This window comes from Gorilla gorilla, chromosome 21, assembly GCF_029281585.2.
Source record: "Gorilla gorilla gorilla isolate KB3781 chromosome 21, NHGRI_mGorGor1-v2.1_pri, whole genome shotgun sequence".
Lineage (NCBI taxonomy): Eukaryota > Metazoa > Chordata > Mammalia > Primates > Hominidae > Gorilla > Gorilla gorilla.
This window is the reverse complement of record NC_073245.2, coordinates 45,482,026-45,603,921: the sequence shown is the minus strand read 5'-3', so window position 1 is coordinate 45,603,921 and position 121,896 is coordinate 45,482,026. Positions and strand designations below refer to the sequence as shown.

The window sequence follows — 121,896 nt, the reverse complement described above, 5'->3', positions numbered from 1 at the left end:
TGGGCGTGGTGGCGCCTGCCTGTAGTCCCAGCCACTTGGGAGGCTGAGGTGGGAGGATTGCTTTAGCACGGGAGGCGGAAGCTGCAGTGAGCCATGATCACACCATATTATTTTTCCCCCTGCTAGCCACATTGAAAAAGTAAAAAGAAACAACAGGTGAACTTAATTTAAATATTTCTACCACCATAGCTACAAATAAAAAAAATTAATTCAACGAATGTACTTATTTAATCCAATATATCCCAACAATTATTGCAGCACATAATCAATATAAACATTATATATATGAACTATTTGACACTATTTGACATTTCTTCTTCCACATCAGGTGTATCTGACATTTAGCGCACATTTGATTTGCACTCACCCACTTTGAGGCGCTCAATTGCCGCTTAAGTCCATGGCTAGTGGCTGCCCTAAAGTTCAGCACCCCCACGGAGCTTTGGGTCCACCCGGACTGTAAAAAGGAAGCACTTCCGTTAGCATGACCCGGCCTGAAGTAGCGGCGGAACGGAAGTCGCTTGTGTATGAGCGCAGCGGCGGACCTGTGAGGGGATCCGACTTGCCGGCAGAACTTACGCTGCGGGACCCCGGGCACTGTTGCTGCTGCGGGAGGTGAGCAGTGCGGCCGCCGGGGTGGGTGGCGCACCTGCTTTTGACTGGCGCCTGGGGCAGGAGGGGCCGCGGATCCCGGGAAGCGCACGGTGTTCAAGAGGGAGGATGGCACGGTGGTTATGGCGTGGGGCCTGGCGTCAGGCTGTAGTGGTTCGTACCCTAACCCCGCCGCCTAACCCCGTGTGACCTTGGACAAGTCACCTCCACTTCTTTCAAGGCTTCGCTTCGCCACCCGTGAAGTGGGGTTGACAGTACAGCCTGCCTCACAGGGTTGCTGTGAGGGTTATAGGTAATAATTCGCGGAAAATGCTTTGCACCATGCCTAACGCATTGTAACCAGCCAATAAAATGTTCGGGATGTTGTACGCTGTTGTTCCAGCCTCATTGCCGACTGTCAAAATTAATTTCGAGCCTCCGGAGAGGCTTCTACATTGCGTTATGCAAAGCATTTTGCTTGTATTATTGCATTTGATCCCACAGTAGGCTTATGGAGACAGGTGCTATTATCCCCATCTAGAGGCTCCCAGAGTTTAAGACAGGTGCCTAAGGTTTAGCTGGCTTGGCAGCAGTGGGGTCAGATTCTGACTCCAGGGTCCATACTTTTTTTTTCTTGAGACGGAGTCTTGCTCTGTCGCCCAGGCTGGAGTGCAGTGACGCGATCTCGGCTCACTGTAGCCCCTGCCCCGCGAGTTCCAGCGATTCTCCTGCCTCAGCCTCCTGGGTAGCTAGGATTACAGGCGCATACCACCACACCCGGCTAAGTTTTGTATTTTTAGTGGAGTTCATACTCTTAACCAGGATGCTGCAATACTCTCTGTGAAAGGGGGTGTGGGCTGTGAATGTGCAGTTAGTGAACGCTTACTGTATCTCAAGTTGGGTTTTTAATATCTTATTCTTATAACACTTCTGGGGTGGTAGGTGCTGCTTTTAACCTTATTTTACACATGTGGAATTGGCGGCTCAGAGACAGAAATTTGTCTTGCCAAAGGTCACACAGCAGTTATGTAGTAGAAAGGGGCGATTTTAAAGCTCACACTTTAAGGCTGTTCTTCTCTGACTCTTGAAACTGGGTTGGCATTGCTCCTAAGTGCTAGTAGCAGATGTGGCAGGTGATCTCATTGGAAAGGTAATGGGCCACATCTGCTCTTTACGCATGTATAGCAGGGTTCCCCTAACCCTAGGTGGTAGAATGGTACCTGTCCATGGCCTGTGAGGAACTGGGTTGCACAACAGGAGGTGAGCAGCAAAGCTGGCATTACTGCCTGAGCTTTGCCTCCCGTCAGATTGGCCACGGCATTAGTTTCTCAGGAACACAAACCCTATTGTGAACTGCGTATATGCAAGGCATCTAGTTTGTGCATTCCATTTCCTTTTTTTTTTTTTTTTTGAGACAAGGTCTCTCTCTCTCTGTTGCCCAGGCTGGAGTGCGGTGGCGCAATCTCAGCTCACTGCAATCTCTGCCTCCCCGGCTCAAGTGATCCTCCTACCTCAGCTTCCCAAGTTGCTGGGATTACAGGCACACACCACAATGGCTGGCTAATTTTTTATTTTTTAATTTGTTGTAGAGACAACAAATTAACATGGTCTTGCCATGTTGCCCAGGTTGGTCTCGAACTCCTGAGCTCAAACAATCCGCCTGCCTCGGCCTCCCAAAGTGCTGGGATTATAGATGTCAGCCACCACACTGGCTCAAGATTGCATGCTCCTTGTGAGAATCTAAATGCCTGAGGTGAAACAGTTTCAACACACCCCTGCTTCCCTGTCTGCGGAAAAATTGTGTTCCATGAAACCAATTCCTAGTACCAAAAAGGTTGGGAACCACTGATGTTTAGCACCTGCCGTGAGGCAGCTACCACAATGGGAGATGGTGATATAGAAATGAATGATACTTGTTCGCTGCTTGCAGGAACCTGCCAGTTTACTAGGGCTGGCAGAAGTGTCAGTAATAATTGACAGCAAAGTGTGATGAGTCTTGTGATGGAGAGGTAGAATAGAGCTTTGGGAACCCAGAGGAGGACCCCACCTAGACTTCGGGGGTGATGGCCAGAGCAGGCTTCCCAGAGGAAGAAAGCTGAAAGTACCATAGGCCACTAGAGAGAAGATAAATACCAGCCAGAGAACAGCATGTGTAAAATCCTATAAGCTAGTGAAGATTAATACAAAGAAGTGTGGCATGGCTGGAGTGTGGTAGGCCATAGATGTGGGGTCCAGTAAAAATATATAGTGATCCTAGAATTCTTCCTTAGTCAGAAAATTAAAAAAAAAAAAAAAGTAAATAGCATGGCTTCATCTCCTGTACCTTAGTCACCTAAGTCTTCCTGGGAGGCAACTATTGTTTCTTATGCATTCTAGAGATATTGTATGTACCTGCAAATAGGTACCTCAATATTCCCACCCTCTTTCCCCACAGATTCAACAATAGTATAATGTAGGTAGCATGGAGCATATTGCTTCCTTGCCTTTGTCATGTATAGTTTCAGCCTCATTTATTTTTATTTTTATTTTTTTGAGATAGGGTCTTACTCTGTCACCCAGGCTGGAGTGCAGTGGTGCGATTATGGCTTACTGCAGCATTGATCTCCTGGGCTCAAGCAATCCTTTCATCTCAACCTCCTGAGTAGCTGGGACTACAGGTGTGCATCACTGTGCTCGGCTATTTTTTGTTATTTTTATAGAGATGAGGTCTCACTATGTTGCCCAGGCTGGTCTCGAATTCCTGGCTCAAGTGATGTTTCTGTCTCAGCTTCCCAAAATGCTGGGATTATAGGCATGAGCCACTGCACCCGGCCATCAGCCTTGGTTTCTAACAGTTGTATCTTGTTTCATTGTATGGATGCACCAGAACTTACTTAACTAGTCCTTTATTGATAACATTTAGATCTTTCCCTTTCCTTTGCTATTAGAAACTCTGTTGCATTGAATGTCTTTTATTTTTATTTTTTGAGACAGTCTCACTCTGTTGCCCAGGCTAGAGTACAGTGGCGTGATCTTGGCTCACTGCAACCTTTTCCTCCTGAGCTCAAGAGATTCTCATGCCTCAGTCTCCCGGGTATCTCAGAATACAGGTGTGTGCCACCACATCCAGCTAATTTTTTGTATTTTTAGTAGAGATGAGGTTTCACTGTGTTGGCCAGGCTGGTCTCGAACTCCTGGCCTCAAGTGATCCACCAGCCTCAGCGTCCCAAAGTGCTGGGATTACAGGCATGAGCCACTGTGCCTAGACTGAATGTCTTTATACATAGGTCATTTTGTATGTGTATAGATTTATCTGCAGGATAAATATGAGTGGAAATGCTTTGTCAGATGGTTTGCACACTTGTAATTTTGATGGAAAGTGGCAAATTGTTCTCTATAAAGGTTGTGTTATTTGCTAAACCAAGTGTGAGAGGGTCTGGGTGGAAAGTTTGAAGGTAGTAGTTTGAAACTCTTTTTTTTTTTGTTTTGAGATGGAGTTTCCCTCTGTTGTCCAGACTGTAGTTCAGTGGTGTGATCTCGGTTCATAGCAACTTCTGCTTCCTGGGTTCAAGCGATTCTCCTGTCTCAGCCTCCTGAGTAGTTGGGACTATAGGCACTTGCCACCACATCTGGCTAACTTTTGTATTTTTAGTAGAAATGGGGTTTTGCCATGTTGGTCAGGCTGGTCTTGAACTCCTGACCTCAAGTGATCCTCCTGCCTCGGCCTCCCAAAGTCTTGGGATTACAGGCATGAGTGGCTGCGTCCAGCCAAGACTCTTGAAGGGTAGAAGGAGTCACTGATCAGGCATACAATGCCCTCACATTAGTTGCTTTCCTTCTGAAGGAACTCAAAGGAAGATGCCCTCAGACAGTGAGTGGTTTTCACTTTATTAAGAGGCAGTGTAGCAAGATGGGTATTGGCATGGGCTTTGCATCCATACAGATTTTTATCTGAGTCCTTGTTTGCCTGCTTACTGGCTGTAGGAGCTTAGGTGAGTTCCTCAACCTATGTCTTTCGGAATAGGAACAATAATAGTGTCTGCTTCCTAGGACTGCTGTAAAGATTTAATGAGTTAATACACTTAAAGCCTTGGGAACTGGTCTTGGCACAAGGTGCTATTTTGTCATTTTGTCAGGGCTTTCCATCTCATCTCTACCACCCCTTGTTTTGAAAACACTGCCTGGATTTGCATCTCATCTCTGGCACTCCTTTGTGTGGTCTTGGGCAAGTTGCCTCAGTTTTTTTCAACTGTAAAACAGAGGTCATATTAGGAGTACCTTCTTCATGGGCTTTTGTGAGGGGTAAATGGATGTATTCACTTGAAGTGCTCACAGCAGTGTCCTGTCCATAGTGTTCAATAAATGCTGGTGATGTCTGTCATTCTTTTGCAGACTGTGGGCTGTTTAGTGCCATGCACCCTTTACAGTGTGTCCTCCAAGTGCAGAGGTCTCTGGGGTTGGGACCATTGGCCTCTGTGTCTTGGCTGTCGCTGAGGATGTGCAGGGCACACAGCAGTCTCTCTAGTACCATGTGTCCCAGTCCAGAGAGGCAGGAGGATGGAGCTCGGAAGGATTTCAGCTCCAGGCTGGCTGCTGGACCGACTTTTCGACATTTTTTAAAAAGTGCCTCAGCTCCTCAGGAGAAGCTGTCTTCAGAAGTGGAAGACCCACCTCCCTATCTCACGATGGATGAACTTCTTGGAAGGCAGAGAAAAGGTTGGTTTTACTTCGCTTATCCCTTTGGGCTTCCTGCCTTGCTCTTCTCTGTCATTCCTGGCATGATTCTTTTATTACAGAACTGGCTTGGAAGGTTAACAGTGTGGGAAGGCTGTGGGAATCATTAGACTCCACCAAGTAATATTAATATCAAGAAACTCGACTGGGCACGGTGGCTCATGCCTGTAATCCCAGCACTTTGGGAGGCCGAGATGGGTGGATTGCTTGAGCCCAGGAGTTCAAGAACAGCCTGGGTAACATGGTGAAACACTGTCTCTACAAAAAATAAAAAATTAGCCAGGTAGGATAGCGTGCACCTGTAGTCCTAGCTACTCAGGAGGCTGAGGTGGGAGAATCATTTGATCAAAAGCTGATTATCATTCAGCCCTTAACTTTTAGTTGGAATTTATTGGAGTCTGGAAATAAGACCTGCTGGTGGGGACAGGGGTTGATCTTGGAATATAGTTTGAAGCTGCCAGAATGTGAAATTCATATTCTTACAACTGTGTACAAAATTAGTTTTACTTCATAATATAGCCTTGCTTTTATTTAAGATGAAGTTACTGTAAGAAGATGCCTCATTTTAATTTTGTGACTTTATGTACCCTCTGGCCACTGCTGCTACTTCCAGAGGCTGGAAAACCTCTTTATTTTGAGGAGGAGTGTAACATGTGGATTTAAACTTATTTTCCCTTCAGGCTGATGAACACTATCAGTTAGCCCTTCCTTTTCTTTTCTTTTTTTTTCTTTTTTTTTTTTTTGAGTCTCGCTCTGTCACCCAGGCTGGAGCACAATGGTGCGATCTCAGCTCACTGCAACCTCTGCCTCCTGGGTTCAAGTGATTCTCCTGCCTCAGCCTCCTGAGTAGTTGGGATTACAGGTGCACGCCACCACACCTGGCTAATTTTTGTATTTTTAGTGGAGACGTGGGTTTCACCATTTTGGCCAGGCTGGTCTTGAACTCCTGACCTCAAGTGATCTGCCCGCCTTGGCCTCCCAAAGTGCTGGGATTACAGGCGTGAGCCACCACGCTCGGCCTAGTCCTTCCTTTTCTAATTGTTTTTATAACTCTATTTCCTTGATTCTCAGGTACATGTTTTCCCCATTTAAAAGATAACATGGCTTGTAATTGGTGTGGATATATAATGTGGTATATTTTTTTGTTTGTTTGAGACAGGTTCTCACTCTGTTGCCCAGGCTGAGTGCAGTGGTGTGATCATGGCTCACGGCAGCCTCAGTCTCCTGGGCTCGAGCAGTTCTACCTCAGCTTCCTGAGTAGCTGGGACCACAGGCATGTATCACTTGGCTAATTTTTAAATTTTTTGTAGAGACAGGGTCTCCCTATGTTGCCCTGGCTGGTCTCAAACTCCTGGGCTCAAGTAATCCTCCTGTCTCAGTCTCCCAAAGTACTGGGATTATAGGCATGAACCATTGTGCCCAGCCTAATATGGTATTTCTTTTGTTCTGAAGGTCTATCATTAATTTGGGGGTACATCTGGCAATTTATGTTATCTTAAGATTGAGGCAACAGGGGACTTAGTGGATAACCAGATGCCTCAGATATTTCTAGAACATTTGGGAAGGAGACCTTTTGAGACACGAGACCCCTTGTTGTCTGTCTACCATGGATTCCCCCCAACCTCTCACTGCAGTCTACCTCGAGACCTATGGCTGCCAGATGAATGTGAATGACACAGAGATAGCCTGGTCCATCTTACAGAAGAGTGGCTACCTGCGGACCAGTAACCTCCAAGAGGTACATGCATTTCCTATTTCCTTTGTTTCCTGGACCTGGGCAAGATTCTGCATTTGTGCCAGTTCTTAGGTGTAGTTTCAGGAGCAGGGTGCCCCCTGGTGAGAGAGAGAGAGTTCCCTTGGGTGAAGTGTTCACCATGGGACTGAGTTGTACTTTTGTTCCAGCTGTTTTTGAAACTTTTATGGTGATGTGCGCCTTCAGACAAGGAGCTAAGTTAAGAATTGGCTGTGAGGAGGGAAGTTGGAGAGTTACTGTTTAATGAGTACAGGGTTTTAGTTGCAGAAGATGAAAAAGTTATGGAAAATGCATAGTTATGAAATTGCAGATGTTCTTAATGCCACAGGACTGTACCCTTAAAAATGGTTAAAATGTCCAGGTGTGGGTCACCATGCCTGTAATCCCAGGACTTTGGGAGGCCAAGGCAGGAGGATTGCTTGAAGACAGGAGTTTGAGGCTGCAGTGAGCTATGGTTATGCTATTGCTCTTCAGCCTGGGCAAGTAAGCGAGACTCCTTTCTCTATTTAAAAAAAAAAAAAAGGAAAAAATAGTTAAAGAAAAATAATAGGCCAGGTGCAGTGGCTCATGCCTGTAATCCTAGCATTTTGGGAGGCCAAGGCGGGTGGATCACTTGAGGTCAGGAGTTCGAGACCAGCTTGGCTAACATGGTAAAACCCCATCTCTACTAAAAATACAAAAATTAACTGGGCATTGTGGTGGGCACCTGTAATCCCAGGCTGAGGCAGGAGAATTGCTTGAACCGCTCGGGAGGTGGAGGTTGCAGTGAGCTGAGATTGCCCCACTGCACTCCAGCCTGGGAAACAGAGTGAGACTCTGTCTCAAAAAAAAAAAAAAAAAAGGAAAAAAAAACAATAAAGAGCTGTAGGGCAGGAATTGTACAAGGCTAATATCCAAGATATTATGTGATTTTCCTTGTTTTCCTTTCTCTCCATTCAGGCAGATGTGATTCTCCTTGTCACGTGCTCTATCAGGTGCGAATTTGTTCTTTTCCTAGGAGTGAATGTATTTTATGTAATAATGCCAGAGCTAACAGTGCCTGGCCTGGCTGTCTATGGAGATGAGCCAGTGGCCCTGTGGCAGTAGGACTTGCAGTTTTCCCACAGTGGAGATAGTCTTTATACAACTGGCTGACATCGGCTGGGCATGTACCGTGGTGTCAGGTTCTGAGTGAGTAACATAATGCATTAACAAATTTGATGATCACAACAACCCTGCGTGGTTGGTGCTGTTATAGATGAGGAAACCAAGAATGTGCCGAGCCATTCAGCTCTTCCTGAGCTTTGTTTTGTAACTAATGGCATATGTTTATAATATAGCTGCCCGGGGTAGGATGTAGTCATAGGCTTGGGGAGTTTTGAGTAGAGATGGGTGACTCCCATCAGAGGTGAACGTACCTCCTTTCTCACTTTGTTTCTGTGTTCAAGACATGCTAGTGTTAATGTTTCCATATCCAGCTATACCCTCAATTAATTCATCTGACATTTTTCTTCTGTAGGCCTCTGCTGCTTGACACCGAACTATGTGCTTTGGGTGATTCAGAAATGAACCCTTCTTCCATGGCCTGGCTTTAAGGAGCCTAGTCTGATATGGGAACTAAGATAGATGAACAAATAGCTCCAACATCTGGCAAAAAATGCTAGTTCAAAAAAAATCAAACAATGAGGCTGGGTGTAGTAGGTCACACCTATAATCCCAGCACTCTTGGAGGCCGAGGTGGGAGGATCACTTGAGTCCAAGAGTTCAAGGCTGCAGTGAACTATTCAAGACCAGCCTGGGCACAAAGTAAAGCCCTGTATCTACAAAGAAAAATAAAAGATAAATTGCTGGCCAGGCACGGTTGCTCACACCTGTAATCCCAGCGCTTTGGGAGGCCAGAGTGGGCATATCATGAGGTCAGGAGTTCAAGACCACCCTGGCCAACATAGTGAAACCCCATCTCTACTAAAAACACAAAAATTAGCCAGGCGTGGTGGTGCACGCCTGTAATCCCAGCTACTCAGGAGGCTGAGGCAGGATAATTGCTTGAACCAGGGAATTGGAGGTTGCAGTGAGCCAAGATTGCGCTGTTGCACTCCAGCCTGGTGACAAAGCGAGACTCCATCTCAAAAAAAAAAAAAAAGGAGAAATTGCTAAGTATAGGGAAAAATCTAGTTAAAGTAGAAGGGCATTAGGATCTGGAATCATAAAAAAAAGAGTTGAAGGGCAGTTAAAGGGAGGACAAACTGTCCAACAGAGGAGAACTGGAAGGCCTTGTGAAGTAGATTGTTTTTGAGTTCGGCTTAAAGGCTTGTCAGGATTTGAAGATGTGTAGGAAGGATGTCATTTTAGGAAAGGTAAATTATAGCAAGTGTTGCTTCTTCAGGTGGCCCCCTACCTACCTTACGTAAGTCTAAATGGCAGATACACATTTAAGGCAGGGCTGTCCAATCTTTTGACTTCCCTGGGCCACATTGGAAGAAGAAGAATTGTCTTGGGCCACACATAAGATACACTAACACTAATAATAGCTGATGAACTAAAAAAAAAAAAAAATCCACCCCAAAAAAAATCTCCTAATGTTTTACAAAAGTTTATGAATTTGTGTTGGGCTGCATTCAAAGCCATCCTGGCTGCATGCGGCCCGTGGGCTGCAGGTTGGAAAAGCTTGATTTCAAGGGTTGAAGGTGGTTTTTATTTTCTTCCCACTGACCTACTCTCTTAGCTTCCTCTGTGGTTTATTTTTGGTTCAGTCTTGCCTCCTTTGATCTCTCTAGGGAGAAGGCTGAGCAGACCATCTGGAACCGTTTACATCAGCTTAAAGCCTTGAAGACAAGGCGGCCCCGCTCCCGGGTTCCTCTGAGGATTGGAATTCTAGGTATCTGGTAATTTGCACATTTTGTCAGCTTTGAAACTTGGACTCTATGTGGCTTTATTTGCTAGTGTTTCCTTTAGAGGCTGGATTCCCAGTGTCTGAAGAAATCTTATATATCCCATGCAATTCTTGTACTTACTGCCAGAGGTGACAGGATTAAATGAGATAAAGTTCATGAAAGGGCTTTCCGTAGTTCCTTGAAGTAATAGGTGCTCAGAAAGTGGTATATCCTGCCTAGAGTCTAATGCAGCTCATGGTAGCACAGAGTTATGGGTAGAGTTGGAGTCTGAAGGGACAGCATGAATTTCTTTTTTTTTTCTTTGAGATGGAGTTTCGCTCTTGTTGTCCAGGCTGGAGTGCAATGGCGAGATCTTGGCTCACCGCAACTTCTCCCTCCTGGGTGCAAGTGATTCTCCTGCCTCAGCCTCCCGAGTAGCTGGGATTACAGGCTTGCACCACCATGCCTGGCTAATTTTGTATTTTTAGTAGAGACGGGTTTCTCCATGTTGGTCAGGCTGGTCTCGAACTCCTGACCTCGGGTGATCCGCCTGCCTCGGCCTCCCAAAGTGTTGGGATTACAGGCATAAGCCACCGTGCCTGGCCTGACAGCACAAATTTCTAATGTGGGTACCTTTCATTCTGACTCCTGAAGCAAGCTCAAGTGAAGATTTAGGTCTGCCTCACCGATATGGTAACCACTAGCCACATGTGGCTATTTAAATTTACCTATAATTAAATAAAATTTAAAATTCACTTCTTTAGTTCCATTAGCCACATTTCAACTTCTCAGTAGCCACACATGACCATATGACTAGGGGCTACCAGTTTGTACAGCGCAATTATTTTTCCATCTAGCACACTCTGTCATCCTTTTTTTTTTTTTTAAAAACAGAGTCTCACACTGTTGCCCAGACTGGAGTGGCATGATCATGGCTCATTGCAGCCTCCAACTCCTGGGCTTAAATGATCCTCCCACCTCAGCCTCCTGGGTAGCTAGGTCTACAGGTGTGTACCACCACACTTAGCTAATTTTTTGACCTTTTATAGAAACAGGGTCTTGCTATATTGCCCAGGCTGGTCTAGAACTTCTGGGCTGAAGTGTGATCCTCTTGCCTCAATCTCCCAGAGTGCTGGGATTATAGGTGTGAGCCACTGCACCAGGCCTATCATCTTATTAGAAAGTTATGTTGGGCAGTTCTGATCTATATGACTGGAGACATTTCAAAAATAAATATTCTCTACCCTTTTCTGTCTCAGAATTTAGTTAATGTATTTAACATTATGGAAAAACAGACTATCTCCATTGTGGAATAGTTAAATTAATCTCTCCTAACGATGGGTCCACACACAGATGGAGCATATTTAGTTATCAGATCCATGTAGTAATTGACGCAGGAGGATGGAAGGGTCAGCTGAAATGTTCTGTTCCATTTCAGTTCCTTCACTGTAGAAGCCTCAGGGTGTATATCTACTAAGAATTTCAGAAATCCCAAGAATAATTTAAAAAACTGTAGTAAAATATATATGAAATTACCATTTTAATCCTTTTTAATAGTATATTTCTGTGGCACTAAGTATATTCACATTGTTTTGCACCCATCACCACCATCCATCTGCAGGACTTTTTTCTCTTCCCAAACTGAGACTACATATCCATTGAACACACGCTCCCCATTCCTCCTTCCCTCAGCCCCTGGCAATCACCATTCTACTTTCTGTTTATGAATCTGACTACTCTAGATACCTCATGTAAGTGGAACCATACAATTTTGTCTTTTTTTGTGACTGTCTTATTTGGCTTATCATATTGTCCTCAGGGTTCATGAGGTTACCTGTTGTAGCCTGTGTCAGAATTTCCTTCTTCTTTTTTTTTTTTTTGGTGACAGGGTCTCAGTTTGTCGCCCAGGCTGGAGTGCAGTGGCGTGATCATGGCTCACTGCAGCCTCAACCTCCCAGGCTCAAGCAATCCTCCTGCTTCAGCCTCCTGAGTAGCTGGGACTGCAGGCACGTGCCACGAGGACTGACTAATTTTTTTATTTTTTGTAGAGATGTGGGTCTCACTATGTTGCCAGGGCTGATCCTGAACTCCTGGGCTCAAGTGATCCACCCTCCTTGGCCTCCCAGAGTGCTGGGATTACAGGTGTGAGCCATAGCACCTGGCCAGAATTTCCTTCCTTTATAAGGCTGAGTAATACTCCGTTGTAAAAAAAAAAAAAAAAAAATTCCATTGTGTATATGTAGTACATTTTGTTTGTTCATTGAAAAATTATTTATTTATTTAACTGGCTTTGCGTAGATGCAAATATCTCTTCATTCATTGATGGACACTTGGGTTGCTTGCACCTTTTGGCTATTGTGGATAATAGTGCTATGAACATGGGCATACAAACAAGAATAGCTGTTAAGTGTTTTCAAAGGGTATTTGTAATAAAGTGGACTTTAAGATATTATAACTTTAATAACATAATTTTTTTAAGGATATGGAAGATAACAGCATAAATGGCTCACTCATTTCTTACAGGTTTTAGCAAGTATTATAGGCTAGAAGAGAGGGAAAGGGTTCAAGTGTAGTTGTGGGTAAGTAAGTTCCGGACACAAAATACTTTTTATTTCAGCACTGAGTAATTTTCAGTTGAAAGAAGACATGGTTCATGTCTTGAAAGGTTTGTGGGTGGTGGTTTAATTTTTTTTTTTTTTTTTGAGACGGGGTTTCGCCCTTGTTGCCCAGGCTGGAGTACAATGGTGCGATCTCGGCCCACCGCAACCTCTGCCTCCTGGGTTCAAGCGATTCTCCTGCCCCTCAGCCTCCTGAGTAGCTGGGATTACAGGCATGTGCCACCATGCCTGGGTAATTTTGTATTTTTAGTAGAGACGGGGTTTCTCCATGTTGGTCAGGCTGGTCTCAACCTCAGGTGATCTGCCTGCCTCGGCCTCCCAAAGTGTGGGGATTACAGCCATGAGCCACCGCACCTGGCTGGTGGTTTAATTTTTTTCTGGGCATTTAATTGAATTGCTCTGGAACCCTTTTCTGTGGTTTTCTTATATAGGAAGATGCAGGCTCCAGTGCGATGGGAGTGTTGGTTAAATTTGAAGGATGATACTCAATTCTTAGAGAAGTTTTCTGTGCCCTGGTCTCTAATCCCAGCTAGGGATAAAGTGGAATAAGAAGAAGCCATTAAACACCAGGTGAATTTGGGGAAAGGTGCTTGTTTCTTTTTCCCTTCCAGGCTGCATGGCTGAGAGGTTGAAGGAGGAGATTCTCAACAGAGAGAAAATGGTAGATATTTTGGCTGGTCCTGACGCCTACCGGGACCTTCCCCGGCTGCTGGCTGTTGCTGAGTCGGGCCAGCAAGCTGCCAACGTGCTGCTCTCTCTGGACGAGACCTATGCTGATGTCATGCCAGTCCAGACAAGCGCCAGTGCCACGTCTGCCTTTGTGTGAGTCACTGCCTAAGAGATAGGGAATAAGCCTCTTCTTTCTTTCACACTTTTTTTTTTTTTTTGAGACAGGGTCTCACTCTTGTCATCCAGGCTAGAGTGCAGTTTCATGATCAGGGCTCACTGCAGCCTTGACCTCCTGGGCTTTTGCTTTAGTCCCCCGAGTAGCTGGGACTACAGGTTTGCACCACCACACCCGGCTAATTTTTTTTTGAAATTTTACAGAGATAGGGTCTCACTATATTGCCCAGGCTGGTCTCAAACTCCTGAGCTTGGGTGATCCTCCCGCCTCAGCCTTCCAAAATCCTGGGATTATAAGGGTGAGCCACTGTGCCTGGCCATGGCATTAAATTTTCTGTAACAGAGGTTGCCAAATAGCTTACTACCTCTTTTTGTAAATAAGGTTTTATTGGAATACAAGCATGCCCATTTATTCACATATTGCCTCTGGCTGCTTTTGCCACTAAAGCAAGGTTAAATACTTGGGACAGAGACTATAGCCTGCTAAGTCTCAAATATTTACTATAGAGTTGTTTTTTTTTTTACAGAAAAGTTTGTCAACCTCTGTTTATTTTAATGGCTATATAATATTCTCTTGTTGGAATGCTTAGTAAAAATAATAGCTAACATTTATTACATAATTCTTCAGTGAACGTCTTTGATACATAGCCGTAATTATTTCCTTCAGATAGATTGAGGCTTTCACATACAGGATGTGAATTAAAGACAGTGATTTAACTTAGATACCTGACAGTTGGATCAGGAAGGCATGAGAAATGTAGAATTCTGTGTTTTAAATCCAGGGTCTCCTTGCCCTATATGCACACATATACACACACTTTATAATATTTATTTTTTTCTGGTCTGGATGTAAAAAGTTCAGATAATATACTCATAAAAACAGTAGGTACAAACAAATTCAGGCTGTCTGGAAAAAAGAATTTAAAAACAGTAGAGGGGCCAGGTGCGGTGGCTCACGCCTGTAATCCCAGCACTTTGGGAGGCTGAGGTGGGTGGATCATGAAGTCAAAAGATCGAGACCATCCTGGCCAACATGGAGAAATCCCATCTCTACTAAAAATACAAAAATTAGCCAGGCGTGGTGGCAGGTGCCTGTAGTCCCAGCTACTCAGGAGGCTGAGGCAGGAGAATCACTTGAACCTGGGAGGTGGAGGTTGCAGTGAGCCGAGATTGCAACTGCACTCCAGCCTGGTGACAGAGTGAGACTCCATCTCAAACAAAACAAAACAAAAAAACAGTAGAAAGTCCAAGTGTGGTAAGTGTGTATTCTAGCTCCTCACCGTTGTGCTTCCTCAGGCTAGTCATTGTCCCACTGGTTATAGTTTGGTTTATATTCTGTGATTAGATACCAATTTTTAAAGATAAAAAAGGTCTACTTTAGTGCTTAGATCTCAGATTGGTCCAGTGTGAGCATTGTGGCAAGAGGATTCAGAGCCAAAGAATAATGCTATTGAAGCTGATACCTGCTCCTTGGGTCACACCAGCACACCCTGCTACTGTTACTAAGTTCTGGTACTTTCTTCTCCAGGTCGATCATGCGAGGCTGTGACAACATGTGTAGCTACTGCATTGTTCCTTTCACCCGGGGCAGGGAGAGGAGTCGGCCTATTGCCTCCATTCTGGAGGAAGTGAAGAAGCTTTCTGAGCAGGTGAAGAGTTCTCCAGGCTTTCTTGCTGTGAACATGTTTGGGGGAGGATGAGGATAACCTTTGTAGTTTTGAGCCTATGCTGTCTCTGACTTATTGAAGTTTAGGACCATGCCTGGCCAGAAAGAACTACTTTGGTGTACATCATTGGTTTATTGCCCACAAATTACAGAGCTCCACTATGGAGGCAGTATGGTGGATGGAGAGGGCATGGGATTACAGTCAGGTGATGGAGTGTGAATTCTGGCTTGGTTCCTAGGCATGTCAATTTAACTGTCGTCGTAATGCAGTTTCCTCATCTATGAAAAGAGAATAAAAGAATACCTTGCTTGCAGGGTTATTAGAAGGATTGGAGGAAAAGTTTTTAAATTACCTGGCACATAGCTAAGTTTTTGAGAAATTATGAATTTGTCTCTTCCAGGAAAAACTCCCAGATTTATTGTTCATTTTATCACTGAGCCAGCTCACTAGTTGAGGGACAGAATAGATGAGAGGAGTAAGGCGGATCAGAAGCCACAGGGGAGATCTGCTCCTCTTTCTCCCACTGGGAGCTGGTCCTCAGCTTTTGAGGAGGTCTTTTCCTTAGCCCCAGGCCTGAATCTGCTACCCCTGCAGAAGAGGACAATAGGTGGGAATATGGTGGCTTTTCCTAACAGTGATGTCTCCCTGCTTCCTTACTTGTTTGGCTCAGGAATCATGGGAGAGGGCCAGGGTAGCCCCTGCCCCAGTTCTTTTTTTATTTTTTATTTTTGAGAGGGGCTTTCACTCTGTCACCCAAGCTGGAGTACAGTGGTGTGGTCAGAGCTCACTGCAGCATCACCTGCCTGGACTCAAGCAATTCTCCCACTTCAGCCTCCCAAGTAGCTGGGACCACAGGTAGATGCCACCATGCCCAGTGAATTTTTTAATTATTTGTAGAGATGAGGTCTCACTGTGTTGCCCAGGCTGGTCTAGAACTCCTGGGATCAAGTAATCCTACTGTCTTGGCCTCCCAAAGTGCTGGGATTACAGTCATGAGCCACTGTGCCTGGCCTCCCTGCTCTAGTTCTAAGTCACCAGTTTGCTATCATCCTCACATTCTGGCAGTGCTGTCTTCTCTTGCCCTACCCCCAGATAATCAGTTCCTTGATTTGGCCCCTAGCTGCTCCCCTGCTCTGTGAGGCATTCTCCATACCCCACCTCTCCAAGTGCTTCCTGGTCTAAAGTTGTCTCCTTCCTCTCCCCTTCCAGCTCTCCCTCAGTACCAAAACTCACTCCTTCAGGATAGAGACATTCTGTTTAAATAGACTGAGATGGTGACAAAACTCCCCAACCTTTCTAGGCCATTTGCCTATAACAGAAGGAACTTAATAACATTAAGTGAATCTTAGTGAATTCAAGGCCATAGACTTGTGGAAAATTAAGATTTTACTTGTATTTTAAAGTATCTGTTAGTCACTTAATAATTTTGCTTGTTTAGTAATTTTTAAAGATTTTTTTCTTTCATTTAGATTTTTTAGACTACAGTTGCAAAGAGTATAGAATATTGTACCTTTAACAGAATGTCCATTTATTCATTCAAACAATGGTTATCTATTGGAAGTCTTCTAAATAAGCAACTTTTATAAAAAGTCTTTTTAATCTTTTTATATGAAAAATACTTAAATATACTGAAAAGAGGGAATAGTATAATGACCCCTCTGCCCCAGCTAACAATCACCTAAATTTAACAATTGTTGCATTTTGCCATATTTGTTTCATTTACTTTTATTTTTTATTTTTTTTTGGCTGGAGTGTACTGGTATGATCTCGGCTCACTGCAGCCTCCACCTCCCAGATTCAAGCGATTCTCCTGCCTTATCCTCCTGAGTAGCTGGGATTACAGGTGCCTGGCACCACACCTGGCTAATTTTTTTTTTTTTTTTTTTGAGACAGAGTTTTGCTCTTATTACCCAGGCTGGAGTGCAATGGTGTGCTCTTGGCTCACCATAACCTCCGCCTCCCGGGTTCAAACGATTCTCCTGCCTCAGCCTCCCAAGTAGCTGGGATTATAGGCATGCGCCACCACGCCTGGCTAATTTTGTATTTTTTAAGTAGAGGCGGGGTTTCTCCATGTTGTTCACGCTGGTCTCGATCTCCCGACCTCAGGTGATCCTCCCACCTCGGCCTCCGAAAGTGTTGGGATTACAGGTAAGAGCCACTGCGCCCGGCTTAATTTTTGTATTTTTAATAGAGACGGGGTTTCACCATGTTAGGCTGGTCTCAAACTGATCTCAAGTGATCCACCCACCTCGGCCTCCCAAAGTGCTGGGATTACAGGTGTGAGCCCACTACGCCTGGCCTCATTTATTTTTTTCTTATTGAAAACGTATTTCAAAGTAGAGCATGTCGTTTCATCCTTGAGTATGCATCTCTAAAAAATAAGGATATTTTCTTTTTTAAAAATTTAAAAATCTTTTTATTATTTATTTATTTATTTATTTTTGAGATGGAGTTTCGCTCTTTTTGCCCAGGCTGGAGTGCAATGGCACAATCTTGGCTCACCACAACCTCCGCCTCCCAGGTTCAAGTGATTCTCCTGCCTCAGCCTCCCAAGCAGCTGGGATTACAGGTGTGCACCACTACACCCAGCTAATTTTGTATTTTTAGTAGAGATGGGGTTTCACCATGTTGGCCAGGCTAGTCTCAAACTCCTGACCTCAGGTGATTCACCCGGCTCAGCCTCCCAAAGGGCTAGGATTACAGGTGTGAGCCACTGTGCCTGGCCTAATTATTTATTTACTTATTTATTTATTTATTTATTTTGAGACAGAGTCTTGTTCTGTTGCCCAGGCTGGAGTGCAGTGTTATGATCTTGGCTCACTGCAACCTCTGCCCCCGGGACTCAAGTGATCCTCCTGCCTGAGCCTCCTGAGTAGCTGGGATTATAGGCACGCACCACCATGTGCTGCTAAAGAATATTTTAATTTAATTTAATTTATTTATTTAGAGACGGAATTTTGCTCTTTTTGCCCATGCTGGAGTGCAATGGCACGATCTCAGCTCACTGCAACCTCCACCTCCTGGGTTCATGTGATTCTCCTGCTTCAGCCTCCTGAGTAACTGGGACTACAGGCATGCGCCACCATACTCAGCTCATTTTTGTATTTTTAGTAGAGACGGGGTTTCACCATGTTGGGCAGGCTGGTCTCGAACTCCTGACCTCAGGTGATCTACCCGCCTTGGCCTCCTAAAGTGCTAGGATTACAGGCATGAGCCACCATGCCCAGCCAAGAATATTTTTAATACCATTTGTTCTTCCAGTAAGATTAACAAAAATTGCTAAATACTGTCTCATTCCAGTTCATCCTTATTCGGAGTTCCCCAATTGTTCCTTAAGTCATTCTGCATTTGGTTTGTATGTCTTTTTATATATATGTGTGTATTTTACTTAGTTTTATAGCCTACTTTTTAATAAACTTTTTGTTTTGGAATGACTTTACATTTACAGGAAAGTTGCAAAGAGAGTTTCCTCGAGCATTGCCATCTTTCTTTGGTACATTTTTTGGTGCTGTAATCCCAGCACTTTGGGAGGCCAAGGCAGGAGGGTGCCTTGAGCATAGGAGTTCAAGACCAGCCTGGGCAACACTGGGAGCTGCTGTCTCTATTACAAAACAAACAAAGCAAAAACTAAGAGATTAATATTGGTATGTTACTGTTAACTCTCTTCAGACTTTATTTGGATTTTGCCAGTTTCTCCACTAATGTCTTACTTCGTTTCCAGGATCCAATCTAGGATCCACATTGCATTTAGTATATTCTGCTTTTTAGATTAACAATATGTCATGACTTACACAAATAAGTAGCCTTTATGGAGACTGGAGTTATGACAACTAAACGCATCGCACGGTCCTCGATTGGGATTCTGATCAGGGAAAAAAATGTTATAAAGAACATTATTTGGGCCGGGTGTGGTGGCTCACACCTGTAATCCTAGCATTTTGGGAGACCGTGGTGTGCAGATTGTCTGAGCTCCGGAGTTTGAGACTAGCCTGGGCAACTTGGCAAAACCCGTCTCTACTAAAAAATACAAAAAGTTAGCCTGGCGTGGTGACACATGCCTGTAGTCCCAGCTACTCAGGAGGCTGAAGCAGGAGAATCGCTTGAACCTGGGAGGCGGAGATTGCAGTGAGCCAAGATCACGCTAGTGCACTCCAGCCTGGGCAACAGAGTGAGACTCTGTCTCAAAAAACAACAATAACAACAACAACAACAACAACAACAAAACATTATTTGGACTATTGGTAACATTTGATTTATGGAAAGTAGATAATAGTGTTGTATCAATATTTCTGATTTTGATAATTGTCCTGAAATTATATAGGAGAATGCCCTTGTTTTTAGGAAATATATACTAAAATATTTGGGAGTAAAAGAGTATGATATCTGTGACTTTTTCTCAGAAGGCTTAAAAAAAAATGTAGTCATGTGTGTTGAGAGAGAGTGTATATGAGGGTCTGAATGTGAATGATAAACAAATGGGGTGCAGTGTTAACATTTGATGAATTTGGGCAAAGAGTATATGGGAATTCTTTTAATATTGCAGTTTGTCTGTAAATTATGTCAAAGTTACAAAACAAGTCTTTTTTAGCAACCATTATTTGTGAAACTTTATAATATAACATTTCTATTTTTTGAGATGGAGTCTCGCTCTGTTGCACAGGCTGGAGTGCGGTGGCATGGTCTCGGCTCACTGCAGCCTCTGCCTCCTGGGTTCAAGCGATTCTCCTGCCTCACCCTCCTTAGTAGCTGGGATTAGGTGCCTGCCACCACGCCCAGCTAATTTTTTGTATTTTTAGTAGAGAAGGGATTTCACCATGTTAGTCAGGCTGGTCTGAACTCCTGACCGTGTGATCCGCCCACCTTGACCTCCCAAAGTACTGGGATTTCAGGAGGGAGCCACTGCACCTGGCCTATAATATAAATTTTCAAACAGACAAATAGAAAGATTAGTATAATAGAAAAACGTGATTGTTAACATTTTGTCATACACCTATCTCCATGCACGCATAAATGTATTTTTTCTGAACCATTTGAAGTAATTTGTAGACCTCAGGACACTTGCCCCTAGATACTTCAGTATGTATCTTCTATGAGTAACAATTTTTCTCTTCATAACCATGATATCATTATCATATGTATGAAAATCAATAGTTATTTAAGCCAGACACTTTGGGAGGCTGAGGTGGGAGGATTGCTTGAGTTTAGGAGTTTAAAACCAGTCTGTGCAACATGGTGAAATCCCATCTCTACAAAAGTGAAAAAAAGGTAGTCCCAGCTATTTGGGAGGCTGAGGCAGGAGGACTGCTTAAGCCTGGGAGGTTGAGGCTACAGTGAGCTATGATCGTGCTGCTGCACTCCAGCCTGGGCAACAGAGGGAGACCGTGTCTCAAGAAGAAGAAGAAGAAAAAAATCTAAAACAGCTCTTTTATTTTTTGTTGTTGTTGTTTGCTTTAAATGATGCATTAACTTTTTGAAGAGATCAGACACGAGTCTCCTTTGTCTGATTTTTTCCTCATGTTGTCATTTAATATATCTCCCTGAATTCTAGTAACTGGAAGTTAGGTGTAAAAGCTTGATTAGTTCAGGTTAAATATTTCTGGTGAGAATATATAGTCATGGTGTATAACATTCAAATGACAGATCTATCATAAATTAACCATTATTGTAGATTATTGAGTTTGTTTCCAGTTTTGATTCTAAATAATGTTTTGAAGATTAATTTTTATATAAGGCTTTATTATGAGGTTTAGCTCTTTAGGTAAGATGTCTAAGCTTGAAATTATTCGATTATAGACACAACACACTTATAGGTGACTCTTGGTAGGTTCGATTTTTCTTTTGTTTAAAACAAAAGATATGTTAATTTCAGCTAATTTTTAATTAGTGTTTTTTTATGAAGCTACCCAAAAGTTTTAAAATTCCAATATATTTTCCCATGTTTAGGGGCTGAAAGAAGTGACACTTCTTGGTCAGAATGTTAATAGTTTTCGGGACAATTCAGAGGTCCAGTTCAACAATGCAGTGCCTACCAATCTCAGTCGTGGCTTTACCACCAACTATAAAACCAAGCAAGGAGGACTTCGTTTTGCTCATCTTCTGGATCAGGTCTCCAGAGTAGATCCTGAAATGAGGATCCGTTTTACCTCTCCCCACCCCAAGGATTTTCCCGATGAGGTGAGCGTCAGGTTAGCTGTGACAAACTGATATTAGTATTCTTGAGCATGCCAAAGGCTGGACCCAGTAGGGATGCAGCAGAGACCTGGAGTCCTGCTTAGGGATCCTGTGGGGTATTGCTGCATCACCCTCTGGATCTGCTGGTCCTTTGAAGATGTGAAGTCCATCAGTGGCTGGGCACGGGGCTTACACCAATAATCTCAACACTTGGAGAGGCTGAGGCAGGTGGATTACTTGAGCTCAGGAGTTGGAAACCAGCCTGGGCAACATGGCGAAACCCCGTCTCTACTGCAAATACAAAAAATTAGCTGGGTGGGGTGGCATACGACTGTAGTTCTGGCTGCTTGGGAGACTGAGGTGGCATACGACTATAGTTCCAGCTACTTGTGAGACTGAGGTGGGAGAATCACATGAGCCCAGGAAGTCGAGGCTGCAGTGAGCCGAGATCGCACCACTGCACTCCATCCTGGGTGAGATAGCGAGACCCTGTCTCGAAAAAAAAGTCTGCCAAGGTGGGAGTGGAGGTAGGACTGATATTCAGCGGGAGGTTAAGACCACCTGCGGGACCGTGAGGGCTATACAGAGAGGATTTGTAACAAAGTGGGCAGCTGAGTGGTAATAATGGTGGTGGGGCGGTAATGGTGGTGTGGGGCGGACAGGAAGGAGGTGATGTGGTGCTCTGGGAAACAGCCCAGACTTTCGCCTCAGACAGACCCGGGTTCAAATCTCAGCTTTTCCACTGTTTTACCAGTGAGCATGTGATGTTTTCAACTTTTCATCTTTATCTGTAAAATGGGGTTAATAAGGGGTTAACAATTACCTCCTGCTTTGGGTTGTTGTGAAATAGATACAAAGGCATACCTTGTTTTATTGCACTCTGCATATATTATGGAGTTATTTTTAACAAATGGAAGGTTTGTGGCAACTCTGAATAAGTCTGTCAGCACCATTTTTCCAACAGCATGTGCTTACTTCATGTCTCTGTGTCATATTTTGGTAATTTTCACAATATTTCAAACTTCATTATTATTATGTCTGTTATGGTGATCTGTGATCAGTGCTATTTAATGTTATTCTTAAAATTGTTTTGGGACACCATGAGCCACACCCACATAAGACAGTGACCTAAATTGGTAAATGATGTGTGTGTTCTGACTGCTCCACAGATGGCCATTCCCCCATCTCTCTCCCTTTCCTCAGGCCTCCCTATTCCCTGAGACACAACAATATTGAAATTGGGCCATTTAATCCCCCTGCAATGGCCTCTAAAGTGCTCAAGTGAAGGGAAGGGTCGCAGGGCTCTCACTTGAAATCAAAAAGCCAGAAATGTTTAAGCTTACTGAGGAAATCATGTTGAAAGCCGAGCTAGGCTGAAAGCTAGGCCTCTTATGTCAACCAGCCAAGTTGTAAATGCAAAGGAAAAGTTCATGAAGGAAATTAAAAGTACTACTCCACTGAACACATGAATGATAAGAAAACAACACAACCTCTTTGGCCAGGTGTGATGGCTCACAGGCCGGGCTCAGTGACTCACACCTTTAATCCCAGCATTTTGGGAGGCCAAGGTGGGTAGATCACCTGAGGTCAGGAGTTCTAGACCAGCCTAGCCAACATGGCAAAACTCTGTCTCTACTAAAAATAGAAAAATTAGCTGGGTTTGGTCATGCAGACCTGTAATCCTAGCTGCTTGGGAGGCTGAGGCAGGAGAATTGCTTGAACCCGGGAGGCAGAGGTTGCAGTGAGCTGAGATTGTGCCACTGCATTCCAGCCTGGGCAATAGAGTGAGACTCCATCTCAAAAAGAAAAACAAGAAAACCCAAAAAAACCACTAACAACAAAACCCAGCCTTTTTGCTGATATGGAGAAAGCTTTAGTGATCTGGAGAGAAGATCGAAGAAGCCACAGCACTGCCTTAAGCCAAAGCCTAATCCAGAGCAAGGCCTTACCTCTCTTCAGTTCTCTGAAGGCCAAGAGAGGTGAGGAAGCTGAAGAAGAAAAGTTTGAAGCTAGCAGAGGTTGACTTACAAGGTTTGAGGAAAGAAGCCATCTCTCTAACATCAAAGTGCAAGGGGAAGCCATAGTGCTGATGTAGAAGCTGTGCAAGTTATCCAGAAGATCTAGCTAAGATCAATGCTGAAGGTGGTTCTACGAAAGAACAGATCTGCAGTGTAAATGAACAGTCTTCTGTTGGAAGATGTCATCTGGGACTTTCATAGCTAGAGAAGAGAAATCAGTGCCATTCTTCAAAGCTTCAAAGGACAGGCTGACTCTGTCTCTTGTTTCCTTTTAAAAAAATTAGAGGTGGGTACTTGCCGTATTGCCCAGGCTGGTCTTGAACACCTGACCTCAAGCAGTTCTCCCACCTAGGCCTCTCAGTGCTGGGATCACAGGCGTGAGCTACTGCGCCCAGCCAGACTCTCTCGTTAGGGGCCAAGGCAGCTGGTGACTTTAAGTTGAAGCCAGTGTTGATTTGCCATTCTGAAAATCCTAGGGCCCTTAAGAATGATGCTAAAGAGGATGTTAGTTCCTCCACTGAAGTTGTGAGCCCCTCAGAATCATCCATGAATGTTGAAATCAGTATCTTCCGAACTCCTATTAATGTTGACATTTCGACCTCTTCCCATGAATCATCAATGTTCTCAATGGCATCTAGAATGATGAATTCTTTCCGGAATGTTTTCAGTTTACTCTGCCCAGATCCATCACAAAAGTCACTATCTACGACAGCTATAGCTTTATGAAATGTATTTCTTAAATAATAAGAATTGATCTTATATAAACTAAAAATTAAAATAATAGGGCTTGAAAGTTGAAATTACTCCTTGATCCATGGGCTGCAAAATGGATATTGTGTTAGCAGGCATAAAAACAACACTAATAATCTCCTTGTACATCTCTTTCAGAGCTCTGGGATGACCAGGTGCATTGTCAATGAACAGTCATATTTAGAAAGGAATCTTTTTTCCTAAGCAGTAGGTCTCAACAGTGAGCTTAAAATATTCAGTGGTGGCTCATCCCTGTAATCCCAGCACTTTGGGAGGTTGAGGCAGGAGAATCACTTGAGCCTACGAGTTGGACACCAGCCCAGGCAACAAAACAACTTTATAGTTTTTGTTTTTATTTTTTTTCGAGACTGAGTCTTGCTCTGTCACCCAGGCTGGAGTGCGGTGGTGTGATCTCAGCTCACTGCAACCTCTGCCTTCCAGGTTCAAGCAATTCTCCTGCCTTGCCTCCCAAGTAGCTGGGACTACACGCACGCACCACCATGCCTGGCTAATTTTTGTATTCTTAGCAGAGACTTAGTAGAGATGTTGGCCAGGCTGGTCTCGAACTCTTGACCTCATGATCCACCCCCTTGGCCTCCTAAAGTGCTGGGATTACAGGTGTGAGCTACTGTGCCCGGCCCTGTAATTTTTAAATAAAAAAATTAGTTGGGCATGGTGGCACATGCCTGTAGTCGTCGTTACTTGGGAGGCTGGAACAGGAGGATCGCTTGGCCTAGCAGTTCAAGGTTGGGGTGAGCTACAGTTTCATTGCACTCTAGCGAGGGTGATAGAGTGAGACCCTATCTCGATATATTTAAAAAATATAAATATTATGAAATTAAGGTATGTACATTGTTTTCACTTAATAGACTGCAGTATAGAGTAAATATAACTTTTATTTGCACTGGGAAACCAAAAAATTTGTATCACTCACTTTATTGCAATATTCTCTTCATTGTGGTGATCTGGAACCAAACCTGTGATATCTCTGAGGTATGCCTATATTGTGTCAAAGGTACTTAGCACAGTGCCTGGCATGGAGTAGGTAGCCCACATCTGAAACCTTTTTTTGGAGGTTTTTTGTTTCAGTGAAAAGTCTTTCTTTTGGCCCCCACTTTCGTCTTTTTTCCTCTGGATTGTCTTCTTATTGAGTTGTAAAAGTTCTTTACATATCCTTTATTTTTTTGACCACTGCAAAGGAGCCTTTCTTGCAATAGAGGAGAGAGACTGGACTGTGTTCTCTTTATGTTTTCTTTTCTTTTCTTTTCTTTTTCCTTTTTTTTTTTTTGAGATGGAGTCTCGCTCTGTCACCCAGGGTAGAGCGCAGTGATGTGATCTGGCCTCACTGCAACCTCTGCCTCCCGGGTTCAAGTGATTCTCCTGCCTCAACCTCCTGAGTAGCTGGGATTACAGGTGCACACCACCATGTCCAGCTAATTTTTGTATTTTTAGTAGAGACGGGGTTTTACCATGTTGGCCAAGCTGGTCTCGAACTGCTGACCTCAAATGATTTGCCCACCTCAGCCTCCCAAAGTGCTGGGATTACAAGCGTGAGCCACTGTGCCCAGCCTCTTTATGTATTCTTGATTCAAATCCTTTGTCAATATGTTTTCAAATATTTTCCCCTAGTATCAGTTTTTCGATGGTATCTTTTTTTTTCTTTTTCCTTCTTCTAAAAATTAAAAAAAAAAAAATAGACCCAAGGTCTCACTATGTTGTCCAGGCTGGTCTTGAACTCTTGGCCTCAAGCAATCCTCCTGCCTTGGCCTCCCAAAGTGCTGGGATTACAGAGGTGAGCCATGACACCTGACCTGATGGTATCTTTAAAAATGACTAGTTTGGGCTGGGCGTGGTGGCTCACGCCTGTAATCCCAGCACTTTGGGAGGCTGAGGCAGGCGGATCACTTGAGGTCAGTATTTCTAGCCCAGCCTGGGCAACATCATCTCTACTAAAAATAGAGAAGTTAACCAGGTGTGGTGGTTTGCGCCTGTAATCCCTGCTACTGGGGAGGCTGAGGCAGGAGAATCGCTTGAACCCAGGAGACAGAGGTTGCAGTGAGTGGAGATGGCACCACTGTACTCCAGCCTGGGCAATGGAGTGATCCTCTGTCTCAAAAAAAAGTGACTGCTTTGTAAGCTAGCTGAAAGAAGTGCCATTTTTTTCCTGCTTTGCCTGCTGACCTTAGTGTCAGCACTACCTGTATTCAGCTCCATGGCTTTAATCTGACCTCTGCTTACTTTCTTCTCTCTACTCTTTGAAAGCAGAGATGCCATCAGGTGAAGTGTCTGAGACAAATAGAACGGGGCTTGAACAAAAGTTAGGGAATAGGTGATTTTGTGTGTCTGGTTTAATTAGCCTCTTAATTATGTGAAAATTGACCTTGGAGGATAGATAGTAAGAGCGGTATTGCTTTCTGTAAGGTTCTTTGGTGAGATTGTGATTACCTATAATGTGTTCTGTTTCATCAGGTTCTGCAGCTGATTCATGAAAGAGATAACATCTGTAAACAGATCCACCTGCCAGCCCAGAGTGGAAGCAGCCGTGTGTTGGAGGCCATGCGGAGGGGGTCAGGCTTGCTTGGAGAGGGGGCGTCCCTCACTTTTCCATGTTTCCTTAATGACCAAACAGTGTCCTTGTTGCCAAGAACCTAGCATAGTGTGTGGCACAAAGTAGCTGCTCAGTAAATATTTATTGTATGACTAAGCCACTGGGCACTGGAGTTTGCTTCTGCTCACTTCATAAGGAAAGGCTAAGGACTGGTCACCCATTTTCACTGTTTAGTTTAAAAAGCATAAATATTTACTGAGCAGCTACTGTGTGACAGTATTTATTGTATGACTAAGCCACGGGGCACTGGAGCTTGCTTCGCTAACTCCATAACATAGGCTAAGGACTGGGTCACCCATTTTCACTGTTTAGTATGTTTTTTTTTTAATTAAGCACCTATGGTGTGGCACACTCTGAGATTTTAATTCTTTAATGTTAACATTAAGGTTTTGTTACATCTTGGAATTTAAATGTCGCTCTATGTGTTCACTTTCTTTGAGAATAATAAGTATTACACAGATGAGACTGAAGGGAGAATCTGTCCCAAGGCAAGCTGTATGGAATTAGTGCTTTGTCTTGTTTTCCACAGGGCATAGTGTTTTAGAGGTCCTCTAAAATGTTTAATCTGTCTAGATTTATTAGTTAAATAAAAAAAGCTATTTAGAATAGTTTATGCTGGCCAGGCACTGTGGCTTCTGCCTGTAATCCAAGCACTTTGGGAGACTGAGGTGGGCAGATTGCCTGAGCTCAGTAGTTTGAGAATAGACCAGCTTGGGCAACATGGGGAAACCCAGTCTTTACACACACACACCTGGGCAACATGGCAAAACCCAGTCTCTACACACACAAACACACACACAACACACACACCTGGGCAACATGGTGAAACCCAGTCCCTACACACACACACACATGCACACACCTGGGCAACATGGTGAAACCCAGTCCCTACACACACAGACACACACACACACACACACACACACACACAGGGGCAACATGGCAAAACCCAGTCTCTACACACACACACACACACATACACACAGACACACACACACACTAGCTGGGTGTGGTGGCGCACATCTGTGGTCCCAGCTACTCAAGAGGCTGAGGTGGAAGGATCACTTGAGCCCAGGAATTTGAGTTGCAGTGAACCGAGATTGTGCCATTGCACTCCAGCCTGAGAGACAGAGCGAGACTCTGTCTCAAAAAAAAAAAAAAAAAAAAGTTTATGTCCTTAAATAAAAATTCATAGGCTCTAGATTAGATTAGAATATACAGCTTGGATCAAAAGGGCTCTTTTGGATACTTTACTTTACTCGTGTGCCCTGCCATGTGGATGAGAAGTGATTACATGTGGGAATTCATAGTGTTATCTTTTTATAACATTCATTTAAAAAGTTTGGATTTATGTAGGCCTTTTCCTTTTGTTCTTTATTGCAGATATTCAAGAGAAGCTTATGTGGAGTTAGTTCACCATATTAGAGAATCTATTCCAGGTACATTTAAGAAACTCATTCTGCTGAGCATGTTACTCTACCAGTGACCAGCTTTGTGGTTAGATACAGTCAACACCTTTGGCATTTCCTTGTGACACAATTTCATAACTTTTGTACTCTTCTTCTTTCTCTTTCTCTCTCCTCGTATTCTTTCTTTTATGTCTTTCTGATTTTTTGTTGTCTTAGTCCTGCTGGAAATACTTAGGTGTGGATCACCTTGTGGCCTCAAGGCTATAGAGATTCCATTTCTATGGTCTTTGTATCTGGACATAGAAGAAATACCTTATCTTATCTTGTAAGGTGACAAAGTTATGTCTAAATTAGTTCTGATTTGAGAACAATTGATATCTTTTTTTTTTTTTTTTTTAGAAATAACTTACTATTCTTATTTATTCATCTTCATTTTCTATATTTTGTACCACATTTGACTTTCTTTTTGAGGCCGATTTTACAGATACATTTTAAAATCACTTTTGAGTTAGAATACTTTAAGCATAATATGGAGAGAATAACACTTAGATTATGCCTTTGGGGAACTTCCAGGTTAGGTGGGAAAAGAAAGCAGTTACAGTGTTGTTTATTTTCAGATATGCTTCAGAGAAGTCTTGATGAAATGAGGAAATGTAGGTATAAAGATGATTGTACAGATCAGCAGTAAAATGTGTACTTTTTCTAACTAGCTTTATGGCAATTTATTACTGTAAATTTTAGAGATAATTCCTTTCGTATTATCTTATTCCATATTCCCCTTCACTGTCCCCTTCCTCCTAATAAAATACTCTGTAGTCATTTAGTTTAGATTTGGTTGAGGGTGTATACATTTTTCCTCAAATTTCTAATTATTACAACTTCTTTTTTTGAGACAGAATCTTGCTCTATTGCCCAGGCTAGAGTGCAGTGGCGCAATCTTGGCTCACTGCAGCTTCTGCCTGCCACGTTCAAGCGATTCTTGTGCCTCAGCCTCCCAAGTAGCCGGGACTACAGGCCACTATGCCCAGCTAATTTTTGTATTTTTTGGTAGAGATGGGGTTTCACCATGTTGCCCAGGCTGGTCCCGAACTCCTGACCTCAAGTGATCTGCCCGCCTCAGCCTGCCAAAGTGGTGGGATTACAGGCATGAGCCACTGCACCTGGCCTAATTATTTTAACTTTTATGCACAAATACTTTCGTTTTAATGGGGCAGGGTAATGCAGAGGCTAGGTATGTGGCTATGGGTCAAGCTCCACTGTTACAGGCTGTGTGCTAGCAGATAAGAGACTTCATTTCTGCGGGATGCAGCTTTCTCATCTGTAAAATGGAGTTAATAGTACTCACCTCATTGGGTCATTGGAATAATTTTTTTGTGGGGGGATAGGTTATCATTCTGTCGCCCAGGCTGGAATGCAGTGGCATGAACACAGTTCACTGCAGCCTTGACCTCCCTGGGCTCAGGTGATCCTCCCACCTCAGCCTCCTGAGTAGCTGGGACTACACTTGAATACCACCCTGCCTGGCTAATTTTTGTATTTTTTGTAGAGATGGGATTTTGCCATATTGGCCAGGCTGGTCTCGAACTCCTGACCTCAAGTGATCCGCCCACCTTGGCCTCTCAAATTGCTGGGATTACAGGGGTGAGCTACTGCATGCAACGGCTACTACTGTCTTAGATGACCATTGTATCAAACCAAATTCAGAAATATATTTTTGTATGAAGCACCACAAGGTTTTCACTGGTAAGAGGACTGATATGAAAATGTGGACTCCCTACTGTGTCCCTAAATGCAGCTTTGGAAGTGGAAATACCTTTTCTAGTGCTTAGGGGAAATGTAGGCCAAAAAGCTGGTCTCTGTCATGGAATGCTGTGGATGAACAGGCCTATCCCGCCTTACTCTGTACTATTTTGTTTTACTTATGAATAGTCCTCGGGAGGACCTTACAGTTGCTATCCCTCCCTTGTAATCCACATATGCTGAAGGCCTCCCTTGAAGGTAAACAGCAGGCAGTGACCTGTCATCCTTTGCTGTGTGTCACAGGTGTGAGCCTCAGCAGCGATTTCATTGCTGGCTTTTGTGGTGAGACGGAGGAAGATCACGTCCAGACAGTCTCTTTGCTCCGGGAAGTTCAGTACAACATGGGCTTCCTCTTTGCCTACAGCATGAGACAGGTGAGCCCTGGGGTTGGGGAGGACTGACATCATTCCTGACCAGTTTGGGGGTGATTGTAGAGAACAGGGCAGAAAAGAGAGTGGCAGCAAGACAGTCCTTGAGAAACCACAGGCTCTTACGATTCACTTCCGTTCATTTTTCTAGTACACTCTGTCTACTCTGAAACGGTTCAGCAATTTGATGATACATGATTACTGTGCCAGTATTCCTCATTAAAATATTTTAAAATTATGTTTAGATTGTTTGCAATTTGAATATGGAAGGAGAAAACCTTTTCTTTACGAGAAACCTAAAATTGTTTCTTAACATGCAGAACTCCTTTTTGGTCTGCAGATGTGATTTATTTTACTGGGGCCCCTGGTCATCTTCTCAGCCATCCTCAGTGATTCCTAATTTCTGTTTTCCTAGGCAAGTGAACTCACTTGGAGGCTTCCCAGGAAACAAAGCAGATTCCCAGGCAAAGCAGAAGGAGATTAGGAAAGAAGGAGAGATTAGTGCACTTTTCCTGCAGAGAAGGATAGTCCTGGTTGGCTGTCATTTTCTTGATTGTAGGCATGGATTTGCATGGTTCACTCCTCATTCCCTCAGTCACCTTTGTGGCATTGTGCTTGTGTTTGGGCAGGAGGTTGAAGGCCCCCTGTGGCCAGGGGGCTCAGAAAAGCTGGCTGACGAACGACTGAACCCATGACTTTATTGTCATTGTTACTGAGCTGCCATCAACCAAACTAATTTTTTTGTTTTTTTAAGAGGCAGTGTCTTTCTGTGCTGTCCAGGTTGGTCTCAAACTCCTGGCTCAGGCAGTCCTTTGACCACGCTCTCTCAAAGTGCTGAGATGACAGACGTGAGTCATGACACCTCAACTAATTCGTTTTAAAGCCACTGCGTAGTGTTCTGTGGGCAGCGTAACTGTGCCAATGTATGTATCATATTCATGTATCTTTTAGTGTTTTGGAGAGATGAAGCTTCAGAGGAGCTGTTAGTTTCTGTTTTGCTTTTTTTTTTTTGAGACGGAGTCTCAGTCTCGTTCTGTCGCCCAGGCTGGAGTGCAGTTGCGCAATCTCGACTCACTGCAAGCTCTGCCTCCCGGGTTCATGCCATTCTCCTGCCTCAGCCTCCCGAGTAGCTGGGACTACAGGCACCCGCCACCATGCCCGGCTAATTTTTTGTATTTTTAGTAGAGACGGGGTTGCACCGCATTAGCCAGGATGGTCTCAATCTCCTGACCTCGTGATCTGCCTGCCTCGGCCTCCCAATGTGCTGGGATTACAGGCGTGAGCCACAGTGCCCGGCCCCTTCTATTTTGCTTCTTTTCCATGGACATCACAAATATGCAAGAGAAATTCTTTTTTTTTTTTTTTTTTTTGAGACCGAGTCTCGCTCTGTCACCAGGCTGGAGGGCAGTGGCATGATCTTGGCTCACAGCAACCTCCACCTTCCAGGTTCAAGCAATCCTCCTGCCTCAGCCTCCTGAGTAGCTGGGATTACTGGTGCGTGTCACCACACCTGGCTAATTTTTGTATTTTTTAGTAGAGACAGGGTTTTACCATGTTGGCCAGGATGGTCTTGATCTCTCGACCTCGTGATCCACCCACCTCAGCCTCCCAAGATAAATTCTTTTTTTTTATTTTTTGAGATGGAGTCTCGCTCTTGTTGCCCAGGCTGAAGTGCAGTGGCACGATCTCAGCTCACCACAACCTCCACCTTCCAGGTTCAAGTTTTTCTCCTGCCTCAGCCTCCCGAGTAGCTGGGATTATAGGCATGTGCCACCACGCCTGGCTAATTTTGTATTTTTAGTAGAGATCGGGTTTCTCCATGTTGGTCAGGTGGGTCTCAAACTCCCGACCTCAGGTGATCCACCACCTCGGCCTCCCAAAGTGCTGGGATTACAGGCATGAGCCACCGTGCCCGGCCTGAGAAATTCTTTTTAATACTAGGATTGGTAGAGGTGGGAGGACCACTTAAGCCCAGGAGTTCGAGACCAACCTGGGTAACATAGGGAGACCCTTCTCTACCAAAAAAAAAAAAAAAAAAAAATTAGCCAAGAGTGGTGGCACATGCCTGTGATCCCAGCTATTTGGGAGGCTGAAGTGGGAGGATCACTTGAGCCTGGGAGGTTGAAACTGTGGTGATCCAAGATTGTGCCACTGCACTCCGGTTTGGCAACAGAGTGAGACCCTGTCTCAAAAAAGAAAAAAAAAATCCTAGGGATGGGAAATGGGTTTTCAGCTTGTGGCAGAAGCATCCTATGGTCAGTGAATATGAATGTTCACTTTGGGACCTAATTCCTAAGGGTTAAGGTTGTAGGAACTTAATCAAGAACCTAGTGGATGAGAGCAAGCACTCAAATTGTGCCTCTGCTGCTTAATAACTATGTGACATTGGGCAAATGTCTTGGTTTCCAACATTAGTACCAACCTCATAGGGTTGTTCTGGGGATTAAGTAAGATAATATGTTTAAAGCAGCTATAATTGTGTTTCATGCATAGTAAATGCACAACAGAGGTAAGTTATTGTTAGTAGTAAGACAGGATGGAGTAAACTCTGCAATATTTTTATGATTCTCCATTTTCCTCCGTGGATACTTCTCTTCAAGGTAGATTGGTTTGAATGTCCAAACTTTGGTATATAGATATTCCTTTTATTCCATACTTTTGTCTAGCTCAGTGGTTCTCCAGCTGTACTGAGCATGAGCTCATGTCATAAAGATATAATACACACTGTGGTTTTGGATGATTTAAAGGTGTTTTAAGGATAAATTCCCTTTTTTCTTTGGACTAGGTAATACATGCTTGAATAAAATTCAAAAGGTTAAGTGCTGTACATGAGTAGTTCTTCCTTCTTCCCAGGTTGCCTAGTTTTTTAGTTCCTTCCCTGAAGGCAACCGCTCTTAGCAATTTCTTTTGTAACTTTCTGGGCATATTTCATGTGTTTATAAGCATGCCTGTATGTATTCTGTCTACACTAAAGTTACATGTGTTGATCTGTACTTTGCTTATTTCAAGTAACAGTAGATTTTGGAGAACAATCCACATTAGTACATATAGAACTATCATTCTATTTAACAGCTGCACAATATTCCATTGTATAGATAAACCATAATTTCTGTGACTACTTGCCTATTGAAATATTTAGGCTGCATTGCATCTTATGTCTTCATAAATAGTACTGCTGAGTAACCTAGTATATGTGAGTCATTTGGTATATGTACAAGTGTAATGTTAGAATAAATATCAAGAGTAATTTTGAGTCTCTGATTTTCATGTGCTAAATTTAGAATTTAACCCTTGCAAAAATGTGACTCCACTACATTTTTATCTTGGAATGCTCCCAGAGCCAGAGAAACCTCTTGCCTCTGGCTTGGGTTTCTGTACATGTGTCTGTTACTTGTAGGTAGAATGAACATGGTCCCCTTCTGTGCCTTAAGAATAGATTCTACAAGTCCTTGGTGACCTCCATCTTCTCTCTCTCTTTTTTTTTTTAATAGAAGACACGGGCATATCATAGGCTGAAGGATGATGTCCCGGAAGAGGTAAAATTAAGGCGTTTGGAGGAACTCATCACTATCTTCCGAGAAGAAGCAACAAAAGCCAATCAGACCTCTGTGGGCTGTACCCAGTTGGTGCTAGTGGAAGGGGTGAGGCCATATGTGTGTGTGTTATGTTGTTTTTTATGTTTCAGAACATTAGATCTTTGATTTTTTTCCTCATTATGTTGCCTAGGCTGGACTCAAACTGCTGGGCTCAAGTGATTCTCCTGCCTCAGCTTCCCAAGTAGGTGGGACTACAGGCTGATGTTTTAAATCAAAGTTTTTGTAGTTTTCAGTATACAGATTTTGTCCATGTTTTGTTAGATTTACACCTAAGTATTTCTTTTCTTTTTTTGAGATGGAGTCTCGCTCTTTTGCCCAGGCTGGAGTGCAGTGGCACAGTCTCGGCGCACTGCAACCTCTGCTTCCCAGGTTCAAGCGATTCTCTTGCCTCTGCCTCCCGAGTAGCTGGGATTACAGGTGTGTGTCACCATGCCTGGCTAATTTTTGTATTTTTTTAGTAGAGACGGGGTTTCATCATGTTGGCCAGGCTGGTCTCGAAGTTATCTGCCCACCTTAGCTTCCCAAAGTGCTAGGATTACGGGCATGAGCCACCATGCCCGGCTTTTTTTTTTTTTTTTTTTGAGATGGAGTCTCACTCTTTCACTTAGGCTGGAGTGCAGTGGCATGATCTTGGCTTACTGCAACCTCTGTCTCCCAGGCTCAAGCAGTTCTCCTGCCTCAGCCTCCAGAGTAGCTGGGATTGCAGGCATCCACTACGACACCCAGCTAATTTTTGTATTTTTAGTAGAGACAGGATTTCACCATGTTGGCCAGGCTGGTCTCAAACTCCTGACCTCAGGTGTTCCACCCACCTTGGCCTTGTAATCCCAAAGAGCTGGGATTACAGGTGTGAGCCACCGCTCTCGACCACAACGCTCTTTCTTATACATCCAACATAGCCATTACTTACTTGGGGCTAGATAATAAATGGGTTTTTCGTGGCTAGCAGTTGGAGTCATTGCTTTCTCTTAGAAGAGACTTTCTTTCCTCCAGACATGGCCAGTTTAAAACACCAAGTTGCTATGTCCAGAGTGGCAGAAAAGATGATAATGGCTCACATCCCTCAGCATTTACTGTCTGCCAGGAACTGTGCACTTTATGGCCATCAGCACAGAGTGCCACCACTGTCCTTGGAGAAAGGTGCTGTTACTAGCTCCCTTTTGTGCATGAGGGTACTGAGCTCAGAGACAGAGCATAACTTCCCTAAGGTTACACAGCTAGTGTGTGGCAGAGTCAGAATTAGATACAGCTCTCTCTCCAGAGTCTATAATCACCCTGCCCCCTTTTTTTTTTTTTTTTTTTTTTAACATTATAGAGAATTTTAAACATATATAAATATAGAGGCTGGGCGCAGTGGCTTGTGCCTGTAATCCCAGCACTTTGGGGGGCCGAGGCGGGTAGATCACTTGAGGTCAGGAGTTCGAGACCAGCCTGGCCAACATGTTGAATCCCCGTTTCTACTAAAAATACAAAAATTAGTTGGGTATGGTGGTGCACACCTGTAGTCCCAGCTACTCAGGAGGCTGAGGTGGGAGAATTGCTTGAACCTGGGAGGCGGAGGTTGCAGTGAGCTGAGATCGGGCCATTGCACTCCAGCCTGGGCAACAGAGTGAGACTCTGTTTCAAAAAAACCCAAATAAACAAAAAAAACCATATAGAGAATAGTATAATGAATGCTGGCGTACCTATTAACCAGCCTCAACAAATGCCAATACTGCTGGGCATGGTGGCTCAAGCCTGTGATCCTAGCACTTTGGAAGGCCAAGGCTGGAGGATTGCGTGAGCCCAGGAGTTCAAAACCAGCTTAGGCAACATGGTGAAACCTAATCTCTACAAATTAAATAAAAAATAAAAATTAGTCAGGTGTGGTGGTGCACACCTGTAGTCACAGCTACTTGGGAAGCTGATGTGAGAAGATTGCTTGAATCCAGGAGGTCGAGGGTGCAGTAATATGAGATTGTGCCACCTTACTCCAGCCTGGGTGACACAGCGAGAGTCTGTATCAAAAAAAAAAAAAGAGGCTGGGCACGGTGGCTCATGCCTGGAATCCCACCACTTTGGAAGGCCGAGGCGGGTGGATCACCTGAGGTCGGGAGTTGGAGACCAGCCTGACCAACATGGAGAAACCCCGTCTCTACTAAAAATACAAAATTAGCTGGGCATGGTGGCACATGCCGGTAATCCCAGTTACTCGGGAGGCTGAGGCAAGAGAATGGCTTGAACCTGGGAGGCGGAGGTTATGGTGAGCCCAGATCGCGCCATTTTACTGTAGCCTGGGCAACAAAAGCGAAACTCCGTCTCAAAAAAAAAAAGCCAAAAAATAGTTGTCAATACTTGACTAATCTTGTTTCATTTCCACTGCTCCTGGTGGGTGATTTTAAAGCAAGTATAAGATACCTCTTCAGGCCAGGCGTGGTGGCTCACGTCTGTAATCCCAGCACTTTGGGAGGCCGAGGCAGGTGGATCATGAGGTCAGGAGTTCAGGACCAGCCTGGCCAAGATGGTGAAACCCCATCTCTACTAAAAATACAAAAATTAGCCAAGTGTGGTGGCAGGCACCTGTAATCCCAGTGACTTTGGGAGGCTGAGGCAGAGAATTGCTTGAACCTGGGAGGCAGAGGTGGCAGTGAGCCAAGATCGCGCCACTGCACTCCAGCCTGGGTCACACAGCGAGACTCCATCTCAAAAAAAAAAAAAAAAGATATTTCTTCAGTAAATATTTCAGTATATATGTCTAGAAGATAAGGACTTTAAAAAAATTATAAACAAAATGCTATTATCATACCTGACAATAATTGACAAAAATGTCTTAATATTCTTTTAAGATTTCCAAAGCACTTCTAATTTTCTTAATATTACCAAATATTTGCTCAGTGTTCTAATTTCCCTGTTTGTCTCATGAATGTTCTTTCACACTTGGTTTTTTTCAAATCATAGAACCTGAAATCTCAATTTAGTTGATTTTATTATTTATTTTTTATATTTTTTGAGACAAAGTCTCTTGTTCTGTCTCCCTGGCTGGAGTGTGGTGGTGTAATGATAGCTCACTGTAACCTTGAACTCCTTGGGCTCACGCGACCCTCCTGCTTCAGCCTCCGGAGTAGCTGGTACTATAATGTGTACAACCACGCCTGGCTAATGTTTCAACTTTTTTGTAGAGATGGGGTTTTGCTCTGTTGCCCAGGTTGGTCTCAAACTCCTTGCCTCATGCAATCCTCCTACCTCAGCCTCCCAAAGTTCTGGGATTACAGGCATGAGCCACTGCAGTGGCCTGAACTCTCTTTTTTTTAAAAAAAAATTACTGTAAAACAACTGCAAACCCATAGAGAAGTTCCAAGTGTATTATAAAGAACTTTTTTTCCCCTTGAATCATTTCAGAGTAAGTTGCTGCCCTGATGTCCCCAAACCCCCAAATACTGTAATGTGTATCTTGTACAAACAGGGACATTCTCCTAGATAACTGTAGTACAACTATGAAAATCAGGAAATTAACCTTGTTAGATTACTACCATCCAATCCTGAGACCCCATGTAAGTTTCCTCCAGTTGTCTTCGAACTGTCCTTTATAGGAAAAGGATTTGGTTTAGTATCATATGTTGCATTTAACTGTCATGTCTCTCTAGTCTCCTTTAGTCTAGGATGGTTTGTCATTATTTCTTTGACTTCCATGACCTTGGCACTTAAAGATTACAGGCCAGTTATTTTGTAGAATGTCCATAATTTGATGTATTTTCATGATAAGATTCAGGTTATGCATTCTTTGGCAGGAATACCAGAGAGATGATGTTGTATTCTAATCGTATCCTGTGAGGTGGCATACAATTTTGATTTGTCTCATTACTGATGATGTTAACTTTGAAAACATGGAAGATACTGTCTGCCAGCCTTCTTGACTGTAAAGTTACTCTTTTTCCTTTTGTAACTAGTAAGTATTTTGTAGGGAATAGTAGAGCCTCTAAATCTCAGCTGAAGGTTGTTTCCCTAAAGTGGTATTCATTTAAAGACTGAACTCCTTTCTGTGTCTTTGATTACTTAAGAATATAGCATGTTGTCAGAGCTTGATTTTCTAATGGCAGATTATGTGCCCTTTGGATTCTCTTTGGCCCATTGTTTTAACCCCAAACTGGGTACCACTCAGTGTATATAATGTAAGATTCTTGTAATGATATACTTCTGTCCCTTCCTCCTCCTTTTGTACTATTTTTACAGAGTTTTACTTTTGTATCCCTAAATCATTGTTATTTTTGCTTTAAACAATTATCTTTTAAAGGAACTTTAAAAAATGAGAGAAAGTCTGTATTTACCCACTCATTTACTATTTCTGGCATTCTTCATCCCTTGTGTACGTTCACGCTTCCACTGGGCATCGTTTTGTTTGTGCTTGAAAGGCTTCCTTTAACATTGCTTGTAATGCAGGTCTTTTGGCAATGATGCCGCTCAGCTTCTGTTTGTCTGAAAAGATCTTTATTTCACCTCCCTTTTAAAAATATATTTTCACCGAGTGCTGACTTTTAGGTTGACATTTTGAAGATATCATTCTGTTGACTTCTGACATATGTGATTCTGACAGGTTTGTGGTCATTCTTCTTTACTCTATGCTATTTTCTTTGGCTGCTTTTAAGATTTTGCTTTATCACTGTTTTTAGGAATTTGATGTGGCTGGGGGTGGTTTTCTTTGTGTTTACCCCTTTGTGTTTTCTTTGGGATTTTTTTGAGGCTTTTTAGTTTCTGGGGTTATAGTTTTCATCAAATCTGGAAAAATTTCACCTGTTACTCTTCAGATTTTTTTGCTCTGCTTCCTCTTCCACCCACCTCCACCACTTCCGTACTTGAATTACACATATGTCCCACCACTTGATATTGTCCCAGAGGTAACAGAGATTGTTCCCTCCCTCTCTCCCTTCCTTCCTTTTTTTTTTTTTTTTGAGACAGAGGCTCGCTCTGTTGCCCACACTGGAGTGCAGTGGCGTGATCTCGGCTCACTGCAACCTCTGCCTCCCAGGTTTAAGCGATTGTCCTGCCTCAGTCTCCCGAGTCACTGGGACTACAGATGTGCGCCACCACACCTGGCTAATTTTTGTGTTTTCAGTAGAGACGGGGTTTCGCCATGTTGTCCAGGTTGGTCTCAAACTCCTGACCTCAGGTAATTCACTCGCCTCAGCCTCCCAAAGTGCTGGAATTACAGGCGTGAGCCACTGCGCCTGGCCAGAAAAACTTTTTTATTCTCTGGATAGTTTAGTTTCACTACTAAGATGTGGCCTTCTGTCAGGAATTGCTAGTGAATATATCCCAAGGAACCGAAGAGCACAATTTCCACCCTCCAAGAACTTATGACTGTGACAAATCCATAAACTCTTCTATTTGGTAGTGGATTCCAGGCCACATGTGAGTTCTGGGAACTGTTCAGTGGACAGTTCCCAGGTTACTCTCTTTGCCTGACTTCATGGAGTTTTATGCTACACATGCAAGTGTTAGTGTTCAGTGAAGACTCATAAGGACCCCCTGCATATTTCTGAAATTCTTTTTCCGCTTTGCTCCCTTCTCTCTAGAATTTGCTTCACAGTTTCTAACTATTTCAGTCTCCCTGAACCTTGATCCCTCTCTCTTCAGTGCAGGGAGGACCACTGTGCTGTGCTTGAGCTCTCCCCTCCTGCTTCACAGGCTCCTGTCTGGCATGTACCTTCTGGCAGAAAGCAGGGGTGATTGGGGGGCTCACTTTGTTTTCCTTCTCTCACAGTTCACAGTCTTGTATGATCTTTTGTCCAGTATCCGAAAACAGTTGTTTCATATATTTTACCCAATTTGCTGGTTATTATTTATAAGGCTGAAGGGTAAACTTGTTTCTGTCTCTTTACCATGGCTGGAAGAGAAGGGTTTCTGTAGACTCTAGAAGTTAATCCCATCATAGTGATGTTAGTATCTTCCTGGCTCTGTCTTCTGTGTGTTGTGTTGGAGATTCTGCCTTTCAGTCTGTCTATTCAGTAAGGGCAAGTAATCCAGGCCAAACAATCCCAGAACATTCATTCATAAGTGACTAGTATGAGACTGGGTGAAGTGAAAGTTGGTTTTCCAAATGCATCACTCATAAGTCTCTGGCTTTAGGCCTGTTGGAGGTCCATTCCTGCAGAAGGCAGTTCTGCACAGACTTATTGATTAATTGATTCATTATAATACAGTTAGCAAAACTTTACAGTGTTTCTGTTGTGGGCCATACACTGCCCTTGCTGGTGAAGCAGCAGCAAACACTGAGTCTTCAGTGATTCCTTGGTTAAGGAATGCTCTGTGGGTCAGACTCTTGGGGATCCGAGACAGAGAAGGCACAATTTCTACCCTCCAAGAACTTACAACTGTGACAAATCCACGAACTCTTCTCTCTTCTTTCTGCAGCTCAGTAAACGCTCTGCCACTGACCTGTGTGGCAGGAATGATGGAAACCTTAAGGTGATCTTCCCTGATGCAGAGATGGAGGATGTCAATAACCCTGGGCTCAGGGTCAGAGCCCAGCCTGGGGACTATGTGCTGGTGAAGGTGAGGAGTCCTTCTGGGCTTTTGGCTTGCACTGTGAAATGAGTGTTGGTTTGGATATTTGTGGTAATAAAGTTTTTTCCTAGAGACACATTTTAGTAAAATAAAAATCCCCTCTCAACCAGTACAATGGAAGGGCACTTTGGATTGGATTTTAGACTGCTCCTTATTAATGCCTTCTTATTCTTCTTACCTATTGTCCTGCCCTGGAAGCGTTCTTTGTGGGAATTTGGTGAGTTTGGAGTATGCAGTGGCATGTAGTTTCTCGCTGCAGAGAGGCCAGGAGGTGGAGTGACTTCAAGTGAGTAGAGAGTGTTCCCTGTTGGAGATCAACATTTTCTTTGTGATCTCTGACGGCTCAGGCCTCTTTAACTTACATGTGCTCGAGTTTCTTGGGTCTCTTCCCTGGACTCACAGATCAGCTATATGGCTGTGGGATTTTCTCTCCCTTTCTTTCTCCCTTTCACTGGTGATATGCTTCTCTTATTCTCTCCTTCCATTTCTTCCTTTCTTCTGCCTTCTTTTCTCACACTGCCCAGTTCTGCTACTGCCACCTTCCCCGTCTTGTTCTCATATCTGCTTCGCCTCAGAACCAGAAGCTGGCAGGACACAGACTGATGCCCTAGAGCATCCACAGAAGTTCCTTTAAGGGCAGGGAAAATGCCTGTTTTGTTTCTGTTTGTTTATCTTTGTTTATCGTCTAGCACCTAGGGCAATTCCGGGTACAAAATATGTACTTAGTAAGTATTTACTAATGGACTGACTTGTTCTTATGATAAGACATGTGACCACAGATAACTTTGGGGTCACATTCTTTTAGCTCTCAATTGGAAGAGAGAGAACATTTCTCACCAAATGTTGGCTGTAAATATCCTAAGGAAGGATTTGACTGGCTCAGCCTTGGAGTTAGGAGGGCAGGGCCTGTGATGGGCAGTTTCACCTGAATTTTATGGTTAGAGCTGAGGAAGAGCCATCTTCCAAGAGAAAAGGGAGAAGTGGCTGGGACTGACCTGCTTTGACTTCTTAAATTATATCCATTGCCATTCCATGAGACCTCGCTTCTTGCCAGGATCGGGGGCACACAGGAGCCATGTGGTCTCTGCCAGCCGGTCGCCTCCATCAGATTCCTTTTGGGGGCTTCTCCTCTAGAGGCTCCACGTGAAGTCCCAGTGCTACAGTCCTAGTTATTTTGCCTTCTTCTGCCTGGTTTTCTTTCAGATCACCTCGGCCAGTTCTCAGACACTTAGGGGACATGTTCTCTGCAGGACCACTCTGAGGGACTCTTCTGCATATTGCTGACCTGAGAGGATGGCCTCAGAGCTGACTTGGGCAGTCCTCCCCAACAGGAAGGGGAGACATTGCCGGCCACTGAGGAAAGAGGTCATGAAGGTGGAGATAAGCTGCAAGGGGCGAAGCAACTTTATGTCAGTGGAAAACGTGTCTCTTTAAAGCTGCTATGTGAACAGCTTTTACAGTCATTAAATTTACCTAAACTAAGGTTAACCCTTTGTCTCTCACTTTGACTTCGTTTTAACCTTGGTTAGTGTTTCTGGAGTTTCCCCTGCAGTCTGTGTTAAGTGTTTCCCCACCCAGTTTCTCCTGTGGACACTGCTCCCTCTCAGGTTTTCTCCCCTGGGCCCTAGGAGGCAGAGACTGAAGGAGAGGAAGGTGGGGAGAACCATTTGCTTGGGAAAACTGCTCTCGACCTTTCTGACATTTGCATTGGATGCCACTGACTTAGCTGCCTATCGCTGCACTTTATTTTGCATGTTTTACCTGAGGATTTCCCTCATGGACCTCTTTTTATCTGGCACCAAAGTTGACTTTTAAATTGTTCTAAAGCCACTCAAGCAAAAAAGTTGATAAAACACTCCGCTTTCCTTTACAACCCCCAACATAAAAAAATTATTTGTTGGAAAAAAATGTTTTTTTACATGAGATGAAACAATATTGTCTGGGCACGGTGGCTCACACCTATAATCCCAGCACTTTGGGAGGCTGAGGCGGGTGGATCACTTGAGCTCAGGAGATCAAGACCAGCCTGGTCAACGTGGTGAAACCCTGACTCTGCTAAAGAAAAATCCAAAAGTTAGCCGGGCATGGTGGCAGGCACCTGTAGTCCTAGCTACTCAGGAGGGTGAGGCAGGAGAATCACTGAACCTGGGAGGTGGAGGCTGCAGTGAGCTGAGGTCATGCCACTGCCCTCCAGCCTGGGGGACAGAGCAAGACTCCGTCTCAGAAAAAAAAACAAAAACAAAACTATTAATTCAAAACGTAAGCTGGGGATGGTGGCTCATACCAGTAATCCCACCACTTTGGGATGCTGAAGCGGGTGGATTGCTTGAGCCCAGGAGTTGGAGACCAACCTGAGCAATGTGGCAAGACCCTGACTTTACAGGAAAAAAATAAATAAATAAATTAGCTGGGTGTGGTGGTGCAGGCCTTGTAATCCCAGCTACTTGAGAGGCTGAGACGGGAGGATCACTTGAGCCCAGGAGATAGAGGCTGCAGTGAGCCGCAATTACACCACCACACTCTAGCCTGGGTGACAGAGCAAGACCCTTTCTCAAAAAAATAAAAAACAAGAAAAACCATCAAAACTTACAGATATGGGTTAGCTCTATCACTCATTTCTTTAAAAGTTTTCATGAGTATTCAGTCAAAACCAACTATCCCCTTGAAATATTATCTGTCTGAATTTCCAAGTGGACCACAGGACTGTAGACAATCTTGGAATGTCCTCAGAAGGCTCTGTGATGGATCAGGCACAGAGTAAAAACCCGAGTCCTTTCAAATGGAAGAGGAAAAGACAAGGATAGAAGAAGCTTTTCAAACTTCATCTTCTTTCCTGTAGCTGTGGTCTCTTCTTCCTCGTCTGCCTCCTTGGAAGCCTCCTTGCCCTCCAAAGCCTCCCTGGCCTTTGCCACCAGTGGACCTCTTTTTCAGCCTGTGAGGTCTGACAGCACTTGGAGTTTTAGAAAATGTCATTACCAGGCAGGGCACAGTGGCTCACGCCTGTAATCCCAGCACTTTGGGAGGCCGAGGCAGGTGGATCACCTGAGGTCAGGAGTTCAAGACCAGCCTTGCCAACATGGCAAAACCCTGTCTGTACTAAAAATAACAAAAAAATTAGCTGGGCATGGTGGTGGCTGCCTGTAATCCCAGCAATTTGGGAGGCTGAGGCAGGAGAATAGCTTGAACCCAGAAGGTGGAGGTTGCAGTGAGCCGAGATCGCGCCATTGCACTCCAACCTGGGCGACGAGCGAAACTCAGTCTCAAAAAAAAAAAAAAAAAAAAAAGATGTCATTACTTATTAGGCTTTAAAAAAATTATGTCTCTTTTCCCTTGGACCTATTTGTAGGTTTCGAGTAGTGGTTCTCAGCCCCCTTCACCACCAAGGTTATTTCATTCTGTGGGTATCATGAAAAAAAATCCAAGAGATGGTAGCATGGAATTTTTGGAGTCAGAGGACTTTGGTTCACATCCCCACTTTATTGCTTGAGAGTTGTCTGAAATTGAGTAGTTAATTTACTCCTCTGTCTTGTGTTTTTTTTTTTTTTTTTTGAGGTGGAGCCTCGCTCTGTCACCCAGGCTGGAGTGCAGTGGCACAATTTTGGCTCACTGCAGCCTCCGCCTTTGTGTTCAAGCAATTCTCCTGCCTCAGCCTCCCTAGTAGCTGGGACCACAGGCAAGTGCCACCATGCCTGGCTAACTTTTGTATTTTTAGTAGAGATGGGGTTTCACCATGTTGGCCAGGCTGGTCTTGAACTCCTGGCCTCAAGTGATTGCCTTCCTCAACCTCCCAGAGTTCTGGGATTACAGGCATGAGCCACCGTGCCCGGCCACGCTGCCATTCTTCTCTTTCCTGGCACCCTGTAGTTTTCCTTCTTGGCTCTCATTGGAATTTGTCTTTTTATTGGCTGGGTTATTTAACGTTGTCTCCATCACAAGTTGTGTGAGGGCAGAAACCATTCTTGCTGTGTTTTGCTCATGTAGCACAAAGTAAGTGTCGATACCTATCCCTGCAATTATTGAATGAATGAGAACATTTTCCCCCAATCATAAAAGTCAACCATGTTCACCATAGAAGTTTTGGAAACAGTATTAAGAATAAAATAAAAGTAACCTGCGATCCTACCACTCAAGCTGTCTGACAATCACAGCCTACATTTTGAGTTTATTTATTTATTGAGACAAGGCCTGGCTCTATTGCCTGGGCTGGAGTGCAGTGGCGCCACCCCAGCTCACTGCAACCTCTGCCTCCTAGGCTCAAGCCACCCTTCCATCTCAGCCACTTGAGTAGCTGGGACTACAGGCATGCACCACCATGCCTGGCTAATTTTTTTGGTATTTTTTGTAGTGATGAGGTTTCATCATGCTGCCCAAGCTGGTCTCGAACTCATGAGCTCAAGCAATCTGCTTGCCTTGGCCTCCCATAGTGTTGGGATTACAGGTGTGAGCCACTGTGCCCAGCTCATTTATTTTATATATGTATATTTAATTTTCAGATCATCTCTAAATAGGTTTGTATCCTAGTCTTCTTGTATTTTCTTATGAATGCTCTTTTAAAACATTATTTTAATGCCTGTACAAATTTTTTATTAGGAATTTATCATAAAAATAAATCTGGTATTGTTGGACATTTAGATTGTTCTCAAATTTTCACCATAAAACCAGTGCTATGGTAACCATCTTTGTCTGCATCTCTGATTATTTTTTTTTCTTTTTCTTTTTTTTTTTTTGAGACAGAGTCTTGCTCTGTTGCCCAGGCTGGAGTGCAATGGCATGATCTCGGCTCACTGCAACCTCTGCCTCCTGGGTTCAAGCAATTCTTCTGCCTTAGCCTCCCAAGTAGCTGGGATTACAGGCGCCCACCACTACACCAAGCTAATTTTTTTTGTATTTTTAGTAGAGATGGGGTTTCACCATGTTAGTCAGGCTGGTCTCGAACTCCTGACCTCAGGTGATCTGCCCACCTCGGCCTCCCAAAGTGCTGGGATTACAGGCATGAGCCACCGCACCCGGCCATCTCTGATTATTTCTTTAGGAAATTCCCAGAAGTGGGAATTAATCATATGCATTTCAAATAATGTGAATATGTTCGAGATTCTTGATCCATCTGAGATTTGGCTTGCTCTTGTTGACCTCAAGCACTTGGATATCTTGTGGAGGAAGATGTCAATTAGTGAAATGTCTGAATTATGAATTTATTTTGGATAAAAAAGCAGTTTGATTCCATGTAACATTTCAAACTAGGTTTTCTTTGTTTTAAGGTATCACTTAGAAGAGCTCTTTGCTCTAATAAATAGGTAAGAGTTATTTATTCTGAAAAATATTTGTATGAAAATGGGGAATCTGAAATCCTTGACCCCTGCCTCTCTTCTTGGTTCCAGCGACTCTGTGTCTCAGCTGGGAGTGGGGCTAGATTAGTGATGATGAATTCGTTCATCCACCATCCATCTGCCCACCATCCTATCCATCCATCCATCTATCCATCCACCCATCTATCCATCCACCATCCATCTTCTACCTTCCTATCCATCCATCCACCATCCATCTACCCAATCCTCCCATCCATTCATCCATCCACAGTCCATCTAACCATCCTCCCATCCATTCATCCATCCACCATCCATCTACCCACCCTCCATCCATCTATCCATCCATCATCCATCTTCCTACATTCCCATCCATCCATCCATCCATCCATCCATCATCCATCTACCCATCCTTCCATCTACCCACCCTCCTATCCATCCGTGGTCCTCACCACCTTACAAATAGGAATAATCACACTCCCTGTCTGGCACCAGCCAGTGTTATCTGAAGATCTGATGGGAAGACGGGTGCATGAGCCTGCAAACTGCAAAGTGAGATGCACCGTGGAAGATGCATCTGTGGAAATCTTGGGAGGGGATCGAGGGGCTTTCGTGGTGGGTGGGAAAGGCTTGCCGGTGCCTGGACAGGCCATCCTGGCTGAGGAGGCCAAGGCCTGCCCAGCTTCTTCAAGGTCCCAAGGAATTCTCCAGTCAAGCATTTTGTACCAAGTATCTACCATGTGCTGGGCACCAAACTGACACATGGGTAGGAAATCTCTGGGCTTGGGGTGAGGGTTCAGCTTGTCTTCCAGCCTCCACCCAATCTTAGTCATGTCATATATGCACACCAAGGGCTGGGAGACTTTGCAAGTTCATGTGCAGGGTGGTCCTGCCCTCTAGGTCAAGACCTCTGGGGCTGCCCACTGGGGTCTTTTTTCCCTTCAGGGTTGGGCTTGTGGTTCATAAATGAAACAGATCAGGGAGCCACGTAAAGAACCCACAGCGAGGCTCGCTTTGAACCCCAACCTTCTGCTGCGGGACAGCGATCCTGCCCCAGACCCATGAAAGCCTCCATGGTTTGGGCTGTGTGGTGGTGAAGGGCCCCCGGGAAATTCTGGTTTTCTGAGGCCAGCCAGGGCTACCAGGGAGCTGAACGCTTGCTCACTCCCAAGACAGAGGCTGCTATGAGCCTCCATCCTGCTGCTCCCGGGGATTTTATCATAATCAGTGTGAAGTTTCTCCTCATCTGCCTTTTCCTGGGGCCAGGCCTACCTGCTGTGGACAGCGACAGGTGCCTGTGGGTGGGGCCCCTGTGCTTTGCCTTCTCTCTGCCCCGGCGAACACCTACCGTGCACGTTTTGACTGCAAGGCCCTCTGGGGTGGGATCTTTTTCTGTTCACTGCCCTGCCCTGCCAGGGCCACGTGGGCGAGGGGAGCTGGGGCGGGGCATGTGTGTGTCCTGGGCCCGCGTCCACGATGGCACTGTTCTTGGGTGTGCGCCATGCCTTGCGGGCCTGGGGACTCTGGGGTGTGGTTGTCTCATGACCACCCACTTGGACCCAGCTCCCAGCCTGGGGGTCTTGCCGCCTCCCTCAGCTTCTTTCCTCCGCACTCAGGGTCTCCCAAGCGTCTCTGGGCTTCTGTGGTTCCCGCTTTCTTAGAGACCCCCAAGCCCCCCATCTTTCCTGCTTCCTTCCTCCCTCTCCATCAGCGAGGCTTTCCGGTGTGCGTGGTTCCTTGTGTCCCCTCCACACCCTATCCTGTCAGGGCTGGGACTTTTGAAACTCAAACACCTCTTCACCATTTTCTGAGGAACTCTCCCTTCCTGGAGACACTGAATATAGAATTCAGAATTCCTTTCTCAGGGGCCACGGGAAGCCAAGAAATATCAGGGGGAAAAAGCCTGCATTTAAATATTTTAAGACAGTCTCCCCTCCTCACAGAACCCCTTAGCACACTCAGAACCGACTCTTGCTCAGGCAAGAACCCTCTGTATTGCAGCTGAGATTTTGGAACACTGTGGCCCTTTGCAGGCCATCAGGGGCTGGAGAACTCGTGGCGGGGGGTGGACTGGCTCTTGGTCAGAAGCCACTACTTGCCCGGAATGGTCAGCAGCAGGTAATCCTGTGGGTAGAAGCAGAGCCACGTTCCCCACCATCCTTGTCCTTGATGCCCAAAACACCAGCTCTGCCTGAGGCTGCTCCCACTACACCTTAGAGAGGCCGTGTGTGTCCTAAGGATACACCTTCCCCTGGATGAAGAGGGCAGAGTTAGGGACCCCTGGACAAGGGGAGAGAAAGGAGGGGGAGGGGGAATCTCAGGAAAGCTTGTGAGGGAAGGAACAGATCAGACTCTGGGACTCTTCCTGAGAGCCTATGTGTCAAGGGCCCTCTAACATTTCTGTGTCGGGGTTTGTCCTGCCGGGATCACCCTGAAGTGGGCCGCTCACCAGCTAGAGCCTCTCACACATTGCCACCCACAATGCCACCCACAATGCCCAAACCTCTGCCAGACCCGACCATGCTGCTGGGATCTGTCTGCTCCTGCACCTATTGTTTTCCACCAGAATGGGAGCTCCTGGAGGGTTCCAGGGCTGAGTCTAACTCATCTTTTTGTCTCAGCATTGCCCAGCACCAGGCCAGGCACAGAGCAGTCAGTGAGGTATACTAACTGACTGAATGAGTGATGGTGAATGAATGAGTGGGTCATCAGGGCAGCCATGTAAGGATGTGTAGGTTGTGCACTGCCCAACTCCAGGTGGCATTGTTCATGTAAACTACTGTACGAGTGGTGCACCCTGCAGTTGTGTCATGTGTGGCCTGCACAAGAGCATGAACAAGCTGGGAGGTAACTCGGCGAGTAAGCCAATGAGCTCATTTGCCTTCTTTTCCCTTGCTTCTCACAGGCCAGTTAGGAGACAGCTGCTGGGGCTGGTTCAAGGCTCAGGCTGGGTCCTGGCTCTGCTCCTCTCTGATATTCAGAGCACAGGTGGGCCCTGCCCACGCTGGGTGCACTCTGAGCAGACGGGTCCACCTGGCCAGGATTTGCAGCATCATTTTTGGAGCAGCCCAGGCCTTGCAGGCCCTGTAGTGGCCCCTGTGGTCCTCATTGGAGTGCGTCTGGGCCTCCCCTCCCTACTAGGGACACCAGGGGCTGAATCTAGGAAAGGGGTCTGCAGGGTGGGGCTGGAAGCAGGGTTTGATGAGGCACACTGCTTCTGGGCCCTGCTGCCTCCTTTTGTGCAGCGCAGGGTCTCTCTGTGTGGGATTAGGGTTGAGTTCTGTTAAGTGCCTGAGCAGGGCTGGCTGAAGACAGTGGTCCTAACACTTCCTCATGTTTGTAAGGAGAGCCCTGACTTCCAGCTCCTAGGGGTAATTATTATTATTATTATTTTTTGAGACAGAGTCTCGCTCTGTTGCCCAGGCTGGAGTGCAGTGGCATGATATTGGCTCGCTGCAACCTCCACCTCCTGGGTTCAAGCAATTCTCCTGCCTCAGCCTCCCGAGTAGCTGGGAATACAGGTGCACACCACCATGCCCGGCTCATTTTTTGTATTTTTAGTAGAGATGGGGTTTCACCATATTGGCCAGGCTGGTCTCTTGGCCAGGCTGGTCTCAAACTCCTGACCTCGTCATCCACCTGCCTCGGCCTCCCAAACTGCTGGGATTACAGGCATGAGCCACCGCGCCTGGCCAGAATTTTCTTTATCCCCATTTTCCAGATACGAACAATAGGCTCAGAGAGGGTCAGCAGCTTGCCCGTGGTCATGCAGCCAGGAGGTTCCGTATGATTGTCTCTGCCTTGGTCTCTCCTGCTCTGCTGTTTACAGATGGGAATCTTTTAAAGGTGGGAGATAAAGAAATGAAGGGCATCTCTAAGCCCCGCCCATTCCCCTGACCCCTATCCACCTCTTCTCAGGTTCAGCCCACAGCAGGAAGGGAGGAGGGCTGGGCAGGCAGGGCAGCTCCAGGGGCAGATTCAGAGCTGGCAAACTCTCCTGGGGGTTCCTCCATGGTTCTTTCGCTGGTTTCCTCTACCCTCTGGTCTCTGCTGCATTTTGCCTCCCCGGTATTTGGGTGCCCTTGGGCAGGCCCTGGTTCCCACCCTCTGCGGTTCACAGACAGCAGGCATCAGAGGCAACAGCCCTGTTCTGGGGTCTGGAGTTCTCGCGAGGTGGGTGGTCGGGGCTAAGGGTACAGACTTTGAAGTCAGATGAACCCCTGTTGGATCCCGGCTCTGCTGCCCTGGGCACGTTTCTCTGACTCTCTGAGCCTCAGCTCCCTCCGTTGTTAAGTGGGAGGGAATTACAGCATCAGCTTCATGGAGCTCATTGTGAAGGTCATTTGTGTAGGGGCATTGATGCTCTCCAAGAGCCCTGTGGTCTGGGTCCCTGCGGGACTTGTACAGCCCCTGGGAGTCTCAGTTTCCTCATCTGTAAGTGCGGAGTCACATGCAGGATGGCTTCGAGAGGAGGCGAGGTAAGAAGGCTAAGGGCCAGGACACAAGCGCCTCCTCAGCTTCCTCTTCTGCAGGATGAGACGAGGCACCTCTAGGGCTCAAAGTCACTTATAGCCACGACCACCCATGTGCGTCTCAGGCAGCTCTTTTTCCCCAGCCTTACCTCTGAGAGGTCCCTTTGGGCCTGGTGGAAGGACCCCTGATGTTGGGCACAGGGAGGCTGTGTTCTCTGAGCAGCTCTGCCAGAGGGGCGGGCAGGGGACCTCAGTGCCCTGGTGGGCAGAGGTGGTTCCTGGCTGCTCCACTGCTCAGAATGGGGAAGGGACAGCGTGTGTTCCCCCACCCCTGCTCAGGGTGGACTATCTCCATCCCCCATCAGGCAGCCCCTGAACAGCAAGCAGCTCCAGCTGGGAAAGCTGGTCTCTAAAGGGCTGCTCCACCCATTCACTAAACCTTATTAAGGGAAATCCTTGAACCTATTCAGTGACTGAACACATTCTTCTCAGCAACATTTTAAGGAATGTTCACTTTGTTGAATGATTCTTATAAATCTGTTAGTGAATTTTATTATTTTTTAATTGAGGGGAATAGCCCCAAACACTATATGCTCCCCCCCGAAAAATGCTAAGATGTTGGCAGAAACAGAAAATGTCCTTAAAAAAGGATTAGAAACAAGTCGGAATAAACTAAAAAATTAACCTTAAAACACTAGAAATTTGGTCATATTAATAAGAAAATATCCATTGAATATATCAAAGAAGGAAATATTCACAAACACTTATAAAATACATGAAACATTATCCTTAAAGCAAGATTTTGGGAAATGGGTAAATTTGGTAAACTTGGAGAATTGGTCATTTTGCAATTTGAGTTTCAGTAGTTAGCCATTTGGCTGGCAATTGATTTTTGGCAAACTGAGTCTCCCAGATTTGACCTTGGGGGCCTGGCCTGGGCCCCTCCTGCTCCCTCTCCTGCGCTGACCAGCCTTTGCCCCAACCCATGCCCCCATCGTCACTTAGAGCTCAGGGGAGGGTCGGATACCCCTTTGCTGGCCTAGTTGTCATTACCTGCCGGCCCCTCTAGTGTCACTCTAAGTCCCAACATGAGTCGGAGCTCAGGGAGAAGCTCTGTTGGGGAAGCCAGTGTTCTGGGCTCAGCTCTGCAGACTTGCTGTGTGACCTTGAATAAATCACTTAATCTCTCTGGGCCTGGTGGGGAGGGATCTCAGGTGACTTCTTGGATGAGTGAGGTCTGAGCTGTTTCTCCTGCATGTATTTCTTGAGTGCCTCCTGCATGCGAGGTACTGGACAGGGTGCTGGAGATGCAACAAGAAACCGAGGGGTCCCTGCCCTGGGGCAGCTCACTGTCTGGCTGGGGACACAGGCACTCACCAAATCATCACGTGGGTGAATGGGGGATTGTTAAACAAACCGTGTCGGAAGCCCCGAGATCTACGGAGCAGAGAAGCTCTGCACACACTCACAGCACTCAGTCCTCCTCCCTCCATCTTCCTGGCATCACCTCCCCCGAAGCCACCTTCACTTCCCCAGCTCAGGCTCTGCTTCTGAGGGAGCCCAAACCAAGGCAATGGTGTTTGGAAGAGTTTAGGTTTGTTGCTGATATCTAAAGATGGGGGTGAAATCTCAGAAAGTTCAGCTTTCCGGTGTCTCTTAATCTGCGGTTCTGCTGTGCTGAGAACATTCGACTGAGCAGAGTGGAGCCGCCCACTGGGTGGGGGCGTGTTCACCAAAGGCCCCACCTGGGCCGCTTCACCTGGGTGTTACCCGCCTGCCCCTGCAGGTGTTGGAGATGTGAGCTGTGGGTGCCATCACCTCTGAGGGCCTTTTCCATTCCGATTTCCATCATGCCAACCTCCACCCACCTCGAGAAGCCCTCCCTGCGCACTTGTCCCAGTTCTAACCTTCCATCATTGCTTGCTGTCCGGGTGAAGAATAGGAGGGCACCCATGGTCCCTTCCGCAGCCCCCTCATATGACACTCCCCAGATTTCAGCATCTCTACCCTGCCTCCTCTGCCTTACCTGTGGGCAATTCTTTAATTAAAAAAATGTTTTTGTAGAGACAGGGTCTTGCCACGTTGCCCAGGCTGGTCTTGAACTCCTGAGCTCAAGTGATCCTCCCGCGTTGGCCTCCTAAAGTGGGAGGATTACAGGTGTGAGCCACCACGCCTGGCCACCTGTGGGCAGTTTTTAGCCAACCCCAGGCAGAAGTCAGCTGTCTTGGAGATGTTTAATGCTGCTCTGAGTATGGTATGTGGGTGTGACAGAGAAAGTGGGGATCACTGTTGTGATGGGCAGAAACACCCTCTTCAAAAGCTGTAAGAGAAGGGCCCCCGGATGTCCTTCCTGCAACAGATGACAGAGGAACAGGAAGGACATTTTAGCTGGGTCAGCAGATTCTGGCCTGAGGAAGGATGGGACTCCAGTGTTCAGATGCTCACAGGGGATCAGAAGTCCTGGGGACTCCACTTTTTTTTTTTTTTTTTTGAGACAGAGTCTTGCTCTGTCGCCCAGGCTGGACTGCAGGGGCATGGTCTCAGCTCACTGCAACCTCCGCCTCCCAGGTTCAAGCAATTCTGGTGCTTCAGCCTCCCCAGTAGCTGGGACTACAGGTGTGTACCACCACGCCTGGCTAAGTTAAATTTATTTTTCACCACATAACTAGTAAAATACAAAGAATGCCCTTGCCCACTGGTGTAAGAATTTCTGTAGATGTGGAATGACAGGCTCACTTCTGACTGTCTCAGAGCTGCCATTCCTGTGTGTGATGGACAGCCCAGCGGGGAGGCAGGAGATCTGGCTGTAGCCCTGATCCTACCTGCTGCGTAACCTTGGACCAGTCATATTCCCCATCTGGGCCTTGGTTTCCTAATGTGAAAAATGGAGCAATAATAGTTCTCCCCGCCCCCTTTCCCCTTCTTCTAGCACTCACTGTGGAGTCCTGGGGGTCCACGTGGAACTCCTTGCTGATGTGGAGGCAGAACAGATGTCATTGTAGACTTCCAGCCAAAAGACCAGGTCTGCCACGCTTCCCTGGGCTGATGTTGGGAAGGGCTGGGGGGCCAGGTGCTCAGGCCTTGAGGCTCTCTGGCCCGGGCTGCAGGGGGCCACAAGCTTCATAGAAATGAAGGAAGAAGAAATTCAGTGGGAAGGGCCTCCCTGGGCAACTGGTTACAGCAAACATATTTGCAGGCTCGCTATGTGCTAGACACAGCCCTGCACGTCAACATGCACAATCTCATTTGAACCTCACGACAGTGCCACAAGATGGGAACTGTCATTATCATTTGACAGATGAGGAGGCTAAAGCCCAGAGAGGGGAAGTGACTTACTCAAGATCCTGCACACGGGAAGAGGTAGAGCTGGGCTTCGGACCCAGGAGCCTGGTTTCCCTGCTTCTCCCTCGTTTGGCCCATTTCCTTCTCTGCGCCTTTGTTTACAGTGCCTCCTTCCGGTCCACTCGAAGCCTCCCATCCTCCCGATCCACCTCCTGTCATTCCATTGGGATGGGGAAGGAGCAGTGGATAGGAGCTGGGCTTTGTTCGCCAGGAGGGTGTCCATCTTAGAGGAAGTGGAGGAGGCGGCTGGTGGGGTCTGACACACCATGGCTGGCAGACTGCAGTCAGGAGGGCGAGTCAGGGCAGGGTTGAGGAAGCCCCTCTAGGCCTGTGTGGCATGGAGGCTCCAGTGGCTGCTCCTTCCCTGCCTTCCTCCTCCTGCCCCTTCTTTCTTCTCTTCCCCTCTTTCTGTTTCTGCTTGCCTTCTTGCTTTCTCCCTCCCTGATTTTCTCCTGCTTCTCTTTATTTCTTCCTGGTTCTCTCTCTGCCTCTGTCTCTTTGACAGAATCTTGCTCTGTCGCCCAGGTTGGAGTGCAGTGGTGTGATCTCAGGTTACTGCAACCTCTGCCTCTGAGTTGAAATGATTCTCCTGCTCAGCCTCCCAAGTAGCTGGGATTACAGGCGCCTGCCACCACGCCTGGCTAATTTTTGTATTTTTAGTAGAGACAGGGTTTCACCATGTTGGCCAGGCTGGTCTTGAACTCCTGACATCAGGTGATCCACCTGCCTCTCAGCCTCCCAAAGTGCTGGGATTACAGGTATAAGCCATGGTGCCCACCTGCCTCTGTCTCTTTATTTCTCTTTCTGATAAAGGTCTCTGGAATTTCTGAGCAGGGAGAGGTCACACCTGACAGTGGTCATAGAAGGATTCTTGGAGGTTTTGTGTTGGGTAAATATAAGAACGATAGATCGTGACCATTTTATGTGGTAGGCTCTGTGCTAAGTGAGTCACATGGGTTAGCTCATTTTTTTTCCCCCACAACCAGCCATGCTGGTTGGGTACTGTGAGCCATTCCATTTTACTGGTGAGGAAACTGAGGCTCCTAGAGGTCAAATAACTTGGCCAGGCCCCATTGTTAGGAAGTGTCCAAGCTGAGGCTTGAACCTCAGCTCTTAGCAATGACATTTGACATGGAGGAAGGAGAAGCTGATGGGTGCCATCTGTGGCCTTGGAGATGACCCTGTTCCCGGTGCTCCGGCCACTCCAGACAACTAGCTGGGGAGAGGCAGTCCCAGCCCGGAGTTTCAGTGAAGGATCAGTGCAGAAAGGGCTGGCATCTGGCTGGGCAAGGCGGCTCACGCCTGTAATACTGGCACTTTGGGAGGCCGAGGTGGGCAGATCACTCGAGGTCAGGGGTTCGAGAGCAGCTTGGCCAACATGGTGAAACCCTGTCTCTACTAAAAACACAAAAATTAGCCAGGTGTGGTGGTGGGTGCCTGTAATCCCAGCTACTTGGGAGGCTGAGCAGGAGAATTGCTTGAACCTGGGAGGCGGAGGTTCCAGTGCGCCAAGATTGTGCCACTGCACTCTAGCCTGGGCAACAGAGCAAGACTCAGTCTCAAAAAAAAAAAAAAAAAAAAAAGAAAGAAAGAAAGGGCTGGCATCCAGCCTTGCCCAGTGGAAGCTTTGGAGCAGGCACATACTCACTGCTGCAGAGCCTCAGTGCTCAGGTGTCCAGGTGGGCTGTGGCACTCCTCACTCGTCGAAAGCCACCTTGGTGTTATTCCCTGTTTGTTCCAGCCGTACTCCAATGTGAATGCTCTTGATGACTTTGAGCCACAGGATCCTGTAGGGACAGTGTATTTGGGCAGATGAAGGTGCGGAGCCCAAAGTTGAGGCCAGAGGTCACAAGCCGATAGCCTGACGTTGCCTGAAGGGCTCAAATTAAAAACTAGGAGGATTCATTACAAATATGGAAAACCCGGACGATCTGACAACACTGGATCCCCTGGTCTCACAGAGTGGCAAACATCTGGGGCTGAGGGTGACCTTGAGATGGGCCATGTGCTCTCTAGTTTGCTGTGGTCCCCACCAGGCCAGTGGTCAGGTTCCATTTTTACTGCACTATCCCTACAAGGGGAATGATATGTTTACCATATTGCAGAGAAATATTTCTCTGTGTCCACGTGTCTATCAAAGAAATATTTATTTGTACTCACATCTCTATTAAAAGAGGGAAGTTTGGCCAGGCGCGGTGGCTCACCCCTGTAATCCCGGCACTTTCGAAGGCTGAGGCAGGTGGATCACTTGAGGCCAGGAGTTTGAAATCAGCCTGGCCAACATGGTGAAACCCTGTCTTTACTAAAAATAAAAAAATTAGCTGGGTGTGGTGGCGCATGCCTGTGATCCTAGCTACTCGGGAGTCTGAGGCATGAGAATTGCCTGAATCTGGGAGGCAGAGGTTGTGGCGAGCCCAGATCGCGCCACTGCACTCCAGCCTGGGCAACAGAGCAAGATTCTGTCTGAAAAAAATAAAAAATAAGAAAAAAAGGTAGAAGCTAGATGAAGAAAGCCAAATTTTACAAGAAAAACAAGCGTGGACACATTCCTAAAGGGCATTTAGGAATATTTCTGTTTTACTTGCAAACACTGGTTTGTATCACTGCCTCTGTTGGCTGTTGTGTTTGCAACCTCTGGTCTGTCCAAGCAGCTGCAGTTCAGAATTTTGCAGGTGAACTCTCACAACAGCCTAGTGCAGCAGGAAACCAGAATTATATCTTTTTTTTTTTGTTTTTTGAGACGGAGTCTTGCTCTGTCGCCCAGGCTGGAGTGCAATGGCACAATCTCGGCTCACTGCAACCTCCATCTCCCAGGTTCAAGCGATTCTCCTGCCTCAGCCTCTCAAGTAGCTGGGATTACAGGTGCCCACTACCATGCCCAGCTAATTTTTGTGTTTTTTAGTAGAGACAAGGCTTCACCATGTTGGCCAGGCTAGTCTCAAGCTCCTCACCTCAAGTGATCTGCCCACCTCAGCTTCCCAAAGTGCTGAGATTACAGGCCTGACCCATCGTGCCTGGCCAATTATACCCATTTTATAGATGAGGAAGCTGAAGCCCAGAGAATGGACACCCCTTGCCCAAGTTGCCCAGCCCAGGAGTGCCAGACTCCAAGGCGTGCTTGAACCATACCCTCCTCGGGTCATCCTGTTAATACACTGTCCTGCCCATTTGCTCAGATGTGCTCACGTCCCCTGGCATGAAAGTCAGAGGGTTTTATCCAACCTGCACCACTGACTTACTGTGTGTTCCTGGGCAGGTTCCTCTCCCGCTCCGTGCTTCAGTTTCCTTATCAGTAAAAATGGCTTTGAAACATGCCCAAGTGGAAAGGATCGTGTGGTGACATGAGGCACGTGACTTTTGCTAGCCCTGCATGGCTGCCTCTTGATTGATGGCAGTGAGGGGTTGGTCTGCCTGGCACCCAAATGGGTGATGCGGAAGTGCCCATGTGTACTTACTCCTGGAGTGAGAGGTACAGTTTGCAGTGCAACATGACCTGCAGCAGGCTATCACTTAGGATTTGCAGAGTGATCTCAGGTCTTTTGGCGTCTTCTATGACCAACCTGTGAGAGGCATGGAGGATGTTGGTGTGGCCTGGCCAGGCCTCTGTGACTCTGTGGGGTGTGAGTATCTGGATCTGCTGGAATAGGGGCAGAGCCCAGGAGGGGTGGGAGCAGCTTTGGGACAACCCCTTCCCTTGCCCCCAGCCCAGCTGTAGAACGCTGTGCTCTAGTTCCATTCTCCAAGGCTTGACGACCCAGGCAAGTCCCTTCCCTTCTCTGGGCCTCCGTGTCAGCCTCTATAAAATGGGGGAGGGAACAGTAGAGGAGCGTAAGCATCTGCAAAAGAGAAGCAGGCCAGCGAGAGTCAGGGAAGGCAAGGTGGCAGGTAAGCCCTCTGCCATCTGCTCAGGACCCATCTGCTCTGCTCCCTTCTGCACCATCAGCTACCAGCACCTCCCTGAGCTGAGAGGAGCTGAGTTTTAGGTATTTTTTGAACGTTAGGTACAAGCTGGTGACTCATCTGGTGCCCACTGGAAGAGGCAGCAACAAATTCAAATGCCGGAGGAAAACTTTTCTGGGTCAGGCTCCCTGCTGTATATCTGCCTTTAGCACGGATTTTTTTTTTTTTTTGAGATGGTGTCTCGCTATGTTGTCCAGGCTGGAATGCAGTGGCTATTCACAGGTGCAATCACATTACAAATTCCTGGGCTCAAGCGATCCTCCTCCCCAGCCTCCTGAGAAGCTGGGACTACAAGTGTGTGTCACTGTGCCGGCTCTGGTGGGTTTTGTTTGTTTGTTTGTTTTTGAGATGGAGTCTCACTCTGTTGCCCAGGTTGGAGTGCAGTGGTGTGATCTTGGCTTACTGCAACCTCTGCCTCCCAGGTTCAGATGATTCTCCTGCCTCAGCCTCCCAGTCAGCTGGAATTACAGGTGCGTGCCACCACGCCTGGCTGATTTTTGTATTTTTATTAGAGACGGGTCTTTACCATGTTGACCAGGCTGTTCTCGAGCTCCTGATCTCAAGTGATCCACCCGCCTTGGCCTCCCGAAGTGCTGGGATTACAGGTGTGAGCCCCCTTGCCTTACCTGGAGGTTTTGTTTTGAGACAGAGACTTACTGTTGCCCAGGCTGGAGTTCACAGTGTCACAATCACGGATTGCTGCAGCCTTGAACTCCCGGGCTCAGGTGATCCTCACACCTCAGATTCCAGGGTAGCTGGGACTACAGGCAAGTGTCACCATGCCTGGCTAATTTTTGTATTTTTTGTGGAGATGGGGTTTCATCATGTTGCCCAGGCTGGTTTTGAACTCCTAGGCACAAATGATCTGCCCATCTTGGCCTCCCAAAGTGCTGGGATTACTGATGTCAGCCGCTGTGCCTGGTGACAATATGTTTCTGTTGTCCAGGGTGCTCAGTTTGTATTAATAGTACTTTGTTATGGCAGTCCTCACAATCTAATACAATTGGGAAACCCAGATTTTGATTAAAACCTTCTTGATTTTTATATGTTGGCAATTCATTAAAAATATTTTTCAAAAACCTATGTAGGTTTGCAAAAAACCCAGTTGTAGGCTGAATGTAGAGAGCAGGAGGGCTGCCAGGCTGAGGTCCCAGATTGAGACCCTACTTTCTTCCTAGGAAGATTTCAAGTAGCTTGGAGAGACATAGGGTCAAGAAAAGTAGACTTGCTTAGCACTTTCCAGACTATAGAGAACCTCCAAAGACACCGTGCTGAGAACACAGCTGCTCAGGGTACCAGGAAAGGCCAGAGGCAGTCCTAGCCCTCCACTTATCCACCTGCCCCGTGTAGCTCCCACAGCAGGGGGAGGCTCTTCCCTGAAAGCAGTTCCCCGACCGACCTGTGACAGCTCCAGCCCACTGCTCTTCTTGGAGAGGCGTTTGCCTACAAAGGGCAGGTGGTCCAGGACAGCAACACCTTTGCTCCTGGCCCCTGTCACAGGCAGGCTGAGCATGCAGTCCAGGGTGCAGTGTTCTGAGAAACAGGTCTGAACTGCCCGAGGATGCAAGCCCCGCTTTAGTGTGGGGCTGTACCGTTCATTCAACCTTTCACCAAATTCAGTCAGTCATTTGGCAGCCAGCACTTACTGAGCGCTTACTCTCTCCTGGGCTCAGGGGACAGAAGCAGTGTGGCTCTTGCCCTCATGGAGTTTACTTCCTGGTAGGGAGAGAGACAAAAGCCGAGCACTCAGGTCAGCAAGCAAGGCAATATTCCAGAGTGATCTGTGCAAAAGAAAAAATACAGTGGAGTCGGAGCATGACTGGGTGAAGATCTGTTTCTGATGGGGTGAAAAGGAAGGGCCTCTCTGAGGAGGAGGCCTCTGAGCTGAGGCCTGAGTGAGGTGGAGGAATCCATCATGCAGGCTGATCTCGGGGACAGCCATGGTGGCAGAGGGAACAGAACGTGCAAAGGCCCTGAGGTGCTGGTGAGCCTGGCGTGGTAGGAAACGGAAAGATAAGTGAGGCTGCAGCGTGGCGAGCGGGGATGGGGCTGGATGGATGACAAACAGCTCAGTCAGGAGTTAGGGACAGAGGCAGCCAGCCCTACAGACAGATGCGACAGCAGGCACAGCACACTTGGATAAGGCCGCAGAGGAGACGTCACCAAAGGGCTGTGGGAACTCAGAGGAAGGAGAGATCCCTTCTGCCTGGGGAAATCGAGAGGAATTCCCAGAGGAGGTGGTTAGAACTTTGCGTTCAAGCATGGGCCCAGATGCACCAGGTTGAGCAGGAGGGAAAGACATTTCAGGCCAGAGGAACAGCCTAGCACAGGAGGGAGCTGTGAAGTCTGTGGGGGTGGTCAGGGAAGGAGGCAGTGGAAGAGGCTGGAGATGCAGGGCCTTGAATGCCAGGATAAGGGGCTCAGAGGTTCTCCTGAGGGCACTGAGGAGCCATGGCAAGTGTTAGAGCAGGGGAGAGACAGGATCAGCTCTGGGTGAGGGAAGGTGAATTCTGTGGCAAGGGGGAGGCCTGTACAGGAGAAGCATTGAGCAGGGAGGTGGTGCCGTCTCCTACCCCTGGCCTTTCCTGAGTTCGTGCCTCTGACGCTCACCCCTTAACATTTACCTGTTTCCCACTGATTCTTGTCCTCCGAAGGCAGAGTAGGTGCTGGGCCTTCCCCTGGGCCTGGGGCAGCAGTGTCCAGCAAGCAGTGACATCCAGAGCAGCAGCATCCTCTTGGCCAGGACCTGCAGACACAGAGGTGGGAGCCTTGACGTCCTCACCGGGGCCCTGTCACTGTGTATCTCCCAGCTCTGCCTCTCCTAGGACCATCTCTCCAGCTTTCCTTCCCTTGCCTCTGCCCCCAGCTCCAGATCCGCTAGTCCTCGAACACAGCCTGCACTTCCTGCCACTGTACATTTGTGCTTGTGGATCCCTCGGCCTGGAGTGCCCTTCTCCAGAGCGTGGGCTGGCTTCAAAGCTGGGCCCTGCCACTTCCTGAGGGTGGGACCTGAGCAAGTCACAGGACCTCTTCATGCCTCAGTTTTCTCATCTGTAAAATGGGGACAATTCTAGGTCGTTGTGAGGAATATGTTCCATAATATGTGAAAAGCACTTAGCAAGCAGTGAGTGCCCAACAGCTGTTAATATGGCTGGATGACATTGTGAGAGGTTAAAGGATGTATTACTTCCCCCTTTTTTTGAGACAGGGTCTTGCCTTGTCACCCAGGCTGGAATGTAGTGGCACAATCTTGGCTCACTGCAGCCTCGATTTCCCAGACTCAAGGAATCCTCCTGCCTCAGCCTGTAAGTAGCTGAGACTACAGGAGTGTGCCACTATGCACAGCTAATTTTTATATTTTTAGTAGAGGCTAGATTTCACCATGTTGCCCAGTTTGGTCTCGAACTCTTGGACTCAAGCGATCCTCCTGCGTTGGCCTCCTAAAGTGCCGCAATTACAAGTGTGAGTCATCCCTCATAGCCTAGCACTCCCTTTTAACACTGGAGGCTTCTGGATCTTGAGTTTGCTATGGGATAGAGGTTCCGGGGGAGGTGTCAGAGAGGTGGTAGGGGTAGGCACCTGGGGGGCTTAAAGCTACAGATCTTTACCAGCTAGCAGAGAAATATTCCAAACACTGCATTTGCACCAGTTCCTACCAGCAGAACCTCAGCCCTGCCACGTGTCTGAAAGGGCATAGCTGGGACCCCAGAATCTGCAGGCAGGGGCTGTCTGGGTGGGCAGGAGCATTCCACTAGGAAACGAAGCTTCTGGAACTGCAAGGCAGGGACCAGCCAAAATGCAGACATCTCTAGGGCAGATGTCACTATAAACAGGGCCCACAGAGGAGCTACTATTGCCCTCCATGCCACACCCATGAAGAAGCCACCCAGAGGGTAGACGCTGCCCTTGAGCAAGGCGAGGAGACCCCTGAAGTGGCTAAGCCTATGCTGGAGTGCCTTAGAATGTCCTGGCATTGCCTTGATTATCCAGTTTTTTGCTACTTGGTGGCACAGGAGTTCAAAACAGTGACCAAATCGGATAACGGAAAGAGAATGGTTTTGTGTTTGTTTGCATACACAAACTGCTTTGTATTGATTGGGCTGTGAAATTTGTGCTTGTGGCATTTGCTCTTCCAAGCTGATGTCAAATGCATCCACTATTCATCCAGCCAGCACTTAGTCAGTCTCTGTGTCAGACACTTTTCTCTATCAGTTCACTCAAGTCAGATCTCTTTCCCCCATTGCCCTCAGCACAGCACACTCATCTTTCCACCCTCTCCACTTCCTGGGTTGAGCCAGCCATACCAACCCTGACTTCTGGAGTCCATACTATGTGCCAGGCACCATGCTGAGGGCTGCACAAGCTTCATCGCATCATTGAGTCCTCGCCCCAATGGTCTCAGATCATTGATATCAGGCCCAAGATACAGATGATGAAACTGAGGCTCAGAATGGAGAGATAACTTACCCAAGGTGACACAGGTAGTGAGTGGCAGAGCCGGCATTCCGGCCCAGGTTCGCCTGGTGCTAAAAATCTGTGTGCCACTTCACAACGTTTTTATAGGTGCTCAAGAAATATTTGAGAAATGCCCCGTTGACCTCCTTGGCCTTACATCTCCAAGAATGGGGTTATCTGGAATCTCTCCTTGGCCTCTGTCTCCAGCTTCCCAGAAAGACAACTTTTTTAATCTGAGCTCGGAAGCCCAGGTGGGTGGGTACCCGGGCAGGAAGTCCAGCCCCTTGGCCGGGCTTGCGGCTCAGAGGAGCTCTTCAGTGGAGGGAGAGGTCCTCTTGGCACTGGGTGGCAAGGGGCTTCTGGCCAAAACTGAGGCTTGAGGGGCAGGCCCTGAGTCCTGGACCAACAGGCTTTAGGGAGGAGGCGGGTGGGGCCCTGTGACTTTGAGAGTGGGTCATTTCCGTTTGGAACGTCCTTGGAGCTGTGGAGCCCTGGTAGGGACCCCAGCTCTCGGGAGGGGCCCTGCGGGGGCTCCTAGTACAGGATGTGGCAGTCATAGAACCCACGGGAGTGATTGTGTGGGGGTGAGGCAGAGGGAGGAGAGCAGGTGGGTGGCAAGGGCCAGGCAGGGAGGCTCTGGGGTCCACCTTCTGGTAGCCATTCTCTATAGTCTTTAAAAAATTTTTTTAATTTTAAAATTACTTTCAAGCTCTGCCGAGTCTCAGGACCTATGCCCTTTCTGTCTAGGTTGTCCAAGCCATCAGTTTTTGCTATGACGTGGTCACCAATGGCATGGTCTCTGCAGCCAGACAGGCCTGGGCTCAAACCGCCACCTTCAATCAGGAGCTGTGTGACTGTGGGCAAGTGGCTTTCTCTTCTGAGCCTCACTTTTCATGTCTGTAACATGGGAATGATAGATCCATTTATGTTTTTTGGGTATGGTGAAGGTTCGTTGAGGCAACTCAGTACAGGGCCTAGCATATAGGAAGTGTTCAAAAAGTTATTTCTTTTAACTTCCATTTTATGGATGAGAAAACTGAGACTCAGAGACGTTAAGTACCTTGCTCTGGGTCACATAGCATGTCCATGATAAAGCTGGGATTTGAAATCAGGGCCCAGAGAGGAGTCTGACCACTCAGTGAAAGAGAAATTTGGTGTCACTATGCCACGCAGCTCCAAGACTCCGAGACCTAGCTCCCAACCAAACTGCTGTGCCAGGGTCCTTTGATGTGGGAATCCTGGCATCCCCACTGCGAGTGTGCACAGCTGGCTGTGTCAGCATTGACGGCTTCATTAATTGCTGTCTAGTATGGGCACCCCAATGGCAGGTGTGACTTGTCTCTAGGTGGATTTTGGATTTTTCACAGGGTTTCCTCCTGGGGTTAATGTCTTTCCCTTTCACAACTCAGAGGCATGGACAGAGCAGGTGTTAAACTGTGTTCTTTGGCGGGAGACCTGGGGCAGAGAGGCTGACAGTGGAAGGGCAAGTTCTTTTTTTTTTTTCTTTTTTTGAGATGGAGTTTCTCTCTGTTGCCCAGGCTAGAGTGCAGTGGCGTGATCTCGGCTTACTGCAACCTCCGCCTCCCAGGTTCAAGCGATTCTCCTGCCTCAGCCTCCCGAGTAGCTGGGACTACAGGTGTATGCCACCATGTCTGGCTAATTTTTGTATTTTTATTAGAGACGGGGTTTCTCCATGTTGGCCAGGCTGGTCTCGATCTCTTGACCTCGTGATCTGCCTGCCTCAGCCTCCCAAAGTGCTGGGATTACAGGCATGCGCCACCGCGCCCAGCCTGAAGGGTGGGGTCTAGAAGACAGCAGCTGTGCAGGAAGCACAAGGTCAATGGCAGCTCTGAAGTTCTCGTTTTGGCTAACCTCAAAAGCAAAGGGCTAGTGTCAGTATTAAGTTGCTGCATCAACCTAATATGACTTGGCAGCATAGATTAGATGGGATATTCTTATTTTAGAATCTCAGATTTTTTGGGTTAGAATATGATTTCAGAGTTGATAGGTCCCCTTCATTTCTGCAAACTGGGTCTCAATATTATTGTGAAGGGCTGTCTTCCTTCTGCCAAGGGCAGAGAAAAGCTCTTGGGTTAACTGCTCACCTGAGTCACCAGGAAGGCGCAGGATGTTAGTGGAACCACTGAGGTCTTCTTTCCTTCTCAAATCTGGTCTCTAAATGAAAAAGACCGGAGCCCCATGGCCTCCATATGCTTACCTCATTGACTAATCTCTGCTGAGAGATGGGAGGTTTCATGGGGGTGTCTTCCACAAAAGGGAAGCCCTAGGCAGGACACGGAGATGGCCAAGACACTGTTACTGCCTCTCTCTGAGACTCAGTTTATTGATCTGTAAAAGGGGAATGCTCAACTCACAGGAAGTAGATAACACTGTGCTGGGAGCAGAGGCTGCTGGTTGTTACCGTTATTTTGAAGAAAAAGAAAACTGGGGCCCGGCACAGTGGCTCATGCCTGTAATCCCAGCACTTTGGGAGGCCGAGGCGGGTGGATCACTTGAGGTCAGGAGTTCGAGACCAGCCTGGCCAGCATGGCGAAACCCCGTCTCTACTAATAACACAAAAATCAGCCGGGCATGATGGCGCATGCCTGTAATCCCAGCTACTTGGCAGGCTGAAGCAGGAGAATTGCTTGAGCCTGGGAAGGCGGAGGTTGCAGTGAGCAGAGACTGCACCACTGTACTCTAGCCTGGGCGACAGAGTGAGACCCTGTCTCAAAAAAAAAGACATAAAGAAAGAAAAATGGATCTATAACCTGCTGTGGATTCAGCTGGGAGGCTCAGGGCAAAGTGGGTGAGGCCTGGGTTCCCGCCCCAGCCCCATCACATCACCAGCTGTTTGTTACTTCATCTCCCATCTGTAAGACAAACACAGTACTAATTCCTGCAAGGCACGATGATTTAATGAGATCTCTTGGTGTTTTCTCTTTGCTGCTGTTGCTAAGACAGCAGGAAATTGAGTTTTCCTCCCACAGCCCAGCAAGGCAGTGGAGTCGTGGAATTCCCAGTCTGGAGGAGCCTCAGCAGTTCATGGAGGGTGGTTGTGTTTCAAGGCCCAAATCAGGAGGCTGGCACAGAAGAACAACCCCTCTCTTTTTTTGGGGGAGGTGGAAACCAAGTGGGTAGGTGATAAGGGAGCAGAGAGAAGAAGGAGGTGGTGTGGGGTAATAGTTGGGGGCTGCTTGGGAGTGGTGCAGAGTTGTCAGAGCCTTGGTTTCTTCATTTGTCAGGTGCAGGTGTGGGGGGAGCCTGTGCCACAGGCGCTGGGGAAGGTGGCGTGACCAAAGGTCTGGAAGATCCTTAGAATAGTGCCTGCCTGGAGCAAATGGCTGTCTTGATTGAGGTTCACCTGAAGCAGACCCTGAGAACAGGATTGGAGTGCAGGTAGTTGATTTGGGAGACGACCCCAGGGAACACTGGTAGGGGAGTGGGGAAGTGAGGTGGGGAGGTGAGTCAACCTATAAAGAGCATATTGGGCCGGGCATGGTGGTGCACACCTATCATTCAAGCTACTTGGAATGTTGAGGCGGGAGGATAACTTGAATCTAGGAGTTTGAGGCTGCAGTAAACTGAGATTGTGTCATCGCACTCCAGCCTGGGCAACAGAGCAAGACCTTGTCTCAAAAAACAAAACAAAACAAAACAAAACAAAACCCCAAACCACCCCCCCCAAAAAAAAACAAAACTGTCAGCACGCTGGTTATCAGCATGGACAACTGGGGCCCAGTCCCGCTGGGGAGCTGGGAGCCTGTCTACAGCAGGTGTCCTAGAGTTGTTCCCTCCCCCAAAGGGTGAGGAAGCCAGGGTTATGTATCTGATGACCCCCAGGAAGCCCCAGAGGGTGTGGTTGATGGGACCTGGAGGATACACGGCTCGGGCTGTTTTGGAGAAGGATCCCTGTGCCCCGCTTGGCTGGGGTGGAGGAGCTACTTGCCTCTGACAGGGTCACGTGGACTGGGACAGGGATCCCTTCATCGGGACCAGGTGGGACCCAGACTAGAGGGGCTACCCCATCCTCCAGGCTCCCTGGAAGCCTCCAAAAGATCCTTGTATGACCCTAGGGAGCCAGAAGAGTCCAACCCTAGGCAAGATGGAGATGGACTTTATCACCTCCTTTGTGAATGGGAGTCCAAATGCAGATTTAATATGATTTAGAAAAATAATGGAATGTGATGTGTGGGGAACAAAATCCTACCCAAAGTGTGGCTGGGATCTGGGATGCATGGGGAGCTTCCACATAGCCCTGGCACTGGGCAGCTGTTTGGCTGGGAGCTGGGATGCGTGGGGAACTTCCACACAGCCCTGGCACTCAGTAGCTGTTGGGTAAGTGGTCATTGACAATGGCGTAAGCACCTTGTGCAAGGCTGTGGCCTGGCCTGTCTGTGTCCCTCTTGGCCTGGCCAATGTCCCTGGCTGCCCTTCTGGGCTGTGAGCTGTATATCTTATGCCTGTTTGCGCTCTCATGATGAGCAATGCATTTTCCTGGGATGCCTACCCTATCCCTTCCTGCAAGGCCCTCATGTAACTGAAGGTACTGGGCAGGCCTGAGGTCTGGAGAACAGGGACCCTATTGTCTGTCCCAAGCGCCCTGACATCAGGGAGGCCAGAAAGACAAGGCAGTCATGCACTGTCTGAGCAGGATGGCGCTTTGGTGATAAGGCTGAACACTTCAGAGGCCAGGCAACAGCAGTAATGACTTCACCCACAGACGACATTGTCTGAGTACCTACCATGTATCTGGAACTGTTCTCTCATTTACTCCTCACCAAAGCCCTCCAAGGCAGAGACAATGACTATCCCCATTTTACAGAGAAGGAAACTGAGACCCACAGAGGGGAAACTACATCCCAGAGTCAAAGAAGCATTAAGAGGCCAGGCCAGAGCTCCAAGCCTAGTTCATCTGCCCCCAGATCCACATTGTTCAGAGTCCTCTGTCCACCACGCTGCCAAGATAAACAAAACATATGTCCCCCACCCTAAAAGCCATCCCACTGAAGATGATCTTGAGGCTGACATGAAGGCAGGTGGGAAGAGCTGGCTTTCTGATTCCTGCAGCACGGGGAGGTGGTCAAGACTGTGGACATCATCCACATGTGGCCCAGACGTCACCCAGATTGGCTCAGATGTGCCTGAACATGACCCAGGTGTGGCTCAGCCATCCAGTCCCCAAGCCTGCCAGGGGCAAAATGACTCCTGTGCTGGGACAAAGAGACTCCAGACGGCAGGCATCACAGGCAAGTGTTTATTGATTGCAGAGAGGGATGCTCTATAGAGCTCACACCCATACTCCCAGCTGGGACCCAGCCTTCCCTGATGGCTGCCATCCAAGTCTTCACTGGGAGACAGGAGAGGTGGGTTTCCACAAGGAGGCTGGAGTAAGCACAAGGGCATCCTGGAATTGGAGGGGAAAAGTCAGAAAACAGGTTTCTTTAACCTTTTGCCTTGTGGTTTATGCTGGTTTTGTCCTCCATAAGGTGACTGCTGGCACTGGGGAACCATGACCCTGAACCCACAAATACAGAATTCTTAGAAGGGTCGGGGTGGAGGGTCTGTGTGTGAACATTAATGCCACACCAGGTCCTGATGTCATCTCCATTTTGCAGATGGGGACACTGAGACTTGAAGATGGCAAAAGCCCCTTTCCAAAGTCACGCACTCGGTAGGTGGCAGAAGTGGGATTTGCACTCAGCACCTGCCTTGATCACCCCCTGCTTTGGGCCCCTCCTCTGCATGAGCTAATGACAGTAAGGTGACCATCTCAGTTAGCAGGCATTTACTAAACACCTACTGTGTGCAGCCACTGATCACAACAGAGAACAAAGCAGACAGAAACCCCTGCCTTCTTGGAGTTTTGGCTCCACTCTAGAGGGGGAGAGATGCCCCAGAGCCTGGCACACAGTGACGGTGAGCTGTTCTTCTTAAGGGTAGTATTTGGGAGCGAGGGTGACACTGCCATAGATCCTCTCCCCAGCAGATGCCACGGAGAGTCATTTGCTCACCAAGCATTTATTGAACACCTACTGTGTGCCAGGCCATGCTGAGCACCGGGGACAGAGGCATGGACAAGATGGACATGATCCTGGCCTTGAGCTGAGACCATCTGGCCACATGGTGTGTGTGTGTGTGTGTATGTGTATGTGCATGTGTAGTGTGTGTATGTGTGTATATGTGTATGTGTGCGTCTCTGTGTATGTGTGTGTATGTATGTGTGTATGTGTGTGGTGTGTGTGTAGTGTGTATGTGTGCGGTGTGTGTATTATGTGTGTGTGTAGTGTGTATGTGTGTGGTGTGTGTATTATGTGAGTGTGTATGTGTGTGGTGTGTATGTGTGCAATATATATGTGTGTATGTATGTGTATAGGTGTATAAAGGTGTGTGTGTGTGAGTGTATGTGTGTGTGCATGCACGCATCTCAGGCCTATGAGGTTACCTGCCTTGGATGTTGCCTCAGATCCTGGGCCTCCTTCCTCATCTTTCCTGGAACACCAACAATCCCTGCCTCAGGGCCTTTGCACTTGACATCTGATATGGTTTAGATCTGTGTCCCTGCCCAAATCTCATGTAGAACCCCATGTTGGAGGTGGGGTCTAAGCTGATTGGATCATGGGGCTAGTTTCTTGTGAATGGTTTAGCGCCATCCCCTTGGTGCTGTTCTAGTGATGGTGAGTGTGTTCTTGTGAGATCTGGTTGTTTAAAAGTGTGTAGCACCTCCCACCCCTTGCTCCTGCTTGGGCCATGTGATGTGCAGTCTTCCCCTTTGCCTTCTGCCATGATTGGAAGTTTCCTGAAGCCTCCCCAGAAGCTGAGCAGATGCCAGCATCATGTTTCCTGTACAGCCTGCAGAACCATAAGCCAATTAAACCTCTTTTCTTCATGAATTACCCAGTCTCAGGTATTTATTTTCGTTCCTTTTTTTTTGCGGGGGCGGGGATGGATTTCGCTCTTGTTGCCCAGGCTGGAGTGCAATGGCGTGATCTCAGGTCACTGCAACCTCCGCCTCCTGGGTTCAAGCAATTCCTCTGCCTCAGCCTTCCGAGTAGCTGGGATTACAGGTACCCGCCATCACGCCCAGCTAATTTTTGTATTTTTAGTAGAGACTGGGTTTTGCCATGTTGGCCAGGCTGGTCTCGAACTCTTGACCTCAGGTGATCTGCCCACCTTGGCCTCCCAAAGTGCTGGGATTATAGGCACAAGCCACTGAGCCCAGCCTCAGGTATTTCTTTATAGCAGTGTGAGAACGGCCTAATACCCTGTCCCTCTGACAGGACACTTCTCCCAGCTACCCACAGGGCTCACCCCTCACCTCCTCAGGCATTGGCTCAAATGTTACCACCTCAGAGAGGCCCTCCCTGACCACCCCATCTGAAACAGCACCCCCTTCCCTGACATCACTCTCTCCTCCTGAGCCTGCTTTACTTTTCTTCTCAGCCTTCCTCCACTCAGCCTGATGTTAGTTATATCTTTAGGGCTTGTGTATCTGCCTCTTCTGCTAAAAGGTAGGCTTGAAAAAGATGGGAGTGTTTTCCATTTGTTCATTTCGGTGGCCTCAAGCACTCAGAAGCATGGCTTGCGTATAGAAGACCCTCGAAAAATATTTAGTGAATTACTGAATGAATGAATGAATGACAAGGGGGTGGAAAAAGTGTACTGACCCCAGGCTAGGAGGGTTCCATCCTCAGCACAGCCAACCTTCTCACTTGCAGATGAGGAGGTGAGGCCCTGAGAGAGGAAGGGACTTGCCCAGGGTCACCTGCAGGCTGGGGTTGGAGTGCAGGCCCCACCTCCCAGCCAGGGCTCTCAGTGGCTGTGCCCTCCCTGGGGCAGGATGTTTAGGGCCACACCCACTCACCTTGGTCAGTGAGGACTCAGCTGCCTCGAATCCCAAGGCCTTCACCAATGACACTGGGACCCCAGATCTTAATTTGCCTGAAATAACAAATGTGGTCAGAAACTGATGGGCCTGGGGTGAGACTGGGCAGCCAGGGGCAGGCTCAGGGTTTCTGAAGGGGAGCCCCGGCCTGGCAGGCCTGATCAGACAGCGCCCTCTGCCTCTGCTCGCCTGCTCTCTGGCCCCAGCATTGACCCAGCCTCGTCTACCCTCCCTTTGCCTCTGGCACTGGCTTCTGGCCCCTCACAAAATGCAGTCCTCACATTCTCTTACGCTCTTGCTCAAGAACCATCAGGGGCTCCCATTATCCCCAGCAGAGGTTTCTATACTTTGAGATTTTCCAGTCTAATAAAATAAAGACATTAAAAAGGTGGAACTGTATAGGTTACAAACCCTTCCCACCCCTCATTCAACCTGGGGCTGAATTAGAGTGTTGGGCACTGACTGTGCCAGGCACCTCCTGATTTGTGCCTCTGAAGAAGGTACTTCTATGTCCCCATTTTACAGATGGAGAAACTGAGGCTCAGAAGGATCCTGCAGCTTGACCAAGGCCAGGCACTAGCAAGAGGGGGAACAGGGTCTGCTGAGGCCCCTCCAGTTGTCTCTTATACCTCTCTCATTGCTCTCATTGTCTGCTTGCACCTCTGTCTCCTTCCAGCCCTGCAAGTCTGGCCCACTGCTTGGTTCATCTTTACGAGCCCAGCCTCTGGCACTAGCAAAGGAATTGGGCTGAGAAGGTTCTTGGGAGGAGGCAGATTTTGAAGTAGGCTCTGAGGGATGGCTGGGAGATGAATGAAAGGGGCCCCATTCATGGAGATGAGGGCAGGGGAAGTAAAGCCAAGCCCTGGGGAGAGAGGGGGCACAGATGGCAGAGGTACGCACCATTCTGGTTCGGCAGCAGGATGGAGTGGATGATCTCAGTGATGATGTTTTTCAGAACATCAGGCTGTGAGAGAGAGAAGGGGCACTGTCACCCTGGTTGAGCATCCGAAGTTCCCCCCCGTCATTCTGTGTGGGCGTGGCTCCTCCCCATGGGTGAGGTGGCTGGTGGAGATGTAGGAATTCCAGGTCCCCTGCTGATTAGAGCTGTGGGGGCTCCCAGGGACCAGATGGGCTGGGTTGGGGCATGAACTCAGCCGCCCCTGGGGCCTGGTAGATGGGGGGATTGGGGTGCATTGGAGGATGCCCCATCCTCAGGGGCCCCACCACTCTGTTGCAGCTGAATTTGCCCTGAGGGAATTTTGCCCTGCATTGCCTGAACTTCTGACTTCTGGAGGGAAGCCAGAAGTCCTGATTTGCATGTGGAACTCTCCCTGTTTTAAAATATTAGTCACCGGGCATGGTGGCTCATGCCTGTAATCCCAGCACTTTGGGAGGCCAAGGCGGGCAGATCATGAGATCAGGAGATCGAGACCATCTTGGCTAACATGGTGAAACCCTGTCTCTACTAAAAGTACAAAAAATTAGCCGGGCGTGGTGGTGGGCGCCTGTAGTCCCAGCTACTCGGGAGGCTGAGGCAGGATAATTGCTTGAACCCGGGAGGTGGAGGTTGCAGTGAGCCAAGATCACACCACTGCACTCCAGCCTGGGCGACAGAGCAAGACTCCATCTCAAAAAAAAAAAAAAAAAAAAAAGTCAAAAATAGTGAAAAACAAATCATAAAAACCAGAGAAAACACGCCAGACTGAGGTATTGGGGTTCGGTCTGACTCCCAGCAGGAAGGGGCTGTCTAGGGTCACTGAGGCGCGTCTATGTGTGCAGAATGAGATTGTGAGTCAAGGGCACTTGTGTTCTAATTCAGGATCAAAACTTCACTGAAAGAAAGTGTGTATCTGTGAGTGTATTTGTGTGTGCGTGTGTGTGTTCTCAGCTGTGTCTGACACGTGGTGGCTTCTCTGTAAACACTCGAGGGAAGTTGGACTTTGGTGGAGACCAGCCAGCCCCTCATGGTGCTTCTGTGGGGACCTTGTTTGAAGCAAATCCTGGGCAATATCTGTTAGAGAGTGGACCATTCCAGGCCACCCCCTGTGCCCTCAGGCACCACCTGTTAACACTTACTTGGAACCAGCCAATCCCAGAGTTCATCAGCTGGATCCGATCAGAGCTGCAATGGAAGATGCCTGTGAGAGCGGCCCCTGGAGTCCCACTCATTCACCATCCACTCATTCAACAGCGATTTATTGAGCACCAATTATGTGCCAGGCACAGTGTGGGCTCCAGTGAACCACATGAAGTCCTTGCCTCATGGAGCTTGCATTCTAATGGCAGGGGTGGGGTGGGGGGCATAGAGGGGGCACAGAAAACAAATAGCAGTCCAATGAGCAGAAAAATCAACCTCAGGAGTCAGGGCTGTGGTGGACAAGGAGGCCCAAGCTCCTTCAAAGGGTGCCCCAATTCCTGGCTCGACAGTTTGTTGCTATGTAGGATTGTGGGCACAGGGCAGCCAGATAGTCTGATTTGATATGTGCACAACTCATTTATATTAAACAGCCCAGCCCTATGTGGGCTGATCAAAAGAGCCCTGGGCCTGACTTGGCCCCAGAGGCTCCAGCTGGCAGCCCCTGCACTCACTCTGGGGCCACAGGAAAGTGGTGGGGAGGGAGAACAGGCGGGGTGCAGGAGGCAGCTGGAGCCCTGCACTTCTGCGCCGGGTGACTGTCACTGCCACGGCCTGGGAGGTGTCCAGAGCGGGCTGCCGGCGGCTAGGGTTTGCCTGTGCTATGGCTGCTGCAAAGCCCACTTCGTTTTCCTCCCCATTCCCTCACATGCAGTCCTTGTCAGCAGGAGCATCCGGAAGGACCTCCCTGCCCGCCCTGGAGCCGCCTTCACCTGACAGCCACACAGTCGGTGTTTAAAGAAACCCATGGTTACCGGGTGGGACTCATTTCCATCAGCAGAATCTTCATGATGATTTGTGTGTTTACCTGATGTTATTCAAGTTGAGTATAAGTTGGTCACCTTTGGTGTAAAACTGAGCTTCCGAGCTGGCTTCCTGAAACAAGAGAAGCCCAGGCCCCATTGTTCTCAAGAGGATCCGAGTGTGGAGTTAGGGGTTATGCAGGGAGGCTCTGGGGTCTGAATCTCAGTTCCTGGCTCTGTGACCTTGGCAAAGGGTTTGACCTCTCTGGGCCTCACCTGCCTCATCTGTTAAATGAGATAGTACTTGCCTCCACTCCCCATTTAACAGATGACAATCTAGGCTTGCTATGGGGAATGATGATGATGATGACGACGACGAAAGCAGCCACTATTCATAGAGCCCTCACTCCCTTACCCTAGTGTGTAGGTGGCCCAGCTCAGGAAGTTTTCATATTCCATTTTTCTGGACACACTGATTGGCTCAAGAATGGGCAACTGACTCAGGCTCATTCAGTGAGAGTCAGCCCTGAGATGTTTGCTGGAACTATTGGAAAGATAGGTTCTTCCTGCTGTGATTGCCAAGCTGATAGGATATGAGCCTAATGCAGCCTGGGGCACTTCCATGAGGGAATAGCTTGCCTGAGGATGAAGGCAGCACAGAGGAAAACAAGGCTGCTAGGTGGAAGAGAGGAGAATGAAGAGGATATTGTTTGAGCACCTGGGTCCAGCTACTCCCGAAGTCAATAGCATCTAGACTTTTTAGTTATAGGAGCTAATACGATTCCTTTTGTGCATATGAGTTGAGTTTCTGTCCAGAGATTCCTGACTAAGAAAGTCACAGGGTTAGAATTGGACCCACAAAGCTCCTGGCTCTTGGTTCAGAGCTCCCTGTCCCCTGTCCCCTGTCCCTGCTAAGTGATGAGAGTGGTGGAAATGTTTAACAAAGCAAGAGGGCGAACAGGAAAAGTAGACAGAAGGGTCCCCCTGGTTGCTGCCAATATCGCAGACAACTGAACTCACGATGCCCAGGGTGAACAAAGGGCGGAGGGCTTCACTGGAGGGAAACACTTCCAGCACGATCAGTTGGGCCACCTTGGCACGGCCTTGGTCTATAAAAAACTCAGGAGTGTCCTGAGTTAGGATCTTCACGATCTGGGTAGACCCCAGCTTATCTGCAGCCTGGAAGGAGATCAGACCCACATGTGGCCTCCCAAGTGCCCACCATGGCCCACAGGCTCTGTGTGGCCTGGCCCCTGCCTGCCTTCCTGGGCTCCCTGCTCCCTCTCGTGTTCCAGCCACCCTGTCCTTCTTGCAGATCCTCGAATGTTGTGTTGTTCTCCCTACCTGGCAGCCTTTGGTCTCCTGTTCCCTCTGTCTGGAATGCCCTTCCCTTCAGGGAGGCCTCCCTGATGTCCCAGACTATATCAGGGGCCCAGAGTGTTCTCATGGCCCCTAGAACCTGTCCTGTGTTACTGCACCTGTAATGGAAATACTCTCCATGTGATGATTTGCTTCAGGTCAAACTGGCCTGCTAGACTGAAATCTCTGTGCGGACAGGGATGCGGTTTGAGTGTTCCAGTGCTGGAATGAAACACTAGTCCCACTGATTCTCCTCCCCAGAGGCCTGTGTCCAGACCACAGCAAACACCCCTCAAGCTGCAGATGGCAAACAGACCAACCTTTTCATTGATCAGCCCGATGCTTGACTTTAGCCGATGGGCAATCTCAGGAAGCTGAGGGTGAGATGAGCCAGAGAAGGTCAGTTGGAGGGCACAGGGAGGCACATCTCCTGCACCCCACTGCTGGGAGGAAGGTTTCCCAGGACCCCAGAAAAGCTGGGTGGGCCCTGTGACCCAAGCCATGTGTCTGTCATTGGTGGAAAAACAGCCCCTAGGTCAGCTTCTATGGGGCATGGGGTCCTGCTGGCCTGGACTTTTACTGTGGGCTGGTGATGGTTGTGGGTCTGGGGGCAGCTTCCTGATCTCAGAGGACATAGAGAGGTGATTTCATTCTTACTGCAATCATGAATCGGCTAGTTGGTGACCACTCCCTATTTTCTCGCCATCCCAGTCCCCTGAGAGCTTGGTTATTGGTTGTCTGTCAGCTGCCCTGAAGTTCTGCCATCCTCCCATAACGTTGGACCAACCCTTTCCCCCTCTGGACCTCAATTTCCCCGTCAGTCACCCGGGAGGAGGTGGCACAACATAGTTGACTGGTGGTGGTTATCGGCTGTGCCCTGTTAATAAGGATTCCAAGGTTGTGTCAGCATCCAGACTCAGTAGAAAGGAGAGCCTTGATCGATTAGTGATGTCTGCCATGAGTGTCATAGTGGTGAGCAGTGGCACAGTCGCCATCCCTGGACTACTCACTATCTGAGATGTATTTATCACCCCTGGACTACTGCATATCTAAGATGCCTTTTGATTTCACAAGACTGTTATTTGGTAGAGGAAACATTTGCATCAGATTCCAGAGGGTAGAACCATGACTGGGGCTGGATGTTACAGGGAGGATTTTAGGTTTAGAGCTATGTCAGAGGCAGGGTCTATTAGGGGAAGGAGTGAGATCTCCATTAAACTGAGCCTGATGGAGGATTCCTGCTTAGGGGTACCCTGTGTTCAGGAAATTCCTATGATGCAGCCTGGGCGGCCCTATTCTCTGCCTTGTGCTGAGGTTTACCACAGAGTCCAACAGGACCATGAATTCTTCTGGAGGGAGCGCAGCAGCCACTGCAGCTTTCACCACGTCCTGACTCACGATGAGGCTGAACGGGGTGTTGTCCAGGGTGGGCATTGTCAGGGAAGCTGCAGAGTTATTGAACCACTTGGTCACCTTTCCCTGTGAGTCCAACAACTTGGCCTGAGGAGACAGAGCAGGGAGTCGGCTAAGAATTTTAACTCTGCAGCTTACCCAATAGCAACCTAGAAGGAAATGACACCATTCAGCCTGTTTCCTTTTTGTGCATTTGTTGCCAGGAAGCTTAGCCTGGAGCTCAGGTGCCTAGCAACATCTACTCCATCTTTGCCCCTCGGATAATCTCTGACTTTTATTTTTTGTACCAGATATCTTAGTTTTTTTTCCCCATGCTTCAACTTCTCAGACACCTCAAACCCTTTGGATGGAGAGAAAATTAAAAACTACAACAAAATGGAAGAAACGATTTGATGCTGCAGTTTTCCAAAGGATCCATAGAAACTAGTCCAGGGGCCAGGCATGGTGGCTCATGCTTGTAATCTTAGCACTTTGGGAGGCCGAAGTGGGAGGATCATTTGAGCCCAGGAGTTTGAGACCAGCCTGGGCAACATGGCGGAACCCCATCTTTACAAAAAATACAAAAAATTAGCCAGGCGTGGTGGCGAGTGCCTGCAGTCCCAGCTACTCAGGAGGTTGAGGTGAGAGGATCGCTTGAGCCCAGGAGGTCAAGGCTGCAGTGAGCTGTGATGGCACCACTGCACTCCAGCCTGGGTGACAGAGTGAGACTCAGTCTCAAAAAAACAAAACAAAAGAAACCTAGTCTGGGATTCATGCTACCAGGATGGTCTGGCCCTTTGGGGCGTCCAGCCATAGCATGGCTGTGCAGCTCCACATTGGACAGGGAGCTGACAGTTACTGGGCACTTCTGGTCTGCCAGGCATGGTGTGGTCTCATTTCATCCTCTCCTCAGTGGCCATTATTACTGACATTTTGCAGACAAGGAAACTGAGGCTCAGGGAGGTAAAGGAACTTGCCCAAAGTCACACAGCCAGGGAATCATAGAGCTGGGAGAGAAACTTAGGTCTGTGTTTCTTGATCCTTGGCTTTTGTTTCAAGGTTGTCATAGGTTTGGGGATTGGCAGGGACTTGCCTGAGAGAAAGGCTGAGGGCCCAGTGTCCCCACTCGGGCCCCCCATGTCACTCTGGGTGACAGAGTGAGACTCAGTCTCAAAAAAACAAAACAAAACAAACTTGCATGGGACATATTCAGCCTGCAATGATTTTTCTAGATCAGCCCGTGTGTCCTAACGGTGACCAGGATTTTCTCTCCTAACACAGGCCCATGCTATCTGACTCCTGGTGGTCAGAGAAGGGCAGCAATGTCCCCACTTCACCCTCAAGGTCCTGGGACACTCACCCCCAGGTAGAGCTGAATGGTGTCACCCTTGATGGCAGGATACAGAAGGTCAAACTCCAGACGGTCAATGCTGAGGGAAATGGGCACTGCTCAAGGACAAGAAGAAAGTTCTGTGAGGGTGGAGGGCAGTATTGGAGGGGGAAGTTGGGGGGCTGCTTCCAGGTGGAGCTGTACTGTTGCATGGGGGGCAGGTAGGGAGGAGCAGGTAATAATGATGTTGATAATAATGATGCAAACAGTGATGACAGTGACATTTATCGAGCATCCACTAAGTGCCAGGCCTCTGCATGTCAGCTGGTTCATCTGCATGATAACGTTAGGAAGTAGGTCTTATTATTACCCCCTTTTACAGATGGTGAAACCAAGTCTGAGGAAAGGGAAATGACCTGTTCAAAGCCATACTATGAGAGCATGGGAACCCAGTCGGTTTTATGCCAAAGTCCCGGTTTGGAACGGAACTGAACTATTGTATGTAACACTCCACCGACCCTACCAGACTGAAAGCCGCGTCCCCCACGCAGGTGGTTCTGGGTCTGGACACCCTATGAGCACCTGGATCTCAAGGAAGCTTAGGCTGGAAGCCAGAGGCCTGGTAACATCTACTCCGAAATCCAAACTGGCTCCTCTGCTCCCGCAAAGATCTCGTGTTCGCGTCAGAATTCCCCACTTGGCCGCCAGGTGGCGGTGGTGTGTCACCTGCCCCGGTGTATGGCCGAGGATGGGGAGTGCGGGAGGGCCAGGGACCGGCCGCCTACCGCTCCAGGGAGACCTCCGGGCCCATCCTCGGGGCAGCGGAGGAGCCAGCTGGACTTCGGTTTGAGCCCCAGTGACCTTGGCTGGTCTCTTCTCGCGTCTGAATCTGTTTCCTCGTCTTAAAATGAGGGTATAGTGCCCGCCAGGGCAGCACATGTACTAAAATCGGAAGGACATAGAGACGATGAGCATGACTCCTATAAAAATTACTTTAAAAAAAAGAAAAAAGGTCCGTCTCCAAAAAAAAAAAAAAAAAAAAGGATATTAAAGTCAATAAGGTCCCCGAAAATGACTATAACAACAACAAAAAAATGTGATTTACAAAGAGAAATCTACAGACTTGTCAACAAAATGTAATGTGTGAACTCTGGATCCTACTCTGAATACTGACCAAATATCTGATGATTGGAAGAACTCTTTGGGAATTTAAAAAAAAAAAAAGAAAAAAGGAAAGAAACGGCGGTAGAATAGTAATTCCTGCTTCTTGTATACAACTGGCACCTAGTAACGGCTCAATCCGAATGACACTCGCTCAGAACTCAAGTCTTCCTCTATCACCAACTGCCTCTGTGAACTTGGACAGTGACTTCATTGCTCGGAGCCTCTTTCATCACAGTGAAGGGGGGTCATGACTGCTACCTCATGGAGTTGTCTGAGGAGTCAGTGAGAGGTGCCTACAAAACACCCAGCGGGAGGGCGTGGCCCATGGCAGATGCCCTGTGGTGCTCAGTGCATGCTGCTCTCCCTTCTCCTCTTTGGTCGCCCTTGGAATGAGTCTCTTCTGATCCCAAAGAGCAGTTGGTAGACTTTTCTTCTTCTCCGCCAGTTTCCATTCTGGGGGCCTGAGCATGGCAGAGTTCTGATGTGGGGGCAGGAGCCTGTGCCCTCCCGTATCTGCTATGCTGGGGGAGGGAGAAATGACTTCCTTCCATCTTTGCCCTTCGAATCATCTCTGATTTTTATTTTTTAAACCAGATATCTCAGTTTTTAACCCATGCTTTAACTTCTCAGATTACCTCAAACCCTTTGGATGGAGGGAAAATTTAAAACTGCAACGAGATGGATAGAACTATTTGATGCTGCAGTTTTCCAAAGTATCCGTAAAAACTAGTCCGGGGGCTGCGTGTGATGGCTTATGCTTGTAATCTTAGCATCTTCTGTCCGTCCATCCATCCGTCCATCCATCCATCCATCCATCCATCCATCCATCCAACCAACCATCCATTTAGCATGCATTTGTAAGTGCTTCTCTGTGCCAAGAGGAACACCTGCTATGTGCCCAGAACTTTCCTGTAGACTTTTATTCCTCACTAACAATCCCATGATGTAGGGATGGTTAAGCCCCATTTTATGGATGAGGAAACCGAGGATGAGAAGGTAAAGTAGCTTTCCCAAAGTCATGGAGCAAGTCAGGGGCAGAGCTGGGATTTGAACTTGGGGCATCCACTGACCTGACAACTGCACAAATAGTAAGAGCTCATGAAGTCCTAGTCGTGGTGAATTTCTGTCTGCGCGTCTGGGGCAGGGATCAACTGGTGCTTGTCTCACCTGCTTCTGGGCCTGAGTTGCAGCTCAGGCCTGACTTGGGGAGGCCTTCCCTTGGTGGAGTCACGGTCTGGAGGCCAGCTCCATAGTAAAGGAAAAAGTGGGAGAGAGAGCAGAGCACCTACCCTTCACCAGCTGCAGGAGGTCTGCATACATGCCATTGAAGGAAGCCTCGATCACGGGACACAGCTGCAACAGCATAAGCACGGGGCTCCATCAGGGAGGGGCCAGAATGCAGCCCCACAGCAGCCCCGGGCTGTGCCCGGCCCACCTGGCCTGAGTTCTACTGCTGTGCCCATGGCCAGCCAGGTTCCATCCATGGGTTGAGGATTCATTCGTGTGTTGAACCCAGCCTGCAGGGCCACCTGGGACCTTTTGCAGTGGTTTGTCCCTTTCCCTGTGCCCAGGGTGTGCTTGGCCTGCCAGCAGCCCTCCCTCTCTGACTCCTTGTCTTGCTCACAGGTGTCTATGTTTTCCATGAGAGTGAAATGGAGGCTGGGCGCAATGGCTCATGCCTGTAATCCCAGCACTTTGGGAGGCCAAGGTGGGTGGATCGCTTGAGGCCAGGAGTTTGAGACCAGCCTGGCCAGCATGGTGAAACCTCATCTCTACTAAAGATACAAAAAGCCAGGCATGGTGGTGCACTTCTGTAATCCCAGCTACTTGGTTGGCTGAAGCACAAGGATTGCTTGAACCTGGGAGGTGGAGGTTGCAGTGAGCTGGAATCGTGCCACTGCACTCCAGCCTGGGTGACAGAGCAAGACTCTACTTTAAAAGAAAAAACAAAAGAGTTAAATGGAGAATTTGTTTATTCATACAGCAAGTTGCTCCTGAGTTCTTTTCACATGTCAGACTCTGGAGCAGAGGCCAGCAAGGCAGACCCAACCAGACTCCTGGGCAATCTCTTTGTGCCCTTTGTGGCTTTCTAGCCCAACACATCCCTTTGCTCACTGGGCACTTCTCTTCCTAAAATTGCCAGCAGTCCTCAACAGGGGGCAATTTTGTTCCCAAGGAGACATTTGGAAATTTCTAGAGACATTTTTAGTTGTCACAACTTGGAGGGGATGACAACTAGTGGGTAGAGGCATCTAGTGGGTAGAGCCCAGGGATGCAGCTAAACATCCTGCTGTGCATAGGACAGCCCCCAAAGAATTATCCAGCCCAAAATGTCAGTACCACCAAGGCTGAGAAACTCTGACCTAACCTAACCCTGACCTGAGCTGTTCTGCTTAGGGAGAAGGTCAAACATTTGACTCAATTTTCAGGGCAGTGCTCCAAGATTATTGAGGACATTTTTGTCTTGTTGACCACCGCTTAATACTCTTGAGGAATGACAATGCATTTGAGAAATGTTAACTCCTATGAATAACCGTTCCCTGCTCCTGGCTGCATTGCCAATCTAGAGCCCAGAGAGGATGGAAGACTTTCAGCTCAGAGACTCCCAGCAAGCACTGCTAGGGGAGCCTGTTTCTCACTGGATGGGTGTCCCGGGGAACCTCTGCATTTTATCCCACAATTCCCCATCCTTCATTTCTATCAGCAGGTCTCAACCCTGGCTACACAGTAGAGTCCTCTGGGATACTAGGACCCACCCAGACCAGTTACTTCTGAATCTGGGGTAGGGCCTAGCCATTAGTATTTTTTAAAGGCTTCTCAGGTTCTGATGGCTCTGATGTGCAACGAGGGTTGAGACCCATGGATTTACACTGAAAAAGATTTCAACATTTTCCCTCCCTCCCTTCCTTCCCTCCCTCTCTCTCTTTTTCCATCCTTCCTTCCTTCCTTCCCTTCCCCTTCCCCTTCCCCTTCCTTCCTTCCTTCTTTCCTTCCTTCCCTTCCCCTTCCTTCCTTCCTTCTTTCCTTCCTTCCCTTCCCCTTCCTTCCTTCTTTCCTTCCTTCCCTTCCCCTTCCCCTTCCTTCCTTCTTTCCTTCCTTCTCTCTCTCTCTTTCTCTCTCTCTCTCCTTCCTTCCTTCCCTCTCTCTCTTTTTCCTTCCTTCTCTCTCTCTCTTTCTCTCTCTCTCTCCTTCCTTCCTTCCCTCTCTCTCTTTTTCCTTCCTTCCTTTTCTCTCTCTCTCTCTCCTTCCTTCCTTCCCTCTCTCTCTTTTTCCTTCCTTCCTTCCTTTTCTCTCTCTCTCTTTCTTTCTTTCTTTCTTTCTTTCTTTCTTTCTTTCTTTCTTTCTTTCTTTCTTTCTTTCTTTCTTTCTTTCTTTCTTTCTTCTCTCTTTCTTTCTTCTTTCGAGTCTCACTCTGTCACCCAGGCTGGAGTGCAGTGGTGCAATCTCGGCTCACTGCAACCTCCACCTCCTGGGTTCAAGCAATTCTCCTGCCTCATCCTCTCTGATTCTCCTGCCTCATCCTCCCGAGTAACTGGGATTACAGGCGCCCACCACCATGTCCGGCTAATTTTTGTATTTTTAGTAGAGATGGGATTTCACCATGTTGGCCAGGCTCGTCTCAAGCTCCTGATCTCAGGGGATCCTCCTGCCTTGGCCTCCCAAAGTGCTGGGATTACAGGAGTGAGCCGCCACGACCAGCCTAGCTAGATTTTTTTCCATGCGTCTTATGGAATACTCACAATTATATAAAGCAAGTCATTCCATCATCCCCATTTTATTTGTTTATTTATTTTTATTATTATTTTTTTTTGAGATGGAGTTTCTCTCTGTCGCCCAGGCTGGAGTGCAGTGGCGTTATCTCAGCTCACTGCAACCTCTGCCTCTTGGGTTCAAGTGATTCTTCTGCCTCAGCCTCCCAAGTAGTTAGGATTACAGGCGTGCGCCACCGCACCCAGCTAATTTTTGTATTTTTAGTAGAGACGGGGTTTCGCCATGTTGGCCAGGCTGGTCTCAAGCTCCTGATCTCAGGGGATCCTTCTGCCTTGGCCTCCCGAAGTGCTGGGATTACAGATGTGGGCCACTGCGCCTGGCCTCAACATTTTCTAAATGAGCTCCTACCAGACGCTCACCTCTTAAACGTGCTGTGCCTTTTCCCTTCATGCCAAATAAAATATTTCTATGACCATCATATCAAATCCAGTGAACGTAGTGGATTTGCTGATGATAATGGGATGCCAGCTTTCGCACATTGTTCTTTCTACTTAGCTTTTCACCATTAAAGACAGATACTATGCAAGGAGCATTGTATAATTCCAAGTTTTTGTCATCTTTTCTACTGGAAAATATATTTTTAACTATTAAAGTGTGATGCCAGATAAAATATGATTTTGCTGGAGGCTGGGAAGAAAATCTACAGCTGGGTCCTAATTTATGAAATTCCCACCTTGAAACAGATAAATAAAATTATTCAAAGAAACAAAATTTTCTTTCTTACATAAGAAAATTCCAATGTTATGAAATTTTTCACTTTTGGATTCCCTTTAAAAAACTCCCTGGATACGTACCTTTGCTAACAGGTCGGAGTCTCAACATTCTACCTATAAGAAGCCATTGTCTTGAACTTTGAGATCACACAATTCATTATATTCATTGTTCATTATATTCATTATATCACACAATTCATTAATTCATTATATTGGTTCCCTCCCTTCTCATCTCTCTCTGTCTCTCCCCATTCTCTTCCAAAAAAGTACTGGAGAAAGGTAGCTTGAATTGGGCTGAATCAGTATTGCTTCTGAAATTAACCTTTTAAGATCTTATTTGAGCTTTATTTAGTTTTTGATTATTCACTTATTTTTCCCTGGCCTCTTTAATATGTAGATATTTCGACTATTAAAATAATGGATCTTCCTTTGACTATACATGCTACTCTTAAGCTTTACTAGTGCAGAAGCAGAAGTTGAAAATCATAACTCCAGCTTATTAGAGAAACAAACGTAATTGTATATTGTACAGTTGATGTATATTTCACAAAATGGAGATTAAATGTTTTACTGTATTTTTCTTGAAGGTAAGGACATGGAAGCCAACTTGGAGAAAAATAAAAATCTCCATTGTTTTAAAGTACTCTTTATAAGAATCCCATTGTTTATATAAAGCATTGTGTTATTTATTTATTTAGTTTTTGAGACAGAGTCTTGCCGTCATGCCTAGGCTGGAGTGCAGTGGCACAATTGTGACTCACTGCAGCCTCAACCTCCTAGGCTCAAGCGATCCTTCTGCCTCAGCCACCTGAGTAGCTGGGACCATAGGGACACACCATCATGCCCGGCTATTCTAATTTTTAATTTTTTTGTAGAGATGAGGTTTCTCTGTGTTTTCCAGGCAAGTCTCAAATCCTGGGCTCAAGTGATCCTCCCGCCTCGACCTGCCAAAGTGGTGAGATTACAGGTGTGGGCCACTGGCCCTGGCCTAAAATACTGTTTTAAATATTGCTACTGTCATTTTAAAGTACTCTTAATAAAATCACATTATTTTAAAAAGGATTTCCTGGAATGTTTTCATAAATTATTAAATACAATGTACCTATTTAATAATTACAAGTATTGTATAATGACTTCGAAACATAGATCTGATTTAAAGGCTGACACCAAGAGCAGCCTCTTAAAAATACTAGTGCATGTGGATGGAGGTGGGAAGGCAATCTGCAAAAGATCAAAGCGCTCCTGGGTGAAAGTAAAAGGATTAGGGATTCTTTTTTCCCCAAATTTTTTCATTTATTACATCATCTTTTCAAAGAAAAAAGTCGCCAGGCACAGTGGCTCATGCCTATAATCCCAGCACTTTGGGAGGCTGAGGCAGGCAGATCATCTGAGGTCAGGGGTCTGAGACCAGCCTGGCCAACATGGCGAAAACCTTGTCTCTACTAAAAATATAAAAACTAGCCATGCCTGGTGGTGCTCATCTGTCATCCCAGCCACTTGGGAGGCTGAGGCATGAGAATTGCTTGAACCTGGGAGGCGGAGGTTGCAGTGAGCTGAGATTGCGCCACTGCACTCCCGCCTGGGCGACAGAGCAAGAATCTGTCTCAAAACAAACAAAAACAAAAATCAAAGAAAAAAGTCTTATTCCAAGAAATATTAGCTATTTGACAAGGTGTTTTGACCCTAGATAGGGTGGCCCATTGTTACAAACACATCTTGGAATTTACAGTGGAAATCACTGGTCAATGTGGATGAATTCAATTTACAAAGTTTTAGTATACCTGTGACAAATAGGGGCAACTAAAATGAGAGTCACCTGTGTTTACTGACTCAGAAAAAAAATCCAACAGGACCTGGTGGGTGGTGCAGCCCTGAATACCACAGTCAGATTGATGTGTGACAGTGCCGTGCTAGAGCCAGCTTGTACTAGCTTTTGAGAACCAATTGTTAAATTTCCACAAATTTCTGAGCTGGGTGCTAAGCCCAGACATTGTTACAAATTAGACATATAAACTTACAATTAAATAAATTATATTAAAACAAATTTAATAAAAATTTAAAACGCATTGCTTCCTAATTATTTTGCTGTATTTTACTACTATCTATTACTCCTGAGGTCATGTTTATGTATCTGTTTAGTGGAAATATACAATCGTGTGCTATTGTACATCTTTTCCCAACTCTGTTCAGTGACATCACACTGGTCGCCTAAAACTGGCCCCGAAGGGAGTATTTCCACCAGGGAAATCCGCAAAAGCTACAAATCAGGGTTGCCTCCCTTCAACAACCCCTCCAGAGACAATTGCTAAAAATTTATCAGCACGTCAGTGTTCACGGGCTCCTGGCTGACTTCTAGCAGTCCCATGACCTTGCCTGTCTGCCTGGGTCAATGGCCCACCCCACTCCATGACTCTTTGCTATCCAGCCCCAGATAATTCTTTCAGCAAAACCCACCCAAGGAGACTCCAGTCACTTAGCACCAACTTGCAGTTCCACCCAAGCCCCACAGGGGGCGCAATGTCCACAGGCCAGAGAGGCCCTGATTCCACTCACCTGGTTTTTCACTAGATTGGGCAGGGATGGCACTAGGAGGTTCATGACCTGCTTAGCTAAGGCGTTCACCAGGAAGGAGAGCCTTTCAGGGAAGAGAGCACGAGAGACATTAGGAAGGGTCAGAGATGATCACCCCCTCCTCTATTTTACAGAGGGGGAGGCTGAGTCTAAGGGAGGAAGGAACCTGCCCAAGGTCACAGGACGTGTTAGAGACGGGGCTGGGAGTAGCCCCTGAGCCAGGTGTAGGCAGTGGCAAAGAGTTATCAGAAAGCAGCGGCTGGGTGTTGCCATTGGAACTTTATGCTGGGCATTGGGATGATGGGAGCTGGCATTTCTCCCTGTCCTCCTGCTAAGAAGGGAAGGTGGGGGGGGGGGGGGGGGGGGCGCCATGTTTTTTGGCACCACCATGCGCGTGCACTGTTCTGAGTGCTTGATGGCTGTTGTCTGATCAGTTTTCTCACCACTGCCTGGAAGGTGTCATTACCTGCACTTTACAGGTGAGGAAAGTGAGACACAGGGTGGCCACTTGGCCACCATCACCCGGAGAGCAAATGAAGAGAATGTGTTGGCCTGACCCAAAGCATATGTTTTTGCCTCTGGCTCCACCTACGCCTGCCCTGGTGTTTGGAGGAGCTTCTAGGCCTCCCCCTTCAAAGATTTCCCCCACCTCCCGGTGTCATGCCTGAAACCCGCCATGGTTGCTTCCGACCTTGATGTCCTGAACTTCCCTTGGCATCACAGATTCCCTGGAAGGAGCCCCAGATCAGGAATCAGGAGGGGATAAGTCCCTTTCTTTCTCTAGGCCTCAGCGTTCTCCATTTGTAAAATGGGGGAAGTCCACTGCCTGGCGTTCCTTCCAGGCAGGATGGGAGCCCGGCTGGCGGCCAGCGACACTCACTTATGCAGCAGTTGGATGCGCAGGCTCTCATGGCTGGTGGCACAGTCACTGAGGACCAGGCGGGTGGGGCCACTTGCACTGGTGTCCATGCGGACGATGGCTTGGGCCTCAGTCGTCATGTGGAACTCCACGATGGTCTTGACCAGGGGCCTAGCGGGTGGAGGCACCTGACCATGTGAGCACCAGGCAAGCTCGGGCTGGAGCAACCCTGCCGTCCATCTCTGTCTTCCAGCCCTCACCTCCTTCCTCAGTCTCCTTTGCTGGTTTCTCCTCATCTCCACCCAACTTCACCCCAGCATGTCCCAGGCTCAGTTTTCAGAGTCCTCTTTGGTTGAAACTTCTTTCGTCTGCTGACAGCTTCCAAACTTACCCCCAGCCCCCTACTCCGATGTCTCACGGGCTTCTCAAGTTTAGCGCATGCAACACTGGACTGGCTCTTCCCCAGACCTGCTCCTCTCATGGCCTTGCCTGTCTTGGTTACTGACCACTCCATCCTGCCAGTAGTGCAGGCAGAACTCTTGGAGTCATCCTTGACTTCTCTCTCTTTCCCCCTGAATACACATGCATATTCAGTTCCCCGGGATATCCTGGTGTCCCCACCTACCTCCAAAACATATCCAGAATCCAATCAACTTCTCAGCACCTCCCTGCCCCAAACCCTGGTCTAAGCCATCATTATCTCCTCCCGAATTGTTGCAGTAGCTTTGGGATAGCCTTCCTGTCTCCACTCTTGCCCCCAGAAAGTCTTTTTTCCCCACAGCAGCCAGGAGTCTTTAAAAATGTGAAAGCACAGCATATCCCTCCTCTGCTCAGAATCCTCCCTGACTCCCGTCCTACTCAGCAAAAGCCAAGTCCTTGTCTTCTCCCAAGAGGCCTTGTATGATCTGGCCTCGGCTGCCTGCTGGCCTCATCTCCTACCATGCCCCCTCTCTCTTTCCCCTGTCTTTGCCATTCTTTGAGCAAGGCAAGTACACTGCTGCCGCAGGGCCTCTGCACTTGCTCTTCTCTCTGCTCGGAACTCTCTTTTCCAGACACCTGCATGGTGGGGGCGGGGGAGGGGGAACGAGCAGATGAGCCTATCAAGCCTACTGTACTTGATGGAGGGGTCACTCACGTGTTGAATCCGGCCACCATGTCCAGGGGGATCTTGACTAGCAGCTCCTGGTCATTGGCCGAGGGCTTCACCTGCAGCTGGAGGATGTTAGCTGTGATGACCTTCAGCCTGGATGGGGTTTAGGAGAGATCAGAATCATGCCTCTGGCTCATTGTTCCCAAATCCACTCCCTCTCTATCTTTTCCATCTCCCTGGGGTGCCTAGGCAGCAGCGGGACCCTGGCCCTGCCCACCGACTCCTCTCCAGATGGTCTTGCCTCCATCTCTCCCCTCCACTCCTGCTCACAATGCTATTATGGTGCCTTCTCTTCTAGGTGGTGACTCCCAGCTCCTTGAGCTGACTCATAAGACCCTCTGTGACCTGACCCTGCTGATCCCTTACTCCTTGCCTTGAGGTTTGAGCTCTAGCCATTCTGACCGACTGTCACTTCTCCATGCCTTTGCCCAGCCTAATTCTTCTACCTGGATGCCATTTGCTTCTTGTCTCCTGGTGAGCATTGAGTCATTGGCTCCACTGTCACCTCCAGTGAGAAGCATCACCTCATCCCTTCCCTGTGCCACCCCAGACAACCTTGTTCTGGGTTTTTTTTTTTTTTTTTTTTTTTTGAGACAGAGTCTCACTCTTGTCACCCAGGCTGGAGTGCAATGGCACCATCTCAGCTCACTGCAACTTCCACTTCCCAGGTTCAAGCGATTCTCCTGCCTCAGCCTCCTGAGTAGCTGGGATTACAGGCTTCTGCCACCATGCCTGGCTAATTTTTATATTTTTAGTAGAGATGGGGTTTTGCCACGTTGGCCAGGCTGGTCTTGAACTCCTAACCTCAGGTGATCCACCCACCTTGGCCTCCCAAAGTGCTGGGATTACAGGCTTGAGCCACCGTCCCTGGCCTTGCTCTGGGGTTGTTGTATTAGGGTTCCAGTGTTACTGTCTTATGGTTCTTTTTAACTATTCTGGGAGCTTCTTGACGGAGGGGCTTTGTTTGATCCACTCTTTGTGATCTGACACAAGTCGATGCTTGCAGAGTGGTTGACTCAGCATGCAGAGCGTGTCCCGGGCAAAGGTGTGGGAAGGGGCTAGCTCCTGGTGTGGTCTTGCTGCACTCACCAGATGATGTGCTTCAGGACGGTGTTCACCAGGCCGCCCAGCACAGGGATGCCTCCAGCTGGCTTTTCCCGCATGGCACTGAGCAGCGGCAGCTGCTGCAGGTTGCTGGTGGCGTTGTGGTCCTTCAGCTCCTGTGTCAGCTCTGGAGGCAGACCTCAGGGATTAGGGCCCAGGAGGAGGGGCAAGAAGGAAGGCTTGGTGGGGGCTCCAGGCTGGGGAGGGGTATCACTCGAGGCTCCCTGAGGTAAGGCGAGGGTGTAGCCGTCTCTACTGTGGTGGAGGTCAGGACCAGCCTGCCAGTCCCCACTGTGTAGATGTAGCCTTGAGGACAGTAGCCCAGATGGGTCATTTTCACATCAGGAGTGAGGCTGGGACCATTCACACCCCTGAGCATTGACAGCCTCTGTGGGGAGTGTCGGCCACTGCACTCAGCACCTGGACCTGCACTCATCTCCTGAGCCAGTTGCAAGCATTTCTAGGGCCAACAGGCAGGGAACCCTCAAAACTCTGTTTGGGGCTGTTTTGCTGCCAAAGCACACTTGTTAACAATTGTCTGGCATCCATATCCTATGGATGTGTTGTCCAAAAAGCCTCAGGTGCTGAGCAGAGGAAGAAGGAGCCAGGACAGAGGCATAAGTGTCAGGAGCCCTGGGTTCTTGTCCCAGCTGGCTTTTTGTGAGCAGCTAGAGCCCATCTGGCTCATGTGCAGAGCAGGTCAGAAGTGCTGGAGAGCTGATGCCCCAGGAGCAGACTTCAGCCAGTGACTGGTGAGAGTTGGTGTATCAATATCCCAGCTCCCTCACCCCTCAGGCAGGATAGCTCAGATGTGTGTCCCTCATTGTGTATCAGAGCTCCTGGGTTATAGCCTCTCAGCTGCAAATCCACCCACTTTGCCTGCTCTGTGGTAATGGAACTGGGCCCAGTGAATATTTCTTTTTTGCCATTTGGCACAGTGTTAAGCCCTTTCAGTGGAGACTCTGGAGGGGCATGGCGGGGATTTCCTTCATGGCTCTGGTGTGCTTCTCTTTCCAGGTTCCTATGGTGTCACTGCCCAGTGGCTTTTGCTGAGTGAGTTCTGCAGGCACCCCGGCTAGCTTCTAGGCAGTTCCCCAGAGACAGCTTCCCCGTGAGTTAACAGCAGCCCCCTTCCTCCAGGGGCAGCTTCCCAGAGAATTTTATTGGCCCCCTGGCAGGTAGTTCTCCACCCACTAGCCTCAGATTGCCAACTGTGGACCAGCTCTGGCCTGGGACAAGCCAGCAAACTTCTCCACCACACAGTGGGCTTCAACGACACCCTCTACAAAGAGGGCTGGGGAGGATTCTCTACCTCTGAACTTGCTCTATCCTTGGCTACCCCCTCCATCCCTAGGTTATCCTTTAGAGCTCTGTCTCTTTTCCCTCTTAGCCAATTCCTCATTCCTCCAATCCCCTGGTAATACTGCTTTACATTAAACTTACCTGTTGGGATTACTGTGTGGTTTCTGTCTCCTGAATGGCCCTAATAGATGCAGTTGCTAGGCAGGACTGAGCTCCAGTCGCCACAGTGGTAACTGGCTTGGACATGCACCCCTCATGGGATGCCTTTCCTTCCCTGCCTTGCCTCCCCACACTCCTGTAGGTGTTTCTGGGGTCACCTTCAAAACCAACCACTTGTACACAACTCCTTATAGGAGAGCCTAAAGCATGGTTGTTCATCTCTAAGCTCCTTCTGGCTGAAATTCCACATGCTTGAGCTTCACAGTGTGGATCCAGGCCAGCTCTGCCTCCCTCCAACCTCTCAGAGTCCTCTGCTTCCCGTCCTTACTTGGGAATCCATCCTCTGGCTACAGAGCCTGTTGGTCCCACAGGACCTGCCCCTGCCCCTCTGGCTATGACCCAGGCCCCTAGTCCCCCTGAATGCAGAGGTCTGGTCCTCTAAGTGCTCAAGTGGCCTCCAGAGCTGACAGGTGAGTCCCCTCTAAGGGGATGAGACTTTAGAGCAGTCGTTCTCCACTGAGATGATTTTGTACCCTAAGAGATATTTGTCAATGTCTGGAGACCTTTTTGGTTGTCACAGTTGGGTTAGGGATGCTGTTAAACATCCTAAAGTGCCCAGGACACCCCCCATAATAAATAGTTGTTTGGTCCACAACATCAGAAGTGCTGAGGTGGAAACCATGGTCATAGCATTCATAAAGCTCTAGTCAATTCCAATGACCCAGTGAGGAAGGCCCTCTTATTTGTGTCCCAAGGTGGAAGCTGAGGCTCAGGGACTGACCCAGTGCCCCAGAGCTGGAAAGTGATACACTGTGCCTGGGACCCAGGCTGCCACACTTGCAGTCAAGAGTCTCTGCTCTGGGGAGGAGGAGCACACTGGGTCTAACTAAGACGGGGTGCTCTGACGATGGGATTTCAGGTGAAGGCAGTGGGAGAGCAGCTGCATCACTGCACGCAGTGGCTGCATGCCCCTTCTGCAGGCTGTGGAAACTCAGGGTCTTTGGAACTGTGGAATTTAAGAAGGGGTTCTTGGAATCGTGGACTCTTGAGATCACAGACTCTCCAGACCTTCACAAACCCCCACTCATGTTCACCCACGTTCTGGGATCTCAGCCATGCACATCCCCTGTGATGAGGAGCTCTCTCCCTCCTTTGGGAAGCTGTTCCACCTACCCCCTTGTCTTATGGCAGCCAGGTCCGGAGGGACAAAACTTACTTTCTTTGATGACTTTTGGGCCGAGGATGAGAACTGCAGTGGGACTGAGGGTGGCTTGGATCAAGGTGGCTGCCAGCAAACCACAGAGAAGGAGGAAGGTCCACGGGCCGGCCATCTTCCCAGGTGTCAGAGAGCAGCAAGTGCAGGATGCCAGACCTGGGGTGAGCACAGAGGGACCTGAGGCAGAGGGGCCAAGGGCAGGCCCATGATGCCCGGTGACCTGGGGCACGGCGTCCAGGAGAGGCTGTTTAGTGCAGTGTTTAACTGCCTGGGCTAGCTGTGTAGCCTTAGGCAATCAACGTAACCTCTTTGTGCCTCAGTTTACTTATCAGACAAATGGGGATAATGACCCCAGCTTCCCAGAGTTGAGGGATTAAATGAGTTGATATCTGGAAAGCATTTAGCATGGTGTCCTTCACATGGTAAGCACTTGGAATGTATTAGCTATTTTCTTTCTTTCTTTTTTTTTTTTTGAGACAGAGTCTTGCTCTGTCACCCAGGCTGGAGTGCAGTGGTGCCATCTCGGCTCACTGCAAGCTCCGCCTCCTGAGTTCACGCCACTCTCCTGCCTCAGCCTCCTGAGTAGTTGGGACTACAGACACCCACCACCGCGCCAGGCTAATTTTTTTTTTTGTATTTTTAGTAGAGACGGGGTTTCACCGTGTTAGCCAGGATGGTCTCGATCTCCTGACCTCGTGATCTGCCCACCTCGGCCTCCCAAAGTGCTGGGATTACAGGCGTGAGCCACCGCGCCCAGCCTGTATTAGCTATTTTCTTACAGAAAATCCAGCAACAATGCTCAGAACAAAGAACTTCTGCTTCCCGTGTCTCCCACCCCTCAGTCTGACACTTAAAACCCTCTATGGTTCACCCTCTGCTGACCTCACCTCCTGCTTTCTCTCCCCTTGTTCTAGCAAGTTCCAAGCAGTTGGAAGGTCTCAGAACATACTGTGTTCTCTCCTGTGTCCGTGCCTTTGCTCTTGCTCTTCCTTGCTTCCTGGAATGCTTTTCTCCTCCCATATCTCCCTGATGAACTCCTATTCAGCCTTTAAAACCCTGCCAAGATTTCTCACTTTCCCTATAAAGCTTCTCCTGTCCTGCAGACAGGGAACCTGGACCACACTTGGAGAAATGTTGTCCTGGGGCCCAAGACATGAAGGTTGGAGGCAGGAAGGAAATGAGGAGCCAGGTAGGACTCAAAGTTGTGAAAAACCTCTTTGCTTAATCTGCAATACTAAGGGGGCTGGGGAGGGACTGAATGGCTTCTTGGAGCCAGGAAAAGAAGGGCAGAGAGAGAGAGAGAGAAAGAGAGAGAGAGAAAGGGCCCTGTGGCTCATGCCAGGGAGAGGAGCTTGGGGGTATTCTGGCCCCTTGGCTGCTCTGTCCCCTCCCTCCACAGGGGTGTGGCATCAACATCTGTAATCCAGTCCCGAGCTCTCCAGCTTGCACCCTGGCTCTGTCTGCCAGCCCCCCATGGAAGCTCCTGCCCCTGTGGACTGTCCTGCTTGGAGGGAGGGGAGACGCTGCAGAGATCTGAGCCCCTCGCTTGGTTTAGCATGTGGATTTCTTTTTGCCAAAGACAAATGTGGCATCCGGATGACATGTGTCTCCTGTGCCCTGGAGCAGTGTGAGCTCTTTTGAGACCCTTGCAATAATGATTCAGCCTCTGCTTCCCTGACCAAGCTGTGAGCTCTGGGAGGGAGGGCTGGGTCTGCCTGCTCCCTGCTGTGTCCCTGGCATCCAGTATAGTGGTTGGCATAGACCAGGTGCTTAATAAATGGCTGCTGAATAAATGCATAGCCTCTGGAAGCCCCGAAAGAATTGGAAATCTGAGCCTGCTAAGCTGAAAAGGTTAGTGTTAGGAGGCCTGAGGGTGGAGGGAAAATATTATTGGCTTGGCAGCCAGATGAACCCCAGTTGGAGGCCTGCCTCTACCACTTGCTCTGTGATCTTTGACAAGTGACTTACCCTTTCTGAGCCTCCATTTTCTCATCTATAAAATGGGGAATAATTATAGTACTTACGTCATAGGCTTTTTGGGAAGATTAAATGAGACAATCTATTTGTGGCCTGGCATGGCCAAGCGTTCAGTAGACGGTAGCTTCCACGATGATTATGACAGGTATTATTACTAATATTGGAGTCAGAAGGAGACACCTTGCAGCCAAAGCCAGAAGACAGAGCTGAACCCCGGCATCCAGGCACCCCTGTGGCCCCACCCCATATTTTCCTTGCAAATACCTTGACTCTGTCTGTCCTGCATTATCTGTACACACTGCTCAGTCCTCTTTGGATCAGAGAAACCCAGGGACCCACGAGGATGGTAGCATCCCTGTTTCCCTCCTGTGGAAAAGACTCTCCTCCCCCAGATCCAGGCACCACACACGCCCCTGTCACATGGCACCTCCTCTCCCGGCCTTTGCTTCTGCTAGTTCCCCTTCGTGGAATATCTTTCTCTCCTCCTTTGCCCAGTCGCCTTCTACTCGGCTTTGCAACCAACACATCACCTCTTCCAGGAACCCTTCTTTGACTGTCCTCCACTCCCATGTCCCTGGGTCTTCCTTGGGCACCACATTGTCCTGCACTGGGAGTTCTTTGAGGGACAGAGTCTGCGTCTCATGCTTCTTTTGTCCCAGCATCACCGCAGCACAGCTGGGACAGAGCAACTGGTATGTGCAGAGTGGGTTTATGTCACTAGGACGAGGTCAGGAAAACACTCAGCCAGCCCCATCCCTTCGTCACTGCCCTTTGGTCCTCTGGGCGAGGGAGCTGGGCATCTCTCTACACCTGGCCCTGACCCTCAGCGGATCCTGACTCACCGAGGGCCCTTCCCTGAGGGCGAGCCTCCCCTGTGCTCCTGACCTGACCCCAACAGGTATCTCTAGCTCAGAACCTTCCTGGCAACCTTGGCTTTCAGCCCCTTCCCTACTTTTACCTGGGCACGCTGGAGTCCTCGGCCCGCTCCTCTCCTCTCCTCTCCCGGGCAGTGGGTCTGGAAGTCCAACCTTATATCCTGCACACCCCAGCACAGGCTTTGTCTTTGGGCAGAGGCCTCAGACCAGGCCGAGGTCTCCAAGGTAAATATTTGTGGCTTCTGCTGAACCACAGCCCCGCCCGGAGGCAGCCTTGGGACTCCAGCTTCCTGAGGTTTGGAGAAAGGAAGGTCCAGGCTGAGAGAAGCACAGTGCATATAGCAGAATAAGCACTCCATAAATGTGAGTGGCCGTTGCCATTAATATTATTATTTCTTATAATAGGATGAGCCTTTGTAGAGGGATTACAACAATTGTTTAGTCCAGATAATCAATTTGGGAAAAGGAAGGAGTAGCCTTACCCACCCCTTATTCCTAAATACATCAAGGATACACATCTCCATCAATTAATTCACCCAGGAGAATAGATTTGAATCCTATTTTTGCCACTGCTTTGCTGTGTGCCCTTGGGCAAGGTACTTCACCTCTCTGGGCCCCAATGACCTCATCTATAGCATGGGGGTAATAGTAGCTCCTCCTCATAGGTTGTTAAGAGCATGAGTTGAAGTGCATGCCTACACAGTGCTTAGCATGGGCTTTCATTTCATTCATTCATTCATTCTGCAGCAACTAAAACCTGCTCTACCTTGTCTGCATCTTTAGGAATCTCCATGAGCACTTGTGGACCAAAAGAATAAGGAGGGATGACCATGAACCTAAAGGACAAATGTCAGAGCCCAGCAGGACGCTGTCATCCACCACCTGGGCCCAGGTCTTGGCTCACGCAGCCTGCACAGTCACCCAGAGGTGGGCATCAGCAGCCTTAATGTTACAGAGGGCACCTGAGGCTCAGAGAGGCGAGTGACTTGCTCAAGGTCACATGACCAGGGATTCCAGCTTTGGGACCTGAATCCGATCATCAGTCCAGACCGGACCCTCTTAACCGCCACATTGTCCTTCCCCTGAGACTTCAATTTAGCACTGGAGGTGGTGGTGACACCAACATGGCCTTTTGATGTCATCTGGGGAATTATCCTTGCTACCCAATTTTGGTCTAGAAGAATGGAATTGTGGTTTAGAGCTGGGATGGCCATTGTTGAATCCTGTCTCCATCTGCAGCAGACAAGTCAGGGGCAGTAAGTGTTCTGAGGTCACAAAGTATGTTGCCAGGCCCTGGCTGGTCTCTTCTTCCTGCTTTTTGACAAGAACAAGGTGAAGAGCGTTTGCTGTCCTGCCATGTTTGCAAACACGCCAAAAGCCCTGAATACCTAAAGGTGAGGTGTTTTGAGAGAGCTCTTGGGAGGACCCTGCCAATCCCTTGGGCACATCTCCAGAGAGGCAAATGCCCCTGCTTGGCTTCCCAGCTGGCCATGCCCACTGCCCATGGACAATGCCCCTCTGTGGGGTGCTCGGGCCCAATGCCAGGACCTGGGGCCGCATCAGCTTCTGCTTCCTGCCACGTGCTGGGACAGCAAAGCTGGCTGCATCTCTGCAGGCCCATGGTCCCCAGACTCCACACCTGCCCTCAGTACCGCGTGGCCCCTCCTCAGGTTGCTGGGGTCTCTTGGCCTTGGCTCCATCTCTCTTCAGCTCCCAGGCCTTTTTGTCGTGTCCCAGGCCGTGTCCTCTTTCTGGAGTACCCCCTTCACCCTCCTGAAAACCTAATTGTGCCTTGTCTGGGAAGAAGCGCAGGAGTGCAGGAGGAAGCCTGTGGAGGCCGACAGACACGGCTCAGATTCCTGCTCCTGTACTGACAGCTGTCAGCCTTGGGAAAATTGCTTCTTCTCTATGAGACTATTTCCTCCATTGTGAAATGGGACTATTTTGAGGGTCTCGTAAGGTCATGAGAAATGCTTGAAACATCAGAGAATTCAGCAAGTGGTAAATTCACACCTGTAATACCAGCACTTTGGGAGGCAAATACTGGTGGATCACCTGAGGTCAGGAGTTTGAGATCAGCCTGGTCAACATGGTGAAACCCTGTCTCTAATAAAAATACAAAAAAAAAAAAAAAATTAGACTGGCATGGTTTTTAGGTGGCACGCGCCTGTAGACCCAGTTACTCAGAAGGCTGAGGCAGGAGAACCACTTGAACCCAGGAGGCAGAGGTTGCAGTGAGCCAAGATCGCACCACTGCACTCCCGCCCAGGCGACAGAGCAAGACTCTGTCTCACGCACACACAAAAAAAGGCAACATCTGCATAAAGCTGCCTGACTGCTGCTCTACCTGGCCCGGATGTCCTCTTCCCAGCATGTTTGGCTGCTGGCCACCTTTCAGCCCTCACCTCTCTCTACTTCATCCCTCGCTCCTCTCACTCCCACCCCAGGGCCTGCGCACATGCTGGCCTTATCCCAGGAGTGCTCTCCTTCCAGCTCTCATTCTGGCTTCTTCTAATTCACCAAGTCTCAGCTTCAGTGTTGCCTCCTGGGGTGGGGTGGGAGGGCGGGGGACAAAGGGACCACCCTCTCTAAGGTAGGGCTCTTTTTGCTGCACACTGAGGGTGTCCTTACTAGCATTTACTGGAACTGGGTCTGAAAACTTGAGTGTTGTTTTGGGCACCATGATTTCCCAGATGCTGTATACCAAGGAGAGGTCCTGGGCCACAGCCCAAGCAGTGGCTAAAAACCAGTTGCACAGCTCCAGCGTCTCTCATGCAGGGGGCCCTGACCCAGATTAAGGCAACGAAAGGGCCAAGAAGGGACAGGAAGAAGATGGCAGAGGTATTCCTTGGGAGACAGCTGTGGTCCCTCCTCCTCTCCCAGGGAGGAGGGCAGGAGGTGTTTGGGCCTCAGTGCAGGCCTAGCAGGAGGGACCTTTTCAGGGACCACTTGGGGGCTTGAGGTTTGTCTCCCCTGGAGTTGGGGCTTGCAGTAGACGGGGTTGTGTCTCCTGATGAGTTGAAGTCATGTTGGGCAAAGTGACTTCCGTAAGTGGAAAATTACTGCTCTCTGTTCCCTCTGGGCAGGGTCAAAGCGCATGTGTGTGTGTGTTTTCCCAGGGCCGGGTGTGGACCCTGCAAGACGATCGGTCTAGGGCTGCTTGAAGTCCTTCTTAGTATCACCACCTGGAGAGGACGCTAGAGAACCAGGGGCTGGGAGTGGCTGGGGTGGCCTGCGGGACAGTTAGCCATCAAAGAGGCTCTGCCCTGGTGTGGGGGGTGCAGCTCAAGAAGCCCCACAGGGAGGTAAGACTACCTCCTTGAAGGTGCCGACAAGACTTGGCTCTCAACATTTTTTGGGCTCCCCAGAGAGTTGGGAACTACCTGGCAACAATATCTGTCAAAGGAAAATTCTCCTGCCCCTTTTCTTCCTTCTGGATGGAGAGAGAGAGAGAGAGAGAGAGAAAGAGAAGGAGAGGGAAGTGCAGGGAGAGAACACCCACCTCTTCTCCCCTTTCCCACCCAGCTGATCCACAGAAGCCTCGGTTAGGGGTGGGGAGATAATCTGATGTTAAATCAAAGCTGGATGCTTGGACACAGCAAGATGGCAGAGTGGAAAAGATCATCTCCATTCTACAGATCACCAAACTGAGGCCGAGAGAGGAGAAAATAGGGGTTTTTATCCTCCCGTTTTCCAGATGAAGTAGGACCTTGGAGAAGGGAATTGACTTGCCTAAGGTCCCACAACCATAAAGCAGAGGGCCAGGATTGGGACCCATTTCTGTCTGAATTGAGAGCCCATGCTCCACGCACTGACCCAGCCTGCCCTACCATCTCCAGCCGGAACGAGGGCCAAGCTCTCCTGGGAAGACTGCAGTCATGCGGAAAACCAGAGAGGGTCTCTGATGACGTGGACAGATGGAAATCAGAGGCCTTGCCAACTGTCACTGGCTCAAAAGAAAGAAGGAAAGCAAGAATTCAAGCCACTCCTAAAGAAGCTCAGGTCCTCAACTGTTGCCACCAAAGATGCTCCACCAGCATGGTAGAAGCATTTTGCTCTTGTACCAATTTCAGCTGCCTGGTGATGGCTCTTGAAGCTTTCAAGGGTCTGGGCTCAGCAGAAGAGAATGTGGTGATTGATTAACAATGTCGGCCATGAGCAGACACAGACGCTTCATCCTTGCTACATCCCACCAGCATCCTTGTTAGAGATTATGGATTTTCTTGCAAAATATTAAAGATAATGGAGTGGGGAGAAAATCCCTAGATGACATGGAGTTTGCCACTACCTTTGGGCTGGTTTTGGATAAGTCAGTTCTCTCTGGGCCTCAGTCTCCCCAGCTATAGAATAAAGATGTTGGGCTCCACGATGCTGTGGCCAGGCTGGCTGTGATGACTTTTGCTTATAGTGGAGGGGGCTCAGTTCTTATGCAATGAGGACTGGGCTGTTTCTGGGGTCAAGTATGTTGTTAGGAAGATCAAACCCATTGACCCAGGGTCAGTGGAGGTTCTGCCAAGGGAACTGGCCAGTGGTTTGAGCACAGAGAACTGTGAGGATGCTCACTGCAGCCTTACCTGGAATAGCCTTAAAGTGGGACTCAGCTTAACATCCAGCAATGGGATTTATTAAATAAACCGTGGGCCACCAGGCAGCCATCACAAAACAATGTAGACCAACCAACAGAAGTAAGTGAAAAGGGAAACTGTTTCTTCTATTTTTTAACAAAAAAAATTTTTTTTTAATCTAGAAAAAAATACTGGAAGGAAATGCATCAACAGTACATGTTTCTTGGTGGTGTGATCACAGGTCACTTTCACCATCTTCTTGGTATTTTTCAGAATTAAAAAAATGTTTACACTAAATATATGTATTGGATATGTAAACAACCCCACTAAATGGCTTGCAAATGAGTCAATAAAGGTTGGGCGCAGGACAAGGGAGTGGAGGAAACCTCATTCCTTTCCCAATGCCCGACCCACAGCCCCCACCAACCTGGGACTCTGAGGAATTATTGTGATGCCATTGCTGATAGCAGCAACAAAAGCCCAGTCATGCCGGTCCCGGAACCACCAGGAAAGAAATAAAGAAATCATTACTGGAACCTCACAACGTAATCCCTCTTTTGTGGGACAGGAATAGATTAAATTCAGTGCAAATGAACCCTGGCTAAGTCGGAAGCTGTCCTAGCTCTTGGGGGGAGACAAAGACCAGATCTCTGCCCTCGTGGGGCCCACAGTCCAGTTGATGAAGGTGTGTTGGGTGACCCAACAGAGGTGGATGCAGGCAGCAGGCTGAGTGCTGGGATTTTCATCCACGTGGGCAGCATGTGCGTAGGCTCAGAGCTCCAGGAATGGGAACCCAGGCAGGGTGAGGTGTTGCTTTCACTGCCGTGAGTCTTGGCCAAGTGTGCAAAGTACCAGGATAGAGGCGACACAGGGATTGTTATTAGGGCCAGACGAGCAATACAAATGCCAGGGTGCAGACAGGCTGGGCTTAATAAGGCCAGCACAGGTCAAGTATGTCAAACAGTAGGACAGGGGCAAACACACAGATGGTGTGGTCAGCACTGAGAGAGAGGGAGGCTGGCACCTGCCTCGTGTGTGACAGTTGCTGGCAGCTCGATGGGGCCCAGAAGGGGATACCCTGCCTGATTGGGGAGGGGAAAAATGATTTCTTTCTTTCTTTCCTGGTGATTCTGGAACTGGCATGACTGGGCTTTTGTTGCTGCTATCAGCAATGGCATCACAATGCTTCCTTGGGGAATAGTTCAGAGAAGGCTTCCTGGAAGAGGTGACATTTGATCTGGGCTTAAGGGATAGGGATGTGTTAGGAGGGGAGGGCATTCCAGAGTGGGAGCCTTTCAGGGGCAAAGGAAGGAGGGTGGGTTTTGGAAAGAGTGTCTGGGAGCTTGCCTGAGTCGCTTGAAGGGGAAGGGTGTGGGGTGGGTGGCAGGGAAGGTGAGCTGGAGGGGAAGGGAGTGGGGTGGGTGGCAGGGAAGGTGGGCCGGAGCGGAAGGAAGTGGGGTGGGTGGCAGGGAAGGTGGGCCGGAGGGGAAGGAAGTGGGGTGGGTGGCAGGGAAGGTGGGCCGGAGGGGAAGGGAGTGGGGTGGGTGGCAGGGAAGGTGGGCTGGAGGGGAAGGGAGTGGGGTGGGTGGCAGGGAAGGTGGGCTGGAGGGGAAGGGAGTGGGGTGGGTGGCAGGGAAGGTGAGCTGGAGGGGAAGGGAGTGGGGTGGGTGGCAGGGAAGGTGGGCTGGAGGGGAAGGGAGTGGGGTGGGTGGCAGGGAAGGTGAGCTGGGGATGTTCTCATGAGGAGCCAGAACCAGGGGCTGGAGGTGAGATGGGATTGGGGATGGGAATGGAGCACAAGCAGGGCTGGGGTCCTGAGGCCCTCAGTGCCTCCCAGAACGCTGTGGGCTGCATGGAGCCTCCCCCAAGGCAGGGGACAGTGTGCTCAGATCCTCAAAACCAGGCCTCGGGTAGCCTGCTTGTCTTCACTGTCTGGCTTTCCCAGAGGTCCCTGTCTTGCTCTTGCCATCCCCTTCTCTTTCTGTCTCTCCTTCCCTCATCCTCAGGCTGTCCCTGCCCTGTCTCTCTCTTACCCACTGTCTCTCTCCTCTCTCTGCCCATCTCTCGGGTGCTTTCTGAAGCTCAGGAGGGAGCTGGGCGGCCTGTGGAGAGCACACCTGGACACACTACGCGGTGACCTGCCCCTACTGTGTGGCCTCAGGCAAATGTCCTCACCTCTCTGTGCCTGCAGTCTGTGCCTGGCAAAAGGGGCTCTGGGCCCCAGCTGTCAGCCTGTGCTGTGCCTGGCCTTGACATGGAAACCACCCAATCAGATGAGCAGGTCCTCTTTCCAGGCCCTGCTCTGAGCATGGTGTTAACTCACTTCGACTTCACAACAGCGGTGCTGCAGGGGATAGGAGCTGGGACATACTCACAGCACGCTCACTTAAAGCAAAGCGGGGAACCCCAGAAGGAGCTCTTGACACTGGGATTTCTGTGACTGGTATTGTGGTTGCTCTGATTGATATCGTATCATATTGTCTAGCTGTAACTAGATAAAGGAAGACAGGAAGGTGTGGCTTACAAAGTCCAGCTGTTGTGAGAACTCTCACGTACCAGTGGCTACCTGTCCTTGAAAACGGTGTGGCTATTGAGTGGGGGGCTTGGGAAATGGGCAGGTCCCTGGGAGATGGGGGAATCACTGGACCAGGCCCCTGGGGGCAGCTGAGTCCCTCAAGTTGGGAGCCTCAGTTTGGGGTGCTTGGAGGTTTAACCTCATCTGCCCTCAAATGGCCATCCTTGGAGATAGATTCTTGAGGCAGCCCCCACCCCCACCCCATCTCCAGTCTCTCCAGGTCAGGAGGGCGGGAGAGGTTCCACTAGCAGCCCAGGGCAGGGCCAGAGAGGCTGGAGCAGGCTAGAGCCTAAGACTTTGCTATGCTGCAGGGCTTGTATGATTTTAGGGGTCAGTCCCCCAGTATTTCTCTCCCAACCCTCTCATTTTCTTTAGTAATTCAAGACTGGTGGCACAGACAGATGCAGTCGGTTAGCAGGTCAGTTAGTCAGTCAGCAAACACACCTTACACACCCTCTGTGTGGACACAGAGCTGGGTGCCTTGGATATAGCAGGGAGCCCACAGATCAGCCCCTTCCCTCCTGGGGCTCACAGTGTCCTGGGGAGACAGAGATGGAGGGAGAGCAAGAAACAGACAAATAAATATACAGTCACAATGTGCGATTATCTCAGTCATGAGGATGCGGAACAAAAATGAGAACATGCGTAGGATCCTGAAACGACACCATCAGAGGCTCATGAGAGGTTTCAGCCTCCTGGGAACACCCTGGATGCCCTCCCCCACCAACACCCAACACCCCCGCCACACACACACACACACACACACACACACACACACACACACACACGTGACCCTCCCTCTATTCATCTTCCACGCATTTGACTTTGGAACACAGTTTTGGGGGCCAACAATGTATGAAAGGAGGGGAGCTTTGTGAAATGTAGAATATAAATAGCCCTACTATTTCTTTTTTCTTTTCTTTTCTTTTTTTTTTGAGACAGAGTCTTGCTCTGTCTTGGAGTGCAGTGGCGTGATCTCAGCTCACTGCAACCTCTGCTTTCCAGGTTCAAGTGATTCTCCTGCCTCAGCCTCCTGAGTAGCTGAGATTACAGGCGTGTGCCATGACGCCCGGCTAATTTTTATATTTTTAATGGAGACGGGGTTTCACCATGTTGGGAAGGCTGGTTTCGAACTCCTGGTCTCAAGTGATCCACCTGCCTCGGCCTCCCAAAGTGCTCGGATTACAGGCGTGAGCCACTGTGCCCAGCCAATGGCCCTCCCATTCCTGAGTGCTCACTACCAGCCTAGCTGAGCCTCAGACCTGCAGGTTCACTGTTATCCCCTATGGCACAGAGAAGGAAATGGAGATACAAAAAGGCCTGGTAACTTGCTCGAGGTCACACAGCTACTGTGACAAAAAGCCAGGATATAAACTCGGGTCTATCTGACTGCAAAGCCCATGCCCTTCACCTTCGGCCAGCATCTCCCTAGCACCTGTCATTTATATACTGTCCTCACCTACCCCTGACAACTACCTTTAGCTTCTCCATATCTGCCAATGCCTGGGTTTTTATGGACTTAGCATGCATCTTGGCAAATGAAATAACTTTTGAAAACTCAAATAAATTTGATCTATTTCTTTTTTCTTTCTTTCTTTCTTTTTTTTTTAATACGGAGTTTCGCTCTTGTTGCCCAGGCTGGAGTGCAATGGTGTGATCTTGGCTCACCACAACCTCCGCCTCCCAGGTTCAAGCGATTCTCCTTCCTCAGCCTCCCGAGTAGCTGGGATTACAGGCATGCGCCAACACGCCTGGCTAATTTTGTGTTCTTAGTAGAGATGGGGTTTCTCCATGTTGGTCAGGCTGGTCTCGAACTCCCGACTTCAGATGATCCGCCTGCCTCGGCCTCACAAAGTGCTGGGATTACAGGTGTGAGCCACTGTGCCCGGCCAATTAGATCCATTTCTAACAGAAAACTGTGTATGCTACCCAAAGTGAAAAAAACAATATCACTTGCCATAAATAGCCAGTGATGATGGGACTATAGTGCCCATAATAAGGGTGGCGATTAAGCTTAATGATTACTTATCACGTGCCAGGTTCGCTTTTACTCCCAAGAGCACTTGGCACGTGATAAGAACTCATTAAACTTGTCGCCCTTATCATCATCACTATAGTCCCATCATCACTGTAGTCCCATCATCACTGACTGTTTATGGCAAGTGATGTTGTTTACAGAGGTGAAATGCCCTTTCCAAAGTCACAATGAAAACAACTAGAAACATTTTGTTGAACTCTGGCTAGCAAATGTTGCCTGCTTTCTTTCTAAAGGGGAAGGTAGCGAGTGGTTGGAGAGGCATTGAAGACATTTCAGCACTGTGCCGAGCCTTTCTCCGTGATATCTTCAGAACAACTGAGAGATAGTAGGAAGGTGACTTATTTTCTCACCACCACCAATGGCGTGGTAGGCAGCCAACACTTCCAGGCAACCCTCAGCCAAGCTCTCTAGGATGCATCAAGAATGCCTTTGCTCTCTTTTTGAGAGTGTGTGAGTCAGATTAAGATCTCTTACCGTGTCCACCTGCGGAGGCTCCCAAACCAAATGAAGTGAGTTCTCCAAACCCTTTGTACCTTTTCCGGATTGTGTGACCTCCCTGGACTGTGAATGTCGTGTTCTTTGCTTGTCCTGATTCCTGGTGGCCAGGAGGGAAGCATGGGGCAACCACAGGGCACCTCCCTTGAAGTTGTGCACAGGGGTTGGGTTTCTGTGCTAACATTTACTCACTTAATCAGCAAGTCTCCCAGGAGGGGAGAAAGAGGCAACGAGGAGCCCAGCCCTGTGGAGTGGGTGAGTGAGGACACCCACTGAAAGGTGGGGGCATCACAGATGCTCATCCACTGTTTTCCTTAGTGTTGGAAAGGAGCATTCAGGACCGCTGCTTTCCCCAGCCCCCCTCACCTTTCTGCACTTTCAGCATCTGCTGCTCCTGAGAGAGGCCACTCCTGGGTTTCCTTGCAGGCTAGGCCTGACTTCTGATCTGTCTCCCCTCATTCCTCACTGCGCCCCTCGTCTCCTGAGTCTCCCAACAAACGATGCCTCTGGCTCTCCCTCCTCTTTACCCCACTGCCCTGGCCTCCCCCCAGGCCTCCTCATTTCTTGCCTGGGAAAATTGCCACAGTCTCCTCACCGGCTTCCCTGAATCTCATCTGGGCCCCTCAAATTCATTTTCCATCACTATAGCCAGCACCATCTTTCCTCCCTCCAATAGTTTACAATGAAAAATTTCAAACGTAGAGAAAAGTTAGTTTTACAGAGAACACTATATCCAACACCTAAGTTCTACTGTTCACATTTTATGGCACTTCTTTAAATATCTATCCATTTGTCCATCTTATTTGATGCATTTCAAAGTAAGTTGTAGACATCTGTACCCTCCCTTCTAGGTACTTCAGCCTAAAGTTCAATATTTGTTTACAGTTGGGCTTTCTGCTCAGAGGAGAACAAGGTGCAACTTTCTTTGATCACTCAGCATCTGGGTTCAAGTGACACCAGCCACGTCCTTCACACGGCCCAGGTTCAACCCCAAGGAAATCAAAGTCTTGTACCTGATGTGCACTGGTGGGGAAGTTGTGCCACATCTGCCCTGGCCACCAAGATGGGCACCCTGGGGCTGTCTCCTAAAAAATGGTTGGTGATGATATCACCAAGGCAATTGGTGGGTTTAAGGAAGGGTTTAAGGATGACAGGGAAACAGATCATTTGGGACAGACAGGCTCAGACTGAAGCAGTACCTTCTGCCTCTGCCTTGACCATCAAAGCTGTCAAAGGACCTCTCAGAGACAGAGAAAAGCAGAAGCACATTAAGCACAGTGGACATGTAACTGTTGAAGAGATCGTCAACATTGCCGACATAGGCGGGACCAATCGTTAGCCAGAGAACTTTCTGGAATCATTAAGAACTACAAAGGAAAATATCTCAGTATGCAACAAAAAGCGCGGATCCTAAGTGTCCATTTGCAGAGTTTTGACAGATGCATGCACCTGTGTAACCCAAACCCCATCAAGATTCAGAATCTCCCCATCGCCCCGGAAAGTTCTGTTCGCCCCTTCCCAGCCAATCCCCACTCTTCCCCCACAGCGAGGGTGACGTTCTCATTTTTTTCCCCACTATGGATTAGTTTTGTCTAAGATTCCATATAAATGGAACATACAATATGTACTGTTTTGTGTCTGCCTTCTTTCAACCAGCACAATGATTTTGTTATTCATTCACATTGCTGCAGCTCTTGGTAGTTTATGCCTTTTTATAGATACATAGTATCCCATTGTGTGGATATACCACAATGTGTTTAGTCATTTTCATCCTGTTGATGGACACTTGGGTTGCTTCCAGTTTGGGGCTATTCTGAATACAGTTTCTATGAACGGTCTTGTACAAGTCTTTTTGTGAATACATGTTTTTATTTCTCTTGAAGTGGGATTGCCAGCTCCTAGGGTAGGTGTATGATTCGTTTTGTAAGAAACCGCCAGAACTTTCCCCAAAGTGGCTGCATCACTTTATACTCCCACCTGTAGTGTATGGGAGCTCTGGTTGCTTCACTCCATTATCAACGTTTGGCGCTGTGAGTCTTTTTAATTTCAGTCTGCTGGCTTCCTACGGCTCTTAGGAGAAAGTCCAGCTCAAAGCCTCGTATTCAAGCCCTCCACTGTCCGGCCCTTGTTTCTCCAGCCTCACCTTCTCCCATTTAATTTTCCTACTACATTGACTCCAGTGATTTCTCCTGCATGCATCAGGTCAGTTCATTTTTTCTGCTTTTACATGGGCTGGTTTTTCAGTTTAGGATGTGCTCCTGCCCTTGCCCATCTGGTGATGTATCAGTTATTTATTTATTTTTTTATCCTGAGCTTAGGTGTCACCTCCTGCAGGAAGTCTTCCTGGATATCTCACTCAAGTCATTCCCTCCTTAGTGCCACTTTCCAGCAAGTTCTCCTGCAGCTGTGACCACCTTGTTCTGTAACTGTCTCAGCCTCTGGACTGTAAACTCCGTGAGGAAGGCACCCATCAGATCTATGCCTGAGTCTCCAGCTTGCGATGGATTTAACAGCATGGACAGTGGCAGCAGTGGCAACTGTGATGGCTGCTGATGTTCGCTGCATGCTCATGTGTGCTGGGCCCTGTGTGAAGCACATCAACACCTTCATTTAATCCCCATGACAACCCATGAGGAAGAGATGTTATCCCTGAAACAGAGATGTGGAAACTGAGGGTCAGAGAGACAAAGAGGCTTTCTCTAAGGAATAGCCAGCATGTGTTGACAATGGAATGCACCCTGGATCTTCTCATCCATCAGGGATCTGCTGGATCTTACATTTTCTTCCTGCACTCCCTGCCTCCAGCCCTACAATCTTTCTCTCTTACTTCTTCCCACCTTATGGCCTTTGCAGCTCCCATCGCAGCCTGCAATGATCTTATTTATGTATGTGTTTACGTGCTTATCATCTGCCTCCCTTGCCCCCTGCCCTGAATGGTAAGCTCTCAAAAACATCAACTCATATCCACTCTGCTGCCCCAGCACGTTGCCACACTGTGTGGCGCACAGTAGGAGCTCAATAAGTGCTGGTGGAAAGTGAAGCAATGAACCTGTACCTGCAGTCTTTAAAAAAAAGTTAAAGGCTGGCTCAGTGGCTCACACTTGTAATCCCAGTGCTTTGGGAGGCTGAGGCAGGAGGATCACTTGAGGCCAGGAGTTCAAGGCAAGCCTGGGCAACATAGCGAGACCTCGTCTCTCCAACAACAACAACAAAATTAACTGGGCCTGGCAGTATGTGCTTGCAGTCCCTGCTACTCTAGCAGCTGAAGTAGGAGACTCGCTTGAGCCCAGTGAGCCAAGATTGCACCACTGCACTCCAGCCTCGGTGACAGAGTGAGACCTCATTTCTAAAACCAAACCCAAAGCAAACCAAACTAAACCAGATATAAAGTATAAAAGTTAGAAATAGATACACTGAAAGATTTGTGTATTTCATTGCATATAAATTTATCTTGAAGTTAAAAAATAAACAAATATTAAACTCTTGTTAATGGAATGCATCTTGAAAAAAATATATATATTTTCTCTCTCTCTTTCACTCTTTTTTTCACTCTTGTTGCATAGGTTAAAGTGCAATGGTGTGATCTCAGCTCACGGCAACATCTGCCTCACAGGTTCAAGCAATTCTCCTGCCTCAGCCTCCTGAGTAGCTGGGATTACAGGTGTGCACCATCATGCCTGGCTAATTTTTGTATTTTTAGTAGAGAGGAGGTTTCACCATGTTGGCCAGGCTGGTCTTGAACTCCTGACCGAGGTGATCCACCTGCCTTGGCTTCCCAAAGTGCTGGGATTACAGGCCTGAGCCGCCATGCCTGGCCAGCATCCTGAAATATTTAGGGATAAAGTAAATTGCCACTTTTGTAATTTACTTGAAATGCGTCGAAAAGTAAGATGGTTAGATGGAAGGCTGGACGGAAGGATGGATAGATAGGCAGATATATAAGGCAAGTATAGCAAAATATTAATTATAGAATCTAGTTAGTGGGTATATGGATGCTTACTATACAATTATTTTAAATTTTCTGCATGTATGAATATTTTTATAATAAAATGTTTGGGGAAAAGTGATTCATGGACAGGATGAAAATTCTACCAGTGCAGAAGGATAGCGAGTGAAGCAAGACATACGAGCTCCTTACCCCAGCCCTTTCTGCTCCCTGTAGTTTAATCACTGTAAACCCTTTCTTGCCTGTTCTTCCAGAAAGGACTTGTTCTTTCACAGTCATTGTTGGAGGATCAAGCTGGATATTAGGTTTTGCACCTTGTTCCCCGTCTCCCTCATGAACATGTTTTGGAAGTTTTCCCATATTGGCACTTACGGTTTTAATATTTCGTTTCACAGGCTGTGTCATACCATCACTTTCCCCCGTGTCCCCAATAATGAGCACCTTGCTCACATGAGATCACTTCCTCCTCAGTGCCCCAGCGATACCTTCCGCTATTTCAACGGCAGCTCTGATTGCCAGTTCTGTAAAGGGATTTCCTATTTCTCTGTCAGCCTTGGGCACGTGTCAGGGTGAGTTCCTGGGTGTGGGGTTGCTGGGTTTAAGGTCACTCACGTTTTAGTTTTAGATACTGGCAAACTGCCATCCCTGGTGACTATTTCTATTGATAAGCCCTGAGAGTGCCTGCGCCCATGGCTAATGTGTAACATTAATAGTCAAATTTATTGACATACTTTGAATTTCTTTCTTTTTCTTTTCTTTTCTTTTTCTTTTTTTGAGACAGGGTCTTGCTCTGTTGCCCAGGCTGGAGTGCAGTGGCACAATCACAGCTCACTGCAGCCTTGACCTCCTGGACTCAGACGATCCTCTCACTTCAGCCTCCTGAATACCTGGGAACACAGGCATGTGGCCACCATGCCTGGCTAATTTTTTAAAATTTTTAGTAGAGATGGGGTCTTGCTATATTGCCCAGGCTGGTCTTGAACTCTTGGGCTCAAGCAATCCTCCTCTCTTGGCCTCCCAAAGTGCTGGGATTACAGCTGTGAGCCACCCACCCTGCCTTGCTTTGGATTTCTTTTCTTTTCTTTTTTTTTTTTTTTTTTTGAGATGAAGTATCTCTCTGTCACCCAGGCTGGAGTTGCAGTGGCACAATCTCAGCTCACTGCAATCTCTGCCTCCCGGGTTCAAGCAAATCTCTTGCCTCAGCCTCCTGAGTAGCTGGGATTACAGGCATGCACCACCACGCCTGGCTAATTTTTGTATTTTTAGTAGAGAAGGAGCTTCACCATGTTGGCCAGGCTGTTCTCGAACTCCTGACCTCAAGTGGTCTGCCCACCTCAGCCTCACAAATTGTTGGGATTACAGGCGTGAGCCACCGCGCTTGGCCAGATTTCTTAGATTACAGATATGTCTGAGCACTTTTGACTATGATGATTGGGCATTCAGATTTTCTTTTCTGTGAACTGCCTGCTCATACCTGTTTTGGATCATGTTCCTGAGAGGTGGAGCCTGGAATGGGGATCCTGGGGAATGCGATTTACTGGGGGAGTGCTCTTCTGGGAAAAGTTATAAGGGAGGGAAGGAAGCAGGATGGGGTGGTGGAGGAGCAGAGCAACATGTGGTCTCAGGGACGTCTGGTACTGGGGGCTCTGGCGCGGATAGCCCACAACAGAGTTGCTCCATCTTGCAGCAAGGGAGATAGCATTCTTCACTCTTAGTCAGTCATTGGCTGTGGGCTGTCCCTTAAGGGGATGAGCCTAACTTAGAGGTGCCCTCCTGTCAGTTGAGGGCACTTCCCTAGAGAGGGAGGAAGCTGTGGGTTGTTAGCCCTCACTGACAGCAGCTGGGGGTTAGTGCCCAGTGCAGGGGATCTGTAGGGCAATGCCGGTGTCTACAGTCCACCTCTTACACATCAGATTCACTCTGTTCAGGCACAGGTGCTCCAGGATTCTGCTTGGTCACTGTTATGGACTGAATTGTATCTCCCAAATTCATATGTTGAACCCTAACTCCCAGTATCTCAGAATGGGACTGTATTTGGACATAGGGGCTGTTAAAGAGCTGATCAAGTTAAACTGAGGCCGTTAGGGCCGCCCTTATTTTATTTTATTTTTTGAGAGAGGGTCTCACTTTGTCACCCAGGCTGGAGTGCAGCGGCATGAACACAGCTCATTGCAGCCTCAGCCTCCTGGACTCAAGAGATTCTCTTACATCAGCCTCCTGAGTAGCTAGGACTACAGACACATGACACCACACCCGGTTAATTTTTGTATTTTTTGTAGAGATGGGGGTTTCACCATGTTGCCGAGGCTGGTCTTTAGCCCCTGACCTCAAGTGATCCTCCTGCCTCGGCCTCCCAAAGTGCTGGGATTACAGGCATGAGCCACTGCGCCTGGCCTTAGGGCAGGCCTTAATTTAATCTGACTAGTGTCCTTATGAGAAGAGGAGGTTAGGACACACAGAGAGCCACAAGGTACGGCCATGTGAAGAGGCAGCAAGAGGGCAGTTTTTTTAGTCCATTTGTGCTGCTATAACATTATAACATTACCTGAGACTAGGTAATTTATCAAGATCAGAAATCCATTTCTCACAGTTCTGGGTTCCAGGAAGTCCAAGATTAAGGTACCAGCAGGTTCATTATGTGGTGAGGGCTGGTCTCTGCTTCCAAGATGGCACCTTGAGTGCTGTGTCCTCTTGAGTGAAGGAACACTGTGTGCTCATGTGGTGGAAGGCAGAAGGGCAAAAAGGGGCTTTCTCCATCAGGCTGTTTTATATGGGCACTTGATCCCATTCATGAAAGAGGAGCCTTCATAACCTAATCACCTCTTAAGAGCCTCATTTGTTAATACTATAACATTGGCTATTAAGTTTCAACACATGAATTTTGGTGGGGCAGGGGGACATATTCAAACCATAGCAGTGGCCATCTGCAAGCCAAAGAGGAGAGGTCTCAGGGGCAATCAGTCCTGCTGGCACCTTGATCTTGGACTTTCAGTCTCCAAAACCATGAGAAAATAAATTTCTGTTGTCCAAGCCACCCAGTCTCTTGTATTTTGTTATGGCAGCCTATGTGGACTAATCCAGTCATAATTCACGGGAAACTTGTGAGACCAACAAGAGTCTCTGATGCTGCAATTGATGATGAGGCTGCAGCAGATACTCACAGTCTCCCTCCTCTACTATGTGTTCCAAATTGTCCTCATCCTCAGCAATCCTGTTGTCCAGGTGGCTTGTCTTGGTGGGGTGATCGGGACCTCATGTCTGAAGGATCTGAGCACCCTGGTCATCAAGCCTTTATCAAGCTGTGGTTATTATCCTTGTCTCTTTAGAGTCAAAGCTTGGCATGGGACTATGGGAGTCACCCCATGGATGACCTGAGTTTCAAACACATTCCTGCTTTTCCCCAGCCACCTGCATCCTCAGGGTTTATTACCCCTGCACTCATGAAAACTCCTTTCTTCATCTGCTGGTCTACTGGCATGAAAAGTCCAAAGCAACCCAATGACAATGGTAGCTTGAAGTTTAGCGAGATCCTCATTGAGTTCCCTAGAGAAAGGATCCTTCCCACTCTGGGAACCAGAGACTCTAGACTCACAGAGACTAAAGTTTTGGGAATGGAAAGTTCAAAGTCTCCATGTGTGTCACTGGAAGTGATGATGAATGGGAGATACTTGTACTTGATTTCTAGACCAATGCATTCTATGTAGTGAGCACCCAGCATCATAAAATATCCCAGGGTTTAAGGTGTGTATCACATCCTAAGGGATGATGCCCATGGCAGCCAGCCTGCAAGTTGGCCTCCAATTCCCCACTTCCTGGTATCCACACCCTTGTGTTGTCCCCTCTCACCCTGTACTAGGGTGGTCTGTGTGACCAATAGAATATGGCAGAAGTTGTGCTATGTCATTTCTGAGATTAGGTTATAAGACTGTGGGTTCCATGTTGAGCTCTTGGATCGCATACTCTAGGGAAAGCCAGTCGCCATATTAGGACAACGCCACCTGTGGAGAGGCTCACGTGGTGAGGAAAGAGGCCTCTGATCAATGGCCGGTGAGGAACTGAGGAAGACCAACAACCACTTGAGTAAACTTGAAAGCATGTTCACTCAGTCGAGCCTTCAGATGAAACTGCAGCGCCAGCCAACAACTCAACTGCAACCTCATAACAGACTCAGAGCCAGAATGCCCAGTCCAGCAGCTCCCAAATTCCAGATTCAAAAAAACCATTACATAACACATGTTTATTATTTTAGAGTCCTGAGTTTGGGATAATTTGTTACACAGCAGTAGACAGTACCATACTGCATCCTTGCAGTGTATCGCCCACAAGATTGTGCCTCTTCAAGAGCCTTCCCATCATTCTACCAGGCTGGCAGCTTCTGGATGGTGTGATACGTAGTAAAATCAGTGGATCTCACAACCACGTGCCCACTTCACAATGCCTTTGCTGAAATAGCTCCTATGGTCCAAGGTGATGATGTGTGGTACCTGGTGTCAGTGAATCAGACATTCTGCCAGCCTTTGTTTAGTGATGGCTGTTTAGGCTTAGCAGGTAGGAAAGGCAAACCCATTCTGAAAATATACGCCAGTCCTAGTCAGGGTGAATCAATGCCTTTTCCAGGACTGAAGGGGTCTGTTGTAATCAACTTGCCACAAACTGGCTGGTTGAGCTCTTGAATGGATGGTACCATAGCAGGAGGTCAGTGTTTGTCTGTGGTTGACAGGTCACACACTCACTACTGGCAGTTACTAGATCAGCCTTGGTGTCCCCAGTCTTCCAATCTTGTTTCTTCCAGGTCCCTGACTAAACAATTAAACCATTTTCCCCAGCCCAAGTGTCTGTAAATTTTTTTTTTGAGACAGCATCTCTCTGTCACCCAGGCTGAAGTCTAGTGCATAATCATGACCCACTACAGCTTCCACTTCCCAGGCTCAAGTGATTCTCCCACCTCAGCCTCCCAAGTAGCTGGGACTACAGGCATACACCACCTCGCCTGGCTCATTTTTTATATTTTGTAGAGAGAGGGTTTTGTCATGTTGCCCAGGTTGGTCTCAAATCCCTGGGCTCAAGTGATCTCCCACCTTGGCCTCCCAAAGTGCTGGGATTATAGGTATGAGTCACCACACCTGGCCTATAAATCTTACCTCCAGTTGTTTTTTTGTCAAAGTGGACGAGCAAGTGCACAGCCTGGAGCTTTACTCCTGGGGGGATTTCCTCAGGTTGCTGTCTTTCAGGGTCACTCCTGAGGGTGTGAAACATCGTCGATTTTTGGCTTCCTCTAACATACTGAGCTGACCTACTCATGAATCAAGCTTAGAATTTTTCCTTCTCCATCAGCTGATCCTCGGGAACATCTATGGGGCCATGGGTGTGCACCCAGGGAGAAGCTGGGTGCAACACTAGTAGGTGATGCGAAGGTCTGGGTAGCTTACTTATGCCCCCTGGACCTTTTTAAGCCCCCACTAGATCAGACACCACTTCTGCCTGATGAAGGATTGCTGTTGGTCCTGCTGACCTGATGACTTGGTGGATGACAGTGACCAGTTCCTGATGGGCAGTTCTGGCCTCATGGTTACTGATGCCCTGTGATCAGGCGCCCCTTCCTGACCAGGGCCCTGTAGCATGTCAGAAGCTGTTTTACTCATGGTATACAGTTCCCTGCTGAAGGCAGCATGGCTTTGCTCCAGAAATCTAGCAGTCTGTGACGCCCTCACTGGGGCTTGCCAGAAAGTCCACATGGCATCTTTATAGATCCCAGAGAGTTTCAGTACCATGGAGGGGGGGCGGGTTCTGCCTGACCACCACATAGCTGAAGCATCAGGGCTGTTTGCAGCCTGCTGCAGAGCCTTTTGTTTCTCTGCGTCCCACTCAAAACCAGCACATAGTAGATTCTCTATAAATATTCACCTCTGTGGGGGAATGAGGGACACAGCAGGAGTTTCAAATGCAAAGATGCTTTTAGAGTAAGCGTAAGTTCTCACATTGCTATGAAGAAATACCCAAGACTGGGTAATTTATAAAGAAAGAGGTTTAATTGACTCATGGTTCTGCACAGCTGGGGAGGCCTCAGGAAACTTACAATCATGGCAGAAGGCACCTCTTCACAAGGCGGCAGGAGAGAGAATGAGTGCCCAGTGAAGGGGGAAGCCCCTTAGAAAGCCATCAGATCTCATGAGAACTAACTTGCTATCACAAGAACAGGATGGGGGAAACTGCCCCCATGATTCAATTATCTCCACCTGGTGCCTCCCATGATCTGTGGGGATTATGGGAACTACAGAGATGAGATTTGGGTAGGGACACAGCCAAACCATATCAGTAAGGTTGACAGGTAAAATATAGAAAGCCCAGTTATATTTAAATTTCAGATATATGATGAAATTTTTTTTAGTGTAAGTATGTCCCATGAAATATTTGGGATATACTTACACTAGAAATTATTTGTCGTTGATTTGAAATGTAAATTTCACTGGGTGTCCTGTATTTTTACTGGTAAATCTGAAAATCTGCTTTAGGAGCTAAACAGTTAATAATGTAAGACAACTTGGTATGCTAGTTGGGGTATATGATGAGTGCATTTGTATTTAGCATCCAACTGGAGAACAATCAAGCATTCAAAGCAAAATCTAAAATATAACAATGCGTCGGATTTGGCTGGAGCTCATGAGTTTTCAACCTATGACAAATAGCCTGAGCTCCAGAGTCTGACTGCTGGGATTTGGATTCTGGATCAGCTGCTCACAAGCTCTGTGACTTTGGGCCTTAGAGACCCCATCTCTGGGAAGATTAGATGCAATCCTTAAAGGAGTTACTGCTACATAGATGTTAGTGTTCATCCCCAGGGTAGTAGCTGGGAAGTACATATATGTGCAACAGCTTCCTCTAGTGGCCACAGGACATACAGTGTGAGCGCTGGTGCAAGGTTAGGGGCCTGGAGAGCTTGGCTTCAGGAAATCCAGTAGCCAGGCTGGTCAGGCATTGGAGGCATGGTCCCTAAGCTCCCCGAATTCCAGTCATTCACATATCACCTCTGCGACTTGTGCCATACACAGGCAACCATTACTTTTATTTACTTAATATTTTCCTTTTGGGTGTCTTCCTATTTTTAAAGAAATCTATTATAATATAACAGGAAATTTTACATATTTTAAGTGTCACCATCAACTTCCTGAAATACAGGGTAACTGCTAAGTAGATGCAAATGGAAGAGAAAAACGTTATTAAGTTTTCCTGGATAATGTGGTGAGAAGAAGAACTGGAGTCCAGCTCTCTCACTCTCTCTCTCTCCCTCTTTTCCTTCCTCTTTCATAAAGAAGAGATTGCGGCAGCATCACCCAGAGCATTCAAGATAGGCTAGCTCCCAAATGACACCCTTTCCTTGTTGCAATCAGAATAAGGAAAGAAGAATTACAAAAGGAACAGAAACATTTCCCCTTAGTGACTCAAGGTTGTTTCATGCTGTATCTGGGAACCATCTAAAGTCATCTCATGCCTGCCAACACTGGAGGAGACATGACAGATGGCAGAGATGTTGAAACTGTGCCCCTCACCCCCACTTCCACTAGAGTATTTCTGTTTTTATCTGGTCTGAATGAAGCAGGAAGGAAAAATTACCATTAAATGAATAATCGAAACAAGAATAGAAAACAAAAACACCGGACTACAGCCATTTGCACTTTCAAGAGAGATTGAAGAATTTACCTAAGGAGGAAAGACTCATTTATTTAAGAAAGCCTGCTCCTGGGACTTTGGCCATTGAAGGAAATGCCCAGGGTAACATCCAGAATGGAGGGGAGTATAGTTGTTTATAATATATCCACAATCCTTTGATGCTCCCTCTTAAGAGGGAGAGCCTCATTCTCCTTTCCTTGCATGTGGGGTGGATTTACTCACTTCTAGTGAATAGGTTATGGCCCAAAGTGATGGTGTGTGACTTCTGAGGTGAGGTCAAAAAGAGGTACTGCAGCTTCCTTCTTTCTCTCTCTTGCTCTCTTGGATCATGTGTTTTGGGGAAGCCGGCTGCCATGTTGTGAGGACACTCAAGCAGCCCAGTGCAGATATTCTGGTGGCCAGGAACTGAGAATTCTCCAGCCACAGCCATGTATATGAACCCTCTTGTATTCTCTGGGGCTCTAGTCAAGCCTTTGGATGATCGTGGCAAACATCCTGACTCCAGCCTCGCAAGAGCCAGAGCCACCCAGCTAAGCAGTTTCTATATTCCTGACCCACAGAAACATGAGGGTAATACCTGTGAGATAATACATGTTATTTTAAGCCACGAAGTTTTGGGATACTTTGTTATATATTAGTGATAGATAACTAATACAAGGGAGAAACTGAGGGAGCTACGTTTAGCTTTAGCATACGTCAAGTGGTGATCTTCCTGGGGACAGAGTTTCATCTGAAGCAAAGACTCAACAGCTAAAAGCTTCCCATTTCTTACCTTGGAAGACTGAGCCCCAAAGAGGAGGATGTCATGCAGTGAGTTCTGCGGTTGCACTGCTGTTCATACTCAAGAGGGCTGTGGGAATCAGAACTTTGGAAAGCCAAGGCGGGCAGATCATGAGGTCAGGAGATCGAGACCATCCTGGCTAACACGGTGAAATCCCGTCTCTGCTAAAAATACAAAAAATTAGCCGGGTGTGGTGGCGGGTGCCTGTAGTCCCAGCTACTCAGGAGGCTGAGGCAGGAGAATGGCGTGAACCCGGGAGGTAGAGCTTGCAGTGAGCCGAGATTGCGCTGCTGCACTCTAGCCTGGGCAACAGAGCAAGACTCCGTTTCAAGAAAAAAAAAAAAAAGAGGGCTGTGGGATTGTGACTGGTCTTGGCTACTTTGCATTCAGGGTCACACACAGTGGGGGCAGTGTCTGGACTAGCACCCAGTCTCTGGCTTCTGTTCCACGGCCTTACCAAACGCCCAGACTCTCAAATGTGTTCACTGAAGGAACAGGAAACCTTCCTTGTGCCCCTGCATCTGTGGACTTGGAGGTGCAGAGACCCTAAAGCAGGTTTCAGTTTTTCTTTGTTCTTCCTCACTTCACATCCATCTCCTCTTCCTCTCTACCCGCCCTGCTGGGTTGAAGCTCCAGCACCAGATGCAAAACAACAGCCTAACAAGGACTATTTAACCCACTCCCATGGTTCTGTAAGATCAAATCTCTACGATAGATCTCTTATCCTATGAAGGTCTCCGAAAAGCTTATGGAAAATGCATATTATGAAGAAACTATGCCTGCATTTCCAAATTCTTTTTGCACCAAAATAAACTTGAACTAATTTGTTATAACATGTTGAACGGGATCTAGTTTGAGGCACTAAGAAGGATAAGACATCACTTAAAAAAAAAAAACCCTATCAAAGCCACGTGAATCCTGCTAAAATTGAAGCAAGAATACACATCAAATTTATGGTGAAACTTGGATGGGTGAATGGTGAAATCATTGAGGCTTTATGAAAAGTTTATGGAGACAATGCCCTAAAGAAATCAGCAATTTACAAATGGATAGCTTTTTTTTTTGAGACAGGGTCTCACTCTGTCACCTAGGCTGGAGTGCAGTGGTGCGATCTTGTCTCACTGCAAACTCCGCCTCCTGGATTCAAGCAATTCTCATGCCTCAGCTTCCTGAGTAGCTAGGACCACGCCCAGCTAATTTTTGTATTTTTAGTAGAGACGAGGTTTCATTATGTTGCCCAGGCTGGTCTCAAACTCCTGAGCTCAAAGCGATCAACCCACCTCAGCCTCCCAAAGTGCTGGGATTACAGGTGAGAGCCACTGTGCCCAGCCATGGATAACTTGTTTTAAGAACAAGAGAGAGCAGGGGCAAGACTGAGTGTGTACCGTTATTTATCCCAAGTGAGTGCAATTTGCTTCTGAGCTTGTTACCTTGAGTATTGAAAAGAACACATTTTCCAGATTAAAAGCTCCATAGTAAGTACCTAAGGCTGCATTGGGCTGTTCCAGTAAAGATACTACAACAGTCAACGCACTGTGTTAAATTTCTGGAGGTCCACCCTCATCTGCCGTAATCCAGCTGGTTTTACAAACGGGAGAGTGGAAATGGATGGAGTAAGCCATTCCACTCTGTATTTCCTACTGAATGAAACAAAAACCCTTGACACAGTGAATGAGAAAGCTCTCTGAGGGTTCTGAAAACAATAGTGGCAGGGACATAGGGAAGGAAGTCATAATTTAAAGTATGAATGATCTATAAGTGAGTTTCCTGGGTTTTTATTCCTCTTATATATTTCAGAATTTATCTGCATCACAAACTTGAGCTTTAAACAAATAAAAATTCATATCTTTTTCCTGCTTTATAATGGCATGTCTTGACCTTTGATACATATCAAATCATCCCTCAGGCAGACAATGAGAATTCGGATCCTCTTCCTAACTTCATTCAAGTTGTTGTGTAAACCAATATCTATTCCTCTTCATTGCCCAGTAGTATTCTGTGGTATAGATGTACTGAAGTTTGTTTATTCACCTAATGAAAGGCATTTGGGTTGTTTCCAGTTTTGGGATATTATGAACAAATTTGCTATAAACATTAAGGAACACGGCCAGGCGCGTTGGCTCACGCTTGTAATCCCAGCACTTTAGGAGGCCAAGGGTGGGTAGATCACTTGAGGTCAGGAGTTTAAGACCAGCCTGGCCAACATAGTGAAACCCTGTCTCTACTAAAAATACAGAAGAATTAGCTGGCTATGGTCACGTGCATCTGTAATTCCAGCTACTCGGGAGGCTGAGGCATGAGAATCACTTGAACCTGGGAGGCGGAGGTTGCAGTGAGCCAAGATCATGCCACTGCACTCTAGCCTGGGCAACAGAATGAGACTCTGACACACACACACACACACACACAAAACCAAACGCGCCCCCCGCCCCCCGCCGCCAAAAAAAAAATCCCCAAACATGAAGGAACAGGTTTTGGTGTGAGCATATTTCATTCCTCTAGCCTAAAAATCTAGAAGTAGGGTTGCTGGGTCATATGTTAAGTGTATGTTTAACATTTTTTTCCAAGTATACATTGTGATTAATTTTTATGAAGTTGAAGAAATGGCTAAAATAATGTATGTTACTAGAAATCAAAACAGGGGCTGCATATGGTAGAGTGAGTGGGTATTGGTTAAAACGTTACAAGGAGTTTGTTTTTTTTTTCTTTGTGACAGAGTCTCACTGTGTCACCCAGGCTGGAGTGCAGTGGTGCAATCTCAGCTCACTGCAGCGTCTGCCTCCCAGGTTCAAGTGATTCTTGTGCCTCAGCCTCCCGAGTAGCTGGGACTACAGGTGTTAGCCACCATGCTTGGCTAATTTTTGTATTTTTAGCAGTGATGGGGTTTTGCCATGTTGGCCAGGCTGGTCTTGAACTCCTGACCTCAAGTGACCTGCCCACCTCGGCCTCCCAAAGCGCTGGGATTGCAAGCATGCGCCACAGCACCTGGCCACAAGGAAATATTTTATGTGTTAACAGACATGATCTATATATTGATAAGGCTGTGGTATACTATAAGGAATATAAAGTTTAAAACTCTATAAAGCCATGCATTTAACATGTGCACATTTTACTACATTTTAATTTTATATAGTTACAAAAACAGTGAGAAAGGAAAAGAAGAATGATCATTAGCAGTAATGGACAAAACGTATTTTATTTATAAATTTTCTTCTTTCCTTTCCTTTCCTTTTTTTTTTTTTTTTTTTTTTTGAGACAAAGTTTCACTGTTGTCACCCAGGCTGGAGTGCAATGGTGTGATTTCAGCTCACTGCAACTGAGGAATTCCGCTTCCTGAGTTCAAGCGATTCTCCTGCCTCAGCCTCCCGAGTAGCTGGGATTACAGGTGCCCACCACCACGCCTGGCTAATTTTTGTATTTTTAGTAAAGACGTGATTTCACCACGTTGGCCAGGCTGGTCTCAAACTCCTGACCTCAGGTGATCCACCCGCCTTGGCCTCCCAAAATGCTGGGATTACAGGCATGAGCCACTGCGCCTGGCCTAAATTTTCTTTTCTAACTGACCGTAAAAGAGACCAGTCCAGGCTTCCAGTTAATAGCTGGGTTCCATGTGGAATGCTGGGGTATTCTTTGGTTTTTGCTGTGGCTGTGGGATCCATGGTTGCTGGGCAGAGGCCTGTGGTGGCTGCAGTGCCATGCAGGGTCTGTGATCTTCTGTGGAGCTGGGCCCTAGGCTGACCCTCGGGAAGCTGGGCGAGGTGATAGTGGAGCTGCTGCCACATGACCTGAGTCCATGACTCACTTTCCATGGCCTCCAAGGGGAGATATTGGTGTGTCTGCTTCTTATCGGCTTAACATTTTAAGAAACTACCATACCGTCTTCCAGAGGGGCCATACTGTTTTTCATTCCCACCAGGAATGTATGAGAGTTTCACTGGCTCTGTGTTTTCACCATCACTCAGAATTGTCAGGTTTCTTTTTCTTTTTTTGGGTCATCCAATTAGGCATGTAGTAGTGTCCCAAATTTAGGGAGTTTTAAAATATGTTAGGTTTTAACTGGTTCCCAAAACCATCATTGGTCATTTTTATTCTGTGTCTCTTCCTATCACAAGTTAAGTTAGACTCATTTCCCAGTTGCTTGCTTTTTAAAAATGGACAGATGTGTAGGATCATTTTTGATTCCTTGAACACTTAACTTGATAGCTTATTCTTGTTTATTACTTTCATAAGCAATATGAAAACACTACTGATCTGAATCCTTTACTCTCAGCCTTCTTCCCATCTCCATTGAGAACTCTTGTCTTCTAATATCCTGTAGGAAAAAAACCTGGGGCCAACCTGGTTTTTCTTCCTTTGCAGGTAACCCCTGCCTTGGCCTTCCAAAGTGTTGGAATTATAGGCATGAGCCACTGCACCTGACCAAGAACTTCATCTCATGCTTAGCAATCCAGCTAGGATGCTTTCTATTACAGAAGTCTGAAACTGATAGTCACATATTGTATCCAGCCCATCTTTAAAGCTGGCTCAGCCAGCAGTGTTTTTAATCTCCATATATTTGTAAATTTACCAAATTTCCTTCTGTTATTAATTTCTAATTTCATTCCATTGTGGTCAGATAACACACTTTGTATGATTGCCGTCTTTTTAGAGGTATTGAAACTGTTTTATGACCTAACATATGTTCTATTCTGATAGAAGAACGCTCCATGTGTGCTTGGCAAGAATGTACATTCTGCTATTGTTGGAAAAAATGTTCTATAGATGTCTGTTAGCTCTAAGTGGTTTTGTAGTGCTGTTCAAATCTTCCATTTCCTGTTGACCCTCTGTCTAGTTATTCTATTATTGAAAATTGTGTGTTTAAGTTTCTTGCTATTTTTGTTGAATTTTTAATTTTTTCCTTCAATTTTGACAATTTTGGTTTCACGTATTTTGGGGCTATCTTGTTAGTTGCATACATGTTTATACTTGTTATATCTTCTTGAGGGATTGACCCCTTTATCGTTATAAATGTTCTTTGTATCACGTAACTGTGTTCGTCATAAAGTCTATTTTATCTGATGTTAGTATAGCCGCTCCAGCCTTCTTTGGTCACTGCATGGCATACCTTTTTTTTCATTCTTTTACTTTCAATCTGTTTTTATCTTTGACACTAAAATGTGTCCTTGTAGAAAGAATATAACTGGATTATGTTTTTAAAATCCATTCTGCCAATCTCTGGTTTCAATTGGCAAGTTTAATCCATTTACATTTAATTAAATTACTGATAGAAAAGAATAGGATTTACTCATAGCATTTTGCTATTTGTTTTTTATATGTTTTATGTCTTATATGTAGTTCTATGCCTCAATTATTACTTCTTGTTATCTAAATAGATATTTTCTAGTGTCCCATTTAATTCTCTTGTCATTTCTTTCACTATATATTTTTAGTTATTTTCCTAATAGTTGCCCTAGGAATTATAATTAACGTAGAACAGTCTATTTCAATTAATGTGAATTTAATTTCAATAGTATATAGGAATTTTGTTCCTGTATACCTCTGTCACCCCTTTTCTTTATGCTAGTATTGCCATGCAAATTACATATTTATACATTTGTATGCTCATTGACACATCTAAGTATTGCTTTATATAGTTGTCTTTTAGTCAGGTGAACAAAAAGAGTTACAAACAAAAAATACATTTATATTGTCTTTTATATTTAACTATGTAGTTATTGGTACTGATGTTCTTTACTTCCTCCTTTAGATTTAAATTGTTGACTAGTACACTTTCATTTCAGCCTGAAGGACTTCCTTTAAGCCATGTTTACTAGTGTCAGATTCTCTCAGTTTTTGTTGATGTAGGAATCTCTTAATTTTTCCTTCATTTTTGAATATTAGTTTTTCTGGATGGAGAATTCTTTGTTGACAGTCTTTTTTTTTCTTTCAGAACTTTGAACGTTATTCAACTGCCTTCTTACCACCGTTGTTTCTGATAAGAAATCAACTGTTAATCTTATTGAGGGTTTAATGTACTTGGCGAGTCACTTCTTTCTTGCTGCTTTTAAGATTCTTTCTGTCTTTGTCTCTTGACAATTTGATTACTATGTGTCTAAATGTAGATCTCTTTGAATTTATCCTACTTGGATTTTGTTGAACTTCTTGGATGTGTAGATTAATGTTTTTCATAAAATTTGTGGAAATTTCAGCTACTTTTTCTTTATTTCTTTCTTTTTGTTTGGAGACAGAGTCTCGCTCTGTCACTCAGGCTGGAATACAGTGATGTGATCTTGGCTCACTGCATCCTCTGCCTCCT

General features: G+C 47.5%; 2 protein-coding genes across 9 annotated transcripts; one reads left to right on the top strand and one right to left on the bottom strand.

The window, feature by feature from the left end:
- Positions 1 to 469: 469 nt before the first annotated feature.
- On the top strand, positions 470 to 41,785 carry CDK5RAP1 (CDK5RAP1 mitochondrial tRNA methylthiotransferase). Of its 8 annotated transcripts, XM_055373318.2 has the most exons (16): positions 512 to 615; positions 4,963 to 5,286; positions 6,939 to 7,042; positions 7,997 to 8,031; positions 9,814 to 9,914; positions 13,139 to 13,349; positions 14,899 to 15,019; positions 17,144 to 17,185; positions 20,981 to 21,211; positions 26,446 to 26,543; positions 27,968 to 28,023; positions 30,037 to 30,167; positions 33,653 to 33,802; positions 40,145 to 40,285; positions 40,496 to 40,583; positions 41,501 to 41,579. In XM_055373318.2, exons 2-15 carry the CDS (start codon positions 4,983 to 4,985, stop codon positions 40,541 to 40,543), a joined length of 1,773 nt encoding a protein of 590 aa, XP_055229293.1. In that variant the 5' UTR covers positions 512 to 615; positions 4,963 to 4,982; the 3' UTR covers positions 40,544 to 40,583; positions 41,501 to 41,579. The 8 variants fall into 8 exon arrangements, with proteins under 8 accessions (XP_030860694.3, XP_055229298.2, XP_055229293.1 ...); XM_031004831.3 differs by lacking the exon at positions 40,496 to 40,583 and having other exon boundaries at positions 41,501 to 41,785; XM_031004834.3 differs by lacking the exons at positions 17,144 to 17,185; positions 40,496 to 40,583 and having other exon boundaries at positions 470 to 615; positions 5,111 to 5,286; positions 41,501 to 41,785.
- A 25,204-nt stretch (positions 41,786 to 66,989) lies between these two features.
- Positions 66,990 to 93,656, bottom strand: BPIFB1 (BPI fold containing family B member 1). Its single transcript, XM_019017471.4, has 16 exons — positions 93,617 to 93,656; positions 90,682 to 90,837; positions 87,990 to 88,131; positions 86,886 to 86,993; positions 85,772 to 85,921; positions 84,874 to 84,955; positions 79,126 to 79,189; positions 76,703 to 76,788; positions 75,271 to 75,450; positions 74,271 to 74,324; positions 73,612 to 73,770; positions 72,657 to 72,724; positions 71,791 to 71,836; positions 70,615 to 70,678; positions 69,694 to 69,770; positions 66,990 to 67,236 (listed from the first exon to the last, which is right to left on the bottom strand). Exons 2-16 carry the CDS (start codon positions 90,794 to 90,796, stop codon positions 67,177 to 67,179), a joined length of 1,455 nt encoding a protein of 484 aa, XP_018873016.3. The 5' UTR covers positions 90,797 to 90,837; positions 93,617 to 93,656; the 3' UTR covers positions 66,990 to 67,176.
- Positions 93,657 to 121,896: the final 28,240 nt, after the last annotated feature.

Bases quoted from the DNA above. Each gene is read 5' to 3' on its own strand.
- BPIFB1 (XM_019017471.4), bottom strand. From the start codon at position 90,796: ATGGCCGGCCCGTGGACCTTCCTCCTTCTCTGTGGTTTGCTGGCAGCC. The intron at 73,771-74,270 runs GTTGGTCTGTTT...ATCTCCTTCCAG, and splicing joins TCGGGCTGATCAATGAAAAG to GCTGCAGATAAGCTGGGGTC. The intron at 72,725-73,611 runs GTGAGTTCAGTT...CTCTTGTTTCAG, and splicing joins CTTTGTTCACCCTGGGCATC to GAAGCCAGCTCGGAAGCTCA.
- CDK5RAP1 (XM_031004831.3), top strand. From the start codon at position 4,983: ATGCACCCTTTACAGTGTGTCCTCCAAGTGCAGAGGTCTCTGGGGTTG. The intron at 21,212-26,445 runs GTGAGCGTCAGG...CTGTTTCATCAG, and splicing joins CCAAGGATTTTCCCGATGAG to GTTCTGCAGCTGATTCATGA. The intron at 30,168-33,652 runs GTGAGCCCTGGG...TTTTTTTAATAG, and splicing joins TTGCCTACAGCATGAGACAG to AAGACACGGGCATATCATAG.